The following is a 144,179-nucleotide window of genomic DNA, read 5'->3' on the forward strand; positions in this document are numbered from 1 at the left end:
TGGGTCCGGCTGCCGCTGCGGCTGCTGTGGCCTGCTGCTGCTGCTCGGTGGCTCGAGCGATGGGCCGGATCCCGGGGACTCGAGCGGCGCTCCTCGCCCGTGAGTGAAAGGGGATTGGTTTTTGGGATAGTTTATTGTCCGTGACGCCACCCACGGTTGTGGTGATTTGTTGACACCACCGCTGCTCTCTATGGGGATCCCGGGAGTGATGGTATGGAGCAGCTAGATGTTAGTCCTCCCCTCCGTGGGTAGGGGGTAGTTGTCCCGGGGCCCTGTGATGAGGTGGGAGATGCAGGGCTTGGTGGGCGCAGGGACGCGGGGGCAGCGCTGTGCCTTGCGGCACTGTAGTACTCACTCAGCCTGAGACGATGACACAGTTCTCGGTAAAACACACGGCTGGAAAGACGGTTCCCACGCACGGCTGCAATTGCTATTCCCCAGTAGTTGACGGTGACGGTCCCTTTTTCCTGCACCTGAGATGATGATGGTAACGATGGGTTCCCACCGGTAACCCGCTCCCCGGCTTGGATATGGGCCGGAGGAGCCCTACTTTTCCCGCAGGCGCTGGCCCTGAGAAACTGGTGCCCTGGCGGTGGCGGTGTCTCTCTGTAACAGTTGGACTGTTGCCTTCAATCGGGACTTGCTTGTTGGGAGACCCAGAGGTCCCCTTCACTAACGGATTTGGCAAATTCACGGCGACTCCTAGCCTTGCCGGGATCCGAAAGGCCCCTGCCAATGTTGCTGACTGTTCTTCATATACCGCTCCGGTACCGCCGGGCCACCACCCGTCCGCGGTCCTTTCGGCAACCTCCAAGCAGCCACCCCTGCAGACGGTCACCGCCGTCTGCTGACCTTGCTGTCTCTCAGTCCGGGGCACACACACGGACCAGCTTCAGGCTTTCTCAACTGTCCTTTTTCTGTCACTACTCTCACTGTCCTCCTTTACCACTTCTTTCTACTTCACTCCCTAAACTCATCTGCCTGGTTCTCCCGCCTCCAGGGCTGTGTACTCCTCGGTGGGCGGAGCCAACCGCCTGGCCCACCCCCTTTTGTGGACATCAGCCCCTGGAGGAAGGCAACAAGGATTTTTGGTTAGCCTTGGTGTTCCTAACTGGGGTGTAGGGTGTGGTGGTGTTATGACCTGTGACCCCTGGCTTGTCCAGGGCGTCACAAGGGCATTCCACAATCTGACTGCTCTAACTGTAAAGAACCCTTTCCTGTTTAGCTGCCGGAATCGCTTTTCTTCTACCCACAGGCCCTTAGTATTGTTTTTGGAAGAAATAAGTTATGTGCCAGTCCTTTGTAATGACCGCAAATGTATTTATTCATATAAATGATATGACATGAAAAACTTGTTTTTGAATGCCTCAGAAAAAAACCTTGTGTGTGAACATGGCTTAAGGCTATATGTGTCCCTGGATAAGGACTGGGCATTTGGAACTGCCCTTTAATTTTAGTTTGTCATTAAAATCCATTTCTTATGAAGTTGTCTTTGTGGGAATACTCCGGATTAGATGACGTTCCTTTTTTCCTTTTTCAGCTTCCCCTATAGCTGATGAGTAACACTCATGAGAGGTCCTAATGATATTTAATGATGCCCGTGATGATATTTCGCTGCACACATACTATAGCAAAGCATCATTTGATAAGGAGGCTCCCCTCTCCCGCCTCCTCCAGCATAGTGGTCCAGCAGGCATTGTAGGCGATGGTTGGGAGCAGGGAGTGAATCAGCTGTATTCTTTACCCATAATGCAGACAGCCTGACGTCAGATTGTCAGCGCAGGGAGGGGGCAGCGCTGCCTGCCTCCTATTCCCACACTTACAGCAGAGCTGGGAGGTGCCTCTGTCTGCTAGCACCATCATCACCACCTCTATAATGAGATGGAGGGGTTCCTCTGACATCCAAGCAGGGGAGCATCATCATCATTAAGGATCACCCCACAACCAATGCAGGTGTGTTCCATCCATATTAGCAGGGGATATCGGTTGTCATAAAGGGTATCCTTGCAGGGTGGGGGAGGGAGGAATCAGGTGCAGAGAGTAGTAGGAGAAATGCATTTTTCTCGGCCGAGCACTGGCCATCTTTAGGATGGAGGAGATACCCCTATAGATGATCCTCTTATTGCATGGATTGCTGGAAATTACTGCAAAATAGGAAACATCCCATAGCATATATAATGTAATAGGTTCTATTCTTCCCGTTATATACAGAATAGATCTACAGAGGCAGATCTGTCATCGCACTTGTGATCGCTTGGTCAGCAAAGCCATAATTATGATACTAATAGGACGATAGGAGGTTATAAAAGCCTTGGTCATTCTTGTTTTTGCAGATGGAGGCTGGTGCTGCATTGCATTGGCACAGATAGGAACCCACACAGTGGTGACATAAGGCCCGAGCCCTGGGTGCAAAGCAATTGATGTAAATAATGCACTTCCATCCGTGTTTTTAGCTCAAGCTGCTAATAAGTTTCTGGCTAGGATCCACCAGATCCCGCTATATATGCCGGATTACTCTATAAGGGGATTTCATTACCAATCCAAATTGTAACTTAAATCCAAGTTGTCTTACTAGTTAAAGTCAATGCATCTGATTCTCTCCAGGAAAGGGTAGTCAAAATCTTTTAAGCAAAAAAAGGGGGTGTCCATTGACTCATTATTCATACTTAGCACCATAATTCCCTTGACTGCTGCCCTTGGAGTAAAGGACCGTTCTTCAAGATGATGGAGATACAGATTGACGATGGGGTGGTGTACCAGGACGACTACTGTTCGGGGTCGGTTATGTCAGAACGGGTGTCGGGACTGGCGAACAGTATCTACAGAGAGTTTGAACGCCTGATCCAATGCTACGACGAGGAGGTGGTGAAGGAGCTGATGCCGTTGGTGGTCAACGTTCTGGAGAACCTTGACGCCGTCTTGACGGAGAACCAAGAGCACGAGGTGGAGTTGGAGCTTCTGAAGGAGGATAATGAGCAGTTGTTGACGCAGTATGAGCGGGAGAAGGCTCTCCGGAAGCAGGCGGAGGAGGTGGGTGCCAGGGTCATTCATTATCTTTGTTTTTTGTTTTTTTGGCTTAGTCATTGGTTCAAAGAGCTAGCACTTTATTGTGCTGTCAGGTGAAGAAGTTGACCACAGCTTGTCAGAGGTGTGCTGTGTATCTGAAATCTCAAAACGGTCTAAGTCCGTTTTTAGGACCCTTCTATTCTTAAAGGGAACTAGCCAGCAGGTTTTTCATATATAAAGTAAAGCCAGTGCTATACTGACGCTAGGATGCTGAATGTAACTATACCTTTTGTTCAGAGATTGGATATTTTATTTCAGAAGTATGTTCAAGTAAAGTTCCAGCAATGCACTGCTATTTGATTGACAGGTGCAACAGTAAGGGAATATGTGGGCCGGGTCTTGCTATCTATTCCCGCTCCTGTCTGTCTGCCTGCGCTGGAATTAATATCTACGACAGCAACAGGGGTAGGAGGTCAGGCAGGCAGATAGGGGCGGGAATAGATAGCAAGACCCAACCCACATATTCCCTTCCTGTTGCACCTGTCAATCAAAATAGCAGTGCATTGCTGGAACTTTACTTGCACATATTTCTGAAATAAAACATCCAATCTCAGGACAAAAGGTAGGTTTACATTCAGCATTCTAGCACCAGTATAGCACTGGCTTTACTTTATATATGAAAGTCCTGCTGGTTGGTTCCCTTTAATATGTACCTTTCTTCAGAGCCATTGTCATCAGCGAAGATTTGGAAGATTTTGGGGTTTTGAGACTTCTGGGATTAAGCCGACCATAGACGAAACAATTTATCTTCTATCGGATGAGGGTTACAATACAGCAATCATCAACAATAACCTGCAATGATAGGAGCCATTTTCTATGGTTGTTCTGGTCATATGAGGTGATCTTTATGCTTATAGTCAGTAGAGATAAACAATTTGATTTGCGTTGCCCTGGGCAGGCGCCAGGTTCATCTATGGCAGCTGGTTTTCACTTTTCCGGACGCCATCTTTGGTCTGGCGTTCTAGGGACCTCCAGTGCATACTGGACCCAGTGACATCGTGTGTGGCCTAGTCATTCATGATGTACATCATGACGTCACAGGGCCTGGTAAGCGTACCCAGGATACGGGCTGCCACGGAGGGCAGGGCAAAGAATTGTTCATCTCTAATAGTTGTTTTAAAGCCAGATTCCAGCGTTAGTTATGGGTTCCCATAGAAGCATGTTATGGCCGGACTACATGTTTAAAAATCTCTAAACCCCTTTTGTGCTAATACAGGATTGTCATAATTTTGATTCTCAGACTTTAACAAAACTGTCTTGCAGTAAAATTATAATTTGTCTTTCTTGTCCATAACAACCAATCACAGTTCAGCTTTCATTTCCTCAGAGCAATTTTAGAAATGAAAGTGGAGCGCTGATTAGTTGCTATGGGCAACAGAGACACTATTGATAAAATGAGGCCTACTAGGCCTCAGGTGTCAAAGGAAGTTGAGGTTATTTGTGGTGGTTACCCTTGGCAACTAAAAATATCACTATTTTATAGTATTTGGTTGCTATGGCTACACTGGCAATTTCCTTTCCGTTATTTCCATAATTGAAGCTTATTGTTTTCTTAGCCTTGTATCTATGCCCAGTACAGTGAGGTTGAGGTCAGGCTTTCAATGAGGCCAAGACTGCTGCACAGCTAGTTACCCAATGTGCGGAAGGTACTATTCACAGCTCCCAATTAGATATTATCTTCTGACATTTTTTTTTTTTAGGAGATAAGTAAATAGGGACTTCTCCTTTAAAAATGGTATATGAAGGGGTGTCTAATAGAGAAGGCATGGGGGCTTTCTTCCAAAAAAGCCCCCCACCTTCCCACCATCTATCGGAATGTAATTGAAGGTCAGCATTTTTCACCTCAACGGAGTGAAGCTGCAATATCAGACGCAACGCAGCTAGGGCCTGTTTTTGGAAATAAGCAGCCATGTTTTTGCAATCACAACACGTCTATGTGCTTGATTAGGCCCCTTTCACATTGCATTCTGATCTCCATTCAGTGGTCCCATCATGGCTTCAGTCCAAACCCCCCGCAAAACGGGTTTTGGACGTATGCGCCAACGGGGCCATTGATTATAATCGGTGCAGATGGAGTCCTTGTGTTCTGTCATGCACCATTTTCGGGAGTATACGCTTTCCGGCGGCGGACACCCAAATATAGCAGACTTGTGTCTGCTTCCAGAAAGCGTATACTCCTGAAAATTGTGCATGATAGAGTGTCGCGGGCGGAGGAGGGGACGCTGCGCTCACCCACTGCTCGGGTCCGGCTGCTGCTGCTGCCGCTGCTGCTCGGTGGTGGCTCGAGCGGTGGGCCGGATCCCGGGGACTCGAGCGGCGCTCCTCACCCGTGAGTGAAAGGGGGGGTGGTTTGGGTTTAGGGATATTGTCCGTGACGCCACCCACGGTTGTGGTGAGATTGGTGACACCACCGCTGCTCTGGACGGGGATTCCAGGAGCGATGACAGGGAGCAGCTTGGATGTTGGTCCTCCCCTCCGTGGGTAGGGGGGTTGGTTGTCCCGGGGCCCGGTGAGGGGTAGGGATGGATGGCAGGCGGGTTACGGGGCCTGGTGAGGTGCAGGGTCGCGGGGGCAGCGCTGTGCCGCATGGCACGGTGGTACTCACTCAGCCAATGATGAATGCAAAGTCTCCGGTAAAACAAACGGCTGGATGGACGGGTCCCACAGATGGCTGCGGTAGCTCTCCCGGTAGGTTGATGGTGACTGCCTTTCCGTGCACCTGTGTTGTGTCTACGGTTCCAATGGCTTCCCACCGGTAACCCGCTCCCCAGCTTGGATGGATGCTGAAGGAGCCCCTTTTGCCCGCAGGCTCTGGCCCTGGGAACTGTAGCCTTGGCGGTGACTGTGTTTCCCTTCACGGTGTGAGCTGTTTCCTTCACTGGGGTCTTGACTGCTGGGAAACCCCGGAGGTTCCCTTCGCTAATGGATTTGACCGGTTTTACGGCGACTCCTAGCCTGGTCGGGGTCCGTAAGCCCTGCCGGATGGTGCTGGCTTCTCTTTGCTCTCCGATCCGGTACCGTCGGGCCACCGCCCGTCCACGGTCCTTACGGTTCGCTCCAATCAGCCTCTCCTGCAGACGGTCACCACCGTCTGCCAACCTTGCTGTACCGTCCGGGCCACACACCCGGACGCCGTCAGACTGCTCCTCTACCACTTCACTCCTCACTCCTCAAACTTCAAACTCTATCTACTCTGCATCCTTTTCCCGCCTCCAGGACTGTGAACTACTCGGTGGGCGGGGCCAACCGCCTGGCCCACCCCCTGGTGTGGACATCAGCCCCTGGAGGGAGGCAACAAGGATTTTGTGTTTGGCTTCGGTGTGCCTAACCGGGGTGTGGGGTGTGTTGGTGTAGTTCTGTGACGACCTGGCTTGTCCAGGGCGCCACAAGAGCACATGGTGACTCTGTCTGCACCATTATAGTGAATGGCCCCGTCGGCGCATAAGTCCAAAACCCGTTTTGCGGGGGGTTGGATGGAAGCCGTGACGGAACCACTGAACGGAGGACAGAATGCAATATGAAAGCGGCCTTAGGCAAAATTGATGTCACAAAGAGTTTTCCAAGTCAGGACCCACAGTGTAACCTGTTCTGTTTAATGGGCACCATGTGATATTGCAATTCTGCAGCTGCAATTGCCAGGTTGTACCCTTGATATGTAATATGACCACCCATTTAACAATAAGCAAAAAAGCCTGTTATTGTCAGTTGTCCTGCAACAACTCAACAGATTACAGACTGTTTTACTATAGTCTGTAACCTGCACAGAATGTGAAAGCCATAGTATACCCCATAATCTATGGATAATTACATGTTATCTGTGGTTAATTGCTCCAAGTTTGTGCTTTCATTAATTTACAAATATTGCTAGGTACCCCTAAACTAGAGGTATACCTTTAACAGGGTCTTTATGAAGGGTGGTACGGACGCCGAGCCATGGGGGCTAGGCACTCCTTCACCAGAGAGGGTCAGTATGGGTGTATGACTTCGGGCGGGTTGTGCGATGCATAGTTTTCTTCGGGTTGGTGTCCATTACCCTGCAGGCGGTCCCCATCGTTGACGCAGTAGTCAGAAACGTGACACTGCAGTTCTGTTGGCAAACCAAACTTGAACAGTTTATTCTTTCCACCGCTATGACAGACATGGCCTCACTCCTGACAGTGCGCTGGTTTCTGTGTTTTGGGGTACCTTCACTCGACCTATCCCCACTATTTTGGATCTAGTCCATAAGCTGCAGCGCACCTGTGTCTCTGTTTCCCCACACTTCTTCTCACCGTTGTCTGCTTCTGGCCCCAACAGCTATCTAGTTACACTACTTCCTTGAGCCCGTCAGGGTGAGCTGTAGGCTCCGGACCTTTATAAGGTTATCTTAGGATTCCCTGAATGACTCCTCACACCGTACCATGGCTTTAGTCCTTGAACCCTTTTGCAGAACTCCCCTCACCAGGCCCGTCACTCTAAGGCTGCTTTCACACATCCGGTTTTTGCACTGCGGCTCAATCCGGCTCAAAAACCTATGCAACGAATGCGGCGAAAAAAAATGGATCCGTTGCATAAGTTTTCCCATGCGGCCCGTCCGTTTTTTGACGGATGCGGCTTTTTACTGAGCATGTGCAGTTCAAAAAACCGCATCCGGTGTCCGGATGCGTTTTTTGCCGCAGAACGCCGCATCCGACGTCCATAGGCTTGCATTGTAAATTGCGCCGCATTGCACCGGATCTGACGAAATGCATTTTTTTCGCCGCACAAAAAAACGTCCCAGGCAATGTTCCACCCGGCCGCCGCATGCGCTAAATATGCCGCATACGGCAAAAAACGGACACAAGGCAAGGCCATGCGGAACAATACGGCGCTAATGCGAGTCTATGCGAAAAAAATGCAACCAGCGGCAAAAAAAAACGGTTGCGTTTTTTCTTCAAAGCGCCGTATTGTGCCGCTCAGCAAAAACCAGATGTGTGAAAGCAGCCTAAGCAACCCATTGGCCATCTGTCACTCCTCCCCTATCTTATCTAACATCTAATCTACCGCTAGCTGGCGCCGACTACTACATGGTCACAGCTCTACTACATCGGGGACCCACACTTCACTAGAAGCAGTAATTCTATCAAATGTATTGACAACATACTGTACTTGGTAGCTAAAACACATTACCTTCACAACACAGACAAAAAGCATAAAACAGTGGGGGGGGGGGGAGCGACGACCTTCTACATTTATATAAATCTTTAGAGTCGTTTCATATCTGAGAAATTTGGTTAAATTCTAACTGTCCTATAAATCTGGAGCCGATTTTCCGTCTCAGAAATGTCTGCAGTAATTCTCCTATGTGTGAACATAGCCATGTAGTGTGTCCTCGTTGACAGTAGCCGTCACAATCCATAGGATTACTTTTCGAGGAAATCTGGGTCACATCCACCCTGGGAATTAGAATGACAGACACTTTGGACGTTACCCAGTTTTCCCACAAACTACAGGGAGATAATGTCTGTCTTCTGTCTCTAGGGTAAGATTTCAGGACAAGCTGGGTTAAAACAAATGAGGCTGCCATTATATCTCCCGCAAGAATTGTCGCTGAGTACTAAATGGCAAGCCTCCTTTGTTACCCAGGTGGTCACCATATAGATTCATGGAAGATTTGCCATTTAGGGCTCTAGGAAAGATGGATAAGATTTTCTTTGTCACCCAGCTTTTCCTATTAAGAAAAAAAATTGTCAAGAATTTATAACGGATGACAACTTAAAGGTGTGTTCTGCCTTTTAGGGTTCGCATACGGTAGTATGTGGGTAGCATATAACTCGGATGAGTGCTATCTGATGTTTTATAGGACAACACTCGCTCCAATGTTATATTATGGATCAGTGCTGACTAGAGGGTTTTTTTTTAAGGCCGAATCGGCATGAACCAAAAAAATCGCTGCATGCTTTGATTGGCAGTGTATATTAGACGGCACACACCCATTCAAGTCAATGGGTGTGTGTGAAATATCGGAACAGCACTCGGTTGTCATACGCCAACACAGACAGTGGAGAAGATGGAGAAATTAAGCTCTCCATCTTCTCTACACATCGGATCACAGCTGCAGAGGAGAGGGAGGGACTAATCTCCCCATCTTCTCCATTATCAGCTGACACGATTATCGCACTCCACTCCGGTGTCATCCAAGTGCAGTGCAATGTTTCTCTCGCACCCATAGACTTGTATGGGTGCGAGTGAAAACTAATCGGATTCCACACGCAGCATGTGGTGATTGTTTTCTTGGTCCGATTAGGGCTGAGAAAAAAAAATCGCTGCATGCTTTGATTGGCAGTGTATATCGGACGGCACACACCCATTCAAGTCAATGGGTGTGTGTGTGAAATATCGGAACAGCACTCGGTTGTCATACGCCAACACAGACAGTGGAGAAGATGGAGAAATTAAGCTCTCCATCTTCTCTACACATCGGATCACAGCTGCGGAGGAGAGGGAGGAACTAATCTCCCCATCTTCTCCATTATCAGCTGATACGATTATTGCACTGCACTCCGGTGTCATCCGTGTGCAGGGCGATGTTTCTCTCGCACCCATAAACTTGTATGGGTGCGAGTGAAAACTAATCGGATTCCACACGCAGCATGCGGTGATTGTTTTCTGGGTCCGATTAGGGCTGAGAAAAAAATTGCATATAGCAGCGACCCATAGAGTAACACTGGTCCGAGTGGAATGCGATTTTTTTTTTTATTGCATTCCACTCGCTCTGTTTTACTCGCCATGTGTGCTAGCCCTTAGCCATTAAAATGTATCAACTCGTGAAAACTCTTGTTATTTTAAACAATTTTTTTCTATCTACTGGTTAACACGGTACAAAAATATATACATTTTTCAGTACTTCATAAGATGCAAAAAGCTGTATCCCAACCTATCAGTGCATTGGATAAGTGCTAGAACTGGGGATCACAGGTCTGTGTTTTCCTCCAAACCATATATTATCCCCCCCAGGAACTAGACGCCATTGATATAGCATATGTGATCAGTAGATAGGTGATAAATGCTTCTGGCTGGAATATCTCTTTAAGAATCAACATCAATTCTCTTTCACCTGCTTTCACATGGAAAAGGGGGAAACTTGTACCCATTAGCTTTTTGGCTTTCAGCATGGCAGCAGGAGTTATGGCACCCAATTTATTCATCCTTGCTAACTTTTTACGGCTGGAAATGGCTTTAAATAAACATCCGTCCCAGAGAGAGCATCATGCAAATCACTGTTGTTGGCTTCATTCTCACTGACCTTCAGATTTGTCTGTGCCTTTAGAAAAGGATAAAGAATCCCTGCAGTGGTGCAGAAATAGGGGATGTGGTAGCCCCCATCAAACCCCCTCCTGCAGCATTAGGGAAAAGTGGTGCCATATAAGTGGCTGCTGGTGCTAAATACCAAATCAATATACAAATCAATACTTCTTTTATATAGCGTATGTAGAACTTATGACAATACAATATACAATTTATCACAAAAGTGAGTACACCCCTCACATTTTTGTAAATATTTTATTATATTTCTTCCTGGGACACCACTGCAGATCTGACCCTGTGATACAATGTACAGTGTCAGTGCGCAGCTTGTATAACAAGGTAAATTTAGTGCCCTCTAAATAACTCAACACACGGTCATTAATGTCTAAACCACTGGTAACAAAAGTGGGTTCACTTTGTGCCCAAAGTGTCAATATTTTGTGAGACCACCATTATTTTCAAGCACCACCTTAACTCTCTTGGGCATGGAGTTTCCTCGAGCTTCACAGGAGACGCTGGATCCTCTTCCATCCTCCAGGATGACATCTCAGAGCTGGTGGATGTTGGAGACCTTGCACTCCTCCACCTTCCGTTTGAGGAGGCCCCACAGATGCTCATTACGGTTTAGGTCTGGAGACACTCGGCCAGTCCAGCACCTTTGCCCTCAGTTTCTTTAGCGACACGGTGGTTGTCTTGGAGGTGTTTGGGGTCATTATGTTGGAATATAAAGGGAGGGGATCCTGCTTTGCTTCAGGATGTCACAGTACATGTTGGTATTCATGGTTCTCTCAATGAATTGTAGCCCCCACAGTCGGCAGCACTCATACAGCCCCAGACCATGACACCCTCACCCCCATGCCAGACTGTAGGAAGGACACACTTGTCTTTGGCTCCTCACCTGCTTGACACCATCTGAACCAAATAAGTTATCTTGGTCTCATCAGACCACAGGACACGGCTCCAGTAATCCTTGCCCTTAGTCTGCTTATCTTCAGCAAACTGAGGACTTTTTTGTGCAACATCTTTAGAAGAAGCTTCCTTCTGGGATGACAGCCATGTAGACCAATGTGATGTAGTGTGCAGTGTATGGTCTGAGCACTGACAGGCTGACCCCCCACCCCTGCAACCTCTGCAGCAATGCTGGCAGCACTCATACGTCTATTTTGAAAAGACGACCTATGGCTATAACACTGAGCATTTGGACTCAACTTCTTTGGTCGCCTATGGTGAGGCTTCTGTCTTGTTATACTGCTGTATAGTCTTGGCCACTGTGCTGCATCTTAGTGTCAGGATAGTGGCAATCTTCTTATAGCCTCGGCTATGTTTATGTAGAGCAACAATTCTTTTTTTTCACATCCTCAGAGAATTCTTTGCCATGAGGAGCCATGTTTATCTTCCAGTGACCAATATGAGAGAGTGTATGAGCCATAACACAAAATTTACCACACCCCGCTCACCATTCACACCTGAGACCTTGTAACACTAATGAGTCACACAACACCGGGGAGCTAGAATGGCTAACTGGGCACAATTTCGCCATTTTCAATTAAGGGTGTACTCACTTTTGCTGCCAGCGGTTTAAACATTAATGACTGTGTGTTGAGTTATTTAGAGGACACCAAATTTACATTGTTATACAAGCTGCACACTGACACTGTACATTGTATCGCAGGGTCAGATCTTCAGTGTTGTCCCATGAAAAGATACAATAAAATATTTTCAAGAATGGGAGGGGTGTACTCACTTTTGTGATATACTGTATATAACGGCACAGCCTGATTGGCAGTCGGTGGATTCAGAACTTTCAAACTACATTTCTGATCCTCTGATTTTTCGTGAATTACACCAGCAAGGTTTAGACTTTGGATTTTTATGATTGGATGTGTAGTGTAATTTTATAAATGTAATATCTTAGAAAATAGCTATAGCTGCAGATAATTCATGCCACTACTGTCTGCTCGCTCTGGTGCCCGCTTGCTCAGTATAATTCCATCAAGTTCAATACTCTCTGCACCAGCTTACTCTTGCATTTTGGTGTCATGGGAAAAATCAAATCTCTATGGCTGACCTGATTGATTGTATGGCTGTTGTGTACAGGAAAGGCCCATAGCGGCAAATCTGCACAAAATCATGCACATTTTTCTGCAAATTTAAGTGCAGACTATCAGAATCCTTTTTGTAAACCAAGTTTTTGCTATCCCATCTGAAAGCAGCATGATGTAGGTGCTGAGACTCTGATTCCAGCGACATGTCACTTACTTTACTGGGTGCTGCAGTTTTTATCAACAACTGTTTAATCTGCTGCAGATCTACCAGTTTTCTGATTGACTTAGCTCTTTATAACCCCACCCATACCACTAATTGGAAGCTTTCTGTGTACACTGTGCATAGGCGGAAAGCTGCCAATCAGTGGTTGGGGCAGGGTTAGACTACTTAGCAGCAGGATTACTAGTCCTATAGTGATAATCTTCTGCTGATAAAACAATGATTTTATAAAAAATACTCTAAATAGACCAGTAAGTGACACATTGCAGGAATCCGGATCTCTGCCCCTGCATTATGCTGCTCTCAGATTAGCATGCAAAATCCTTATGACAGATTTCCTTTAAGAAACAAAAAAAAAAAAAGATACCATTAATCTTTTCTTTTCCTAGCAGGGCTTCCATGCCAGTCTCGGCTCATGCCAGCCCCTTCTGGTGAGGTTTCGTCTTCTGTGATCACCCCTTTCCTTCTGCAAAACGGGTTCATTTTGGAAAATAAAAACAATGTCTGGATGAGTTTAGAAAGATTTCATCCACTTTGCTGGTACCTGTACTTTATTCTGCTGCAGATTTTCCTTTCGAAGATCTGGATGGAAAAGCTAATTTGCAGCTAGATCTGCCGGCAGATATATGGAAGGTTGCTCCACTGTGTGCATTTATCCCATTCACTTCAAAAAAGCAAAAATAGGCCAGGACCAATTGTTCAGACAACCAATTTATTTGGATCTGACTACACAGAGGCCAGGAGTATTAGGGCTATGAAGATTGTGCATGACGCGTGCGCACGATGCTTTTTTGAATTCAGCGATTTGGATGCTAAAATTTTGACTCAAATCCGTGCGTTCAAAAAAGCAGCATGTCAATTAATTTGTGCGCTTTGGATGCAGCTCCCACTCTGTCTATGGTGGGGGCAGCAGCCATAGCGCATGAAATCGGCTTTTTTTCTTCTGAAAGACTGCATCCATTACGCAGTGTTTCTGCAGCGATTTGAAGCGCACATGTACTGTCAAATCGCTGCAGAATATTCAGCAGTTAAGTGCGCATGAGCCCTTAGGCTTTGTGCCCACGGGAGAAAAAACCTGCGGATATATCCGCAGGTATGTCCGTAGGTTTCCCGCAGCTGCTCCCCGGAATCCGTAGCTATACATTGCTGCGGGATTCCAGCGAAATATCTGCGGTAAACTTGCTGACATTAGTGGGACTTACCTGCGGAAGTCCCGGTCTCTGTCTCAATAGTGGAGATGTGGGATTTCCGCAGGAATAATTGACATGCAGTTATGTGCGGCTGCGGGACATCCGCAGCAGGTTCCGCAGCTGCACATATCCGCAGCATGGACACAGCACTCCCCATGTCCCATAGGATAACATGGGGAGTGTCTGTACTTGCTAAAACCTGCGGATTTATCTAGAAAATCCAGAAAATCCCCAGCTACATTGTCCCGTGGGCACATAGCGTTAAGGCTGCTTTACACACAGCGACATCGCTAGTGATGTCGCTGGTGAAAGCACCCGCCCCCGTCGGTTGTGCGTCACGGGCAAATCGCTGCCCGTGGCGCACAACATTGTTAGTCCCCGTCACACGGACTTACCTGCCTAGCGATGTCGCTGTGGCCGGCGAACCGCCTCCTTTGTAAGGGGGCAGTTCATGCGGCGTCACACGGCAGCCGTCTAATAGAAGCGGAGGGGCGGAGAACAGCCGAAAGAAAGTGACGCCCACCTCGTTGCCGGAGGACACAGTTACGGTGTTGTTCATCGTTCCCGGGGTGTCACACGTAGCGATGTGTGCTGCCGCAGGAATGACGAACAACCTGTGTCCTGCACCAGCAACGATATTTGGGATTAGAACGACGTGTCAACGATTAGGTGAGCATTTTTGATCGTTAGCGGTCGTTTGTACGTTTCACACGCAACGACGTCGCTAACGAGGCCGGATGTGCAGCACAATTCCGTGACCCCCAACGACATCTCGTTAGCGATGTGGTTGCGTGTAAAGCGGCCTTAAGTCTTGTGTCGCAGCATTATGAGGCTTAATTTGCATTCACTCTACCTTGTTGGATTGAGTATTCCACAAAGTGGCAATTTCTCATGACGCTGATACAATGTGATATAAATGCATCCGTTAAGGAAAGCTCTACACTCTATATACCAGCAATGCAAATCGACCATAAACAGGGCTGGAAACTCCGAGCAAAACTGAGGCCTTGATTTTTGGATTTAGGAGCAGTGACACCTCGGCAAAAACTCTAAAGCTATGTGCGCAGGTTGCAGAATGTTTCTGTAGGAATCTGCACCTTCTGGCAGAAAAACGCAAGAGAAAACGTACGCCTTTTGGTGCAATGCATTTTTTCATTGAAATCAATGGGTAAAAAATGCAGGACAAAAATGAATGCATCAACAATTGACATTTTTTGCACCAAATTTACATAAAAAAACGCCCTGTGTGCCCAAGGCCTTATAATAGGTGTCTGACCTGAGCTTTCTACCTATAGTAAAACTGCGACTACCAGCATTAAGGACATGTTGTCAGTTGTAGTTTGCCATGGATTGGAAAAATATGGTGATTGGTAGACTCTAATATAGCATGCAATGCTGCAAGGATTCTGTGTGCCCCTATATGTATATAGGGGCAGAGGATTAACATGCCAAGATTAGACTACATAAATTTGGTTTGTAGTCTATAAACTCGGAGACACTCAGCGTCTGTCAGCACAGAATGACTGTTCAAACCAAGCAGAGGTGCTCGGTGCATCATGGCAGGGCCAAATATTTAGGTGAACCTTACCACCAGCTTGTTTTCCATCTATCTCCCCTATATGAAAGATGTCATGCTCGGTACAGGGAAGTACCAAGCGCACAGTGAAAGGGAAGGAAACCCTGTGTCTAGGGAAGGGGAGATGGTGACCTCTGACCAAACCTACTGCTGGTCCATGGGGTTCCTCACCACCCTAGAAAGAATCCGCACCTATGCGCCAAGCCGTATACCTGACCCTAGGTATCCCGAGTGCTGGGCCCTAAATAGGGAACGGATGGGATGAGCTCTTTATCAACCCCACTAAGCACTAGAGAAGACACAAGGAGGACACAGGGGGAAATGCATGAACTACTTATCCACAGATGACTCAAGTAGAAGTTCAGCAAAATTTCAGCAATGATATCACAGATGAGTACAAGCCACCTACTTGCAACCAGAGCTTAAATGAACCGAATAATATCACCAGCACAAGTCCAGAGAAGATGGAGGTATGTAAGCACATGGGCAATACTAATAATCAGCAGGTGGGTGGAAGGAGGGCTCTGCTGAATCCTAAAAGGGGAGAGATGAATCCAGCAGGAAAGCTACCTATACCAATGAATACTGACAGCAGGAATAATAAAACGTCAGGGAGCATTCTACGCAGCCAGACGCTGTGACCTTCTATTGCCAGAAACCACATGACTCTCTGTCACCCGCAACACCAGAGCTGTCAATCAAAAAAGATTGGAGGGTGGAGATAGGTGGGAAGGTGCACCTAAATGTTTAGCCACACCATGATGCACCAAGCGCCTGTGCTTGGTTTGATCAGTCATTCTGTTCTGACAGATTCCCTTTAAATCTGGGAGCTGTTTACACAAAATGCTTGATTTGGGGTTTTTTTAAGTCATAACTACCGTATTTGTAAATTGTCTCATTGTCTATGTCAGAGGCTTTGGATTAGAATGTTTGTCAAAGGGTATGTAAAATGCACCTCAATATGATTTTTTTCTGGCTGGAGTTTCCCATTGATTTTATTGAAAAGGTGATACCTAATCTATAAATTTATAGTAATTTTTCCAATATTGATTATCCTCTATTGTTCCTCACTGGTAGGATTGCTTTTTCTATGGGGAGCTCTGGTTACTGCGCCCATCCATCCTATAGATCTCTTTTGCAGTTAAAAGCAATGATGCATTATGGTCTAGTCTGGGGGTGTGGGTGAGTAATGGGTCATCATTCCAGGACCGAAGGGATTAATGTGAGCGATGATGTAATAGTGCAGGAAGGTCGGAGGATCAGTCTCCAGAGACTCTATGGGCTGGGTCTGTTCTTTATTATATTGTTAATCCTTTTAGCTCACCAGACGTTGAGACAGATACATCTCAGTCTAAAAGAAAAGATTCAGTAAATGCTGAGTTTTGGGGGGTTTGCCCCATTTTATTATCATTTGGTAAAATAAATAAATGTAAAATGAGTCCTTGACTTGTCCTTGTCTGTCGAAGGGTTAATCAGTTTACCCACATAATATGTTATAGTGCCTATTACAGCCCCCACAGGTGTCAGTTGAGTGACAAACATCTTTGAGAGTAGTAATGGCAAGCAGAGGGAGAAGGATGCTCTCTAAATCGAATGTCTGAATAAATATTCATATAAATAGGTTTACATTTTTTTTTTATAGTAGTCAGACACTTGTTTTTTTTTCTTTTTGTTAGATTTTTTTTTATATAAAGCACAAAATTCAGTCTTCCTGCAGTCACCACTAGAGGGAGCTTACTGCATACGATTGATACATTAAAGGGGTTGTCTGAGACTTTAAGATTGATAACTTATTCTTAATACGACACCCGGCACCCCGCCAATCAGCTTTTCCTGGTGGCGCTGCCGGCTAGAACTACACAGTTGCGGAGCTGCACAGCACAGTTCCAATAGTTGCTCTATTTCATGTGCAGAACCCGGCCGTGGCCACTATACAGTTGATGGAGCTGTGCTCTGAAGCTCCGCAACTGAGTATTTCCAGCCGGTGGCAGCACCTGAACGGTGGAGGTGACGCATAGCTCTCAACCGTCCCGGATTTAGCAGGGCTGTCCCAATTTGAGGGCTCAGTCCTTCTGTCCCAGCAGTCAGGGCTTTTGTCCCGTCTTCTTCTCATCTTTCCTAACCAGCCCTGTAGTTCCTCCTACACGGGGGGCAGGGCTGGCATCTCTGCAAGTGCATAAACTAAATAAACAAGTCTATTTTTCTCTGGTCAACCCAATAATAATATAATAATATTGTGGGAGGAAACCGGAGGAAACCACTCAAACACAGGGAGAACATACAAACTCCATGCAGATGTTGTGCTTAGTGGGACTACAACCTAGGACCCCAGCGCTGCAAGGCTGCAGTGCTAACCACTGAGCCACCGTGCCGCCCAAAACACAAACTCACAACCTTCATGTTCCTCCATGTTCGCAGACAGCAGCTCTACCAATGAGCCATAGGAGATTTGGTTTACTTGAGCTTTAGTGCAGACAGGGAACCCAGAAGCAGATTATACAGGTACATAGAAATACATCTGTACATAGCAGTCTATGTATATCTCAGTATTCTAGGTCTAAAGAGAAAGCCATATGGTTTTGTTTCTATAAAACTGCTAAAATTATTGAGAAACAATTACAAAAATGTAATTTTTTTTATTCCCCTCCCCCAAAACTCAAACCATCAACATTGCAGGCAGCAGATAAAGCCTAAAGCCACAAACTCTGCTGATATCACAGTCAGGATTTTGTATACTTGAAGCTGCAGTGTAGGCAGAATATACTGGTACATAGAGATTCATTGAACACAGCAGTGTATTTCTATGTCCCTTTGTCCTAGAGGGAGAATAGAAAATTTTTTTTCTTCCTATAAAATAACTAAACAATAATGAAAACCAATTACAATAATGTCATTTTTATTGTTTTGAAAAAAATAAAAAACATCAGAAATCAGTAAATAACATGGATATATTTGGTTTTACTGTTTGCGATCACATTATTTATGGTGATTGGTAAATGGCGTAATTGATTATTTTTCTCTATTAAATCCATAAAAAATGTACTACAAATGTAATGCTACGGCAGTGTTCACATGTAGCATAAATGCTGCATTTTTTCTACTGCTTTTTTTCTGCAGCATGTTACATAATAACAATCTTTTCTGATTATTATGTCTTTGCTGGTTTTCTTATGCATTTTCCCCCTTGTTTGATGCACTTTTGGTGCAGATGTGAATCTTCATTTAAATGCTTTTTTAATACTACAGACAAGTTTTGATTCTCTGTTTAAAAATGCAACAGTATTATTTTTTTTCACTTTTTTTTTTTTCAGGCTCCACATAGAAGCCTATAGAGAAAAAAAAGGCATCAAAACCACATAGTACAAAAGTGTCTTTGCCCGCTCAGCCGGTGGAGATTTCATGAAATCACATCCATCACTTTGCTGGGACATTTAGGCTGTGATCACATTTAATGTAATTGCTGCGTTTTTTTTTTTTGCTGCGTTTTTTTTGCTCAGAAATTCTGCTGTATTTAAGTTTCCAAGAAAAGTGGATGAAAATACTGTGGAACAGAAAAGCGCAATAGGGTCTTACCCGGTAGGGAAATTGATAATTGTCAGGAAAGGCACACTAACCTTATCGGGTTTGCGAAACAGTCACAACTTCTTAATACACATGTTGTAATGGTGATCAGCCGCAGCCCTGAGGAGTAGACGTAGATATCCAAGGTAGAAGAAATCGGGTTTTAAAGCCGCGCTGAAATCACGCGTTTCAGAGATATATCCATCTCCTTCATCAGGACATCAAAGGAACAATGATTGTTCCTTTGATGTCCTGATGAAGGAGATGGATATATCTCTGAAACGCATTGACCTGTATAAACAATAAAGGAATTAAATTAACCTTGGAATCTGTGATTCCAGCGCGGCTTTAAAACCCGATTTCTTCTACTTTGGATATCTACCATGAAAACTTTACCCACTGTGAGTTTATAGATGCTGCTGAACTCTGCAATTTTGGTCCTTTTTTTCACCAGAGGCTTCTATTTTGAGCCTAAAAATCTGCAGTTATTTTTTTAAGTGCAGAATCAAAGAAATTATAAAAATATATAAATAATGATGTGTGACTAAAACTTTAGTAAGAGAAGAAGGAGGAACCTAATGAACGTTTTGCTAAGGTAGGGGCCACGTAACGTTCTGGCTGAAGTCGAAGCAATTTGTGGCTACTGGTCCCTTAAGGGACAGAAGACTGGGGATGACCTGGTGTCATGGCCAGTTCTGGGTAACAAAGCAGTGCTGGGCCTCAGTTTTGGAAAGCTACAGCATGACTTAGTGAATAAAAACTACTATGTGCTTCCATGGTTAAAAACCCAGTGTAGTCAGATCCTGGAGTCATTCTCTTTTCATCCCACTGACCTTCTGTAAAGCAGGAGACAGATGTAGATCACATTTTGCTGTTACATTTTACCAAAATATATGCGAAATACGTATCAGTTGTTGACATTAGTGACAATCTATTACTTTTTCAATTTCCCAAGACGGAATTGTCTTATCTGAACCGGTGTTCCACTTATCATCCCCCAATAACAGTAAAAATTCAATTTCTAGCTCGGGCATCGGGGAATTGCTGTGAATTGCACATTTGCACCGTGGCACAGGAAAAATAAATTACAGGGGTCAACATGTGGTTAGAAGAGTGCCAATGCCGTCCTGCCATCAGCAGGTAATGAATGGCGGCAGCTTGTTGCATGGTCAACAGCTTGAGGCTACACATTACAGATGACTAATGGTGATGGAGGTCTCTGCTGGCTGCGGACCCCATGGTGGGCTCTTAATGGTCGCTGTTCATGATGGATGTTCTTTGACTTTTTTAAAGTGACAGTTTCATCTACCCATCCACTAGATCTCAATCCCTCTACAGTGGCATAACTTGTAGCATGCAAAATCTCCAACGGGGCCCCAATTAACACTAGTCTTTAATAGCAATAGTATTTTCATAGGGGCCAAAGGGACCTTTTAGGCTGGATACGATTGCACTCTATCTATCTATCTATCTATCTATCTATCTATCTATCTATCTATCTATCATCCATCCAATATTTATCTATTTATCCCTTTATCTCTCTATCCATTCAATATCTATCTGTCTATTCCTCTATCACTATAACTCTCTGTCTATAACTCTATCTATCTATCTATCCATCCAATATCTATCCCTCTATCATCCATTCCTCTATCCATCCATCTATCTATGTATGTATATATCTATCCATGCAATATCTATCTATCCCTTTATCTCTTTATCCATCCAATATCTATATATCTATCCCTCTATCTGTCTATTACTTTATCTCTCTGTTTATCTATCTATCTATCCATCTAATATCTATATAGCCCTCTATCTATCTATCTATCTATCTATCTATCTATCTATCTATCCCTCTATCATATATCCCTCTATCCATCTATCTATCTATCTATCTATCTATCATCCATCTATCTATCTATCTATCCATCCAATCCTCTATCATCTATCCATCCATCTATCCCTCTGTCTATCTATCCCTCCATCCAATATCTATCTATCCCTCTATCTGTCTGTCTATCTATCATATTTCCCTCTATCTATCTATCTATCTATCTATCTATCTATGTATCTATCTATCTATCTATCCCTTTATCTATCTATCTATCCCTTTATCTATCTATCTATCCAATATCTATCTATCTATCTATCCAATATCTATCTATCCCTCTATCTGTCTGTCTATCTATCATATTTCCCTCTATCTATCTATCTATCTATCTATCTATCTATCTATCTATTTATCTATCTATCTATCCCTTTATCTATCTATCTATCCCTTTATCTATCTATCTATCTATCTATCCAATATCTATCTATCCCTCTATCTGTCTGTCTATCTATCATATTTCCCTCTATCTATCTATCTATCTATCCCTTTATCTATCTATCTATCCCTCTATCTATCTATCCCTCTATTATCTATCTATCTATCCCTCTATCCGATATCTATCTATCCGATATCTATCTATCCAATATCTATCTATCTATCTATCTATCTCTATCCCTCTATCCCTCTGTCTGTCTATCTATCTATCCAATATCTATCTATCTATCTATCTATCTATCCCTCTATCTATCTATCTATCCCTCTATCTATCTATCTATCTATCTATCCCTCTATCTATCTATCTATCTATCTATCCCTCTATCTATCTATCTATCTATTACTTTATTTCTCTGTTCATCTATCTATCCATCCAATATCTATATAGCCCTCTATCTATCTGTCTGTCTATTCATCTATCCCTCTATCATATACAGTCAGGGCCAGAAATATTTGGACAGTGACACAAGTTTTGTTATTTTAGCTGTTTACAAAAACATGTTCAGAAATACAATTATATATATAATATGGGCTGAAAGTGCACACTCCCAGCTGCAATATGAGAGTTTTCACATCCAAATCGGAGAAAGGGTTTAGGAATCATAGCTCTGTAATGCATAGCCTCCTCTTTTTCAATGGACCAAAAGTAATTGGATAAGGGACTCTAAGGGCTGCAATTAACTCTGAAGGCATCTCCCTCGTTAACCTGTAATCAATGAAGTAGTTAAAAGGTCTGGGGTTGATTACAGGTGTGTGGTTTTGCATTTGGAAGCTGTTGCTGCGACCAGACAACATGCGGTCTAAGGAACTCTCAATTGAGGTGAAACAGAACATCCTGAGGCTGAAAAAAAAAGAAAAAATCCATCAGAGAGCTAGCAGACATGCTTGGAGTAGCAAAATCAACAGTCGGGTACATTCTGAGAAAAAAGGAATTGACTGGTGAGCTTGGGAACTCAAAAAGGCCTGGGCGTCCACGGATGACAACAGTGGTGGATGATCGCCGCATACTTTCTTTGGTGAAGAAGAACCCGTTCACAACATCAACTGAGGTCCAGAACACTCTCAGTGAAGTAGGTGTATCTGTCTCTAAGTCAACAGTAAAGAGAAGACTCCATGAAAGTAAATACAAAGGGTTCACATCTAGATGCAAACCATTCATCAATTCCAAAAATAGACAGGCCAGAGATAAATTTGCTGAAAAACACCTCATGAAGCCAGCTCAGTTCTGGAAAAGTATTCTATGGACAGATGAGACAAAGATCAACCTGTACCAGAATGATGGGAAGAAAAAAGTTTGGAGAAGAAAGGGAACGGCACATGATCCAAGGCACACCACATCCTCTGTAAAACATGGTGGAGGCAACGTGATGGCATGGGCATGCATGGCTTTCAATGGCACTGGGTCACTTGTGTTTATTGATGACATAACAGCAGACACGAGTAGCCGGATGAATTCTGAAGTGTACCGGGATATACTTTCAGCCCAGATTCAGCCAAATGCCGCAAAGTTGATCGGACGGAGCTTCATAGTACAGATGGACAATGACCCCAAGCATACAGCCAAAGTTACCCAGGAGTTCATGAGTGCAAAAAAGTGGAACATTCTGCAATGGCCAAGTCAATCACCAGATCTTAACCCAATTGAGCATGCATTTCACTTGCTCAAATCCAGACTTAAGACGGAAAGACCCACAAACATGCAAGACCTGAAGGCTGCGGCTGTAAAGGCCTGGCAAAGCATTAAGAAGGAGGAAACCCAGCGTTTGGTGATGTCCATGGGTTCCAGACTTAAGGCAGTGATTGCCTCCAAAGGATTCGCAACAAAATATTGAAAATAAAAATATTTTGTTTGGGTTTGGTTTATTTGTCCAATTACTTTTGACCTCCTAAAATGTGGAGTGTTTGTAAAGAAATGTGACAATTCCTACAATTTCTATCAGATATTTTTGTTCAAACCTTCAAATTAAACGTTTCAATCTGCACTTGAATTCTGTTGTAGAGGTTTCATTTCAAATCCAATGTGGTGGCATGCAGAGCCCAACTCGCGAAAATTGTGTCACTGTCCAAAGATTTCTGGACCTAACTGTATCTATCTATCTATCCCTTTATCTATCTATCTATCCAATATCTATCTATCTATCTATCTATCTATCCCTTTATCTATCTATCTATCTATCCAATATCTATCTATCTATCCCTCTATTATCTATCTATCCAATATCTATCTATCCCTCTGTCTGTCTATCATATTTCCCTCTATCTATCTATCTATCTATCTATCTATCTATCCCTCTATCTATCTATCTATCCCTCTATCTATCTATCCCTCTATTATCTAACTATCTATCCAATATCTATCTATCTATCTATCCCTCTATCCGATATCTATCTATGCAATATCTATATATCTATCTCTATCCCTCTATCCCTCTGTCTGTCTGTCTATCTATCTATCCAATATCTATCTATCTATCCAATATCTATCTATCTATCTATCTATCCAACTATCTATCTATCTATCTATCTATCCCTCTATCTATCCATCTATCTATCTATCCATCTATCTATCCATCTATCTATCCATCTATCTATCCATCTATCTATCCAATATCTATCTATCTATCTATCTATCTATCTATCTATCTATCTATCTATCTATCTATCTATCTATCTATCTATCTATCCCTCTATCTATCTATCTATCTATCTATCCATCTATCTATCCATCTATCTATCCATCTATCTATCCATCTATCTATCCAACTATCTATCTATCTATCTATCTATTACTTTATTTCTCTGTTCATCTATCCATCCAATATCTATCTATCCCTCTATCTGTCTGTCTATCTATCATATTTCCCTCTATCTATCTATCTATCTATCTATCTATGTATCTATCTATCTATCTATCCCTTTATCTATCTATCTATCCCTTTATCTATCTATCTATCCAATATCTATCTATCTATCTATCCAATATCTATCTATCCCTCTATCTGTCTGTCTATCTATCATATTTCCCTCTATCTATCTATCTATCTATCTATCTATCTATCTATCTATCTATTTATCTATCTATCTATCCCTTTATCTATCTATCTATCCCTTTATCTATCTATCTATCTATCTATCCAATATCTATCTATCCCTCTATCTGTCTGTCTATCTATCATATTTCCCTCTATCTATCTATCTATCTATCCCTTTATCTATCTATCTATCCCTCTATCTATCTATCCCTCTATTATCTATCTATCTATCCCTCTATCCGATATCTATCTATCCGATATCTATCTATCCAATATCTATCTATCTATCTATCTATCTCTATCCCTCTATCCCTCTGTCTGTCTATCTATCTATCCAATATCTATCTATCTATCTATCTATCCCTCTATCTATCTATCTATCCCTCTATCTATCTATCTATCTATCTATCCCTCTATCTATCTATCTATCTATCCCTCTATCTATCTATCTATCTATTACTTTATTTCTCTGTTCATCTATCTATCCATCCAATATCTATATAGCCCTCTATCTATCTGTCTGTCTATTCATCTATCCCTCTATCATATACAGTCAGGGCCAGAAATATTTGGACAGTGACACAAGTTTTGTTATTTTAGCTGTTTACAAAAACATGTTCAGAAATACAATTATATATATAATATGGGCTGAAAGTGCACACTCCCAGCTGCAATATGAGAGTTTTCACATCCAAATCGGAGAAAGGGTTTAGGAATCATAGCTCTGTAATGCATAGCCTCCTCTTTTTCAATGGACCAAAAGTAATTGGATAAGGGACTCTAAGGGCTGCAATTAACTCTGAAGGCATCTCCCTCGTTAACCTGTAATCAATGAAGTAGTTAAAAGGTCTGGGGTTGATTACAGGTGTGTGGTTTTGCATTTGGAAGCTGTTGCTGCGACCAGACAACATGCGGTCTAAGGAACTCTCAATTGAGGTGAAACAGAACATCCTGAGGCTGAAAAAAAAAGAAAAAATCCATCAGAGAGCTAGCAGACATGCTTGGAGTAGCAAAATCAACAGTCGGGTACATTCTGAGAAAAAAGGAATTGACTGGTGAGCTTGGGAACTCAAAAAGGCCTGGGCGTCCACGGATGACAACAGTGGTGGATGATCGCCGCATACTTTCTTTGGTGAAGAAGAACCCGTTCACAACATCAACTGAGGTCCAGAACACTCTCAGTGAAGTAGGTGTATCTGTCTCTAAGTCAACAGTAAAGAGAAGACTCCATGAAAGTAAATACAAAGGGTTCACATCTAGATGCAAACCATTCATCAATTCCAAAAATAGACAGGCCAGAGATAAATTTGCTGAAAAACACCTCATGAAGCCAGCTCAGTTCTGGAAAAGTATTCTATGGACAGATGAGACAAAGATCAACCTGTACCAGAATGATGGGAAGAAAAAAGTTTGGAGAAGAAAGGGAACGGCACATGATCCAAGGCACACCACATCCTCTGTAAAACATGGTGGAGGCAACGTGATGGCATGGGCATGCATGGCTTTCAATGGCACTGGGTCACTTGTGTTTATTGATGACATAACAGCAGACACGAGTAGCCGGATGAATTCTGAAGTGTACCGGGATATACTTTCAGCCCAGATTCAGCCAAATGCCGCAAAGTTGATCGGACGGAGCTTCATAGTACAGATGGACAATGACCCCAAGCATACAGCCAAAGTTACCCAGGAGTTCATGAGTGCAAAAAAGTGGAACATTCTGCAATGGCCAAGTCAATCACCAGATCTTAACCCAATTGAGCATGCATTTCACTTGCTCAAATCCAGACTTAAGACGGAAAGACCCACAAACATGCAAGACCTGAAGGCTGCGGCTGTAAAGGCCTGGCAAAGCATTAAGAAGGAGGAAACCCAGCGTTTGGTGATGTCCATGGGTTCCAGACTTAAGGCAGTGATTGCCTCCAAAGGATTCGCAACAAAATATTGAAAATAAAAATATTTTGTTTGGGTTTGGTTTATTTGTCCAATTACTTTTGACCTCCTAAAATGTGGAGTGTTTGTAAAGAAATGTGACAATTCCTACAATTTCTATCAGATATTTTTGTTCAAACCTTCAAATTAAACGTTTCAATCTGCACTTGAATTCTGTTGTAGAGGTTTCATTTCAAATCCAATGTGGTGGCATGCAGAGCCCAACTCGCCAAAATTGTGTCACTGTCCAAAGATTTCTGGACCTAACTGTATCTATCTATCTATCCCTTTATCTATCTATCTATCCAATATCTATCTATCTATCTATCTATCTATCCCTTTATCTATCTATCTATCTATCCAATATCTATCTATCTATCCCTCTATTATCTATCTATCCAATATCTATCTATCCCTCTGTCTGTCTATCATATTTCCCTCTATCTATCTATCTATCTATCTATCTATCCCTCTATCTATCTATCTATCCCTCTATCTATCTATCCCTCTATTATCTAACTATCTATCCAATATCTATCTATCTATCTATCCCTCTATCCGATATCTATCTATGCAATATCTATATATCTATCTCTATCCCTCTATCCCTCTGTCTGTCTGTCTATCTATCTATCCAATATCTATCTATCTATCCAATATCTATCTATCTATCTATCTATCCAACTATCTATCTATCTATCTATCTATCCCTCTATCTATCCATCTATCTATCTATCCATCTATCTATCCATCTATCTATCCATCTATCTATCCATCTATCTATCCAATATCTATCTATCTATCTATCTATCTATCTATCTATCTATCTATCTATCTATCTATCTATCTATCTATCCCTCTATCTATCTATCTATCTATCCATCTATCTATCCATCTATCTATCCATCTATCTATCCATCTATCTATCCAACTATCTATCTATCTATCTATCTATTACTTTATTTCTCTGTTCATCTATCCATCCAATATCTATCTATCCCTCTATCTATCTATCTATCTATCTATCTATCTGTCTGTCTATTCATCTATCCCTCTATCATATATCCCTCTATCTATCTATAATGCACTGGTACATAATACACTATATCTTTAGCGCCATTAGTAATGTGTCAATGAGTAAGTAATGAGCGTATTCTGGAGCTGGCTGTGGATGTGAGCGCTGCCGCTCCTCCGCTCTTCAGAAAGTGTCTGGAGGAAGCAGCTGTGATGCGTGTTCACATTGTGAATTATTAATGACAGGTAATATCATCCCTCACTCGGGAATCTGCACGTGCCGCCTCCTCGTATAGGACGCCCAGTCATATATGTTATGTGATATGCAAACTCAGCCTCATATATATGTCTAGGGAGCAGGAGTCCACCGGAGCGCCCTGCGGAAGTGGCCACAAAATGATGATTTGGCTACTAATGAGAGGCCATGAGCTCAACTCCTATTTACTTTAATAGATCTGAACTGCAGTACCAGGCATAACCCATGCACAGGTGTGGCGCTGTTCCTTCTTCCACAATCCCTTTAAGACTATTATGAAGTGTAACAGAGTGGATGAGATTGGAATAAATGATATATTTAGATGGAAATTCACAAACTGATGGAGTGCACACAATGAGCTTCAGAGTAAATCAATGTTTTTGTATTACTTAAAAAAAATCAATGCTCTCATGTTTATAGGTGCAGCAGCAATGCCGGGTATATTAGCCGACCCGCTGATCGACAGGTGATCAATGCCAAAACTGGATACTGCTAATTGGTGGTTTAGGCGTGAAATTACAATGTTGAGCACTGGTCATGAGGCACTGGATGTCTCAGCTAAACCTACTCGTACGTGTGACAGTATTGATATGTGTCCCCCAGACAGTATGACACAGGAGCCACTAAACAATTGTATTAGCTGGATTAACTGTATGTCCATGGACACTGTTTTTCTCCATTCCTATTTACAGTATCATTGTGAAAGCCTTCAGTACCGTATATTTTTCCCATAGCTCATGTCCCAATGACTTTGGGATATTAGCGAACCGGGGCTCCTAAGCTGTCCGTCAATCTAGGAGACCCTATACTATCTCTAAAATCAAGGATACTCCTGATGATGGAGAGGCCTGAGTCTCCTTCCTGGCCCTGATCCTGACCAGTCCTGATTCGATTCCCCCTCCCCTCTTCTCCAGGGAGGGAGGGGACAGGAGTGTGTATAAACCCACAGATAAAGACAGACAAGGGAAAAATCAAAACTCTGTCACACAACACGCACACATAAAGGTAAAGACAATAAGATATTCAGGAGGAAAACAAGAGCAGGAAGAAAGTACAAAACAACAGGGGTAAACTCTACAACTGTTCCAAGCGATAGGCACAACTTAAGCACAACTTTCACCAGCAAGTCTTGGACACCACACCTCACAGACCAACATAGAATAAACTATAGCTGGCATGGGTAGAAGGATTCCACCAGCATAAATAGGAGGGGAGCAGATGTGATAGGTCTCCTCACAACATTTAATTAAAGGAGTAAGCAGACTAGCAGATATTAACTCTTGCTAGCCTGGCACAATGAATCAGCACACAGCTGGTTGACTGCCGACTCTGCCTGTGTTAATTCCAGACACCAGAGAAACCATTGGGCAGAGTGTCAGAATATGTAATCTGAACAGAGTCCAATGCTGCTATGACAGTTCATTGGTGATAATAAGGTAATGACTCTTAGTTTTACTGCACGCTGTAAAGCAAGATGATTTTTTTTCTTACCAGCCTTTGCTGCATTCTGTTGTGCTGACATCAAGTGGTCAAGAAAACTGCAATTTTTAAATGTTATTTTTTTATTAATTCACATATGGATCATATAATTAGCAAAAATAGAATCAAATATCTTGTTTTCTGATAATGATGTTCTTAAGGCTCCAGGCACACAATATGTAGCCATAATAGACCTTTTTCCTCAGAGAAGGAAGTGGCCTATAGATGTGTATTAGACCTTCAGTCAATGTCCAAATGTCTCTGATTTCATAAAGAGAAGGATACCGATTATAGAATATTTCTGCATTGGATGGAGTATGTACACAAATTTTCTCTCTCCTCATGCATAGCCATTAGTGATGAGCGAGCACGACCATGCTCGGGTGCTCGTTACTTGTAACTAGTGATGAGTGGGCACTACCATGCTCGGGTGCTCGGTACTCGTAAATAGTAATGAGCGGGCACTACCATGCTCGGGTGCTCGGTACTCGTAACTAGTGATGAGCGGGCACTACCATGCTGGGGTGCTGGGTACTCGTAACTAGTGATGAGCGGGCACTACCATGCTCGGGTGCTCGGTACTCGTAAATAGTAATGAGCGGGCACTACTATGCTCGGGTGCTCGGTACTTGTAACTACCGTGTTTCCCCGAAAGTAGGACCCCCCCGAAAGTAAGGCAGGGTGGGGGTTTCGGGGGGGTCCGCCAATGTAGGGCACCCCCCGATTGTAAGGCAGGGTAGCGGGGGGGCCGGGGAATGTAAGGCCGCATATGGGTGGGGGTCCCTGGGGAAAGTACAGGAACTTACCGCTGCCGCTGTTCCCTCGCTCCATCCAGGCCTTCTCCAGTCTCGTGCCACCCGTGGTCCGCCTCCGGTGAATGGCCCCCGCAAGGCTGCCTGCTGGCCATCAGCTCGAGCTGTGATTGGCCAGTCAGCCGGCTCGCAGCTGATTGGCCCTCAGCTCGAGCTGTGATTGGCCGGTCAGCCGGCTCGCAGCTGATTGGCCCTCAGCTCGAGCTGCGATTGGCCGGTCAGCCGGCTCGCAGCTGATTGGCCCTCAGCTCGAGCTGCGATTGGCCAGTCAGCCGGCTAGCAGCTGATTGGCCGAAATCAGCCGCGACGTCACCGCCTGCAGGCTCGCTCCGATTTCGGTAAGTTCCGAAACTCTGTGTGTGTGTGTGTGTGTGTGTGTGTGTGTGTGTGTGTACGTACGGTATGTGTATGGGTGCCGTATGGGGCTGTGTGTGTGTGTGTACGTATGGTATGTGTATGGGTGCCGTATGGGGCTGTGTGTGTGTGTGTGTGTACGTGTACGTACGGTATGTGTATGGGTGCCGTATGGGGCTGTATGTGTCAGTGTACGGTACCGGTACGATATGTGTGTGGGTGCCGTGTGGGGCTGTACCGGTACCGTATGTGTCAGTGTGTGTGGTGGCAGAGTGGGGGGCAGAACCACTGTATGGGGAGGCTGCAGGGGGGAGGATGGGGTGGATGCCGGATCTCAAACAATGGGGAGGCTGCAGGGGGGAGGAAGGGGTGGATGCCAGATCTCAAACAATGGGGAGGCTGCAGGGGGGAGGAAGGGGTGGATGCCGGATCTCAAACAATGGGGAGGCTGCAGTGGGGAGGAAGGGGTGGATGCCAGATCTCAAACAATGGGGAGGCTGCAGGGGGGAGGAAGGGGTGGATGCCAGATCTCAAACAATGGGGAGGCTGCAGGGGGGAGGAAGGGGTGGATGCCGGATCTCAAACAATGGGGAGGCTGCAGGGGGGAGGATTGTCATTTTTTTTCCAATGTAAGGCCTCCCCCGAAAGTAAGGCAGGGTGGGACTTTTGGGGGTAAAATTAATGTAAGACAGGGCCTTACTTTCGGGGAAACACGGTAGTGATGAGCGAGCACTACCATGCTCAGGTGCTCAGTACTCGTAAATAGTAATGAGGGGGCACTACCATGCTCGGGTGCTCGGTACTCGTAACTAGTGATGAGCGAGCACTACCATGCTCAGGTGCTCAGTACTCGTAACTAGTGATGAGCGGGCACTACCATGCTCGGGTGCTCGGTACTCGTAAATAGTAATGAGCGGGCACTACCATGCTCGGGTGCTCGGTACTCGTAACTAGTGATGAGCGGGCACTACCATGCTCAGGTGCTCGGTACTCGTAACTAGTGATGAGCGGGCACTACCATGCTCGGGTGCTCTGTACTCGTAACTAGTGATGGGTGAGCACTACCATCCTCTGGTGCTCAGTACTTGTAACTAGTGATGAGTGGGCACTACCATGCTCGGGTGCTCCGTACTCATATCTAGTGATGAGTGGGCACTACCATGCTCGGGTGCTCTGTACTCATATCTAGTGATGAGTGGGCACTACCATGCTTGGGTGCTCAGTACTCATATCTAGTGATGAGCGAGCACTACCATGCTCGGGTGCTCAGTACTGGTAACTAGTGATGAGCGGGCACTACCATGCTCGGGTGCTCTGTACTCGTAACTAGTGATGGGTGAGCACTACCATCCTCTGGTGCTCAGTACTTGTAACTAGTGATGAGTGGGCACTACCATGCTCGGGTGCTCCGTACTCATATCTAGTGATGAGTGGGCACTACCATGCTCGGGTGCTCAGTACTCATATCTAGTGATGAGCGGGCACTACCATGCTCGGGTGCTCAGTACTCATATCTAGTGATGAGCGGGCACTACCATGCTCGGGTGCTTGATCCTCGTAACGAGCAATTGGACGCTTGGATGGGCGCGACTCGTGTACCAAGTGTAATGGAAGTCAATAAGGGACTAGAGCATTTTTCCAGGAAATTTTCAGCAAAAATGTCCGAGTTCCCCTTTGACTTCCATTACACTTGGTACACAAGTCGCGCACATCTGAGCGTCCAATTGCTCATTACGAGAATCGAGCACCCGAGCATGGTAGTGCTCACTCATCACTAGTTACAAGTACTGAGCACCCGAGCATAGTAGTGCCCGCTCATCACTAGATACGAGTACTGAGCAACTGAGCCTGGTAGTGCCCGCTCATCACTAGTTACCAGTACTGAGCACCTGAGCATGGTAGTGCCCGCTCATCACTAGTTACGAGTACCGAGCACCCGAGCATGGTAGTGCCCGCTCATCACTAGATAGGAGTACTGAGCACCCGAGCATGGTAGTGCCCGCTCATCACTAGTTACGAGTACAGAGCACCAGAGCATGGTAGTGCCCGCTCATCACTAGTTATGAGTACTGAGCACCCGAGCATGGTAGTGCCCGCTCATCACTAGTTATGAGTACTGAGCGCCCGAGCATGGTAGTGCCCGCTCATCACTAGATAGGAGTACTGAGCACCCGAGCATGGTAGTGCCCGCTCATCACTAGTTACGAGTACTGAGCACCCGAGCATGGTAGTGCCCGCTCATCACTAGTTACGAGTACTGAGCACCCGAGCATGGTAGTGCCCGCTCATCACTAGTTACGAGTACTGAGCACCCGAGCATGGTAGTGCCCGCTCATCTCTAGTTTCGTGTACTGAGCACCTGAGCATGGTAGTGCCCGCTCATCACTAGTTACAAGTACTGAGCGCCCGAGCATGGTAGTGCCCGCTCATCACTAGTAGCAACCATTCTAAATATGGACTATATATGACCAATATCTTCAGTGACAAGAAAATAGGGATCATTATTATATATATTTATTTTTTGTTACACTTTCTTTCAGAAATTTATTGAATTTGAAGATTCATTGGAGCAGGAGAAGAAAGATCTACAATACCAGGTGGAGGGCCTTGAATTCCAGGCTCGGCAGCAAGAGCTAAAAACCAAAAACTATGCTGACCAGAGTATGTATTACTGAGCATCAGTATGTGTGAATCCATGTCTTACTTAATAGTAATAATGATATTGTATGACTGAGGCCACACACGTTAGATGGATATTGGGGGGACGCTCTTCCGGCTCACAGCTATTCCTCACGACTTGAGATGAGCGATCCCGAGGTTCGGTGTTTGTACCAAACACAGGCTACAAAAAAAATATCCAGAGTTCGGATGCTTTACGTCTGCAAACCACTCACGTGAGCACCGCTGTGCCTGTGCTCGGGGACACTCGGTGCTCAGCCCAGTGTGAGCCGCTTGCCATAAATTTGCGCTAACTTCTTGGCGCATCTTTTTGGAGCACAGTGCCGTATCTTTAGCTCTACCCCTTTTATAGTGATTACGCGCCCTTTCACCATTCTGTCAGACAAGGAGCAGGAGGTAATCAATCAAAACGATCCCTCAAAAGGTGCTCAATAAATGCAACGATTATCTCAAAAAGGCTCCCATGGACAAATGTATGGTGTACATCCGCCGATATGAATCAAAACACCATCAAAAGTAAAATATATATATTTTTGTATTTGAAAAATGTTAAAAAGTAGACAAATAATTAAAAACAATAGAGGAGCAAAATATTCAATAATAGAAAGGGAAATTCTAAAGGCAGTATATGCAAATATAAATACCAGAGGGACTACTAAAAATAGGTAAACAAATGCTAATATATGAGATAATGCTAAATACTTCATGTGTAAAATAGAAAACCACAGTAAAATATAGAGTGTTCTCCATAAATATTCCTTTTAAACCACTATCAATAAATAAAGTGCATAGTGCTCAGAGATGTAAGTGCTGCAATTGAAATACGAGGAATAAGGGATACATTTTAAGTGTGCATTACCTATATGTAGAGTCAGTGGAGTTTGCCTGCCTGCTGCCCGACGCGCGTTTCGTCCTGCATTGGACTTTCTCAAGGGAGGGTATTGAAGAAAGTAGGAGCAGGAGGTGTCTTAGTCATGAAACACAGAATTCTGGCACATTTTGCTTAATAAATCTTCCCTGTATAGCCACCATACAGATTGTCATTGGAAGATAATCAGCCTTGGACATAATGGTCCACTACCTCTGGACATCACTCACCCTTCAATGGTATCCGTGGAATTCATGGATAGTCTATGGCGCTGTTCACATGTCCATGTATTCTTCTAGACTGAGTAGTCCACATAAACTCACAAAGACATGTCAATATCGGCAATGCAAGTCTATGGGTGAATGAAGAAAATCGAACAGCATTGGGATGACATTGACATCCCCCAACTCTATATTGGGGAAGATTAATGGCAGATGAACTTTCATACACCCGTTCCTTTGATTTAAAGGGGAGATGAGACACTGCCTGACAGTGATAACACTTAAACGTATGGGGAACTGGGGAGAGATTACAGTTAAAACACACAGATTGCTAATATTCCCAATTTTCATGGACCGTATCTAGATGACCATAGAGGTAGATAATCCCAGTGAGCGCTTGTATATTTTTATGTTTATTGATAAACCTCATATTGGTAAAATTCCTTAATCACTGAACTGTATTTCAGTTTCCAGGCTAGAAGAGCGAGAGTCAGAAATGAAAAAAGAATACAATGCCTTGCACCAGAGACACACGGAGGTAAAAATGTCAGAAATGTTGTAATAGATTTTTTCCTTAAATAGGACCTGTCACTTGCTAAAAAAAATGGTTAAATATCTTGTTGAAATCCCTAAGCTCTCCTGATTCTGCTGTTCTTTTCCGTTTTGTGCTGCGTTACTCCATTACAGAGATATTCACATTTATTGATTTTGCAGCGCATTATGTGAAATCTCTGTCTGCAGAACTGTGTATATCTCCACAGTCTTCTTTGGGGGCATGTTCTTTTCCGTTCCTCAATAGCATTGGAAATAGCTGTGATTGCACTTTTTCCTCTTCCCTTCCAGACATTGCCACTCTCTCCCCAGAGGACTTGTAAGGAATGCCCAGTTGGACTGCAAGCAGAGATTTCACATAGTGCGCTCCAAAAGCAATAAATGTAAATATTTATACATTGGAGTGGCACAGCACAAAACGTAAAAGAGCATCAGAATCGGGAGAGATCAAGGATTTTTTTTATCTTTTTACACTTTTTTTTATTTAATTCAATATTTTTGAGCAAGTGACAGCTTTTACAGCTATGTAAATTGACCATCACGTATTTTGCTCCAGGTTTGCCGCACATACATGCTATGCACTGTTAAAGGGTAAAATCTGTAAGGAAAAGAGTAGAGCATGTCAATTTATGGTTGGATTCTTTAGATTAGATCAATTTTCATTTATGATTAGTGGTACTGTAATATGCTACAGCTTTTCCACTAAGTAAATTCAGGTGGAAAATCTCAAACACATGCACCACTTGTGAAAATCTAAAGAATGTACAGTACAGACCAAAAGTTTGGACACACCTTCTCATCTCTAGAACAACTGTTAAGAGGAGACTTTGTGCAGCAGCCTTCATGGTAATATAGCTGCTAGGAAACCACTGCTAAGGACAGGCAACAAGCAGAAGAGACTTGTTTGGGCTAAAGAGCACAAGGAATGGACATTAGACCAGTGGAAATCTGTGCTTTGCCTGATGAGTTCAAATTTGAGAAAAGGTGAATGGATGCACATGGCTGTTTCCCACCGTGAAACATGGAGGAGGAGGTGTGATGGTGTGGGGATGCTTTACTGGTGACACTGTTGGGGATTTATTCAAAATTGAAGGCATACAGAACCAGCATGGCTACCACAGCATCTTGCAGCGGCGTGCTATTCCATCCGGTTTGCGTTTAGTTGGATCATCATTTATTTTTCAACAGGACAATGACCCCAAACACACCCCCAGGCTGTGTAAGGGCTATTTGACTAAGAAGGAGAGTGATGGGGTGCTACGCCAGATGACCTGGCCTCCACAGTCACCAGACCTGAACCCAATGGAGATGGTTTGGGGTGAGCTGGACCGCAGAGTGAAGGCAAAAGGGCCAACAAGTGCTAAGCATCTCTGGGAACTCCTTCAAGACTGTTGGAAAACCATTTCCGGTGACCACCTCTTGAAGCTCATTAAGAGAATGCCAAGAGTGTGCAAAGCAGTAATCAAAGCAAAAGGTGGCTACTTTGAATAACCTAGAATATAAGATATATTTTCAGTTGTTTCACACTTTTTTAAGTATTTCATTCCACATATTTTAATTCATAGTTTTGATGCCTTCAATGTAAATCTACAATTTTCAGAGTCCTGAAAATAAAGAAAACTCTTTGAATGAGAAGGTGTGTCCAAACTTTTGGTCTGTACTGTATATAACTGTGAAAGTGTAGACACAAGATGTTCATTGACTCTATTGCTCTTGTTACATAATATACTCCAGAGCTGCATTCACAATTCTGCTAGTTGTCATAGGAAAACAGCATCCCAAACTGCTTAGCAGAACTCCTCTAATACAATAGTAAAAAGAAATAAGCCTATACTCACCTCCGGTGTGGCCGCAGTTCCGGCGATGTCTAAAGCCGTGTTCCAGGGGCCAATGTGACATTATATGACACGTGGGCCCCGTGACTAATCAGTGCCAGATGTCTGTGTCTCCCCGCTTTCGGACATTTGAGCAGGATATGAGTGCTGCTCTGACTTCCTGCTTAAATGTAGTGGACAACCCCTTTAAGCCGGAAAGGAATGCTTATCTATTTCATCTCCAAGGCCTACAGAATTGTGAATACAGCTCTAGCTATAACTTCAATTTAGCATAATATCGATAATGTTCTGTAGTTCATATACAGGTTTGTCTCTCAAAGCCTTAAGCAGCCATTCTGTCTTCCTTACAGATGATTCAGACATATGTGGAACATATTGAACGATCCAAACTACAGCAAGTTGCTGGCAACAGCCAATCAGATGGCGGCGTCACGGGCCGAAGGTGGGGGTTTCATGAAATGAGAAATCAATACGTTTTTGAAGCAAAACTTTTTTGTTATTGGAACTTTATATATTTTTTTTAATTTGCAATCCAGAAACACCCCAACCCCCAAAATATACGCAGATGAAGAAAACAGGGTCTTTAGGGCTACCTATTGGAAGTAACAATCCTGGAAATCAGTATTGACACTTGAGAGCACTTTGTCACAGGAGTTACGATATAAAGCTACACCTGAATATTCTTCAGAAACAGACTGTCACTTATAGACAGCTATTTTGGCATAATTGACCTTAGGCAGTGGAGAAGACTAATCAGCTGGATGTGAGGTCTGCAAATTAGGGCCTAAGGGGTAAAATTTCTCTTTAAAGGAGTCGTCTCAACTTCTTAAATAGGTAAAAATTGCACTTACCAGACCCCTAACAGTTAAAGTTGGCAAGTGAATGGGCTCTCACATGCTAATCTGCATCACTGTCAGGTCCTCCTGTGCTCTACAGCGGTTGGCTCCCCCTAGTGACTGGAAGCAGAATTGTGAGGGTAGGCATGGACTATAGGCCGTTTGTCCAGATGTAATAAGATGATCTGTGTGTATATAATCAAAGCATAGATGTCGTTGCATAATTATTTGAATGTCTATATGACAATCGCATAGAAGCTTCGTAATATGATTCTTAGATGTGTGTTCAGCAAGGTGTTAACAAAGATAATGAAGCCAAAATGAATAATGAACAGATAAGTATTCATAATATACTGAGAGAATTTATAATCTGTTGGTTCTCACCAGGTGGGATGTGGGATGTTGACTCCTTGTTCTTGCTCCAAGGTCAAATGTTGTATGGTATAATCATGATTTTTAATACATGAGCCAGAAACTAGCTTCAGCTCAAGCAGTGAACACGTCTCAGCGTCATCATTGTCAGAATTAATTATATCTGCGCAGATCGATTTGAGATCCGTTTCTCTGACCCTGGGAAATCCCATTTGTGGTTTCCCCAAAATTCCCAACCTTGACAGTATCACTCGTATGGAGTGATACTGGTACCTGATCAGTTTGTGAGAGCTGCAGTGCAATGCGAGGGACCTGACAGCAACGCAGATCTGTGTGAGAGCCCATCCACCATTGGCACTTGCCCACTGAAATTGTTTGTGATCTGGTGAATGCAATTATTATTTTATTTTTTTCTTTTGGGGGGGGGCGGGGTCTGCCTTTTTTTGAGAATGTTTGCTTTCTTTTGGGGATCTCTGCTATCATTGATAAAGAGTTCTGCTATATTCTTTAACTTTTTTAGCTGCTTGAACACTTTCTTATAGAACCACAACTAGGGCTTATTTTTGGAGTAGGGCTTATATTTTACGTAAACTCAAAAAAGTCCCCAAAATCCTACTAAGACTTCTTTTCAGGGTAGATCTTATTTTCATGGAAAACTTAGTACTTTGTGACTATGTGTATTGCATTGGACAATGTATTGACTCTGGATAGTGGCACATGAAGTCCCTATTGTTCTATATTATGCACCCTCCATAGAACATACACTCTTTTTGTCATAGATCCTGATAAATATAGACTCATAGAAATCTATGACTGCAGTAATTTCGATCCATGCAACGTAGGATGCCCAAAGACAAGTGACTGCATTTTTGACAGATTGACCCCCTCTTCGTAATTCCTTCCATATTTGCCGAGTATAATTTTATGTATTTTATTTCTATATCTGTACATATTGTTTTTCCCGTATGGATTGATGGCTGTTTGTGATACTGCACTCAGTGACCCATGTGCATGTTGGTCATTGGAGGACGCTGTTTGTATAATGTTAATTTTGCAGCATTATGGATCACGGAACACAATTGTGTTACACAGTATATGATATTTTGGAAGATATTGTGGATATAACACAATTGTTTCTCGTGACGATGGGGTGTAACCTCTGACCTGTACTGATTACAACTATTGCTCTATAGTTGGCAGCTGCTGATTACCGATTCGCCGCCATGTCTGTGTGCTACATCGCTCTTGCGCTTGCTCATTCGATTTACTTTTTTCATATTTTTCTGCATGGACCGGGCATCTAACCGCTGTTTTCCTGTCTTGCTTCTCGTGCTGTGGCCGCTGTGTTTTGGGTGTTTTGTCTGTGAATTCTCACTGCAGTCACCGCCAGTCATGGAGGAAGAGGTAAATGTCCATGTCATTGGGTATAAGTATTTACTCGCTAAGTTGTCTTTGGCCATGTTCCCTTGTTGCATTTTTTATGCTGCACATTTTCTGCAGGTGTCAGCACTAAATTCTGCAATAGGAATTTGCTCTGATTGGATTTTTATTATTATTTTTATTATTATTTTTTATTATTATTATTATTATTATTATTATTATTATTATTAGTAGTAGTAGTAGTAGTAGTAGTAGTAGTATTATTGCAATCAACATTTTTTTATTTTATTTGTGCAGATTTGACACATGTTTTAATATTTTTTTTTTGGGTGCAGAAAGGAATAAAATTCTGCACTTAAAAATAGCCTTGAATTTTTTATGCATTTTTTTTGTAGACTCCCCATTGAAACCTAGAGGGAATTAATGCACCAAAAAGGCACCGTTCCACCACATATTTAAACACACAGTGGATATGTGTCACACTAGGTACAGGGAAGTACCAAGCGAAGGGCGAAAGGGAAGGGAAACCCTGTGTCTAGGGAAGGGGGAGATGGTGACCTTGGACCGAACCTACTGCTGGTCCCTGGGGTCCCTCACCACCCTAGATAGGTTCCGCACCTATGCGCCAAGCAGGATACCTGACCCTAGGTATACCTAATGCTGGGCCCTAAATGGGGAATGGGTGAGATGAGCTTTTCGTCGACCCCACTAAACACTAATAGATGACACAAGGGGGACACATAGGGATATGTCTGCGTAGATAAGATTTTATACCCCTATGCCTACTGTGGACACCTCATACAAAGAGAGCAATCACTGGAGAAGGACATGGTCAGAAAAATAGATGTCACGCTAGGTACGGGGGGGGGGAAGTACCAAGTGAGCGGCAAAAGGTAAGGAAGGGGACCCCTGTGTCTAGAGAAAGGGTAGATTGTGACTCCTGACCAAACCTACAGCTGGGCCCTAGGGTCCCTCACCACCCTAGATAGGATCCGCACCTATGTGCCAAGCCGGATACCTGACCCTAGGTATCCCTACTTCTGGACCCTAAATAGGGAACGGATGGGATGAGCTCTTTGTCAACCCCACTAAACACTGGAGAAGACACAAGGAGGACACACGGGGAAAAGCATGAACTACTTATCCACAGATGACTCAGGTAGAAGTTCAGCAGAGCTTTCTGCAACGATACCACAGAGCAGTGCAAGCCACCTGCTTGCACCCAGGGCTTGAATAAACTGAAGAATATCACCAGGATCAGTCCAGGGAAGATGGGAGTATTTAACACTAGAACTACTGAGGTAGTCATTTTGACTACTTTGCACCATGTATTTCTATATAGGTGTCACGAGTCCAGTAGTTCTAGTGTTAAGCACATGGAATATACTGATAATCAGCAGCTGGATGGAAGGAGGGCTCCGTTGGGTCCTAAACGGGAAGAGATGCAAACCCAGCAGGAAAGCTACCTAGTACAATGAATACTGACAGCAGAAACAATGGAAAGTCAGGGAGAATTTTGCACAGCCAAACACTGTGACCTTCTATTGCTAGAAACCACATGACTGTCTCACTCGTGACACACCCGTAACAATATGAGTTTTCATGAAATCACATCCATTTTGCTTGGACCTTTGAATACAATTTCCTGCACCAAAAAAGCATAGTGGGAACATAGCCATAGTTCACACAAAGTGGGTTTTATGGGGAGCTTAAAAAAACCCCCTAAAAATGACATTTTGTAGTGCAGAATTCCAGCCTTTCTGCACAAAAAAAAAAACATTAAGAAAACACTCCAAATCTGCAGCAAATAAAAGCATAATGAAAAATAAAGAATACATTAAAAAATCTAATAAATAAGCATCAGAGCTGATTACCATTATGTGTTTTGATACTGATTCCTGCAGAATAAATGCAGCTTTAACGCTACATGTGAACATGGCCTTACACTGCTCAGCAGAGGTTATAGTGTTCTGTTTAGTTCCACTTTCATATTGGTTTCTCTTTATTGTTTCAATGCATCTAACAGTGAAAAATGAAGCAAAATCTCCTCTGTGTCTTCAGCTCCTATGCAGTTTTGTGTGTCTCTATGGTAACAGACTACTACGTAACAAGTCCCTTATAGTATGTTCCTGAAGGTCCTTTCTTCTGAACTTTTCATCTTGCTAACATAGGTTTAAGAGGTCATTATAATGTAGGGGTTGGATAAAAGGGAGTATGATTGCAGGATCTGACGACACAGTGTTTGTAGTCTGTTACCATGGATACACAGAATATAATTTTTATTCTAATCATACCAGTATTTAGTAATATTTTAAAGTGAATCGGTCACCAGGTCTTTCCTACCTTATCTGAGTGCAGCATGATGTAGGGGAAGAGACCCTGATTCCATAGATGTGTCACTTACTTTACTGGGGGGGCGCAGTTGTGATACAATTACAGTTTCCTCTCCTGAAGATCTAGTAGAGCTTGGAACACTGAACTGTGTGTAACCCGGCCTACACCACTGATTAGCAGCTTTCCGACACATAAAGCTGCCAATCAGTGATGGAGGCGGGGTTATACAGAGCAAGCTGACTAGAAGAAGGAGACACCTAGTCCTGAAGTGATAATGTCCTGCTGATAAAACACTTATTTAGTGGCAACAACAATGCACATCCTAGTAAGTGACATATTACTGAGCCCAGTGTCTATGTCCCTACATCATGCAGCTCTCAGATTACATAGCAAAAACCTGCTGATAGTTTCCTCTTACATCCTGACTCTATTCTACCCAGAATAGCCTCTAGCCCCCGTCCACCATGATCCTCCGCAGAGGTGGAATGGGGCCCAAATCTATATTTTTTGCCTGCAAACCGAATCCCACCTTGCTAAAAAAAAATGAATACTGTGTTCTACAAGATTATTCTGCCTTCCTATTCTTCTGACATGTACCATATCTTATTCTCTATTCCTCAGCCGAAAGGAGCGCCCAAATTCTCTCAACGTCTTTTCACTGGCGGACGGAATGGTACGTGGGCAGGTGGGTGGCAAGATCACCCCGAGCTCGGACCACTGGCACCTGAGTGACCTCAGCCAGCTAAAGTCCAGCTTCATTTACAAGGTTGGCTCAGATATTCATGGGAACAGAGTGTGTCTTCATCCCCATCTCATCCATCCTTGTAATGGACATTGATAGAAGGTCATGTGGCTGTTTGATGTGAATCACTAAGAGGGGGGATTTTTGACTCCTAGGCCCATTGTCAGACTTGATTTCGTACATATCACACCATGCCCAAATTTTTAAGCTTAAATCTTACCCTTTACATTATGTCGCCACTGCACGTTCATCCTGTACACCGCATGTTTGTTCAGTGTTAGCCCGCCTGTCGCCCATTGTGTATCTGCGGGTATACATGATATCTATCAATCACTGGTGAGAGGGGCGGGAAGAAGTCGGAATATCCCTATTCTCATCAATAAAGCAGGTCTCTAACCAATAAGCCTAAAACAGGGCAGTAAAGTGATGACAGATCCACCATAAAATACTCTACATCATTTTGGCTAGAACTCTTGATAATCCAATATATCGAGGAGCCTATCATCATCAAGCATATTACATGGGTAAAACTTCAAACTGCCTGTAAAAACAAATTAATTATGGAGGATTTTTAATCGTATAGTTTTCTGCATAGGTTACCGGTCAACTCTGCCGAAGTGGCTGGTCTCCTAGACAAGGAGAACAGCACTTACAAGCTCTTTGCAATAGAGTTTGTAAGCGCTGTAATGAAGTTGGCTGCTTCTGGCCAGTTTCAGAGCTCCTGTGCTCCTGATGCTGCAGTGGCAAAAGTGACTCTGCTTGCAGCATGGGATGGGGCACAATTTTGGCAGGCAGCACAGCTAATGCCGCTAGTCCAAACCGTCAATCATCAGGAGTACACCACCCCCTGGCAAATAGGAAGTCAGAAACAGGGCAGTGATGAACACCTAAAGATAGAGGCTGTGACAACACCTTTAATTGGTATATATAATCATATGGGATTTTCACCTTGGCCATCAGGGGACACACCTGTGCCAAATAGACTGGGATGATGTCAGCAGAGTCTCTTTAAGGTCAGAATCACACTTGCTAGTGCCTCGCGTGTTTCTCGCGCGAGTCTCTCATGGTAGAACCCGGCATGGCCGCACACTATGCATACAGGAGTGTCTGAGCTGCATAGAGATACATGCAACCGACCCGCTCCTGTCAGGGGAGTGTGCGACCATGCCGGGTTCTACCATGAGAGACTCGCGCGAGAAACACGCGAGGCACTAGCAAGTGTGATTCTGGCCTAAAGGGCAGTGGATTGATAAACCTATTCTACTGCCGGAGGCCAACATAAGGCAAACACTTAGGGGGGCTTTAAACGTTGCGACATCGCTTCCGAAATATCGTCGGGGTCACGTTGTTAATGACGCACATCCGGCGCCGGTAGCAACATCGCAATGTGTAAATCCTAGATGCGCTGATAAACGATCGCAAAAGCGTCGAAAATCGGTGATCTGTGTAGCGTCGTTCATTTTCATAATGTCGGGTTGACCGCAGGTACAATGTTGTTTGTCGTTCCTGCAGCTCCACACATCGCTGTGTGTAAACTCGCAGGAGCGACAAACATCTCCTTACCTGTGTCCCAACGGCAATGCGGAAGGAAAGAGGTGGGCGGGATGTTATGTCCCGCTCATCTCCGCCCCTCCGCTTCTATTGGCCAGCCGATTAGTGACGTCACGGTGACGCCGAACGCACCTCCCCCTTGAAGGAGGGATTGTTCAGCGGTCACAGCAACGTCGCCGAGCAGGTATGTGCGTGTGAAGCTGCCGTAGCGATAATGTTCGCTACGGCAGCAATCACCACATATTGCATGTGCGACGGGGGCGGCTACTATCACGCTTGGCATCGCTAGCGATGTTGCAGCGTATAAAGTACCCCTTAAAAGTTGGGTTTACAAGGGAAGATTTCTACCCAAAATAAGCACCAATCAACGATATAACATGTCAATTAGTATCTGTTCAAGGCCCTTTTCCAAGGGCAAAGCAAACTGGATATGGATGAACGATCCGATCATTCAGTTCAGATATGGTTTCCCTTTTGTCAGCACCACCCCCACCTTTATATGGATAGATATGCTGGCAATGGCAATGATCTTTAGGCAGCATACACCATGCCATTAGTCAATGAACTGTCATTTTGTGGCTGTTTACAGCCATGTTCACATGGGCCACTGACTGTTACAAATGCTCATTTGGCAATTTTATGGTCCTGCATAAGAGGAAAAGGACTTTCATGCAGCCCCTCTGTCCCTAGCTATCACCAATAATAAGCGAGCATAAAAATACTACTCAAGTTGAGCAGGTTGGACACCAAAGGGGACAACTTGAGTAATGAGTATAATTGAAGTCAATTAGGCTAGTTTCACACTTGCGCTAGTTTGACGCAAACGGAATCCGTCACTAATGTAGTACAGTTCATTTATTTACAGTGGAAGCGCGACATCATGTGGACACAAGCGGGTACTGCATGACACACACGCGCCATAGTATCGCGCTTCCACTGTAAATAAATGAACTGTACTACATTACTGACGGATTCCGTTTGTGTCAAAATAGCGCAAGTGTGAAACTAGCCTTATTGGGCAGTTTGGCTCTCCACCATCATAGAGACAGCCATAAATAGAGCATTATCGGAGGAGGGTAGGCTTCTTCTTTTTTTTTTTTTTTTATAAAAACACAGCATCCAAACACTTTATTTTTGCCCCCAGTGAGAGCTGTCACTGGGGTGCCGGCCCCCATTATTGCCTATAGGGAGACTGCTCTTTGTGTCGGATTGTTCACGAATGACACATCCGAGATCTCGCGATACTCGGCCGAGCATCAAGTGTACCTGACACTCACGATAATCTGCCGAACACACCTGACACACGCAATACTTGTCCGAGCACCGAGCGCACCTGACACCCGCGATACTTGGCCGAGCACCGAGTGTACCTGACACCCACGATACTTGGCCGAGCACCGAGTGTACCTGACACCCGCGATACTTGGCTGAGCACCGAGCGCACCTGACACCCGCGATACTTGGCCGAGCACCGAGTGTACCTGACACCCGCGATACTTGGCCGAGCACCGAGTGTACCTGACACCCGCGATACTTGTCCGACCACTGAACGTACCTGACACCCGTGATTCTCGGCTGAGCACCGAGCGTATCTGACACCTGTGATATTCGGCTGAGCACCGAACATACCTGACACCCGCGATATTCGAGGGTAAACCTTGAGGGGTTTAAAATAAAAAGGGACACACGCGGCGCCACTCTAAATATAGTAGTTCAAATGCATATAAAATTATTAAAAAATGTGCATAAATTGCACTCACCTTGTTTCAAGTTAGGTCAAACCCATAGATCCCTTTAGGATCAATCTCCACAATCTCTGTGCTGATTTGCTGCTCACTAGGATTTGATACACTGTGAATCAACTCCACAGGAAACCGGTAAATTGAAGTGCTTGAAAAATCTTTCAAATCCAAAAAACGTGGCGCTGATCCCCCAATTATATCAGAAGAAATTTTATTCGGCTACTATAAAATATTACATAAAATATTACAACACGTTTCGGCTAAAAATCTTAAAAAAGATAGCCTTCTTCAGGTAAAATAACAACGTTTTTGTTGTTATTGTTATTTTTCCTGAAGAAGGTTATCTTTTTTTAAGATTTTTAGCCGAAACGTGTTGTAATATTTTATGTAATATTTTATAGTGGCCGAATAAAATTTCTTCTGATATAATTTGGGGATCAGCGCCACGTTTTTTGGATTTGAAGGATTTTTCAAGCACTCTAATTTACCCGCGATATTCGGCTGAGCACTGAGCGTACCTGGCACCCACGATACTTGGCCGGGCACTGAGCGTACTTGACACCTGCATACTTGGCGAAGCATACCTGACACCCACAATACTCATCCGAGCACTGAGTGTACCTGACGCCTGCAATACTTGGCAAAGCATACCTGACACCCGCGATACTTGGCTGAGCACCGAGCATACCTGACACTCACGATACTCGGCTGAGCAGTGGCGAACACACTCGTTCATCATTAATCACCAATTCTAAAGATATTTCTATGCATAATGAATTACTAGGAAGTCTGCCTCAATAACTGTATAACCTCCTGCCAGGATGAAATGTCCGAATCTGGCCAGTCATCAGTGGCCGCCACCCCGAGCACTACTGGTACCAAATCTAACACCCCCACCTCATCCGTGCCATCGGCAGCCGTAACGCCTCTACATGAGAGTCTAGGGCCTCTGCAGGACTATGGCATGAGCAGCAAAAGCAAGAGGTCACGGGAAAAGCGGAACAGCCACAACATGGAGGTGCAAGTCACCCAAGAGATGAGAAACGTTAGCATAGGTAAGAATGTTATAGTAAATTTATGTCCTACCATAGAAAAATGCTTTATGAACTGCGAACTGCAATGCTAATAATGAGGCTGTCACACAGGCATGGGAAGCAGCGACGAATGGTCCGATGTCCAGGACATCATCGACTCAACCCCAGAATTGGACATGTGTCAGGACCCCCGCCTAGAACGCTCAGGGACCAGGTATTAACTCCCATGCTCTATGGTGTACCCTACTTTGTAACCCTTACAGCCAATATGTAATATATCCAACATAATTATTTCATCAGTCCCACTCAAGGCATTGTGAACAAAGCTTTCGGAATCAACACGGATTCTTTGTACCACGAGTTGTCCACAGCTGGGTCGGAGGTCATCGGGGATGTTGATGAAGGAGCTGATCTACTCGGTAAGAGTGGAACGTGCTGTGATATTCTGCATGGAGTCTAGTGCGATGGCCATTAGGAGTCATTGAAGGTCAACCAAAATCCAGAAGGCTTACACTGGCCAAGTGATGGGTTCCCAATGCCACAGGCTATCAACCAGTTGCATAATATAAATTATTAGTGTTTAGTCTCCATTTTCCCAGTTCAGAGGCTTGTCAGTACTTTTCGTTTGTGTTATGTTGTGGAAGGTAACGTCCCCTTGCATGCCCTACTGTTTTTTTGGATTGTGCTCTTACTATGTTGGTTCTAGCTAGTCATTGACTGACCCGGTCTTTCCCTCTATTTCCCTTTTCACCCCTCCCCACTTATGTCACCGCTGGACGGTCTTCATAGGAGAATTCTCAGGTGTGTACTCTTTCTCGTCACCTATATGTTAATTCCTTAACTTTTTCCCAAATTTCCCATCTAACCCCTGAATGAATGGCGTTTTCTATTTTCTGGCTGGTAAGTCTCTGATGGCTTTGACTACTCAGCTTGCAGGACGATAAGTAAAGATTGGCACAGGACCTATGTACATTTGTGAGATTTGTATTCTCATTGGGTACTTATGGCTAAAAATACTGTGAATATTGTCACCTAGCTCCCCCTATAATACTATTCCTTGGAAGCAAAGTGACTCTGGGGCCAAAATTGGCTTTTGGGACTTGTAAAAGATAAAATTGACCTAGTTATGGAGGACTTGCTTGGCTCAAGTGAATAGGAATCAGGGGGCCACCCTTAATGCGGTATTCCTATGTAAGACATTTTCTGGCAAATCCTCAGGCTATGCTAAAATGTCTGATAACTATGGATCCTATGTCTTCAATCTGTAGGAGAGTGTGATGTTCAACCACAAGGTGTCACTAGATACAACTAGTGGAGGAGTAGTCAAACAAGCCGGAGGTTAGGAGCCAGGAGGTGACGTATAGAACACAGGGAAAAAGCACAGCCAAGGTCAGGGTACCAGCCGTAGGTCAGAATCCAGGAAGTCATGTAAGGAACACAGGGAGAAGGAAGAGCCGAGGTCAGGGTCTGAGCCGTAGGTCACGAGCCAGGAAGTCATGTAAGCAACACAAGGAGAAAGCGGAGCCAAGGTCAGTGTACGAGCCAGACGTCAGGAGCCAGGGGGGTAATGTCAGAGTCCGGAGCACCTGTGGAGAAGGGTCACTAAGGTCCGGGGTAGAGATACAAGATCGGAACAGAAGAGTTACTGGAGCCAGAGCACTCATTGCAGAACAGGAACTATGACTGTTGATATTCCGGGTGAAATTGCTCCCTAATGAAGCAGAGCAATCACCTGGAATGAGGTGCCTGTGACCAGGCCCCTCCCATCACCAACGCAGGACCCAAGGTCGGGAGACAACCCGTACACCGGAGCACAATACAAAAACAGAGCATCGACACTGCTGAAGAGCAGAGCATCGCACATCAGAAACATGCCAATAAGGTTCCCCAATCCCTACCATGGTCAATAATGAAGCCACTGTAAATGATGAAGTGGTCGCGCATGCACAGTTTTCTCAATCCTATGGGAGTTCTAAAAAATTCACCATATTATGTAATAGAGGCCAGTAAGCTATTTGTGGAGAAACCCAAAAAAGTTCTGTTACCCCAAAAATCTCATCTCCTGCAGAGCTGTATGCTTTTCGTTGGGCATGGGCCTCAGTATGTCTGCAGGATCCTCTGGTAGCTCATTCTGCCCTTGGTTTCCATATCGGAATATCACTAGGCAAGTTTGCCAGCTTGGTCCAGATCTATGCTTGCTGTCAGTGAGTGGTAGCATTCTATTTAACATACTGAGCTTCTCCACCTTCTACTGGTAGAGGGGTTGGATTGCTTAGCTTTATGGTTAGGACAACCTCCGAAACTAATGTTTCCATTCATTGGCAGCAATAAGATAATGATCAATTGAAATAACTAATTAACATGAATCTGCAACCCCCTCCCCCAACCTTTTAAAAGGCTATTATTATCTTGGACATTAGCAGCATATACCTAAGAGAGTGATAGATGCAGGTCCCAGAGTTGAGATCCGCATCTATCTGCAGAATGGAAGACCCGTAAAGGAGAGGTGTGCATGCCTGGCTTTCTAGTACCCTAAAATTTGTGGGCACCAATACTCAGAGCTCTCATACAAGCGGATGGAGTGATTCACGCATGCACAGTGGTCTTGTGAGCAAAATACACTCTTTCTATGCCATTGGAACTGTGAAATAGTAAGATTTGTTTTACAAGCGCTTGGGAAATCATTGCAGCACACACGCTTTGTGGTGTACTGGGAGTTTCTGCTTTATTACATCATGTGACCAGTTTATGTAGTATCCCAAACAAAGAAATACCTCCTCAGAACTATGCACCAATAAGGGCTGCAGGGGTGTGTGTAGAAATGTGAAACTTCCCCGCCCATCAGAGTTAGCTGAACCCTATGACATCATTCAGTTACAAGACAAGATGGTTTCTATAAGAACAAAATGGATTGTATTCTCTCACGGTCTCTTCATTTTAAAAAGTTGAAAATATGAATACCCCTTTGAAAGACAAAAACAAACTGCAACGTCAGATATACAAAAAAATGACATTGCATGTCCTCGAATATGGCCCTTAGCTTCTCCTAGAACACTGGGAAACACTTTGAGCATTGCGGACTTTGCATGGCTAGCGATACAGCGCATGCGTCTAGACCAGGAAGGGCGGCGGGTGCCCACTGTAGGGGCTGCATGGCGATAACTGCTGTATGGGCCGATCTGCAATCACTTCTTAACTGCTGCTCTGTTTTTTTCTACCCTCTTTGCTTCCTCCCTGTCTTCCTCCCATGTGGCTGCACTCCTAGTGAGGGATGATTTCTTTGGTAAGGCTGAGGTCTGCGCTCCTCCTGTCACTCCAGGCCTTCCGATTGTTCTGTGTCCTTTTTTTTTGCTGCAATAAGGGTTTTTTTTTTTTTTTTATGTACAAGAAAATTGAGAAAATTGCACTGGAGCAGAAGGGCCACAAAAATATTAAATTTGCAAAAAGGCTCTTACCTCCTATGTGCCATTTATAATGCTGGTGTCCTCATATAGGATAAATGAAACTTTTGGTCTCTTAAGGATTCCATCCTACGTGTGATTGTTTCCTCAGCATTCCTATAATTACAATCCTGCTACCCATTGGGTAGGGCTACACGGAGAAATAGGCTACGACAAAAGTCACGTGGCCCAAGTTTGCAACGTCACTGATACAACACAGGGCAATACAAATGACTGAGTACCCTGAAGGTACTGCAATGTAGCAGCGACACTTGGCAATCTTTGACCATGTATCTTGTGTCTGTGTAGCTCTAACCTAACCACACAATCCTGAGCAATCGCTTCCCTATAGGTTTCTGCACTGAAATCTCTTGCCAGGAAAAAACATCATACTCAGTACTGCCCTCCTGTGGTAGCAGGCTGTAGAATCACTCTTAAATTTTCATTTTTGGGGGAAATTTTATTTTGTATTTTTTTTTTCCTTACTGTCTGTGTTCTTGTTGTTTATGTCCAATAAGAGAGATACACAGCAGAATTATGAGACTGTGTGCGGGGAAGGGAACGGGATCAGGGGCTTATCTGTTATTACTTGAGGCCTAATTTGCCGCTGTTCTTACAGGGATGGGCAAAGAAGTGGGCAATCTTCTGTTAGAAAACTCCCAACTTCTCGAAACCAAGTAAGATGCTTGTTTTTTATTCTTTAACCTAAGTTATATAAAGTGTGTGCCTCCATACTCATCTGTCTTCAGTATTTCTTCCAAATATGTTGGATGATAACACTGGAATCATAGACTATGATCAATTGTCTAATGGCGATTCCATCAGTCAGTCGTCTAATCTATCCCTCTATCTATCTTTCTATCTATCTATCTCTCTATCGTATCGTATCGTATTTATCTATCTATCCAATATCTATCTATCTATCCAATATCTATCTATATATCCCTCTATCTATCTATCCCTCTATCTATCTATCTATCTATCCCTCTATCTATCTATCCATCTATCGATCTATCCATCTATCTATCTATCTATCTATCTATCTATCTATCTATCTATCTATCCTTCTATCTATCTATCCTTCTATCTATCTATCTATCTATCCATCCCTCTATCTATCCCTCTATCTATCTATCTATCTATCTATCTATCCTTCTATCTATCTATCTATCTATCCATCCCTCTATCTATCCCTCTATCTATCTATCTATCTATCTATCTATCTATCTATCTATCTATCCATCCCTCTATCTATCTATCTATCTATCTATCCCTCTATCTATCCATCCCTCTATCTATCTATCTATCTATCTATCTATCTATCTATCCCTCTATCTATCTATCCATCCCTCTATCTATCTATCTATCTATCTATCCCTCTATCTATCTATCTATCTATCTATCTATCTATCTATCTATCCTTCTATCTATCTATCTATCTATCCATCCCTCTATCTATCTATCTATCCCTCTATCTATCTATCCATCCCTCTATCTATCTATCTATCTATCTATCTATCCCTCTATCTATCTATCTATCTATCTATCCCTCTATCTATCTATCCCTCTATCTATCTATCTATCTATCTATCTATCTATCTATCTATCCCTCTATCTATCTATCCCTCTATCTATCTATCCCTCTATCTATCTATCTATCTATCTATCTATCCCTCTATCTATCTATCTATCTATCCCTCTATCTATCTATCTATCTATCTATCTATCTATCCCTCTATCTATCTATCCCTCTATCTATCTATCTATCTATCTATCTATCTATCTATCTATCTATCTATCTATCTATCTATCTATCCCTCTATCTATCTATCCCTCTATCTATCTATCCCTCTATCTATCTATCTATCTATCTATCTATCTATCTATCTATCTATCTATCCCTCTATCTATCTATCTATCTATCTATCTATCTATCCCTCTATCTATCTATCTATCTATCTATCTATCTATCTATCTATCTATCCCTCTATCTATCTATCCCTCTATCTATCTATCTATCTATCTATCTATCTATCTATCTATCTATCTATCTATCTATCTATCTATCTATCTATCCATCTATCTATCTATCCCTCTATCTATCTATCTATCTATCTATCTATCTATCTATCTATCTATCTATCTATCTATCTATCTATCCCTCTATCTATCTATCTATCTATCTATCTATCCCTCTATCTATCTATCCCTCTATCTATCTATCTATCTATCTATCTATCTATCTATCTATCCCTCTATCTATCTATCTATCTATCTATCTATCTATCTATCTATCCAGTAACTATCTATCTGCCATGTTTCCACCAAAATAAGACAAGGTCTTATATTATTTTTTGCTCCCAAAGATGGGCTATGGCTTATTTTCTGAGGATATCTTTTTTTCCATGAACAACTATCCACATTAATTCTTGAACACAAAAAAAAATAAATCAACATTTAAGCGGGCTTTACACGCTGCGACATTGCTAGTGATGTCGCGAGCGATAGCACCCGTCCACGTCGGTGGCGCGTCACGGGGTGATCGCTGCCGTAGCGAACAATATCGCTACGGCAGCGTCACATGCAATTACCTGTTCACCCACATCGCTGCGGCGGCCGAACAATCTCTCCTTTAAGGGGGAGGTGCGTGCGGCGTCACAACGGCGTCACTAAGCGGCCGCCCAATAGAAGCGGAGGGGCGGAGATGAGCGGCTGGAACATCCCGCCCACCTCCTTTCTTCCTCATTGCGGGCGGCTGCAGGTACGATGTGGTTCCTCGTTCCTGCAGTATCACACATAGCGATGTGTGCTGCCGCAGGGACGACAAACAACCTGTGTTCCAAATGAGGAACGATTTTTTGAAAATGAACGACGTGTACACGACGAACGATTTGACATCTTTATGCGATCGTTACTGATCGCAAAAAGGTGTCACACACAACGACATCGCTAACGAGGCCGGATGTGCGTTATCAACACCGTGACCCCGACGATATCTCGTTAGCGATATCATTGTGTGTAAATGGGCCTTTATTCAAATATAGTCATTTTGTATTCTGGAACATCGACATAACTCTTGAAACCCTGTGTGTAATACTACCTATACACACACACACACAGACACACACACACACACACACACACACCAGACTGTCTCCTCTTCAGCTTTAGACTACTGCAATTAAAAGACCTTTGGTCACATGCTGTGATGTCACAAAGGTCCTTAAATAATCCTATCATCAGGATATAAACACTGGGACCCCTTGGAGAATGGCTGCCCTGTCAAATTGCCCAGTTTACTCTCCCTTCCCCTTAATGCCAGTGGTCTATACCAGACAGTCTCATGTTCAGTTCTTTAAGACTCCTACAATTAAGAGACCTTTGATTACATCATGTCATATGACTGTAAAATCATCAAAGGTCCTTCATGAATCTTAACCTCGGAATACAATTGCCGGGGTCTGTAAGAGAGTGGGGTCCCTGAGAAATTGCACAGTTTGACTGCCCCTAACGCCAAGCCTGACTGTAACTAGGGCTTATTTTTGGAGTAGGGCTTATATTTTAAGCATTCTCTATCTAGCTATCTATCCAATATCTATCTAACATCAATCTAGCCAACATCTATCTATCCAACATCAATCTATCCAACATCAATCTATCCAACATCAATCTATCCAACATCAATCTATCCAACATCAATCTATCCAACATCAATCTATCCAACATCAATCTATCCAATATCTATCTATCCAACATCTATCTATCCAACATCAATCTATCCAACATCAATCTATCCAACATCAATCTATCTAACATCTATCTATCCAACATCAATCTATCCAACATCTATCTATCCAACATCAATCTATCCAACATCAATCTATCCAATATCTATCTATCCAACATCTATCTATCCAACATCAATCTATCCAACATCAATCTATCCAACATCAATCTATCCAACATCTATCTATCCAACATCAATCTATCCAACATCTATCTATCCAACATCAATCTATCCAACATCAATCTATCCAACATCAATCTATCCAACATCAATCTATCCAACATCAATCTATCCAACATCTATCTATCCAACATCTATCTATCCAATATCTATCTATCCAACATCAATCTATCCAACATCAATCTATCCAACATCAATCTATCCAACATCTATCTATCCAACATCTTATCTATCCAACATCAATCTATCCAACATCTATCTATCCAACATCAATCTATCCAACATCAATCTATCCAACATCAATCTATCCAACATCTATCTATCCAACATCTATCTATCCAACATCAATCTATCCAATATCTATCTATCCAACATCTATCTATCCAACATCAATCTATCCAACATCTTATCTATCCAACATCTATCTATCCAACATCTATCTATCCAACATCAATCTATCCAACATCTTATCTATCCAACATCAATCTATCCAACATCTATCTATCCAACATCTATCTATCCAACATCAATCTATCCAACATCTTATCTATCCAACATCAATCTATCCAACATCTTATCTATCCAACATCTATCTATCCAACATCTATCTATCCAACATCAATCTATCCAACATCTTATCTATCCAACATCTATCTATCCAACATCTATCTATCCAACATCTATCTATCCAACATCTATCTATCCAACATCTATCTATCCAACATCTATCTATCCAACATCAATCTATCCAACATCTATCTATCCAACATCTATCTATCCAACATCAATCTATCCAACATCTTATCTATCCAACATCTATCTATCCAACATCTATCTATCCAACATCAATCTATCCAACATCAATCTATCCAACATCAATCTATCCAACATCAATCTATCCAACATCAATCTATCCAATATCTATCTATCCAACATCTATCTATCCAACATCAATCTATCCAACATCAATCTATCCAACATCTATCTATCCAACATCAATCTATCCAACATCTTATCTATCCAACATCTATCTATCCAACATCTATCTATCCAACATCAATCTATCCAACATCTTATCTATCCAACATCAATCTATCCAACATCTTATCTATCCAACATCTATCTATCCAACATCTATCTATCCAACATCTATCTATCCAACATCTTATCTATCCAACATCAATCTATCCAACATCTTATCTATCCAACATCTATCTATCCAACATCTATCTATCCAACATCTATCTATCCAACATCTTATCTATCCAACATCTATCTATCCAATATCTATCTATCTATCTATCTATCTATCTATCTATCTATCTATCTATCTATCTATCTATCTATCTATCTATCTATCTATCTATCCCTCTATCTATCTATCTATCTGTCTGTCTGTCTGTCTGTCTATCTATCCATCTATCTATCCCTCTATCTATCCCTCTATCTATCCATCTTCTATCTATCTATCTATCTATCTATCTCTCTATCCCTCCATCTATCTATCCCTCTATCTATCCCTCTATCTATCCCTCTATCTATCCCTCTATCTATCCCTCTATCTATCCCTCTATCTATCTCTCTATCCCTCCATCTATCTATCCCTCTATCTATCCCTCTATCTATCTATCTATCCCTCTATCTATCTATCTATCCAATATCTATCTGTCCAATATCTATCTATCCCTCTATCTATCTATCTATCTATATATCTATCCCTCTATCTATCTATCCAATATCTATCTGTCCAATATCTATTTTTCAGGAATGCATTAAACATTGTTAAGAATGACTTAATAGCAAAGGTGGATCAGCTGTCAGGAGAGCAGGAGGTCCTGAAGGGTGAACTAGAGGCCACTAAACAGGCCAAGGGCAAAATGGAGACCCGCGTAAAAGAATTGGAAGATGAACTAAAAAGGTAATGTGTAACCATGTGATCTATATGAATAATTCATTAATCTACTCTTTTATAAATGACTTTTCTTTTTCAACTGTTAAGGGTGAGATCTGAAGCCATTGTCGCTATGCAAGAGCCTAAGGAAGAGGTGGATGAAGTAAGTGTCATCGATATTCTGTATTAGGATCGGATAAATGTAAATCCTGTTTCTAAGTGGAATCTGTTATTTGTCAGCAGAGCTCTTCTCCCTTGCAAGATAACATCCCGATTGCACAACGCAGGAGATTTACACGTGTGGAGATGGCTCGTGTCCTTATGGAGAGAAACCAGTACAAGGAGAGGCTCATGGAGCTACAGGAGGCGGTGAGGTGGACGGAGATGATCAGGTGATTTTAATCATAATGTTGCAGAATGGCACATAAAAAAAAAGGAAATATCTATCTTTGGAGAAATTTAATAGATAAAATATAAGGAAAAAAAGTCTAGGGCCCACCTCTAAGTCACTGAACTTAGGTTTTTCCTTCAGTCCCATTGTCCCCGGTTGTATAAGATCCGGGCACTCGCCATGCCATCTGTCTTTACAGTAATGGGACAGAATGGTGGGTGGTGCAGACCCCACTGATACCAGCGCGTCCTGTAATAGGACGGCCGCGTGCGGTTGAGAGAAAAGTCATCAACACTCTGCTGACTCCATAACTGCAGAGTCCAGAAATCCTCTGGCAACTTCAGCACTAGCACTGCACCCGCTGGAAGCTTCATGGCCAAGCAGCTGCAGCTGTACATCACCATGCACAATGCCGAGCCGTACATCACCAAGCACAATGCAGAGCCGTACATCACCAAGCACAATGCCGAGCCGTACATCACCAAGCACAATGCCGAGCCGTACATCACCAAGCACAATGCCGAGCCGTACATCACTAAGCACAATGCCGAGCCGTACATCACCAAGCACAATGCCGAGCCGTACATCACTAAGCACAATGTCGAGCCGTACATCACCAAGCACAATGCCGAGCCGCAGAGCCGTATATCACTAAGCACAATGCCGAGCCGTACATCACCAAGCACAATGCCGAGCCGTACATCACTAAGCACAATGCCGAGCTGTACATCGCCAAGCACAATGCAGAGCTGTGTATCACTAAGCACAATGCCGAGCTGTACATCACCAAGCACAATGCCGAGCTGTACATCACCAAGCACAATGCCGAGCCGAACATCACCAAGCACAATGCCGAGCCATACATCACCAAGCACAATGCCGAGCCGTACATCACCAAGCACAATGCCGAGCCGTACGTCACCAAGCACAATGCCGAGCTGTACATCACCAAGCACAATGCCGAGCCGTACATCACCAAGCACAATGCCGAGCCGTAGATCACCAAGCACAATGCCGAGCCGTACGTCACCAAGCACAATGCCGAGCTGTACATCACCAAGCACAATGCCGAGCCGTTCGTCACCAAGCACAATGCCGAGCCGTTCGTCATCAAGCACAATGCCGAGCCGTTCGTCACCAAGCACAATGCCGAGCATCTGAGAGAGCGGTGTAAAGCCGCCACCACTGGACTCTGGAGGTGTCACAATGCTATCCCTAATCTGAGGGATACTCCTAATAGTGGAGATGCCTGAGACCCATTCCTGGCCCTGCTCCTGACCAGATCAAGTTTGATTTCGTCCCATCCCTCCCACCAGTGAAGGACAGGGCAGGAGTGTGATGTTAAACACAGATGAAGACAGGCAAGGGAAAACCAAAACTCTGTCATACTGCACACATACAGGATAGGACAATAAGAGATTCAGGAGGAAAACAAGAGCAGGAAGGAAAATACAAAGGACAACTGGGGGTAAACTGCACAACCGCACAAAACAACAACAACTACAAGCACCAGAAAGTCTGGGACACCACATCAGACCAACTAAGACAAGCTATAGCTGGCATAGGAGGAAGGACCCAGCCATTATATACATGTATATACATGTATGTATATGTATATAGTATATATATGTGTATACGGGGAGCATATGTGATTGGCTCCCTCACAACAGGTGATCAAAGAGAGCAAACAAGCAGACTAGCAGAGATTAACTCTTGCTAGCCTGCCTATGAATCAGCACGCAGCAGGTCGACGCCTGAGTCTGCCTGCGTTGCTCCCAGACACCAGAGAATCTCTCAGGTGGATTGACAGAGTCAACAATCTGAACAAGACCTGACGCCGCCATGACAGTCGACGAAGTTAGATAAAATCTCTGTGTGACAGGAGGAGATGTGCTCTGTGAAGTGATGGATCTCGCTTCTCTACCTGGTATCTGATGGACGAGTCTGGGTTTGGTGAATGCTAGGAAGCCGCACAGAGCACAGACCTCATCCCCATCCTAGAACAGAGACAGTGACCCCGACCTCTCCCCAACATCAGTGTCCCCTCACAAATGCTCTTCTGGATTAAGAGGCAAAATTCCCACAGACGCTTCCAAAATCTTGTAGAAAACTTTCCAAGTAGGGTGGAAACTGGTATTGCTGCAAAGTGGGGACCTACTCGAAAGTCATTTCTATAGATGCATGTACACTAAAGCGGGCTTTACACGCTGCGACATCGCTAATGCGGAGTCGTTGGGGTCACGGATTTTGTGACGCACATCCGGCCGCATTAGCGATGCCGTTGCGTGTGACACCGATAAGCGATTTTGCATCGTTGCAAAACCGTGCAAAATCGCTAATCGGCGACACGGGGGTCCATTCTCAATTATCGTTACTGCAGCAGTAACGAGGTTGTTCCTCGTTCCTGCGGCAGCACACATCGCTGCGTGTGACGCCGCAGGAGCGAGGAAGCTCTCCCTACCTGCCTCCCGGCCGCTATGAGGAAGGAAGGAGGTGGGCGGGATGTTACGTCCCGCTCATCTCCGCCCCTCCGCTGCTATTGGGCGGCGGTTCAGTGACGCTTCAGTGACGTCGCTGTGACGCCGCACGGACCGCCCCCTTACAAAGGAGGCGGTTCGCCCGTCACAGCGACGTTGCCGGACAGGTAAGTATGTGTGACGGCTGTTGTGCGGCACGGGCAGCGATTTGCCCGTGTCGCGCAACAGATGGGGGCGGGTACCCACACTAGCGATATCGGGACCGATATCGCAGTGTGTAAAGTAGCCTTTAGGCTGCATTAAGAGTCTATTGTTCTGACAGAAACAGAAGAGTGGTTCTGTGCTTGTATGATATTCATGCATTTAAACTGGAGACATGGGACCCCCGTTCTGGTGAGACCAGTAGCATTCATACATTTATCACCTGAGGGTCTGTAATAAACCTCTGTTTCCATGTTTTTTCCCATTGTTGGAAAACTATGGTTCAGCCTGTACGCTATTCATGTGTATTAGCACCAGAGAACCAACACAACAAGCATTTCTGAAGAGACTGATATTGTAGATCTCCACCATGACAGGTGATGCTGCTCATCTCATTGCAGGGCCTCACGGGAACATCCATCTGTCCAGGAGAAGAAGAAATCCACAATTTGGCAGTTGTAAGTATTAGTATATATGTCATCTGTGACTGTGTGAGGTTTATGCGAGGACAGCTTTATAATAAGTGAGAGCAGGCTAGAGTAATGGAAAACCTTTACATACCCTGAAACAGTATTAGGCTGCTTTCACACATCCGGCTTGAGCTCTGCGGCTCAATCCGGCTGTGCAAGCTATGCAACGGATGCGGTGAAAACATCGCATCCTTTGCATAAGTTTTTCCTTTGCGGCCAGTCCGGTTTTTGCCGCTTGCGGCATGCTACTGAGCATGCGCAGTGGCAAAAACCGCATGCGGCGGCCGGATGCGGTTATTGCCGCATCGCGCCGCATCCGGCCGCCAAAGGCATGCATTGAAAAATGCGCCGCATCGTCCGAATGCGGCGCGATGCGGTTTTTTTTGCCGCACGAAAAAACGTGCCAGGCAACGTTCCATCTGGCCGCCGCATCGGCTAAATCTGCCGCATGCGGCAAAAACCGGATGGAACGCAAGGCCATGCGGCACAATGCGGCACTAATTAAAGTCTATGCAGGAAAATCGCAACCGGCAGCAAAAAAAAACGGTTGCGATTTTCCTGCAAAGTGCCGGATTGTGCCGCATTGCAGAAACCGGAGGTGTGAAAGTAGCCTTAAATAAAAAAAACTCCGTATGGAGTCACTACAATGATTATCAAATCCAATAATCCCTCCACCGAGTATAGGCATATAACCCGTGGAGAAGAAAAGTGACCAGAACAAATAAAATATGTATAAAAAATATTTTATTGAATCATAAGTTAAAAGCGCATAGTAATGGTATAGAAAAAATAGAAGACAGGGACAATCCCAGATAAAGGCAGCAGAACACAATAATCTAAAAGTGACAGTGCATATAAAGGGCCTTTCATATAATAGCAGGCAACAGATATTGACAAGCAAGTGCAAATGATACAGTACTGTAATGTCTAAAAATATATGTTGCTGATAAAGGCAAGAGATAGAAATATACCGTGCAAGGATGCAGGAATCCCTATCATAAGAAGAGTATGGATGGAAAGCCAAGAAAATGGCTTATAATCAAAATAAGGGGGATATATGCTGGGAAACCCAGGCACGGTACTGCATAGATTTACCAGCACCCCTTGAGGAAGTCACGAAACACGTGCCGGGGTTGGCAGCGTACGCACCGACCACTTGGATTATACGGGCCCTTCATATTAAGGTAAATCTATGCAGTACCGTGCCTGGGTTTCCCAGCATATATCCCCCTTATTTTGATTATAAGCCATCTGGTCACTTTTCTTCTCCACGGGTTATATGCCTATACTCGGTGGAGGGATTATTGGAATTGATACCCTGAAACAGGCAGTCAGCAATATGTTTTTAGAGGGCTTTTTTCTAGTGCACCATATTTGTCAGAATGGTGTGAAAATTCTGAGCGCAGAAGTTATAGTTTGAAGCTATTACAAAGGGCTGTCCAAGATTATCAAAAACTCGGCTGCTTTCTTCCAAAAACTGCACCACACCTGCCATTGGGGTGGCTCTATACACTTATAACAGCCGACTGGTGGGTGTGACTGTCCCGGACATACCCTTTAAAGAGGACCAACCACTAAGATTTTCCTATATAAACTAAAGCCTGTGCTATACTGGCGCTATCATGCTGATTCTATACATGCCTTTAGTTGTGAGATCGGATGAATACTTTCTGAAATACAGGCAAATAAAATTTGTGAAATGCACTGCTACTTGATTGATAGATGCTGTGATGCTGCAGAATATCTAATAGGTGGGTCGGGGTTTCCTAGTTATTTCCACCCCTGTCTGCTGCTAGGCCTTCCTTCCTTCCTCCTCCCCCTGTAATAACAGAGACAAGGGGAGGAAGAACAGGCAAGCAGACAGGGAGGAGGAAGGACAGGCAGGCAGACAGGGAGCAGGAAGGACAGGCAAGCAGACAGGGAGCAGGAAGGACAGGCAGGCAGACAGGGGCGGGAATAATTAGAAAACCCAACCTACCAATTAGATATTCTGTAACACCTATCATTCAAGTAACAGTGCATTTTACAAGCTTTACTTGCCTGTATTTCAGAAACTATACATCCGATCTCACAATTAAAGGTATGTATAGAATCAGCATGATAGCGCCAGTATAGCACTGGCTTTAGTTTATATAGGAAAATCCTGGTGGTTGGTCCTCTTTAAGTAGCTGGTAAACTTATCTATAGCAAGCTAATACTGATGCCTATGCTAGGTGGAGACGTTCAGTAGGGCTTCTAGAGATGAATATCACGGTATAGCCCTTAAATACCAAGACAAACAATTTTATGTGATCCTACGGTTTTTCTCCAAGTAACCACATCATCTGTTGTTTTCATCTTTCAGCTTCAGCAGGTTGTTCAGCTCTTCCTCCAGCCCTCCTCCTGCAAAGAGATCGTACCCCCCAGTCAACATCCACTACAAGTCCCCCACTCCAGCTGGGTTTAGCCAACGTCGCAGTCACACCATGTGTCAGATCTCCACTGGAGGGCGCACAATCGAGTTCTTCCCTGATGAGTAAGTCAAGCTATGATAACTAATCATATGCTAAATAAATGCAAGTCAGCTTTATGTAGGAGATAGCCAAGATAATTGTCTATAAAATGAAAGTTGTCTCCCGCTTAAAGCTGTAGTGGATGGTGAGATATGGAGACTGAAAGTCAAAAAGCTCAAAACATTGTTACCCTTTTGCTCCTTAGTGTATGTGCATTAAACTCAGTTTTACCTTGTGGATGAGGGCAGGAATGTTTTACTGAATAATGTGAATACTTTTTTCTAATGCTCTGTTGGTTTATATTCAAAATCTTGTTTCCAAACCCTACACAACCTCACGCTTTAGTTTATTCCTTAACTTTTACTAACAACTAACTAAGCCTCTACTCACAACTGCATTTTGGGTTCCAAAAGTGCTTGTTTCTGGGGAGCTAGGGGGATTATTGTCCACTGTAGAGGAGTTCAGCAACAACTCTGTTATGCCTATGGCCAGTTTTAGTGCTGTATACATAGACTTGGCTATTTCAGGTGGCTATCTGGGCTTTGCTTACTTCTCCTTATGGGGCTAAGAACTTTCAGGCAGGTAGTTGCGTACTACCTGTCTCTTCTGCCCGGTGTTGATCTCAGCTGGCTCAGTGCTGTGGCTCCTGGCGATGTCACGTTGACAGGGCAGATGCTTCTCTTCCGTTCTGCTCTGTCGATGGAGCATAACTACTGATGACATGCTGATTAACAGCCGGCTCCCCGCTCTCTAACTCAAGGAACTGATTGTCCATTAGCACGATGTCAGCAGTGACGCTCCGTCGATAGAGCAGAGCGGAAGAGGAAAAGCTACTCTGTTGATGTGAGGTCAAATAAATCAGTGGAGTCGCAGCCTGAGCCGGTAGAGATCGACCCCAGGAAGAAAAGGCAGGTAGTTAGCAACTACCTGTCTGTAGGTTTTGTGCCTCATACACACAAATATGCAAAGTCCACACAAAGATAACTACTTTAAGCCCAATCACGCCTCCAAGATCTAAAACACAACTTGTACTACATTGCACATGTGAATATTAGACCTATCACTAAACCTAGAAATAAATGATACAAGTAAACGAGATAACCATACTTCAAGTACAGCTCATTCTGCATGTTCCTACAGTACAGACCAAAAGTTTGGACACACCTTCTCATCTCCAGAACAACTGTTAAGAGGAGACTTTGTGCAGCAGGCCTTCATGGTAAAATAGCTGCTAGGAAACCACTGCTAAGGACAGGCAACAAGCAGAAGAGACTTGTTTGGGCTAAAGAACACAAGGAATGGACATTAGACCAGTGGAAATCTATGCTTTGGTCTGATGAGTCCAAATTTAAGATCTTTGGATCCAACCACCGTGTCTTTGTAGAAAAGGTGAACGGATGGACTCTACATGGCTGGTTCCCACCGTGAAGCATGGAGGAGGAGGTGTGATGGTGTGGGGGGTGCTTTGCTGGTGACACTGTTGGGGATTTATTCAAAATTGAAGGTATACAGAACCAGCATGGCTACCACAGCATCTTGCAGGGGCGTGCTATTCCATCCGGTTTGCGTTTAGTTGGACCATCATTTATTTTTCAACAGGACAATGACCCCAAACACACCTCCAGGCTGTGTAAGGGCTATTTGACTAAGAAGGAGAGTGATGGGGTGCTACACCAGATGACCTGGCCTCCACAGTCACCAGACCTGAACCCAATCGAGATGGTTTGGGGTGAGCTGGACCGCAGAGTGAAGGCAAAAGGGCCAACAAGTGTAAGCATCTCTGGGAACTCCTTCAAGACTGTTGGAAAACCATTTCTGGTGACTACCTTTTGAAGCTGATCAAGAGAATGCCAAGAGTGTGCAAAGCAGTAATCAAAGCAAAAGGCGGCTACTTTGAAGAACCTAGAATATAAGACATATTTTCAGCTGTTTCACACTTTAAGTATTTAATTCCACATGTTTTAATTCATAGTTTTGATGCTTTCAATGTGAATCTACAATTTTCAGAGTCCTGAAAATAAAAAAAAAACTCTTTGAATGAGAAGGTGTGTCCAAACTTTTGTTCTGTACTGTATAATTTTGCAGTAACTAAATTTAGCAAAAAAAACCCCAAAACAAACCACAAGATAATTTCCTTCTGATCTTTTCCATTTTCTGCATAGGGTTAAGCTTAGCCAAGAGAGTAAGGCTTAAAGAGAAGGTGCCATAAAAAAAAATTGAATAACTGAAAAATTGGAAAGTATTAATGTTTTAATGCCTTGTTTGAATATTTTCATTTGTTTTTAATTTAGCAAAATATAAAAATAAAAAAAGTATGATATTTTCCACTCTTAAACACTAGGGGGAGCAGCTGCTGAAAACCTAGCGTACAACTAACTCACATTACAACTGCTGTAAAAGTGGGCAGAATCTGCTTAATGTCTGTGTGAGATATCACACCTCCCCCTCCACTTTTGGGTGTTTGCAAAAGGATAAGGGAGGATGACATTTAAGGTCCAGTCACACTAAGCAACTTACCAGCGATCCCAACAACGATAGGGATCGCTGGTAAGTTGCTAGGAGGTTGCTGGTGAGATGTCACACTGCGACGCTCCAGCGATCCCACCAGCAACCTGACCTGGCAGGGATCGCTGGAGCGTCGCTACACGAGTTGCTGGTGAGCTCACCAGCAACCAGTGACAAGCCCCCAGCGCCGCGTGGAAGATGCTGCGCTTGGTAACTAAGGTAAATATCGGGTAACCAACCCGATACTTACCTTGGTTACCAGCGCACGGAGCTACACGTGCAGAGAGCAGGGAGCAGCGCACACTGAGCGCTGTCTCCCTGCTCTCCTAGTTACAGCACACATCGGGTTAATTACCCGATGTGTGCTGCAGCTACATGTGCACAGAGCAGGGAGCAGCGCACAATGCTTAGCGCTGGCTCCTTGCTCTCCTAGCTACAGCACACATCGGGTTAATTAACCTGATGTGTCCTGCAGCTACATGTGCACAGAGGGAGGCTGGTAACAAAGGTAAATATCGGGTAACCAAGGACAGGGCTTCTTGGTTACCCGATGTTTACATTGGTTACCAGCCTCCGCAGAAGCCGGCTCCTGCTTCCTGCACATTTAGTTGTTGCTGTCTCGCTGTCACACACAGCGATCTGTGCTTCACAGCGGGACCGCAACAACTAAAAAATGGCCCAGGACATTCAGCAACAACCAACGACCTCACAGCAGGGGCCAGGTTGTTGCTGGATGTCACACACAGCAACATCGCTAGCAACATCGCTGCTACGTCACAAAAGTTGTTTGTTAGCAGCGATGTTGCTAGCGATGTTGCTTAGTGTGACGGGGCCTTTAGGATCACAGTGCAGAGCCATTTTGTTGGTGATTGCAAAGTGATCCTGAACTGTGGAAAGTGTCACCAAGCACCACCGGCATAGTGAATCCACTGTTCAAGGTGCCCCACTGTATACTGTGCCCCATATATTATGCCACCATATTACTATGCCACCGTATTACTGTGCCCCCATATTACTGTGCCACCATACTACTGTGCCCCCATACTATTGTGCCCCATATCAGCGCTCACCACCGCGCTCAGGGTAAAAGTGGAGCACAAAATATACGCTGTGGGCTCCACAGAGATGGCGCTGATCTCCTCCCAGAGTTGGGATCTAGACAGCCCAGGGGGTGTTTGTCCAGGTCTCAGTAGGAAGCGGCCGCATTGAAAAAGATAAAGTCGGATGCCAACTATTAGCCCCTATACACAGGGGCTGCCGTGTTTGCGATTTGTAACTGCCGTTACACACTGCAAATCCAAGATGGCAGCCCCCAGTGTTTGAGTAAAAAAAAAAAAAAACCTAAATAAACAATTAATTTAATTTTGTATTAAAAATAATGGATTCTATAATCAGTAATTATTAATACAAAATTGCAATTGTGGCACCTTCCCTTTAATGATGTTTATGTCCTGCGGCACATGCATATTTGCCAACAGTCCCGATTTTGCCAGGAAACAAAACAAAAAAGGGGTTTGGTTGGGACAAATCTTGATCAAAAGTAGGTTGTCCTTTTGTTTTGGGGAATGTTTTGATTTTGCTTATACGAATGTTGGTAAATATGCAGACAGGACAGAGGGGGGAGGCTCCTGCTGCAGTAAGTTGTTTCATGGCCAGTCACAGAAAAATGAGTAGTAGAGGGATATGATTGAGCTCCTGAAATAGATTTTTTTTTATATTCCTTTGATCTTTAAGTTGCTTAGCCCACTACAAATAGACGATTTCCCCATTAAATACATTAGAATGTATTGGATTTATCTGAATCTATCAGAATGCTTGTCAAATTGGACAGGGTGATTGTACGACGCTATGGCCTCTGCATTTGCTTCCCATTGCTTGCCTTATTGCTCATACATTCTGTTCTTTCTGAGTTGAGATATCTGGAATAGACTGCATTATGTAATGGCTGTCTGAAGCCCTTAGATCTTTTTTGCATTAGGCTCTGTGCACAGTCTTTTTGATGAGTTTTTGGAAAGTTTTTGAGTTCAGAAATTTGGGGAGTTTCTGCTTAAAAAAACTCCATGTGCACAAAGCCTTAGTGTAAGATTTTAACTCTTTATTTCCAGATTGCTTTGCTCGGACGTGCAGCAATCTTACTAATACATTGGCGTTAACCCTTGCTGCTTTGCTTTCTGCTCTCCCCTGACACCGGGCACCCTCTCTCGCTTTCTCTCTCCCTCTAGATTGAGAAGTAACACTGTGGCTTCTCTCCTCAGTGATTGCACCTCCACAGCTCGCCGTGAGCAAAAACGCGAGCAGTACCGCCAAGTGCGGGAGCACGTGCGTAATGATGACGGTCGCCTACAAGCTTGTGGGTGGAGCCTGCCTGCTAAGTACAAGCAGGTTGGTGACTTGGGCCGGGATATTAAGCATTAGATTACGTGGACCCATTGCCTACACACAGTGCTGCATCCGATTTTAAGATCTGAGCTATGCATATAGCATATAACAGGGAACTGATGGAGTATTCCTCCCAGGACTTGACGTCCACATTGTCCAGAATAGGAAAAAAACCATCTACTTTATTTCCCAGGAGCAGCACCATACCTTCCCATGATCATTCAATTGCAATTTTTTTCCCAAGCCCAAAAGATGATCAGCACTAATTTTGGGCAAGGGTTGTTCTGAGGGAACTATCCCTTTAATTTACACCAATGGGATCATGGGTTCAGCATCACTGAGTGCAGGCAATGGGTAAAGCCGATACCATTATCCTTTCCATATGTAACGGGTTTTGATAGAACCATTTTGTGTGTGTTGTTTAATAAGCTGAGTCCAAACGGAGGTCAGGAGGACAACCGTATGAAGAATGTGCCCGTGCCCGTGTACTGTAGACCCCTAGTAGAGAAAGATCCCACTATGAAGGTACTGTCATACTTTTATCTGTGACCCCCCAGTACCACCTATAGTGAAATGAGCACTAAATTATACTGCGTCCTTTTTCACAGTTGTGGTGCGCAGCCGGAGTGGATTTAACAGGCTGGAAGCCATTTGAGGAGGAAAGTTTGACAGGGGTGAAACCAACTCCTGGTCGAGATCCATTAACAACCGAACGTGAAGTGGAAGGAGAGAGCAAGAGCACCCACACCTCACCGGAGAAGAAGAAGGTGAGGACACTTGAGGCTGGTAACGGGGTTCCTTCTGCTGGGACCATCAGTGATCAGCTGATAGCTAAGCAAAAATAACTGTTATCCTGCAGCGCCACCAAAGGTAAAATGAAGAATTACATAGTTCTTATTGAAATCAATGATCTGTGTGTGTTACACGTGTACGTACAGGAACCTCCACACTGAGAGACACTCTTTGTAGCTATTCTCAGCTTCTGTCCCACAAAGGGGCCAAATTGGAGGCTTCCTTACATTAATTCTAAAGTCACTGATAATGGTAGCCATATTGATTGTCATCAGGACAGAATTTGTAACAGCTTTGGGATTATGTCATGAGTGTCTCCAGCTCTGGGGTGACCTCTGGCAAGTTTGAGACCAGAAGATCACAATGCCTTATTGTTCGTAGGTCTACAACTTGTATTTGAAAGAATCTACTTCCTTTTAGTGCTGTAGGGGTTAAGGACTCTCCCTTAGCTGGCTGTCCTTTGTAGCCTTAATCTCAGGTGCAGCTCTTTTATGACCACTCCCCTGCGCTATAAAAAGTCATGTGTCTAAAGGCCACTTTACACGCAGAGATAAATCTTTGGCAGATCTGTGGTTGCAGTAAAATCATGGACATATTGTTCCATTTGTACACAGCCACAAACCTGGCACTGATTGTCCACAATTTCACTGCAACCACACATCTGCCGCATATTTATCTTTGTGTGTAAAGTGGCCTTTACCATCTGACATCGGTTATAGATTCTCATTTCGTGCTGAGCACTTTGGAAGGAGCCTGGCTCTGGAAGAAGCTGAGGAGTCGTGACTATTGCAGCTGTGGTGTTTAGCTGCATTAGAAAAGCTTGAAGTGTTTCCCTTTTTGTGTCTATTTTCCCTCTGTCGGTCACCCTTACCTTGTGTTGTATTATTGCAGTGGTGAGACTAGTGTTCTCACTGGCCTACTCACTAGCCAGGGTGGGTGAGTTTAGGGCAAGCAAGGGCCTAGGCATGTGACAGCGACGGATGGGGGGGTAAGGACTCGTATAGGGACGCTAAGGAGTGTAGGGTATAGGTGAATTGCAGGAGGTGTCCCCTCTCCCTGTATTTTTTTAATGGGAGTTTTAAGCAAATTAGATATTTTTCCCCACATCTCTTCAATTTGGGGTTTCAACTTTCTCAGGTACACTTTTCAAGCATCTTTTCAGCAATTGATTGGAGGGGGCTTTCAGGACGCAGACCACCACTGATCTACAGTCATTTAAAGTGCCTACAAAATCTAACAAAAAATCCACATAAATGTTTACTCTTTAAGCACCCAGGTACTCAAGTAGAGATCAATGATTTTTATGAGCAGACCCAGCCCAAGGTGTAAATGCCAGTGGTTCCGAAATACAGCACATAACCTGCCTAATATGATTTCTTCTTCCTATTTCTGTAGAGCAAGGAAATCTATGAAGCAGATGCCACCTCCAGCCGTGTATGGATATTAACCAGCACTCTATCAACTAGCAAGGTTGTGATTATAGATGCCAACCAACCTGGCACCCTGGTGGACCAGTTCACAGTTTGCAATGCCCATGTGCTCTGTATCTCCAGTATCCCAGGTAGGACAATGCCCCATGAGTACCCATTGATTTACTTTAATATCATCCTTGATATTTCTCATCACCAGACTGTATTTTTCTGTCTCCTGTAGCTGCCAGTGATAGTGATTACCCACCAGGGGAGATATTCCTGGAGGGAGAGGCTAATACAGAGGACGCAAGTGATACAGATGGAGTCCTAGCAGGAATCACGATTGTGGGATGTGCCACGAGATGCAATGTGCCACGCAGTAATTGCTCCTCCCGTGGCGACACCCCAGTTCTGGACAAGAACCAAGGTTTGTGTTACTGTATTCTGATTGTACACTGCCTCAGATAGAACTCTGTATGCACTGAGCTCCCCCTAATGGTGGCCGCAGGCAGTGGGCATCTTGACTTTCAAGTCTATGAAGGGTATTTGGAACTCTGTTTTATAAAAAGTAGAAATTGACATAATGGCTAAAAGGTTCTCAATATTTCTATCCCGATTTCAAGGAAATCTATTAGCTCTTCATATTGGGTAAATCTTGGGCAGCATAAAATACAGACAGTCTGCCTCATTGCAGAATGCCATATTATACTCTGGAGCAGGACAACATTTCAGAAAAGATATAAATGAGCCAGGCACTGGGAAAAGAGCTCCCGGCAGGGAGAGAAGAGAAGACTGCTGGGTGGCTCCTCTGTGCCCAGCTTGGTTTGATTGACAGTTCCCTCCCTATGTGCATAAAGGGAAAGTTTTGTCAATTAAGCTGGGCTGGGGAAAGTTGGGGGGAGCCATCCAGTAGATCTCCCTCCCCCCTCATCTTGATTCCACTCGTTATTGCAGTGGTGAGACTAGTGTTCTCGCCAGCCTACTCACTAGCCAGGGTGAGTTTAAGGCAAGCAAGGGCCTAATCACGTGACGTCTGGCTATGACTTCGCTTTAAGGGAGATTTTAAGTCCTGGCAACAGAAATCCGGGCGGCACATCCCTGTCCTAATTGTCTTGTTTGACAGGTCAATTCCTATTTGCATATAGAGAGAGATCTGCAAATCAAGATGAGAGGGGTGGGGAAAAGCTAGTGGGAACCACCCATTGGACTCTTTTTCTCCTGTATGGACTTCTCTCCCTATGTCTGGCTATGAATTCTCTTTCAGGGTGATTTTAAACCTTTGAAACTTGAGTCCCAACATGGGGAGAAGAGTCTTCTGTGCCCAAAACAGGTCTTTTCCTATTTGTGAATAGGACAAGTTTTGTGAAGGTATTGGCAGAGAGGAGAGGTCGAGGTGTAGCGGGGGGACATGTGGATTAGTCTGACAGCATAGTTTATAGTAGATTGTAGGGGTGCGAGACTGTTAGAAGAGAGGCCACAGAGCAGGAGGTTGCAATAGTCCAGGCGGGAGACAATAAGGTCATGCACTATTTTTTTTGCTGCTTCTTGAAAAAGGAATGTACGAATCCGGGAAATACTTTTTTTTTTTTAGTTGGAGGTGGCAGGAGGTGAAGAGACCTTGAATGTGTTGCTTGAAAGAGATATCAGAGTCTAGAGTTACTCCCAGGCAGCGAGCACGTGGGACTGGGGAAAGTGAGTAGACATTGTCATTGATGGATAGGTCGGTTGGAGGTGTTGAGTGAGAAGGAGGAAAGATAATTAATTCTGTTTTGTCCATGTTCAGTTTTAGAGGGATGAAATAGCAGACAGACACTGTGGAATACCACTACAACTCCCAGAAATACCTACTATAAGGGCACCATGTTTAAAACTGTTGAAATACAGTATGGTTATATGGAGATGTTTATGATTTTTCCTACCAGGGGAGGTTTCCACCGTAAGCAACGGAAAACTTACCCAACATCAGTCAGCGGAGGAAGCCACAGAAGCTTTGGAGGTACCAGAATCGTCAATCAGTGAAGCAGAACCAGCACCTGTCCGATCAGGACCCCTAACAGAACATGTATTCATGGACCCTGCCCCTGTAGCAAATGGCCGACTTTGCAGGTATCTAAAGGGTGCTTTACACGAGACGATCTATCGTGCGATAGATTGTCGGGGTCACGGTTTTTGTGACGCACATCCGGCAACGCTTGCGACGTCGGGCTGTGTGACATCTCCGAGCGTCGCAGTATCGATCACAAATCGTGAGTCATGTACTCGTTGCTCGGTTTCATAATCTCGCTTAATTAAAATGGCGTCGGTTGCTCATCGTTCCCGGGGTAGCACACGCCACTCCGTGTGACACCCCGGGAACGATGAACAACAGCTTACCTCCATCCCGCGGCACCCGCCGGCTATGCGGAAGGAAGGAGGTGGGCGGGATGTTTACATCCCGCTCATCTCCGCCCCTCCGCTTCTATTGGGCGGCCGCTGTGTGACGTCGCTGTGACGCCGAACGTCCCTCCCCCTTCAGGAAGAGGATGTTCGCCGCCCACAGCTACGTCGCACAGCAGGCAAGTATGTGTGACAGGGGTTAACGACTTTGTGCGCCATGGGCAACTAATTGCCCGTGACGCACAAATGACAGGGGCGGGTACGATCGATCGTGAAATTGCACGATAGATCGTACCGTGTAAAGCAGGCTTAAGGCTGTGTAAACAATTGTTGTAGCAATTGATGTCAATGGACCACCCCAAATAGTAAATTCCATCAATATAGTTACCAGGTCCCCAAATAGGGAAAAAGGTAAAGTATTAAAGATTAGACAAAAACCCATAAATTAGAAGGCAAAAAATGAGCATCCAAAACTAGTGCTACCATAGACATGGTGTTAGTTTGCTTTTATAGTAGATAAGGCCCAGGATGTAGCACAGTTCATGCAGATCGTGATAAATTGGCCATCGTGTTTGTCTCCATGGCGGGGAGATTGTGAGCCCCAATGGGTAACTGGATTGATGTGATCACTGATGCTCCTTGTAGAGTAGCAGGAGATCATTTAGTATATGGTGAAGTTTTCAACTCTCAGCCTAATATTGTTCTGTTTTATTCCCAATACTAGTGAAAATGGGCACCTAAAACCCGAAGGGAGCACGGCACAGCAAGAGACGGAGGTGAACAGCGAGATCCCCGCCGGCACCAGTGCTGCACCGACAATGTGGCTGGGAGCGCAGAACGGCTGGTATGTGACCAAGACCCCCAGCTGGCATCAGGGGTATATGTCATAGCAATGACGGCCCGTAACCCTATCCCATGTGACGATCGCCTCTGCTTATTTCTACTTAGGTTGTACGTTCATTCTGCTGTCTCCAACTGGAAAAAGTGTCTGCACTCCATAAAGCTGAAGGACTCGGTGCTGAGCATTGTGTACGTATAAACCACCGCATCAGGGCTGGAGAATGGGTACAAGGGCCCAGGGTATCTGCCATCTTGTCCTGCTTTACACATTGACGTTGGTGCTGGACTCTGGCTTTGCATTATCTCGGCTATATATGGATCTGGTATATGTGCACAGTATAGCACTAAAATATTAGAACTGTCTGGCTGCAACCTATGGTGTCTTTATGTACTGTTATAGGCAAGCATCTACCCCGCTTACACATACCGACATCTATAATAATAATATAATAAAAAAAAAATCTTTATTTCTATAGCACCAATATATTCCACAGCGCTGTACAATTCAGGAGGTTCATATACAAACAAGTGACAGTTATAGAAAACACAATAATTTGACCAAAAAAGACAAAACTGCTCATGAGAGCTTACAATCTACAAAGAGGTGAGGGGGACAAGGTGCAAGTGCTTGTTTACAATGACAATCCAGTCATCTCAAAGAAATGGGGGATAGGTAAAGACTGCCTTAATCAGTCAGCCAAAACTTTGAGATGCTTTTGAGTGTGGTGGAGTTTGATGGGGTGTTGTGTTCTGAGAAGTCGTGGAGGGACTATGTGATTTGAATTCAATTAGGGAGTATGATAGGCTACCCTAAAAAGATGTGTTTTTAGGGAGCGTCTGACGCTGAGTAAGTTGTGATTCGTCCTAGTTTCTTGGGGTAGAGCATTCCAGAGGATTGGTGCAGCTCGGGAGTAGTCTTGGATCTGGGAATGGGAAGTTTGGATTAGTGAGGATGTTAGTCAAACGCCGTTTGCAGAGAGTAGAGAAAGGGTAGGGTGTTAGACTGAGAGGAGGGTGGAGATGTAGCGGGGTGCAGCACTGTGGAGAGCTTTGTGAGTGAGAACAAGCAATTTGAATTGGATCCTGTGATATATACGGGCAGCCAGTGCAATGACTGGCACAGCGAGTAACGATTAGCCAGATAGGTGACCCTGGCTGCAGCATTAAGGATGGACTGTAGAGCAGAAAGTCTAGTTAGGGGGAGACCAATTAATAGAGAATTACAGTAGTCAAAGTGGGAGTGGATCAGGGCCACGGTGAGTATTTTTGTAGTTTCCATTGTGAGAAAGGGGCGGATTCTAGAGATGTACTTGAGGTGCAAGCGACAGGAGCAGCCAAGAGATTGTATATAGGAGGTGAAGGAAAGATCAGTGTCGAGCATAACCCCCAGACAGCGAGCCTGCGGCCTAGGAGTTATTATCGTGGTACCACACACAGACAGGGGTGGTTAGAAGATGGAGGGAATAAAAGTAGTTCAGTTTTGGAAAAGTTAAGTTTCAGATAGAGAGCAGACATGATGTTGGAAACTGCAGACAGCCACTGGTGTTCTGTAGTACAGCGGGGGTGAGGTGTATAGTTGTGTGTCATCAGCAGAAAGATGGTACTGGAAGCAAAATTTGCTGATTTTCTGTCCAATTGGGGCAGTGTAGAGGGAGAAAAGACTGAGCTTACATGTATTCTGAATGGTGGAATCTGCTAAACACTATACCATTGGCGTATTTCTCCAGAGAACAAAAGATCTGGGCATGTTGTACTCCAAAATGTCCAATAATTCTCTCCTATGACAGGGGTCAGAGAGGAGAGCTCCACCATACACATCAGTTGGTTGACTGACCCAGCCTAAATTGGTGGATATGCTAAATCATAAGTGCATTGAATTGTACTGTTGTTGTGTACTGTATTGCAGCATTGCTAAGGCACTGCATGGCATTACTATTTTAGTCCTTATATGACACTATTAGTTAGCATTTCCCTAAATAGAAAAAAAATACTCCCTCCCAAAAAAAGAGGACATCTCAAAGAGGTATCTCCATATGATTTGCTCTGGAACTGCATCAGTTCCATTTATACCCATATTAATACAGTACCCTTATTGGCTTTTTACATATCTGACACCTCAGTAATGTAACAGCCTCTATTATAAATGACACATCATCTTGTGACTCCCAGGCACGTGAAAGGACGGGTACTTGTGGCCCTAGCAGATGGGACATTGGCCATCTTCCACCGAGGAGAAGGTAGAGCATTTTATCCTTTTCTATTTTATGTAATAAGCACATTAGTAGTTACTATAGTGTTGGTTTTAATGAGGACTCAAAAGTCCCAAAATGTCATGTATCATTGTAGAAAGGTGAGCAGCAGCACATTACCGCAGGGGAATCTATTATTGAATGGATGACCATGTATTGCATTGTAGAGCCAAGTCCACCAGAGCTTTCATCTGTGCTAACACAGAAGGTCATGATGGGCATATACCCTAAATAGGAGACATTGTGCTGGGGGGACAATCCCTTTAAATGGGGTGTCCAGCTGAACTAAAAAAAGTCAGAATGGCTCTTTTAATAAATCCTACGCCGCTTCTCTTTCCTACAATCCCTGGGTATCCGCAAGTTTCTATTTTCTGATACATCTCAACTCCTAGGAAGGACTACTGCACCAAGTGGTGTCCAGAGCAGTGACCCGCTTCAGTTACCAATTGCCTGAGTGCTGGAAGTAAAGCTGCCAGTACAAGCATATGTTCTTTTTTTAAAACTGTACAATCTCATAAAGGGAATTTGTCAGATGATTTTGTAGTACAATACTAATGTTATTTTAAATAGAGCTTAAAGAGACCTTTCAGGTTCAGTAAGTTTTATTGCTCTACCTTATCCTGTTATCTTGCTGTCAGCTGCATAGAATTTAGTGTCTTGTGCACACTAGTCAAGTGTATGTGAATACAATTTGCATATTCACTGCACCCACCTCCCAGTGCATTCACTATCATTGCTGAGAGGTTGGAGGGAGCATGGGTGGGGTCAGCAGTGCAAATTCAGTTCAGATTTAGGTTCACTGATGCCAGCACTGAGAGGGGATAGCAGTGAATATGCAGATTGCATTTACATATCCTTGACTACTTACTAAGTCACACTGAATTGTATGGAGCTTACAACAAGGTAACAGGATAACATAGAGCAATAAAACTTACTAATCCTGAAAGGTCTCCTTAAGCCCTATTTAAAAATAACATTAGTATTGTACTACAAAATCACCTGACAGATTCCCTTTAAGGGTTTGGGCACACAATATCTTTTATAAGTCGGTATACTTACCTAGTTTTGCAAAAGGAAAACTCTTCAGGAAAATGATGTGATGTGTTTCTTCTGAAGCATCTTTTTTTGGCATGTTTTGTGTAGTTTTTGTAACTTTTTTTTATTTTACTTTACATTATGTATAAATAGCAAGCACTTTCTAAGCGTAATCCATCTGAAGAATGGTCTGGTCACTTTACTTAACTGCTTTGCAGCTTTCGGAAGCCTGAAGCAATTAAAGGAAGCTAATGAAGGCTGCACATATGCCCAGTATGATGTTTTGACATTGCAGTGCACATGTTTATTCTTTGTATCACTTTTTGAGCTTTGTTTTAGTGGGGTTTTGCAGCGAATCCGCCTGCAAAGACGTTGTGTGCCCATACCCTTAGCTTAATCACATTACTGCTATTATTTTGTGTCCGTAATTATAATGAAATGGGATTACCATTGGGTAAAAAAGTGTGTAAGAGTTTATCACTGTTAATATATTGTATATTCCTCTTCATAAGACAAACAGTGGGACCTCAGTAATTATCACTTGATGGACCTCGGGCATACTCATCATTCAATTCGCTGTATGGCAGTTGTATATGACAGAGTATGGTGCGGCTACAAGAACAAAATATACGTGATTCAGCCTAAAACCATGCAGATACCGGTAAGATATCTATCTGTCTATCTATTACAAGTAAAAGCTATGTCTTGTGATTCTATGATTTCTCCTTTTCCTACCTATAGAAGTCATTTGATGCCCATCCTCGAAGGGAAAGCCAAGTGCGGCAGCTGGCATGGATTGGAGATGGGGTTTGGGTATCAATCCGATTGGACTCCACGCTGCGGTTATACCATGCCCACACCCACCAGCATCTCCAGGATGTGGACATTGAGCCTTACGTCAGTAAAATGTTAGGTGGGTGACGCTACGTCCCTAGTTCATTATAGGAGAGAACATGACAGTTTTTACATCTAGGAAGCATAGACAGTCCAGTATTCATGGCTCTGTGTATAGCGTATGATCTGAGCTGTAACAGTATCAGAATTTGACATGTGACATAGATATATTATGTATTATATACTAGTATTTAGTACTTGTTTATATTCTCAATTACTCGTCATCTTCTCTTTTTGTCATTGGCAGGCACTGGAAAATTGGGATTTTCTTTTGTAAGAATAACAGCGCTGCTAATCGCCGGCAATCGACTATGGGTAGGAACTGGAAATGGAGTGGTCATCTCAATACCCCTCACAGAAAGTAAGTAATGAATTAATGGACTTCTTTAAGGGTTCAGTGCCACACTGAAAGCCTTAGCTGCATGATATAATGAACATATATTCACAAGGAATGGAAATATTGGAGCAATAGCTATAAAAATTTGCTTTAAACTAATTAAAACTGCAATCTGTTTGCCTGGAATATGCTACACCCCCCTGTTTTTATTAAGCCTCATTATATAGGAGTTATTTCCAAGAGAAGTGAAGAGTAGTTGTAGTTTTCTGCTGCCAAAAATCAAAAGAAACTGTATCCAGACTTTCTAGGGAGATACATGCCACAGTATCCATATAAAATAGCAACCATAGAGCCATGCAAATATACCAGCCACACTGCACATAATAAATAGCAGTGATGTTCATAATAATAATAATAATCTTTATTTCTATAGTGCCAACATATTCTGCAGCACTTTACAATTCAGAGGTTCATATACAAATAAATATTCATATGTAATAGTTAAAGCAAATATAATAACTAAAGCAAAAATAATGACAACCCTGCTCGTAAGAGCTTACAATCTACTAATATTCATGTAATGCAAAGTGACCATGCTGCATAATGTAGCCAATCTCTTATATGATGATATAAACATAAATTTACTGAATTAATTTATTTATGGTTTTCTAGATCTTTGCTGATGACCATACATTCTTGCTTACCAGCAGATGCCAACCTGTGCAAACCATATATTTTCCACAGCTTTTCATAGAGGAATAAGGCCAGGTTCACATCATAATTCGCCCACATGACCCCCACAAACGGTATTCAGATGTACCCTCGAAGGAGCCATGGACAATTCAATCGGAAACAGCAGTGTTGTCTATTGCCTTATTGTTTTTAACTTTAAAGATGGGTGTGTATGAAAATTATGAAATGGAGTTCAAACTTGAATGTTTTGAACTCAGTTTGATAATTGAAGTCTATGGGCACCGTCAGGGGCACGTCCTTAACCCCATTTTACAAACGTTGCTGAAATGTGATGTGAACCCGGCCTTAAATGCATCAGCAGCATAGATGCCACTACCGTATACCATTAATTTCCTCTGGAAATAAAGACGAATGCTTCCATTCACTGTTATGAGAATTTATCTGCTATTAATCATTTATGCAAATCTGGAAAACACTTAAAAATAGCAATTTCTCACTAATAAGATAATAATGAATTGCAAAGTTACTGAAAATCAAATGGCAATGAGAGAGAGAGAGAGTTGGACCGTGGAGGGCTTTTATTATCTAGTCGTAGTCTGGTACTGCTGTATATATGTATTAATTAATGTATTGCACATCCCAATATACAGGTTTCCAACCTCAAATCCTGCCAATAATTTATTCTTTGTGTTCTTCATGCTTTATCCCTTTCCTACCCCCCATCCTTTTCCCTATCCTCCTCTGGCCTATGAATACTCCCAACCCTTCCACCTCCGCTAGCGGTAGTCCTACACCGGGGCCAGCTGCTGGGGCTGAGGGGTAAGTGCTGGACCTGACTCTATGTCGCCTCATCCCATCTTTCCAACATGTCCTGTCTCCATCCTCATTTTTTCATCATTCTGTGGTATTCACAAAGCGGCAGAACTTCTTGATGTGTGTTTGGATATTGATATAAGCTTTTACATAAAATTTCCTTAAAATGCAGAAGACACAAGCAAATATAGGTCATGAGAAAGCTAAGTGACCAACAACATGGCTGCCATGATAGCGTCATTCAGTTCTTCCAGAATCGTGAATGGCAAACTTTGGGAGACCAGGATGTATGAATGCATACGTAGGAAGATTTGTGGATCCTCTGGGACACCAGGACCATGGTGAATTAGGATTGGCATCTGCTTCCTGTACATGTACCACATGTATCCCTTCTTGAGATGGTCTGATCAGCTTTCTTAGTGAATACCAAGTCCGATTTTAAGTTCTCCACATCATGCAGACATTACTCAGAGTAGAGACCAGGCTATGTTCTAGGCTTGACGGCTACAATAAAATATTTCATTAGGACTGGATTCATAATGGAGTCTTAACCTGGGACAACACAATGTTATAGGGATCATTGATCCCCAAAGCAACTGCTCCTTATATATGATTGTATGACTGTAGGTTGATGTCAGGTAGAAAGCAATGAACTGAAAATATGCAGTAAAATATCCCTTAATAGCCCTTAAAATCTGTCAGCACCAGCTTGCTGATGGTTTCCAAGGAGCAAAATGTTGTTTTACCCACATAAATGTTAGAACAAGATAAAATGATGGGTGAAAATGGCAAAAATGTAATAAAATATTTTGCAATGTAAAGTAATATATGTCAAATGTTCTGTTTGAGGCCATTGAAACTCCCTATTTTTGGTATATGCCCCTGGACAATAAGCATGGCTTTACCCCGGGAAACATGCATCAAAGCAGTACCAGGTCTAAGTGGAGTTGTTTATTCCCCTAACCCTATTTATCAGCAGAGAGTACCCCCTGCTGATAAATATGGCACACATAGTCCTGGGGGAGAGATCACACTCTCCATATGGATTGTCAGTGATAATCTCCTCTACTAGGCCTCATTTGGTCTTGTCGCCTATAGCAACCAATCACAGTGCAGCTTTCATTTTTCCAGAGTGAGTTTAGAAATAAAAGCTGAGCTCTGATTGGTTGCTATAGGCAGCAAGGACCACATATTATTATTATTATTAGGCTATGTGCGCACGTCGCGTAAAAACATGCAGTTACGCTGCGCTTTGTAGCGCAGCGTAACTGCATGCGTCCTGCGTCCCCTGCACAGTCTATGGAGACTGTGCAGGGGCCGTGCGCACGTGGCGTTTAAGAGCGCAGCGCTTCGGCTACTGCCGAAGCGCTGCGCAAAAAGAAGTGACATGTCACTTCTTTCCTGCGCTTTGCCGGCAGCTCCTGCTCTGTCTATGGCAGGAGCTGCAGGCAGAGCGCATGGAATCGGCGCTCACTACGGACATTTCTGCAGCGATCTAAAGCGCACATGTGCTCTTCAGATCGCTGCAGAAATTTCTGCAGGGCTTGTACGCAACGTGCGCACATAGCCTTAAAGTTAAATACACCATATTACTTAATTTCGGGAACATGTTTTCCTTATAAAAAGAGATTCCCAACATTAAATGGAAATGAGAAACCCAAAATCCATAGGTGAAGGGGTCCAATTGCTGGGCCCCCTGCTAATCCCAAGAATGGGGATCTGAAATACCCAGTCAGAATTATTTCACCACACCCCTCTAGGCCCAGTACAAAACCAGTAACCCCATCTTCCATGCCATTTATAATATCATATTTCTCGACATTTAGTGAGACATTAAAGTCCCAACCCTGGGACCACCAAGGAATGCCCCCCCCCCCCCCCAAATGCTTTGTTGGGATGGGGTATAAGCTGCCCCCCTTTTGTAAGGCAGCCAGCAGGATTTTCCCAATAAATTTGAGAATGGTTGCAAATATGTAGTACTAGTGGCTTTCTATGTGGCAGAGAGACTTTGGTATTAGCTATGAATATAACACTACCTCTGCAGGCCCTATAATTAAGCCCCTAATTTCGGCCCAGATTAGGATGTTCATACAGTTGAAGAAAGTATTTGGGAAATAGCGCCATTACCCTTGGCGACCAGTTAACATTCCAAATATATTTTTATTATATATATATATATATATATATATATAGTACAGACCAAAAGTTTGGACACACCTTTATTTTCATGTCTCTGAATATTGTAGATTCACGTTGACGGCATCAAAACTATGGATTAAAACATGTGGAAAGAAATACTTAACAAAAAATTGTGAAACAACTGAAAATATGTCTTATATTCTAGGTTCTTCAAAGTAGCCACCTTTTGCTTTGATTACTGCTTTGCACACTCTTGGCATTCTCTTGATCAGTTTCAAGAGGTAGTCACCGGAAATGGTTTTCCAACAGTCTTGAAGGAGTTCCCAGAGATGCTTAGCACTTGTTGGCCCTTTTGCCTTCACTCTGCGGTCCAGCTCACCCCAAACCATCTCAATTGGGTTCAGGTCTGGTGACTGTGGAGACCAGGTCCTCTGGCGTAGCACCCCATCACTCTCCTTCTTAGTCAAATAGCCCTTATACAGCCTGGAGGTGTGTTTGGGGTCATTGTCCTGTTGAAAAATAAATGATGGTCCAACTAAACGCAAACCGGATGGAATAGCATGCCGCTGCAAGATGCTGTGGTAGCCATGCTGGTTCAGTATGCCTTCAATTTTGAATAAATCCCCAACAGTGTCACCAGAAAAGCACCCCCACACCATCACACCACCTCCTCCATACTTCACAGTGGGAACCAGGCATGTAGAGTCCATCCGTTCACCTTTTCTGCGTCGCACAAAGACACGGTGGTTGGATCCAAAGATCTCAAATGTGAACTCCTCAGACCAAAGCTCAGATTTCCACAGATCTAATATCCATTCCTTTTGTTCTTTAGCCCAAACAATTCTTTTCTGCTTGTTGCCTGTCCTTAGCAGTGGTTTCCTAGCAGCTATTTTACCATGAAGGCTGCTGCACAAAGTCTCCTCTTAACAGTTGTTCTAGAGATGTGTCTGCAGCTAGAACTCTGTGTGGCATTGACCTGGTCTCTAATCTGAGCTGCTGTTAACCTGCGATTTCTGAGGCTGGTGACTCGGATAAACTTATCCTCCGCAGCAGAGGTGACTCTTGGTCTTCCTTTCCTGGAGCGGTCCTCATATGAGCCAGTTTCTTTGTAGCGTTTGATGGTTTTTGCCACTACACTTAGGAAAACTTTGAAAGTATCCCTAATTTTTCGGACTGACTGACCATTTCTTAAAGTAATGATGGCCTCTCATTTTTCTTTACTTAGCTGCTTTTTTATTGCCATAATACAAATTCTAACAGTCTATTCAGTAGGACTATCAGCTGTGTATCCACCAGACTTCTGCACAACCCTACTGATGGTCCCATTTATAAGGCAAGAAATCCCACTTATTAAACCTGACAGGGCACACCTGTGAAGTGAAAACCATTTCCGGTGACTACCTCTTGAAGCTCATCAAGAGAATGCCAAGAGTGTGCAAAGCAGTAATCAAAGCAAAAGGTGGCTACTTTGAAGAACCTAGAATATAACACATATTTTCAGTTGTTTTACACTCTTTTGTTAAGTATTTCATTCCACATGTGTTAATTCAGTTAATTCATAGTTTTGATGCCTTCAATGTGAATCTACAATTTTCAGAGTCATGAAAATAAAGAAAACTCTTTGAATGAGGTGTGTCCAAACTGTCTGTCTCTAGCTGTCTATTTGTCTCTGTCTGTTTCCCGCACTGTCTCTGTCTGTCTTTCTGTGTGTCTGTCTGTCTCTGTATGTCTGTCTGTCTCTGTGTGTCTGTCTCTTTCCCTTTCTGTCTCTTTGTCTGTATCTTTCCCTTTCTGTCTCTTTGTCTGTATCTTTCCCTGTCTGTCTTTTTGTCTGTATCTTTCCCTGTCTGTCTTTTTGTCTGTATATTTCCCTGTCTGTCTCTTTCTCTGTCTGTCTCTTTCCCTGTATATCTGTAGCTTTCCCCATCTGTCTCTTTCCCTGTCTGTCTGCCTCTTTCCCTGTCTGTCTCTTTCCCTGTCTGTCTCTCTGTGCCTATGTCTGTCTGTCTCTGTCTGTGTCCCTCACTCCACAGAAATCATATTACCTCACACATGAGCTTCTTATACTATGAATGTCCTTTTTTCCTAGAGCAACCAATCACAGCTCCTATTAATGACTTGTAGCTCCCAGCTCCATTGACTTTAATGGAGGGAGGTTTTTTGGGCAGTAACTGTAAAGCGCGGGGTTACATTTTCCCATCAAAACATAGTCTATGACGTTTACTGAGTCACATGGGTGTCTGTGCAAAATTTTGTGATTGTAAATGTGACCCTGTGTATTCCTTTAGCGGACATAGACACACACACACACACACACACACACACACACACACACTCAGCTTTATATAGTAGATATTTTTTAAAGAAAGTGAAAGTAAAGTATGCAGCAATCTGATTGGTAGCCATAGTTGACCCCCTGGGCATCTTGTACATGATCCTTTATATCATAGGATAAGCCGTGACGTACTACCTGGTCTCTTCTCTATACATGTTATACAATAAATCATCTTAAAGGGTTTCTACACTTTATGGTAATAGTGGATCATAGTGTGCGTCTTACCGATCCCGGCTCACAGAGTTGGGAAGAACAAGAGGATTACAGGCACCAACCATTTGGTTTTCCCATATGGCATCTGATTTTTTTTTTCCTAGCCTATTATTTTGGCTATCAATAATACAAATTTTGACCTAATGATAACACTTTCTAGACCCGTTATAAAGGAACTTTATAGACTAAGTTCCCATGATGAGTATTTGATAAGTTTTTTTTTCATTGTGTATTTTTGTGCCCAAAAAACCAGCGTATTACAGAACAGAGTATGTGATACATATAAATCTCATGCCCATTGTAATCCTTTTTTAATGCAGTGTAAACTGACCTGCAGTGTGAATTTAATTTTTGCAACATGTCGATTCCTTTTGCGGTAAATATGCATTTTATTTGAGGATTTTCCCACAGACTTGAATGATATGTATAAAAATCTGCAGATAAAAAATGTATGTACATGTCTTTTACATTTCCACAATGGAGGCATAGTAAATCCGCATGTAATCTGTACATGAGTTTATTACTAAAGTTTTATAAAGGAGAAATGACGTTTCAAAAACTTTAAATAACAAAAGGAGATGAAAAGTACAAGTGAAACCCCCCAAGTAAAAAATGCACTAAAGAACGCAATGAAAAGTGCAGATAGTCTGTGTCGCACTGTACTAAGGGAAACGCTGAAGCTACAAGCAGTGTAGCTTCAGAGTGCAGTTAGCAGGCAAGCCACCAGAGGGCAGTAGAGTAGTCAATAAACCAAGTCAGCAGCAGAAGGACTAGACAACAGTACAGGGATAGTCAAATCGTGGTCAGGAGATAGCCGAGGTTCAGAAGCCGAGGGGTCACAGATATAGCAGAAGGGAGAGATAGAGACTGGAGCCAGGAACGTGGATATAGGTCAGATGCCAGGAAGTCCAAGTAGAAACAAGGCAGGAGGAAAAACAGGTCGGAACCGGGATAAGACAGACAGGGAAGGGAACACAGTAGACAGGAGCGGGTAGTCAGGGACTGGAACGGACAGATGAATGGGGGAGGATCCGGGTCAGTACAAGGTAGCTAAGAGGCAGGAGAGATTGGGAAACTTACCAGAGCCGGTAGCAAACACTGCAGAGCATAAACTATCACTTGCACTGAACCGGAGGTGCAGCGCCAGGATATAGCGTCCCGGAAACCGGAGCAAGGCAGGGAGGAGTTAACCCCTGATGTGACTAGGCTGGAGCTGGATCAAACCACAGCAGCTGATACAGGCCTGGATCATGACAGTCTGCAGCATTAAAAACAAACCAAAAACTCTATGTGGGAACTTAGCCTAAGGCTGGGTTCACATGAGCATATGCAAAATCAGCCATTTTATGTCCAGAAAGAAAAAAACAACAATTTATCACCCGTGTGCCTTCCTCGTGTTCGTTTTTTTTATGACTAAATGCAATCCGTTTTGTAAATCTGATCTTTACATGAATTTAATAGTAGCCAAATACAGTTTTTTATCTTTATAATATTAATTTAGATGTGCAAAACGCTCGATATATGGATGGTGATCCGTATGTGATCTCTTTTTTTTTTTTTCGTACACTTATTGACTTCTAATGGGAGAGTTTGATCCAGAATCCATTTTGGGCACAGACAGTTTATTATGTTAATCTCCTAACATTGCCTGTTACACGGCTATCCGCTCACACACCCACTTTCCAGAATCACTACTTGGTGCATGTTAAAGTGTTCATGCTAGTATATGGGGCACTATTTCCATATCATGTATGAGTCCTATGATATTGTGCAAAATGTTTATCTAATGAGACTGACTGATATTACACTTTACTTTTTTAATGGACAATTGACAATATTTAAAATTATTTTGTTCAACTCTGAGCTTCTGTAATGCATAACAACCCGAGAAACAGAGATAAATAAAAAACAAATTAGTGCACTGAACTGCTCGACCACACCAACAGTGCACTAAGGGCCTGTGCTAGATCTGAACAGTCATTTTGTGCTGCCAAAATCCCTTTAAATTCGAGAGATCAATTGGCAACTTCCTTTTCAGTTGGACGGAAGAGATGAGGCAGGATCATTTGTTACGGATTTCTTGTGTCACCCCTTGCAGTCCTAGTTGGATGTCTGCTGAGGCGTGGTGCTCTTTTCACTTTACGGATGGGGTGTTCTTCCGTTATTCTCTAAACGGTTCTAATGTATAGATGGCTACAACCGAATGGCCCGTGATGCCTGTGATTCATGTGGCTTTCCATGTCTTCTATTGGATGCAAGTCCATGCTTTAGCAAATGTTGCTTTCTCTTGCACCTCTCAGTAGGAACCTGCTTAGAAAAAGCTTGAGCAGCAAATACGGTACTATGAGATGTCCTTCTAGAGAAGGGTAGTTTGATGAGATCAACGCCTTGACATTTGGGTTGGTCCAGGAAAAGCACCATCTATAGAGGCAGCTGATCTTGGCCTTGTAAGAAGCCACATCGTGTCACTTAATCCTTTTATGTGTTTTCAGCCAACAAGACATCTCCTACATCTTCCGGTGAAGTAGCCCGGGCCGGTGGTGGAGTCATCCACGTGTACAGTGATGAGAATAGTGAAAAGTCTGCAGGCAGCTTCATACCATACTGCTCTATGGCTCAGGCCCAGCTCTGCTTTCATGGCCACCGTGATGCCGTCAAGTTCTTTGTATCTGTACCAGGTAACATCTAAATATCTATAGTTTTGTCTACTGTAAATCAGGGGTTCTCAAACTTTCTTATTTTGAGATCTATATTCAATTTTGAGACATGGTCGCAAGCCACATCTATGGTTTCCCCACATTTGTGGCATCCACAAAACCTCCCTCACTTACATGGTGTTAGGCCTCCCTCTCCCACAGCAGTGCCATCCAAAGTACCCCGTCCCACAGTGGTATCCACCTACACTCTCACATAATAGTAACATTCAGTGCTGAAAATCGGCTGGAGGATACAGATTTTTTTTGTCAAGGGACACTGCATTGGCTGGGCTACTCACAAAAGTTCCATCTGGCGCTCTGCTTTTTATCAGTCTGCTTGACCTGGTGGTAATTCAAGCTAGCAGACAATAGTGTGCCACACACCAGGGACCAGCGATCCACTGGTTGGGGATGCCTATTGTGTATAATAAAGGCCAACCACCGATAGTTCATTAAATATAAGATATCCATAGATTCATCATTGTGTGTATTAACAGGTAACGTACTGGCCACACTTAATGGCAGCGTCCTGGACAGTCCTTCCGAGAACCCAGGCACCCCATCCGCAGAGACGGAGGAACAAAAACTGAAGAATGTGCTAGTGCTGAGTGGAGGAGAGGGATACATTGACTTCCGAATTGGTGAGTTCAATCATCTCTTTGTAGCAGAATGGATTCCACATGTGTCCTCCATCTGCTGTGTTACTAAGTCCTAACGGCTTGCAAGGCTGGAAATCATGGTTCCACATCAGCTAGGGTGGCACAGATTGAAGGCATCACATTATATAGAAGAAAAGGAAAGATATACAAAATCAATGGTCTCAAAACCGTGGCTGTTGTGCAATGTCTCAAAACCGTGGCTGTTGTTCAACTACAACCCTCAGCATACGGAGAATGGTAGTTTTACAATTACAGCTTGGAGTCCACCAGTGTTTTACAGAAATCATCAAGGGAAGATCAAATGTCTGGACAAACAAGAGGTAAAGGTGGCTGTAGACTCCAGAATTTGGCCAGTAGAGATGAGCACACTGCCTTGATCCAGTGTTCTCCATGATGGCATTCTTCATTTTTGCTTCCAGCCGTCTTGGCTTCTTCTGGCGCTTACTAGTACCCGCGATGTTGTGTAGGGCCCATTCCCTAGCCTTTAGGTGACTTTGTGACGTCGCAGGGCCTAGTAAGCACCAGAGGCACCCAGAATGTCAGGAGCAAAAGCGAAGACTAGCTGCTACAGAGGACTGGAGTGTACACTTGACCAAATCAAATGTCTTATCTCTAGTGGTCAACTATCTTTCTAAATTTTTGGCATTAATCGTTTTGAAGAGGGAGATGAGGAGACACCACTTTTTCTTAGAGAAGCAAAGGATTAGAAATATAAAATACAAAGCACTGATTTGGTCAAAGGAATAATGTTTGTTTTTTTTCCAGGTGATGGAGAAGATGACGAGACAGAAGAACACTCTGGAGATGGGGAGACTCAGACCAAACCAGTACTCTCTAAGGCAGAGCGAAGCCACATTATTGTATGGCAGGTCTCTTACGTCCCTGAATAAACGCACCCTTAGCCTTCTCCCCAGAATGCCAAGACGCCTCCTGCTTCCCTGCACCCGCTGGAAATACCAAACTGGAACTTTGACCCAATTCTGCGCAATTTCTCGGCCTGTGTTTTGCTGGTCTTCTCATCTTGTTTTATTCACCTTCTGACTTGTCCAATATCTAGAAAACTCCAGAACATGGCCGCATATCCACAAAGTCCTGGAGACTCGCATTCTAAGCTAATTCTCATGCTTCTTGTTCCAAGGCCTAAGAATGATAAACTGGTTGACTAAATATCACCTCTGCCGAGCGATCATAGTCCGATCATCCGGGCTGGCGCTGAAGTGTTTGGCCGGTTCCAATACGGATTGCTGGGGCTTCAATTTAAGAATGTTTACGGAGTTACGCGTGCACAAAAGTTCTGGCTACACGGCATTTCAGCCATTTTTTTTCTCATGCCAAATCGTTCTCATATTATGCAAAATTAATTAATTAGTTCCTACTTCATGCAAAAGCTGAACACATCAATCAGTATTGGCGTAGTGCATCAGTTTTTTTAGATCTATGGTAAAGGAGATCAAAGTCAAATTTCCTAAATTGCACTGAAAAAAAAAAGTGAAACGCAGGCCCTGATTGGTTCCCTGCAAGCAATAAGACTAATTGCATCACCATTAGGGTAGAACTACAACACCCATCATTGCCTGCCAGACTTGCAGTTCCAAAGCTGAATATGAGAGGTTTGTGCCTGCTGGCAAATTTCAGAACAATTCATAAGAGCTTTGACACAGTAAACGTAGATATTAATTATATAATATAATTTGATAGATTGGGCTGAGCTGCAACACCACACATGGCCTGAAGGTAGGGGTGGTGGATTTTTAGGAAAAGAGCAACCATATTGTTTTAATCTATCATTTAAATGGATCGTCTTGAATTGATCACTTCTGCATCTGAGATGCCCGCTGCGAGACTAAGGTGGCTATATACTCGTTCGGTCGAAAGCTATTCCCCCATACACATGACTACTGGACTCTGGTGAGTGGTGCGCATGTGTTTTCAAAGACGAGAGCAAAGTACTGACAGACATCTCTGCCGGAGAACAAAAAGATGGAGCACTTGACTTTAACATGGCCAATCCTTCTCTCCACAGATATCTATTAGGAGGCCTCTTACTCATTAGATGGCCAATCGGTCCTGCCAAACTCAACGACTTTGGCTGACTTTAATGGGTGTGGGTGCCGAACAGAACCAGTCACTTCCCCATTGGAGGTGGGTGTCCCGATATTCTGATCCTGCACAACGCATGCATGATAAATGGGTATTGCAATTGTCTAAGGGTATATGCACACGATCAGGACCCGAGGACCCGCTGCGTCCCAGACGCGGCAGGTCCTGACCTGTGGGGCTATGAGTCTTCTCCGCAGGAGACCGCAGCTGCTTGTGCCCACAATGAAGGTTCGGACCGCTGTGGTCTCCCTGCGGAGAATGCTTGCGTCTCCACAGCAAGAATTGACATGCTGTGACTTGGGAAACCGGATTGCAGGTCAGTTTTCGCTGCGGGCCGCACACGCACAGTGGGCACGGGATTTTTAGAAATCACATCCACCGTGCTTGTACGGCACGACGCAACGAAAGTACGCTGCATCCAAAATGCTGTGAACACTGATCGTGGGCAGTAGGGCACGCAGCCTTATTCTAATGACCAGGACATGTGCACGGTACCTGCCAATCATACATGCACCTCGGTGTGAGAGGTCAAAATATCAGCAATACTAGTCTCCATTGCACAAGTGAGCAGCCCAGGACCATACCAGATAACACCTTTAAGTCCAAAGAACCGGCTCGTGGAGGGGTAATCTGCCACTTAACCTGCCATCCTCCTTCGCGATCTTCTCTATTAATGGGCCCTGCTTCTTAGAAATCAGCACCAACAACTTGCATAGGACTGCCAATATCGGGGCAAAGCCAGCACCAGGAGGTGAGCCTTAAGTTATTTCACTATGGTGCCTGGTCCATTGCACTGGTGTATGTAGAACTTACCATTATATTGACACATTAACAATGGGGAATGTGGCAAATGGACTCGCTCAGCATGAAGGCCGAAGAAAAACCTGCAATCTAAGCTACTCCATACATATCTCATAATTCAATGACCAGTGGTAATGCCGGGCCTGAACAAACTAATCTAAAAATCGCTATTTCCCCAGACGACCTCCCTGCATGTGCTCCAGGCGCTCCCGCACTGCCTCCAATACTCAAGTGTTGCAGGATTTTCTGGGAGTTCAGGGGTTAAACCATAAAAATAAAGCACATTACTAACCAGCCAGCAAGGTATAAAGTGCTCGGCTCTAACAGCTCGTTCTACCTACAGCAACGACATATGTAAAGAAAGTGTCACAAGGGGGGCTCTAACGTGTCTGTTCCAAAAAGGCTTGTAAACTCCGCAGTGTGTCCGTCCGTCTTCTGGTCTTATCGGTGGCATTATGTAAAGACAGCTGTATGAATACCGCTCTGCTTCCTCTCTCTCCCCCTTGTGACATGAACACCATGTAATTGTTATGTATGTAATAAATGTATTACAAAATGAATGCAAGACGCTGGTGTGGTGTGGTGGTGATGGCCATGGGGGTCCGGTTGCAGAACGTATAGGCGGTGGATCCTATCAGAATTTGTGGGATCTGCCAGAAAACATCCAAGGACTAGATGAAACTTCGGTCTCAAGTCACAGCCGACTACAAGTCTGGTAACCCAATCTAACAGTATTGTGGCCATATATGAAGCTTTGTCAGTGTAGGACTTGGGGCCGAAACACGAATGAGAAGATATGGCTGCAATACGGATTGTATGGATTAACTCTAATGTTTGGGGCTGAGCTCCAAAGTGACATTGAATGGGCACGCACGGCTTTCGTTTGCAAAAATACAATCCCTTCATGGATGACTTTTAATTACGCTATTGCAAAGATATTTCTGTCATAGGAAATGACTGTGGTTGCATTATCCTATGTTGTATATTAATATTGCAGAATATGTAAAATAACCCAACCCTAAAGGCCTCCAAATTATACTAAAGGTGGGAGCCTTTGTGAAAGTCTAAGAGAGTCTCTTGACCCCCAACAGATATTGTTTGGGGAAAAAAAGGATTGGGTGTGTGAAATCAATATTGTACAAGAGATAAGTGTCATGCGCTGTACGGGTCCACACACGCGAATTACTACTAAGGCATCGGACTCTGTTCACAATGCAGGGTCCAACAGGCAACCTGGTCTCTTAAGTACTCAGCTCTGCTGGGCGTCGGCTGAGTTGTTTCACTGGTCCCAGCTGTGCAGGAGTTAGGCTATGTGCGCACGTTGCGGAATTGCATGCAGTTACACTGCGATCTTCACCGCAGCGTAACTGCATGCGTCCTGCGTCCCCAGCATAATCTATGAAGATTATGCAGGAGACGTGCGCACGTGGCGTATTAGAGCGCAGCGCTTCGGCTGCTGCCCGAAGCCCACGTTCTAAGAAGTGACATGTCACTTCTTTCCTGCGCTCTGCCTGCAGCTCCTGCTTTGTCTATAGGAGGGGCTGCACTCAGAGCGCATGGAATCGCCTTTTTTTTTCACTACGGACTCTTTCTGCATTGATTTGAAGCGCACGTGTGCTGTTCAAATCGCTGCAGAAATTTCTGCAGGGACAGTACGCAACGTGCAAACATAGCCTTAATCCTTTTTGGAGTAGTGTGCAACTCTTCTGAGAGCCGGGTTGCTAATCACCATCCACAGCTAGTCTCTTCCTATTTAAAGCTAGGGAATGTAGTATTAGATTGCCGAAGATCGTTTCAGCGATCCCGGGCTCAGTGGTTATTCCGTTCATAGTGAACTACAGTTGCTGTTCTGTGTGGTGTGAATGTTCCCCCTGTTGTGAGTTTCTCTCTATCCAATTCTTTATTCTCCTGTACACATATTGTCTCCCCTTTGTGTTTGAGTGCTGTGTGTACGAGGTTCTGTTCTCCATTGTCCATGTCTTTTTGTTACTCGATTTTCGGCCCACTCCCAGGGTAGGTGGTGGTGGTGGTGGTGGGTGGGGAAGAGTAAGATCAGGGCTTGGACAGGAGTCGGGGTCACGCTGGGGGCTCTAACCTGGCTACCATCAAGCCTACCTCCGAGATAAGGGACAGCGCAGGAGCCCCTGTTTCGTCAATACATACTCTGTGACAATAAGCCCCTGCCAGAGGTGTATGGCAGCATCTTTCCAGGCTCAGCTGATTGAAAACACATGACATGAATGTTCATGTGTTTTGGCTGTCAGTTACCGCACGTGTATAGCTGCATTCGCCCAGAATCATTAGATCAGTCTTCTTTAAGAAACTGAATAATCCAACAGTAAAAAGTGGATTTCTAGAAATATTCAGGCAACTTTTAATAAAATAAAGATTACAACATTTTCCAATTATTTTTTTTTATTACAAAAAGGGAACAATAAGCGGTACAAAACAATTATTGATCCTCATCCTGTAAACAGATTATCCACTTACTCTTGACCCATTGTGCCCAATAATTTTTCAACTCGACAAGCAGAACAAAATTGTAAACTTCAGATTTTCGTCTATAAAAGGTACGCTCCCACGTAGTGAAAACACATGAAAATGTAAGACATCACACTGCAAAAAATATCTGTAGCGCAAATGAAGAACAAAGGTTTGAGGTCGGCAGCTGGTAAATTCGTGCCGCTGATGACCGGGCCAATTTTACCCTTCACCAGAAGTTAAATGTGCGGCTGCCCCCATACCTTCTTAGCATCCTCTATGGACATCACTTTGAGGTGTGCAGTAAATATGTTCTGTGAAAATGAATCGGACCCTGGAGTGTGGACTCCTTACCCTTCCCACAGGCTAATATCATTGACAAAGGCCATGAGGTGATCACTTTTGGCAACTTTTGCCGTCCATGTGATTAGGGTGAACATTCAAGACTTACACAGTGCATGGCATCAAGTATCGGGTGCAAACCCTACATTCAGTAGTAAACAATTCATTTTCTGGACCACAATGGCAATGACGTTGGAAATTGACAAACTGCATTAACGTAAACCTCATTGGACACAGGACTGTAGAAGATGCACACAACTGGTTAAACTGGTGCGTTCCAAGAGCGTCTCATCGTCTTGTGGGCGTCTACATGCTTTCCATGGTATCACGCCCCTGTGGGTGTGATACCATGGATTTACACCAGTGACGTGACCGTCGCTACTTCAGAATCTTGCGTGCGTGCGCTTACTGTTCTCGCCGCCTTCTCATCCTGGTGTTTGGTGTCGGCTTCTGACGCGCACTGCGCATGCTCACTAGACGCCAGCGGCACTGTTCATGTGCAGTGCACGTCAGAAGCCGAGAAGCAAGCATCAGGATGAGAAGGCGACGAGAATGGTAAGCACACACGCGAGATTCTGAAGCTGCAGAACTGGCGTCGCTGATGTAAATCCATGGTATCACGCCCACAGGGACGTGATACCATGGAAAGCATGTAGACGCCCACAGGACGATGAGACGCCCATGTGGCTATAGACCTATGCTATTTACATAGCAAATATGGAAGTAATAAAATAAGTTTTATTACACAATATAACAACACAGGGATAGGTAGGAAGGGGTTAATAGCTCACACAGGCTCCTGCTTGTAGGTCAAAACGCTTTTTTGACCTGACAGGTTCCCTTTAAATGTCCTTTCCAGTTGGTCAGGTTCAGTGCATAGCCCCCTCAAACTTTGATGCGTGACATTTACTCGTTTACCTCTTTCTGGACATCTTGGACCTCCTCATCCTTCAATTTAAATGTAATTTGTTGACTCACACACTAATCTGGGGGTGAAAGGCCAAAAGGTATGATCAGGTCCTGATAAATGGAGCAAACCATGGAAATTAGGAGAAAGGTGCTACCAATGTGGTGTCTGTAAGCCACGACGCACGTTTCTGCACCTGTCCTAATATTAAAGGGGTTATCCGGCTTCTTTGACATTTTTTTTTTTATTTCCATATTGGGCTACGTTGGGGCAGGTAAGTAGATAGAGACCACTTACCTGCCCTGCTGTCAGCCCCTCTCCCCCGGCTCAGAGCGGTCATGTGACCGCTCCTGCCGTGATGTTGCTGCTTCCGGTCATTTCATGTCAACATGGGCAGGGCCATGTTGACATGCAAATGTGGAACAGCATGTCGCCTCCCTGCTGGGCGGGTACAGTGCGATGAGCCCCGCCCCCTTCCCTGCACCCTCCCACACATTCCTCCGCACCTCTCCAGTAACCTCCCCCTGCACTGCTGTGGGGTCCGTGACCTGGGGGCGGGGCCTGGCGGCAGCTGCCGTGATGTCAGCGCCAGCACCAGGCCCCCTGCTCAGGATCACACATTCAAATGTACCGGCATCACAGATCACAGATGCCGGTACATTTGAAAGTGCTGATGAGAAGCAGCGCAGCGCTGCTTCTCATCGCTGTCCCTCCCGCTGTCTGTGCTCTCTTCAGCACAGCGGTGACGTCACTACTGTGCTGATATGGCCAGAGCACAGACAGCGCGCGAACGTGCAGGAGCGGCGGGGACCGAGGACGGGTGAGTATGTACTCCACATGTGTTCCCGATGGGGATGGGGGGGGGGTTGCAGAGCCATATGTGTGCAGTGCCATATGTGTGCGTGTACGGTGCAGAGCCATGTGTGTGCGTGTGCAGAGCTATGTGTGCGGTGCAGAGCCATATGTGTGCGTGTGCGGTGCAGAGCCATATGTGTGCGGTGCAGAGCCATATGTGTGCGTGTGCGGTGCAGAGCCATATGTGTGCGGTGCAGAGCCATATGTGTGCGGTGCAGAGCCATATGTGTGCGAGTGCGGTACAGAGCCATATGTGTGCGAGTGCGGTACAGAGCCATGTGTGTGTCGTGCAGAGCCATACGTGTGCGAGTGCGGTACAGAGCCATATGTGTGCGGTACAGAGCTATAGGTGTGCGGTGCAGAGCATACGTGTGCGGTGCAGAGCCATATGTGTGCGTGTGCGGTACAGAGCCATATGTGTGCGGTGCAGAGCATACGTGTGCGGTGCAGAGCATACGTGTGCGGTGCAGAGCCATATGTGTGCGTGTGCGGTGCAGAGCCCGATGTGGGGCTGTTATTTGCAATGCTGTAGTGATACCAGGTCAGGTGCTGGGGAAGAATACTGACAGGGAATGTGTGTGCAGAGGGTGAGGCTGGACACTGAGGCCGGGCGGTGACAGCTCTGACTGAGGTTCAGCACAGGAAGTGGTCATGTTTGCTGGATCTGAATGTAAACCAGAGCTGCAGAGAATAAAGGGATAATTCAAGAAAAACAAAAAGTTAGAAAACAAAAAATAACAATGTAGGTGTGATTTATATGACAATACAGCACAGAAACTCAAAAATTTTTGTTAAGCTAATGTCGGACAACTCCTTTAAGAATAGGCAGCGTGTGCGAGACCAACAGATATCTGCCGAGTGGCCGATGAACCCCACGTTAATAGCCCTTTTACCATCTGATGCAGAAATGAGAGCCACAGGAAAACTTGATAAACTTAGAATGATTTGAAGAGGCCAATCTCCAAGCATATTCCATTTTTTTGGACATGGGATATATCCTGGATATTGATGCGTGAGTGAGGTACATGATTGACAGAAAGTAATGAGCTTTCCATAAAAAAAAACAAAAATCGATGACTGTCGGAGGCAGGGCCGGCGTCAGCACCCGGCATACCCGGGCAAATGCCGGGGCCCTGGAGAGCCGGGGGGGCCCACTCGGCCTCGTCAGCTCTGGTGCACCTTGGCCGGGGCCCACTCTCCTTAGTTCTGCGGTCCCCGGGCCGAGTTCCGGGGACCGCAGTCCTCGGCAGGAATCTGCGGCGCCGTCTCTTTAAGGCGCGCAGACTTCCTGGTTTGAACTTCATCTGTGGGCGGAGCTACAGAAAGGCATCCTGCTCAGTCCCACAGATGAGAGTTGCAGTGCCAGCCAGCGACCCCCAGCACAGCGTGTCCCTCCGGCGCTGTGTGGGCCCCCTCTCCACCGTGACCTGAGCGGTATGTGCCCTCCCCAACCCCGATTTATGCCCCCCCCCGGAGCCGCGCGTGTCTGTCTCTGTCTGTATGTAGCAGAGCTAGGTGTGTATGTATATAGCAGAGCTAGGTGTGTATGTATATAGCAGAGCTAGGTGTGTATGTATATAGCAGAGCTAGGTGTGTATGTATATAGCAGAGCTAGGTGTGTATGTATATAGCAGAGCTAGGTGTGTATGTATATAGCAGAGCTAGGTGTGTATGTATATAGCAGAGCTAGGTGTGTATGTATATAGCAGAGCTAGGTGTGTATGTATATAGCAGAGCTAGGTGTGTATGTATATAGCAGAGCTAGGTGTGTATGTATGTAGCAGAGCTAGGTGTGTATGTATGTAGCAGAGCTAGGTGTGTATGTATATAGCAGAGCTAGGTGTGTATGTATATAGCAGAGCTATGTGTGTATGTATATAGCAGAGCTATGTGTGTATGTATATAGCAGAGCTATGTGTGTATGTATATAGCAGAGCTATGTGTGTATGTATATAGCAGAGCTATGTGTGTATGTAGCAGAGCTATGTGTGTATGTATGTAGCAGAGCTAGGTGTGTATGTATATAGCAGAGCTAGGTGTGTATGTATGTAGCAGAGCTAGGTGTGTATGTATATAGCAGAGCTAGGTGTGTATGTATATAGCAGAGCTAGGTGTGTATGTATATAGCAGAGCTATGTGTGTATGTATATAGCAGTGCTATGTGTGTATGTATATAGCAGTGCTATGTGTGTATGTATATAGCAGAGCTATGTGTGTATGTATATAGCAGAGCTATGTGTGCATGTATATAGCAGAGCTATGTGTGCATGTATATAGCAGAGCTATGTGTGCATGTATATAGCAGAGCTATGTGTGCATGTATATAGCAGAGCTAGGTGTGCATGTATATAGCAGAGCTAGGTGTGCATGTATATAGCAGAGCTAGGTGTGCATGTATATAGCAGAGCTAGGTGTGCATGTATATAGCAGAGCTATGTGTGCATGTATATAGCAGAGCTATGTGTGCATGTATATAGCAGAGCTAGGTGTGCATGTATATAGCAGAGCTAGGTGTGTATGTATATAGCAGAGCTAGGTGTGTATGTATATAGCAGAGCTAGGTGTGTATGTATATAGCAGAGCTAGGTGTGTATGTATATAGCAGAGCTAGGTGTGTATGTATATAGCAGAGCTAGGTGTGTATGTATATAGCAGAGCTAGGTGTGTATGTATATAGCAGAGCTAGGTGTGTATGTATATAGCAGAGCTAGGTGTGTATGTATATAGCAGAGCTATGTGTGTATGTATATAGCAGAGCTATGTGTGTATGTATATAGCAGTGCTATGTGTGTATGTATATAGCAGAGCTAGGTGTGTATGTATATAGCAGAGCTAGGTGTGTATGTATATAGCAGAGCTAGGTGTGTATGTATATAGCAGAGCTAGGTGTGTATGTATATAGCAGAGCTAGGTGTGTATGTATATAGCAGAGCTAGGTGTGTATGTATATAGCAGAGCTAGGTGTGTATGTATATAGCAGAGCTAGGTGTGTATGTATATAGCAGAGCTATGTGTGTATGTATATAGCAGAGCTATGTGTGTATGTATATAGCAGAGCTAGGTGTGTATGTATATAGCAGAGCTAGGTGTGTATGTATATAGCAGAGCTAGGTGTGTATGTATATAGCAGAGCTAGGTGTGTATGTATATAGCAGAGCTAGGTGTGTATGTATATAGCAGAGCTAGGTGTGTATGTATATAGCAGAGCTAGGTGTGTATGTATATAGCAGAGCTAGGTGTGTATGTATATAGCAGAGCTAGGTGTGTATGTATATAGCAGAGCTAGGTGTGTATGTATATAGCAGAGCTATGTGTGTATGTATATAGCAGAGCTAGGTGTGTATGTATATAGCAGAGCTAGGTGTGTATGTATATAGCAGAGCTAGGTGTGTATGTATATAGCAGAGCTAGGTGTGTATGTATATAGCAGAGCTAGGTGTGTATGTATATAGCAGAGCTATGTGTGTATGTACATAGCAGAGCTATGTGTGTATGTATATAGCAGAGCTATGTGTGTATGTATATAGCAGAGCTATGTGTGCATGTATATAGCAGAGCTATGTGTATGTATATAGCAGAGCTATGTGTGCATGTATATAGCAGAGCTATGTGTGTATGTATATAGCAGAGCTAGGTGTGTATGTATATAGCAGAGCTAGGTGTGTATGTATATAGCAGAGCTAGGTGTGTATGTATATAGCAGAGCTAGGTGTGTATGTATATAGCAGAGCTATGTGTGTATGTACATAGCAGAGCTATGTGTGTATGTATATAGCAGAGCTATGTGTGTATGTATATAGCAGAGCTATGTGTGCATGTATATAGCAGAGCTATGTGTATGTATATAGCAGAGCTATGTGTGTATGTATATAGCAGAGCTGTGTGTATGTATATAGCAGAGCTATGTGTGCATGTATATAGCAGAGCTATGTGTGTATGTATATAGCAGAGCTAGGTGTGTATGTATATAGCAGAGCTATGTGTGTATGTATATAGCAGAGCTATGTGTATGTATATAGCAGAGTTATGTGTGTATGTATATAGCAGAGCTATGTGTGTATGTATATAGCAGAGCTAGGTGTGTATGTATATAGCAGAGCTATGTGTGTATGTATATAGCAGAGCTATGTGTGTATGTATATAGCAGCGCTGTGTGTATGTATATAGCAGAGCTATGTGTGCATGTATATAGCAGAGCTATGTGTGTATGTATATAGCAGAGCTATGTGTGCATGTATATAGCAGAGCTATGTGTGCATGTATATAGCAGAGCTATGTGTGCATGTATATAGCAGAGCTATGTGTGTATGTATGTAGCAGAGCTATGTGTGTATGTATATAGCAGAGCTATGTGTGTATGTATATAGCAGAGCTATGTGTGTATGTAGCAGAGCTATGTGTGTATGTATGTAGCAGAGCTAGGTGTGTATGTATATAGCAGAGCTAGGTGTGTATGTATGTAGCAGAGCTAGATGTGTATGTATATAGCAGAGCTAGGTGTGTATGTATATAGCAGAGCTAGGTGTGTATGTATATAGCAGAGCTATGTGTGCATGTATATAGCAGAGCTATGTGTGCATGTATATAGCAGAGCTATGTGTGCATGTATATAGCAGAGCTATGTGTGTATGTATGTAGCAGAGCTATGTGTGTATGTATATAGCAGAGCTATGTGTGTATGTATATAGCAGAGCTATGTGTGTATGTATATAGCAGAGCTAGATGTGTATGTATATAGCAGAGCTAGGTGTGTATGTATATAGCAGAGCTAGGTGTGTATGTACATAGCAGAGCTATGTGTGTATGTATATAGCAGAGCTATGTGTGTATGTATATAGCAGAGCTATGTGTGTATGTAGCAGAGCTAGGTGTGTATGTAGCAGAGCTATGTGTGTATGTAGCAGAGCTATGTGTGTATGTAGCAGAGCTATGTGTGTATGTATATAGCAGAGCTATGTGTGTATGTATATAGCAGAGCTATGTGTGTATGTAGCAGAGCTAGGTGTGTATGTAGCAGAGCTATGTGTGTATGTATATAGCAGAGCTATGTGTGTATGTAGCAGAGCTAGGTGTGTATGTAGCAGAGCTATGTGTGTATGTAGCAGAGCTAGGTGTGTATGTATATAGCAGAGCTATGTGTGTATGTATATAGCAGAGCTATGTGTGTATGTATGTGGCAGAGCTATGTGTGTATGTATATAGCAGAGCTATGTGTGTATGTATGTGGCAGAGCTATGTGTGTATTTATGTGGCAGAGCTATGTGTGTATGTATGTAGCAGCGCTGTGTCTGTATGTATGTATCCAGCAGAGCTGTGTGTGTTTGTCTGTATGCATGTATAATGTGTATCTATGTATGTCAGTGTATATGACTGTATAGATGTGTCAGTTCTATATGTATTTTTGTGAGTTTGTCGTTAAATATGTATATGTATGTGTACGTATGTGTGTCTGCGTGTGGATGGGGCCCACTGGGACTCTTCCGCCCGGGGCCCACAAAAACCTGGAGCCGGCCCTGGTCGGAGGTTTACAACCTATTGATCTGCAGCCGCTCGCTTGTCCTGACAGCACCAGTCACCTGCTGTAAAATAATATGACGCTGGGAAAATCTTGAAAATCCCAATAAATACATTCAAGTGTTACCAAAAATACGGGAAAAAAAAACAAAAACGTGCATGCCCGAAAAATGTGAAATGACCAGGCCTAGGGTAAAGCATGTAGATATTGCTGCAGTCAGTCTGGCTTAGGAGGACGGATTTGGTGACATTCAAGTAGGGACGGGACACAATCCATCATGCTCAGTGTTAGAGGTGCTGTGGCCCATTCAATAGTTCTAGGTATTTAAAGAGTGAATGGAAGCTTTTAATCTTGAGTAGAAACGAGCAGTGGTACATGGACGACTGGGATAGATTATCATACGTACGGTCTGTACAGTTGCACTCATTCAGGCAGGCGTATTGTACCCAGTTTATATTTTGAATGTAAACCTCGAGACCCCCCATGAATATAATGAACCAAGCTTACAGCTCTATGGAGCTTTATGGTTTTACAAAATCAGTATAGCCTTAAAGCAAAACAGCCAGAACAATCCACCCCCTGCAAACTTTTTCTACAGTCATAAAACAATGTCATCTACACCTTTACTTATACAATCTGTTGCTCCTGACTTTGACAAAAATAGATATAATATTGCTGTTTTAATGACTATGCAAATGAGGCTTTGGCTGCTTTCACACATCAGTTTTTTGCCATCAGGTACGATCCGGCGAAAAAAACGGATCAGTTGCATCAGTTTTTTCCATCAGTTCCTTCAGATTTTTTGACGGATCCGTTGTGATACTGAGCATGCTCATTTCAAAAAACCGTCTTCGGTTGCCGTATCCGTTTTTTTGCCGCATTACGCCGGATCCGGCATCCATATGCTTCCATTATAAAACACTCTGTACTGCACCGGATCCGGCGCGATACGGTTTTTCGCCGGACACAAAAAACGTGCCCCTCAGCGTTCCATCCGGCCGCTGAACAAGCAAATTTTGCCGGATCCGGCGAAAGCTGGATGGAACGCAAGGCCATCCTGCACAATGCGGCGCTAATAGAAGTCTATGGGGGAAAAACTGATCCGGCTGCAACAGACGCCGGATCCGTTTTTTCAGATTTCGCCGGATTGTGCCTGATGACAAAAAACTGACGTGTGAAAGCACGCTTAAGTGCTCTTGAAGTGTCAAAGCACTTCCTGAAGCCTCTGCCTCCCTGGCTACCTAACCCACCTTTCTCAGCTTGACTGACAGCTTTTTTTACTGAGTAGTCAAAGCAGCAAGCTGTCAGTCAAGCAGATTTAAGTGCAGAAGGGAAGAGAATAGCGCTGAGGAGGCAAACAGTTTGGTGGGTTGGATCATGCTGACCGATTCCCTTTAAAGAGGACCAACCACCAGGATTTTCCTTTATAAACTAAAGCCAGTGCTATACTGGCGCTATCATGCTGATTCTATACATACCTTTAGTTGTGAGATCGGATGTATACTTTCTGAAATACAGGCAAGTAAAGTTTGTGAAATGCACTTTTATTTGATTACTAACAGCTACAGGATATCTAATAGGTCGGTCAGATTTTGCTAGTTATTCCCGTCCTTGTCTGCCTGCCTGTCCTTCCTGCCTCCCCTTGTAATAACAGACAGGGGGAGGAAGGACAGGCAGCAGACAGGGGCAGAAATAACTGGCAAAACCCGACCCACCTAATAAATATTCTGTAGCTGCTATCAATCAACAGTGCATTTCACAAACTTGACTTGCCTGTATTTCAGAAACGATACATCCGATCTCACAAGTAAAGGTATGTATAGAATCAGCATGATAGTGCCAGTATAGCACTGGCTTTAGTTTATATAGGAAAATCCTGGTGGTTGGTCCCCTTTAAATATCCTGAATGCTGTGTGCAATCTGTTAATCACAGGTACAATATGCTATACCCATATACACACACCCTGTAAATATTCTATATTTTCTCTAGGAGGCTGAAGGGTCAGTTTAAGATTGTCCAGAACTCAATACTATTTGGGTGTGGGGGGGGGGGGGGTTTGGGGGCATCAGAAATTATAAAAGTATAGTTTGGATAGAATTTGGGCACCATGGCCTGGTTTAATTTGACCTCCAAATAAGCAGCAACCTAAAGTTCAGCATGACGACTTGCAGGATCCCAGTCCAGGGCCCTGGAAACCTCCAACTACCTGCAACATAATGGACATCGCCGCAAACAACTAACCAGAAGAGGCGTATGGGATGTTGCAGATAGTAGGAGTTAGTCCATGGCTACCGGATCAGTGAAGGCCACATGATCAGGATACTGCAGATCAGATCATTTTGCTCAACTTTACAGGGAACCATTTACATTCATGTTTCATCTCCAGCCTTTTGGCTAATAGCTGTAATGAAGGAGAGACAAAAAAAATCCCTGTGATGTGTGTGTAACAGCTCCAAATCAATCCCACACCTTTTACTCGTAGATCCAGCTCTCAGCATGGTCCTGCCAACAGACAATCTCGTCTGGTCTGAACCAGAGAGAAATCTCACGCTGGGCGCTCTCTTTGGAGTCGCTGCCGTGGATCACATTCCTGAACAAAAAGAAGGGAATTTTGTTACTTACCGTAAATTCCTTTTCTTCTAGCTCTTATTGGGAGACCCAGACAATTGGGTGTATAGCACTGCCTCCGGAGGCCACACAAAGCAATTACACTAAAAAGTGTAAGGCCCCTCCCCTTCTGGCTATACACCCCCAGTGGGATCACTGGCTCACCAGTTTTAGTGCAAAAGCAAGAAGGAGGAAAGCCAATAACTGGTTTAAACAAATCCTCTCCGAGTAACATCGGAGAACTGAAAACCGTTCAACATGAACAACATGTGTACCCGCAAACAAACCAACAATCCCGAAGGACAACAGGGCGGGTGCTGGGTCTCCCAATAAGAGCTAGAAGAAAAGGAATTTACGGTAAGTAACAAAATTCCCTTCTTCTTCGGCGCTCTATTGGGAGACCCAGACGATTGGGACGTCCAAAAGCTGTCCCTGGGTGGGTAAAGAAATACCTCATGTTAGAGCTGCAAGACAGCCCTCCCCTACGGGGAGGCAACTGCCGCCTGCAGGACTCTTCTACCTAGGCTGGCGTCCGCCGAAGCATAGGTATGCACCTGATAATGTTTGGTGAAAGTGTGCAGGCTCGACCAGGTAGCTGCCTGGCACACCTGTTGAGCCGTAGCCTGGTGTCGTAATGCCCAGGATGCACCCACGGCTCTGGTAGAATGGGCCTTCAGCCCTGATGGAACCGGAAGCCCAGCAGAACGGTAGGCTTCAAGAATTGGTTCTTTGATCCATCGAGCCAGGGTAGCCTTAGAAGCCTGCGACCCTTTGCGCTTACCAGCGACAAGGACAAAGAGTGCATCCGAACGGCGCAAGGGCGCCGTGCGGGAAATGTAGATTCTGAGTGCTCTCACCAGATCTAACAAATGTAAATCCTTCTCATACCGATGAACTGCATGAGGACAAAACGAAGGCAAAGAGATATCCTGATTAAGATGAAAAGAGGATACCACCTTCGGGAGAAACTCCTGAATAGGGCGCAGCACAACCTTGTCCTGGTGGAAGACCAGGAAGGGAGCCTTGGATGATAGTGCTGCCAGCTCAGACACTCTCCGAAGAGACGTGACCGCTACCAGAAAAGCCACTTTCTGTGATAGTCTAGAAAGTGAAACCTCCTTCAGAGGCTCGAAGGGCGGCTTCTGGAGGGCAACTAGTACCCTGTTCAGATCCCATGGATCTAACGGCCGCTTGTACGGGGGTACGATATGGCAAACCCCCTGTAGGAACGTGCGCACCTTAGGAAGGCGTGCCAAACGCCTCTGAAAAAAGACGGATAGCGCCGAGACCTGACCTTTAAGGGAGCCGAGCGACAAACCTTTTTCTAACCCAGATTGCAGGAAAGAAAGAAAGGTAGGCAATGCAAATGGCCAGGGAGACACTCCCTGAGCAGAGCACCAGGATAAAAATATCCTCCACGTTCTGTGGTAGATCTTAGCGGACGTGGGCTTCCTAGCCTGTCTCATGGTGGCAACGACCCCTTGGGACAATCCTGAAGACGTTAGGATCCAGGACTCAATGGCCACACAGTCAGGTTCAGGGCCGCAGAATTCCGATGGAAAAACGGCCCTTGGGACAGTAAGTCTGGTCGGTCTGGTAGTGCCCACGGTTGGCCGACCGTGAGCTGCCAAAGATCCGGATACCACGCCCTCCTCGGCCAGTCTGGGGCGACAAGTATGACGCGGCTGCAATCGGATCTGATCTTGCGTAGCACTCTGGGCAAGAGTGCCAGAGGTGGAAACACATAAGGGAGCCGGAACTGCGACCAATCTTGCACTAGGGCGTCTGCCGCCAGCGCCCTTTGATCGCGAGACCGTGCCATGAAGGTTGGGACCTTGTTGTTGTGCCGAGACGCCATTAGGTCGACGTCCGGCACCCCCCAGCGGCGACAGATTTCCTGAAACACGTCTGGGTGAAGGGACCATTCCCCTGCGTCCATGCCCTGGCGACTGAGGAAGTCTGCTTCCCAGTTTTCTACGCCGGGGATGTGAACTGCGGATATGGTGGAGGCTGTGGCTTCCACCCACATCAGAATCCGCCGGACTTCCTGGAAGGCTTGCCGACTGCGTGTCCCCCCTTGGTGGTTGATGTATGCCACCGCTGTGGAGTTGTCCGACTGAATTCGGATCTGCCTTCCTTCCAGCCACTGCTGGAAGGCTAGAAGGGCAAGATACACTGCTCTGATTTCCAGAACATTGATCTGAAGGGTGGACTCCTGCTGAGACCACGTACCCTGAGCCCTGTGGTGGAGAAAGACTGCTCCCCACCCTGACAGACTCGCGTCTGTCGTGACCACCGCCCAAGACGGTGGTAGGAAGGGTCTTCCCTGTGATAATGAGGTGGGAAGAAGCCACCACTGCAGAGAGTCTTTGGCCGTCTGGGAAAGGGAGACTTTCCTGTCCAGGGATGTTGACTTCCCGTCCCATTGGCGGAGAATGTCCCATTGAAGTGGACGCAGATGAAACTGCGCAAACGGAACCGCCTCTATTGCCGCCACCATCTTCCCGAGGAAGTGCATGAGGCGTCTTAAGGAGTGCGGCTGACCTTGAAGGAGAGCCTGCACCCCAGTCTGTAGAGACCTCTGCTTGTCCAGCGGAAGCTTCACTATCGCTGAGAGAGTATGAAACTCCATGCCAAGATACGTCAGTGATTGGGTCGGTGACAGATTTGACTTTGGGAAGTTGATGATCCACCCGAACGCCTGGAGAGTCTCCAGTGCAACATTCAGGCTGAGTTGGCATGCCTCTTGAGAGGGTGCCTTGACCAGTAGATCGTCCAAGTAAGGGATCACAGAGTGTCCGTGAGAGTGCAAGACTGCTACCACTGCCGCCATGATCTTGGTGAACACCCGAGGGGCTGTCGCCAGACCAAATGGCAGAGCTACGAACTGAAGATGGTCGTCTCCTATCACGAAGCGTAGAAAGCATTGGTGCTCTGTAGCAATCGGTACGTGGAGATAAGCATCTTTGATGTCTATTGATGCTAGGAAATCTCCTTGAGACATTGAGGCAATGACTGAGCGGAGGGATTCCATCCGGAACCGCCTGGCGTTCACATGCTTGTTGAGCAGTTTTAGGTCCAGAACAGGACGGAAGGAGCCGTCCTTTTGTGGAACCACAAAGAGATTGGAGTAAAATCCTCGCCCCCGTTCCTGAGGGGGGACAGGGATCACGACTCCTTCTGCTCTTAGAGAGTCCACCGCCGGCAGCAGGGCATCTGCTCGGTTGGGGTGTGGGGAGGTTCTGAAGAACCGAAGTGGAGGCCGAGAACTGAACTCGATTCTGTACCCGCGAGACAGAGTGTCTGTTACCCACCGGTCTTTGACCTGTGACAGCCAAATGTCGCAAAAGCGGGAGAGCCTGCCACCGACCGAGGATGCGGAGGGAGGAGGCCGAAAGTCATGAGGTAGCCGCTTTGGAAGCGGTTCCTCCATTTGCTTTCCTGGGGCGTGAGTGAGCCCGCCAGGAATCTGAGCTCCCTTGTTCTTTCTGAGTCCTTTTGGACGAGGAGAATTGGGCCTTGCCCGAGCCTCGAAAGGACCGAAACCTCGACTGCCACTTTTTCTGTTGAGGTTTACTTGCTCTGGGCTGTGGTAAGGAAGAGTCCTTACCCTTGGACTGTTTTATGATTTCAGCCAATGGCTCACCAAACAGTCTGTCTCTAGATAATGGCAAGCTGGTTAAGCATTTTTTGGAACCAGCATCTGCTTTCCAGTCCTTTAACCACAAGGCTCTGCGCAAAACCACAGAATTGGCGGACGCCATAGCGGTACGGCTCGTAGATTCTAGGACAGCATTGATAGCATAGGTCGCAAACGCAGACATTTGCGAAGTTAGGGACGCCACCTGCGGCACTGCTGGATGTATGAAAGCATCCACCTGTGCTAAACCAGCTGAAATAGCTTGGAGTGCCCACACGGCCGCGAATGCTGGAGCAAACGACGCGCCGATAGATTCATAGACAGATTTCAACCAAAGGTCCATCTGTCTGTCGTTGGCATCTTTAAGTGAAGCGCCATCCTCTACTGCGACTATGGATCTAGCCGCAAGCTTGGAAATTGGGGGATCCACCTTTGGACACTGGGTCCAGCGTTTGGCCACCTCAGAGGGAAAAGGATAACGGGTGTCCTTAGAACGTTTAGAGAAACGCTTGTCTGGATGAGCGTCGTGTTTCTGGATCGATTCTCTGAAGTCAGAGTGGTCCAAAAAAGCACTTAATTTACGCTTGGGATATAGGAAATGGAACTTCTCCTGCTGTGCAGCTGCCTCCTCTGCAGAAGGGGCTGGGGGAGAAATATCCAACAGTCTATTAATTGCCGATATAAGGTCATTAACCATGGCGTCACCATCAGGGGCATCCAGATTGAGAGGGGCCTCAGGATTAGAATCCTGATCACCGTCCTCAGTCTCATCACAGAGAGACTCTTGTCGCTGAGACCCTGAGCAGTGTGATGACGTGGAGGGTCTTTCCCAGCGAGCTCGCTTAGGCTGCCTGGGACTGTCATCTGAGTCAGAGACTTCAGCCTGTGATGCTTGTGACCCCCCTGAAGTACGGATTAGTTCCAACTGAGGGGGACCGGAGAGCATAGACACAGCAGTGTCCATGGTCTGAGCAACTGGCCTGGACTGCAAGGTCTCCAGGATTTTTGCCATAGTCACAGACATTTTATCAGCAAAAACTGCAAAGTCTGTCCCCGTCACCGGGGCAGGGTTCACAGGCGTCTCTGCCTGGGCCACTACCACCATAGGCTCTGGCTGACGAAGTGCCACTGGGACTGAACATTGCACACAATGAGAGTCGTTGGAGCCTGCTGGTAGATTAGCCCCACATGCAGTACAAACAGTGTACACAGCCTGTGCCTTGGCACCCTTGCGTTTTGCGGATGACATGTTGCTGCCTCCTCAGAGCAGTACAGGGTGTCCAGCCAAGAAGCGACCTTACAGTGCAACTATATATATATATATGGTACCAAGAAAAAAGTACACCAATATAACACTGAGGCACTAGTGGGGCCAGCACTAAAGTGCAGCTTACCGCCCGCTTAGGAGCGGGTGTGTGGTCGCCGAAATCCCTTTAGTCTGGGTCTCCCAGAGCCTGCTGCCTTTCCCCAGCCAGACTGCATGTGTAATGGCTGCCGGCGTCCTTGTGGAGAGGGGGGGCGGGCCCTGGGCGTATACAGACGAAAAGCGGGAAGCCTGCTTCCCACTGTGCCTAGTGAGAGGGCTGGAGCATGTAAATAAAGCTCCAGCCCTCGGCGCTGCCCATTGAGCAGCGTCTCTCCCCTACCCTGATTGACAGGGTGGGGGCGGGAACGAAGCGGCGCTAGGCCGCAGAAGCCGGGGGCTAAAGTTAGAAGCGCCGCCGCCGTAAAAGCGCGGTCGGCGCAAAGTCCCCGGCGCACCACAAGTCGCAGCTGCGCCGCCGCTCCAGTAGCGGTCGGCGCAGTAGTTCCCAACATGTAACGTCACTCAGCAAAGCTGCAGTGACCTAACCCCAGCGCACAGCGCTACTGTCCCCGGCGCACTATAACGCTCAGCAAGCCTTGAGAGTGTCCGTGCCTGCCGGGGACACAGAGTACCTGAAAGTTGCAGGGCCTTGTCCCTGAACGGCACTCCCGCTCCAAATCCAGCTGGTTCTCTGGGTCTGTGGATGGAGCCCGGCCCCAGGGCTTGGGGGCCGGCAAGATCCCACTTCCACAGAGCCCTCCAGGGGATGTGGAAGGAAAACAGCATGTGGGCTCCAGCCTCTGTACCAGCAATAGGTACCTCAACCTTACAAGCACCACCGCGGGTGAGAAGGGAGCATGCTGGGGGCCCCATATGGGCCCTCTTTTCTTCCATCCGATATAGCCAGCAGCTACTGCTGACTACAAACAGTGGAGCTATGCGTGGATGTCTGACCTCCTTCGCACAAAGCAGAAAACTGGTGAGCCAGTGATCCCACTGGGGGTGTATAGCCAGAAGGGGAGGGGCCTTACACTTTTTAGTGTAATTGCTTTGTGTGGCCTCCGGAGGCAGTGCTATACACCCAATCGTCTGGGTCTCCCAATAGAGCGCCGAAGAAAAAAGAAAAACTGAAATCAAGTACTGGTAATGCCACAATGTCAATCATAAAGTAAACCCCATCAACAGGGAAGTCACTGGTAATGAGCGAGCACTGCTGTGCCCAGGTGCTTGGTACTCATAACTAGTGGTGAGCGGGCACTACCATGCTCAGGTGCTTGGTACTCGTGACTAGTGATGAGTGGGTACTACCATGCTCGGGTGCTCGATACTCGTAACTAGCGATGAGCGGGCACTACCATACACGGGTGCTTGGTACTTGTGACTAGTGGTGAGCGGTCACTACCATGCTCGGGTGCTTGGTACTTGTGACTAGTGGTGAGCGGGCACTACCATGCTCGGGTGCTTGGTACACGTGACTAGCGATGAGCGGGCACTACCATACACGGGTGCTTGGTACTTGTGACTAGTGGTGAGCGGGCACTACCATGCTCGGGTGCTTGGTACACGTGACTAGCGATGAGCGGGCACTACCATACACGGGTGCTTGGTACTTGTGACTAGTGGTGAGCGGGCACTACCATGCTCGGGTGCTTGGTACACGTGACTAGTGGTGAGCGGGCACTACCATGCTAAGGTGCTTGGTACTCGTGACTAGTGATGAGCGAGCACTACCATGCTTGGGTGCTCAGTACTCGTAACTAGTGATGAGCGAGCACTACCATGCTCAGGTGCTCAGTACTCGTAACTAGTGATGAGCGGGCACTACCATGCTCAGGTGCTCAGTACTCGTAACTAGTGATGAGCGGGCACTACCATGCTCAGGTGCTCAGTACTCGTAACTAGTGATGAGCGGGCACTACCATGCTGAGTACTCGTAACTAGTGATGAGTGGGCACTACCATGCTCAGTACTTGTAACTAGTGATGAGCGGGCACTACCATGCTCGGGTGCTCAGTACTCGTAACTAGTGATGAGCGGGCACTACCATGCTCGGGTGCTCAGTACTCGTAACTAGTGATGAGCGGGCACTACCATGCTCGGGTGCTCAGTACTCGTAATTAGTGATGAGCGGGCACTACCATGCTCTGTACTCGTAACTAGTGATGAGCGGGCACTACCATGCTCGGGTGCTCAGTACTCGTAACTAGTGATGAGCGGGCACTACCATGCTCGGGTGCTCAGTACTCGTAACTAGTGATGAGCGGGCACTACCATGCTCGGGTGCTCAGTACTCGTAATTAGTGATGAGCGGGCACTACCATGCTCTGTACTCGTAACTAGTGATGAGCGGGCACTACCATGCTCGGATGCTCAGTACTCGTAACTAGTACTCGGGTGCTTGACACTTGGATGGTGCGACTCATGTACTGAATATAATTGATTTCAGTAGGAAACTCAAGCATTTTTCTAGATCTTCTGCGCACTTGAGCATGGTAGTGCTCGCTCATCACCTTGTCACTTGTATGGGGCAGACAGCGCAGGTAGAATGTGCAGCCTCGAACTGAAATGCACTTCATAGAGGAATGTGTGATCCACCACACTACGCTGGGGGGGACGCCCTATGATCACCCCACCCATAAGTGTTAGGAAGTGATAGCAGAGGTGTTTGTGTTGTAGAAGTGGATTAGTCCGGTGTGCATGCAAACCATTCAGCCCATTCATGTGCATTTCACCTGCTGACATCCACACAGAAATCTCCACGAATAGTGCCTGGTAAGGAGTCGGCGGGGTTGGTCTCGCCAAGCATAATGCGGGCCGTCTTCACCACGTCCAGGCCCTGCCAGACCTGCGGAGATCAATGTGCACATTATAATCAGTTCTGCTGTTACTGTTTTCTAATCAGCAGTCACAGAAGGTTTTGTATTCGGTGCCGGCACTCACCATGGCTACCACAGGTCCGGAGCCCATATACTTCACCAGGCGACTGTAGAATGGACGGTTCCGCAGAGCAACGTAGTGGTCCTTTAAGAGGGTTTCGGAAGCCTGTGACAAGACAAGTCAGTCTGAGAAATATACGACTGGCATGGGCTCTGGTGGCCGTGGTTCTTTAGCACTGGGTTCACAAGCACTAATGACATATTAATCTGGGGTAGAGAAGCCAAACCGCTGACACCCCCAATGCATCAATCCCCCCAATGTATGTGTGATCTAGTAGCAATTGATTGAATTTTTGAAGGCTGCAAATTCAAAAAAGGTTCTCCTTTCGTGTCACCCACCTGCATTAATTTCATTGCGACCAGCCGGAAGCCCTTCCTCTCGAAGCGCCTGATGATGTCGCCGACCAGGCGCCGCTGACACCCATCCGGTTTTATTGCTAAGAAGGTGCGTTCATTAATCCCCGTCCAGGCTGTAGAGCAATACAAAATGTAAATGGGATATCTGATCCTGGCGCTCTAAAGGAATGCGGCCACAAAAGTGTCTCCATACACTGACAGCAATCAGAGATCGAATAAACTGTGAAGTGCACGAGTCGCCCATAGCAAGGTCCTGATTGGCTGCAACAGGTAACTGTTCCACATTTACAGCTGAGCCCCATCTACCGCTGCCCCCTTCCCCAACTACCACAGGTCCACCCACCATCTACCGCTGCCCCCTTCCCCAACTACCACAGGTCCACCCACCATCTACCGCTGCCCCCTTCCCCAACTACCACAGGTCCACCCACCATCTACCACTGCCCCCTTCCCCAACTACCACAGGTCCACCCACCATCTACCACTGCCCCCTTCCCCAACTACCACAGGTCCACCCACCATCTACCACTGCCCCCTTCCCCAACTACCACAGGTCCACCCACCATCTACCGCTGCCCCCTTCCCCAACTACCACAGGTCCACCCACCATCTACCGCTGCCCCCCCATCTACCACTGGTCCACCCACCATCTACCGCTGCCCCCCCATCTACCACTGGTCCACCCACCATCTACCGCTGCCCCCCCATCTACCACTGGTCCACCCACCATCTACCGCTGCCCCCCCATCTACCACTGGTCCACCCACCATCTACCGCTGCCCCCTTCCCCAACTACCACAGGTCCACCCACCATCTACCGCTGCCCCCCATCTACCACTGGTCCACCCACCATCTACCGCTGCCCCCTTCCCCAACTACCACAGGTCCACCCACCATCTACCGCTGCCCCCCCATCTACCACTGGTCCACCCACCATCTACCACTGCCCCCTTCCCCAACTACCACAGGTCCACCCACCATCTACCGCTGCCCCCTTCCCCAACTACCACAGGTCCACCCACCATCTACCGCTGCCCCCTTCCCCAACTACCACAGGTCCACCCACCATCTACCGCTGCCCCCTTCCCCAACTACCACAGGTCCACCCACCATCTACCGCTGCCCCCCATCTACCACTGGTCCACCCACCATCTACCGCTGCCCCCTTCCCCAACTACCACAGGTCCACCCACCATCTACCGCTGCCCCCCCATCTACCACTGGTCCACCCACCATCTACCACTGCCCCCTTCCCCAACTACCACAGGTCCACCCACCATCTACCGCTGCCCCCCCATCTACCACTGGTCCACCCACCATCTACCACTGCCCCCTTCCCCAACTACCACAGGTCCACCCACCATCTACCGCTGCCCCCTTCCCCAACTACCACTGGTCCACCCACCATCTACCGCTGCCCCCTTCCCCAACTACCACTGGTCCACCCACCACCTACCGCTGCCCCCCATCTACCACAGGTCCACCCACCATCTACCGCTGCCCCCCATCTACCACTGGTCCACCCACCATCTACCGCTGCCCCCCCATCTACCGCCGGTCCACCCATCATCTACCGCTGTCCCCCTCATCTACCGCTGTCCCCCTCATCTACCCACGATCCCATTCACTCTTCAAACCCGATCTGTGCCCACTAAGTACCAGCCGTTCCCATGACAGGAAACCCAACCTACATCACTAATATACACTCCTGTGTGCCCCAGTCTCCTATAATGGATGTATCATGTACAATGCATGTAGAACCACAACTCCCAACATGTCCCTGCACGCTGGGATTAGTAGTCCCACACTGCACTGCACTGCACTCCACAGGACTGTACAAGCACAATGCGGGCCTCCTCCATGTGCACGCAGCATTCTCGGCCACACAGCCTCTTACCGGAGGGAAAAATGTGAGCAAAGACGGTGAGCACCAGGCAGATCATGGCGAGAGAGCAGAACAGAGAGACGGGGCCGCGCACGTCACCGAGGCCGGCACTATCGAGGGCACGCACGTCACCGAGCCCGGCACTAGCGGGGGCGCGCCCGCAACAGTTGAATGGAGATGAAGAAACTGTACGGACAGCGCAGTGTGTGGAGAGCCAGTGCAGGACCTTTGGGAGGTTTCCCCAGGCAACCAATGAGATCACATCTTCCATGTAAAAACTAGAATGGAAGAAATGAAAGCTGGATTCTGATTGGTTGCGTGGGCGTGGGGAGGTGGAGTCTCCAATGTAATTATATGTTTCTCATTAAGTTACATATTTATCTAATATGTATGAAATATCAATCTACAGTTTAACAGAAACATCTATGTACATGTATGTTTATAGAAATACCGTATATACTTGTGTGTGTTTGTGTGTATATATATATTATACTTGTACAGGTATCTGCAGTCTGTGTCTAATATCTATTAAAAAGCAGATTTGCAGGGTTTGTTTTGTTTCTCCTCCTGCCCTTCAGAACACAGGCCCATTTTTGTATATGTTCTTTTTTGCACAAAATCTGCAATCTTACCCCGCCCATCCCTATATCAGTGTCCCCGCCCTCCCCTCCCCTGTATCAGTGCCCCGCCCTCCACCCTCCCCTATATCAGTGCCCCCGCCCTTCCCTATATCAGTCCCCCCGCCCTCCGCCCTTCCCTATATCAGTGCCCCCGCCCTCCACCCTCCCCTATTTCAGTGTCCCCGCCCTACACCCTCTCCTATTTCAGTGTCCCCGCCCTCCCCTCCCCTGTATCAGTGCCCCCGCCCTCCGCCCTCCCCTATATCAGTGCCCCCGCCCTCCGCCCTTCCCTATATCAGTGCCCCGCCCTCCACCCTCCCCTATATCAGTGTCCCCGCCCTTCCCTATATCAGTCCCCCCGCCCTCCGCCCTTCCCTATATCAGTGCCCCCGCCCTTCCCTATATCAGTGCCCCTGCCGTTCCCTATATCAGTGCCCCCGCCCTCCGCCCTTCCCTATATCAGTGCCCCCGCCCTCCGCCCTTCCCTATATCAGTGCCCCACCCTCCCCTATATCAGTGTCCCCGCCCTCCCCTCCCCTGTATCAGTGCCCCCCGCCCTCCCCTATATCAGTGCCCCCGCCCTCCGCCCTTCCCTATATCAGTGCCCCGCCCTCCACCCTCCCCTATATCAGTGTCCCCGCCCTCCCCTCCCCTGTATCAGTGCCCCCGCCCTCCCCTATATCAGTGCCCCTGCCCTTCCCTATATCAGTGCCCCCGCCCTCCGCCCTTCCCTATATCAGTGCCCCCGCCCTCCGCCCTTCCCTATATCAGTGCCCCGCCCTCCACCCTCCCCTATATCAGTGCCCCCGCCCTCCGCCCTCCACCCTCCCCTATATCAGTGCCCCCGCCCTCCACCCTCCCCTATATCAGTGCCCCCGCCCTCCACCCTCCCCTATATCAGTGCCCCCGCCCTTCCCTATATCAGTCCCCCCGCCCTCCGCCCTTCCCTATATCAGTGCCCCCGCCCTCCGCCCTTCCCTATATCAGTGCCCCCGCCCTCCACCCTCCCCTATTTCAGTGTCCCCGCCCTACACCCTCTCCTATTTCAGTGCCCCCGCCCTCCACCCTCCCCTATATCAGTGCCCCCGCCCTCCGCCCTCCCCTATATCAGTGTCCCCGCCCTCCCCTATATCAGTGTCCCCGCCCTCCCCTCCCCTGTATCAGTGCCCCCGCCCTCCGCCCTCCCCTATATCAGTGCCCCTGCCCTTCCCTATATCAGTGCCCCTGCCCTTCCCTATATCAGTGCCCCCGCCCTCCGCCCTTCCCTATATCAGTGCCCCGCCCTCCGCCCTTCCCTATATCAGTGCCCCGCCCTCCACCCTCCACTATATCAGTGCCCCGCCCTCCACCCTCCACTATATCAGTGCCCCGCCCCCCACTCTCCCCTATATCAGTGCCCCCGCCCTCCACCCTCCCCTATATCAGTGCCCCCGCCCTTCCCTATATCAGTGCCCCCGCCCTCCGCTACATCAGTGCCCCCGCCCTCCACCCTCCCCAATATCAGTGCCCCTGCCCTCCGCCCTCCCCTATATTAGTGCCCCCGCCGGCTGCGCCAGTCTATATGTCTCTGATTTGGACTTGACCTGTGATCAGCCAACGCTCCCATGTGGTTTTCTCTTGTGCCGCTGATCTCTATTCTCAGACTTGCTCGGCCTTTGCTTATTTGAGGCATTGGCAAATTAGCAAATTATTTAGGAGGCATTCATACAATGAGAGAGAATTGGAGATGTCAGAAGTGTGGCAGCCAAAGGGTCCCATTATAGTGTCAGCGAGCTCAACTATTGTGCCCTGCAACATGCCCGCGTCACTATAGGCCCCCGCACATGAGAATGGTGAGCCATTTGATCGTTCATAGGGTCTTCCAAGTCTACACCAGACAAATGATGTTTGGGGAAAGATTGCGGCGCATGTGTAAAAACCATATCATATACTCGTATATCAAACCATGCTCAGCTGCTCCTAAAATTTATAGCAATAGGGGAAGATTAAGATGGATAGGGCCCATATAGGCTAAACCATGAATTCTAAAGAACTGGACAAACCCTTTTCTTCACGTCTGTGACACCGACACTTTAAAGGGAATCTTGTACACTGTGTGCAGAATTATTAGGCAAGTTGTATTTTAGAGGATTTTTTTTTATTATGGATCAACAACTATGTTTTCAATCAACCCAAAAGACTCATAAATATCAAAGCTTAATATTTTTGGATGTTGGAGTAGGGTTTTTTTTAGATTTGGCTATCTTAGGAGGATATCTGTTTGTTGAGGTAACTATTACTGTGCAGAATTATTACCGCATGAATAATTGACATGCAATTATACCTGCGGATGCGGACATCCGCAGCATGTTCGGCTGCCGCACTTTCCGCAGCGTGGACACAGCACTCCCCATGTCCCATAGGATAACATGGGGAGTGACTGTACATGCTAAAACTTGCGGATTTATCTTGAAAATCCCCAAAAAATCCGCAGGTTTTCCGCGGCAAAATCCGCAGGTACAAGGTCCCGTGGGCACATAGTCTTAGGCAACTTAATAAGAACCAAATATATTCCCATCTCACTTGTTTTATTTCTGACATGCAAAAACAAAACCCCAAAAAATTAGTGACCAATATAGCCACCTTTCTTGATGATGACACTCAGCAGCCGACCATCCATAGATTGTCAGTTGCTTGATCTGTTTACGATCAACATTGCGTGCAGCAGCCACCACAGCCTCCAGACACTGCTCCGAGAGGTGGACTGTTTTCCCTCCCTGTAGATCTTGTAGATCTTACATTTTGTGAGGGACCATAGGTTCTCTATGGGGTTCAGATCAGGTGAACAAGGAAGCCATGTCATTATTTTTTCATCTTTTAGACCTTTACTGGCCAGCCACGCTGTGGGGTAGTTGGATGCATGTGATGGAGCATTGCCCTGCATGAAAATCATGTTTTTCTCGAACGATACCGACTTCTTCCTGTACCACTGCTTGAAGAAGTTGTCTTCCAGAAACTGGCAGTAGGTCTGGGAGTTGAGCATCACTCCATCTTCAACCCAAAAAGGTCCCACAAGTTCATCTTTGATGATACCAGCCCATACCTCCATCTTGCTGGCGTCTGAGTCGGAGTGGAGCTCTCTGCCCTTTACTGATCCAGCCTCTGGCCCATCCATCTGCCCCATCAGAGTCACTCTCATTTCATTAGTCCATAAAACCTTTGAAAAATCAGTCTTAAGATATTTCTTGGCCCAGTCTTGACGTTGTATCTTATGTTTCTTATTCAGAGGTGGTGGTTTTTCAGCCTTCCTTACCTTGGCCATGTCCCCGAGTATGGCACACCTTGTGCTTTTTGATACTCCAGTAACGTTGCAGCTCTGAAATATGGCCAAACTGGTGGCAAATGGCATCTTGGCAGCTTCACGCTTGATTTTCCTCAATTCACGGGCAGTTATTTTGCGCCTTTTTTGCCCAACACGCTTCTTGCAACCCTGTTGGCTATTTGCCATGAAACACTTGATTGTTCAGTGATCACGCGTTAAAAGTTTGGCAATTTCAAGACTGCTCCAGGCCCGAGATTTCTACAAGCGCATCTTCCATAGACTACCTCTACAGGCCTCCCATACTCTACACTGATGAAGGACTTTGTTAGGCTAGAGTCACTTTAGCTTATGGCACACAATATGCTAATGACCCTTGGCTCCTGCTCTGCTGCGAGTGTGAGCGGAGTGTTATGCAACTGTGATCCATTCTTGCAATTGGATCACAGCTGCCGAGGAGGAGGCATTAACCCCCCCTTCTCCTCCATTGTTAGCCTGTGCGTATCTCACACTGCACTCAGATGTCATGCGAGTGCAGTCCAATGTTTCACACGCACCCATAGACGTGTATGGATGCAAGTGATTCGAGACTCGCAGACAATCGCAGCATGCTTGATTTTTTTCTTCAGTCTGTTTGGGGCTGAGGAAAAACTCGCAGATCTGAGCTGCAGCATTGTCTTAAATGGGGCAGAGTGTAATATGAGATTTTCTCGCATTGCACTCGTACGAGTCATATGTCAGGGTGATTCTACCTTTAGACAGAAATTTCTGCTGTTTTTGGCCAAATTTATCCAATAAATACCAATCTAGTCAATCACTGCAGTGCCAAGAAATGCTCTTAAAAGGGAATCTGTCAGGTGATTTTGTAGTACTATACTAATGTTCTCTTTAAATGGAGTTTAAAGAGACCTTTCAGGATCAGTAAGTTTTATAGCTCTACCTTATCCTGTTATCTTGTTGTAAGCTCTGAAAAATTCAGTGTCTCCTGCACACTTTTCAAATGCATGTAAATACAATTACATGCATTGCTCCCCCACCCACGTCCCAGTGCAGTCACTATCACTGCTCAGAGTTGGGAGGGAGTATGGGTGGGGGTAGCAGTGCAAATTCAGTTTCGATTTACGATCACTGATGCCAGCACTGAGAGGTGTGAGGGGGAGCAGTGAATATGCAGTTTGTATATACATATGCATGACTAGTTACTGTTACGCATGACTAGTTACTGTTACACTGAATTCTACAGAGCTTACAAAAAGATAACATGATAAGGTAGAGCAATAAAACGTACTGATTCTGAAAGGGCTTCCGAAGCCCTATTTAAAGATAACATTAGTATTGTACTACAAACCTGACAGACTCCCATTAAATCAGTGTATGTCAGACATGCAGTTGACACATCGTACAATCCTGTTGTCCTTAATCCCAAAGTCAATTCTCAGAATCCCTGGGATTACATACCTACTCCTATGCTTATCTGTATAATCCATATGGAATTATCTAAATGCAAATGAAGAGAAAGAAGCCTAGGTACAGACATTTTCTCAAAAAATTAAATTATACCTTATTTTAAGAGTCATAATTTTAAAGGGAATCTGTCAGCAGGGGTTTGCTTTTTAATCTGAGAGTAGCATAGTATAGAGCACAAGAGCCTGATTACAGGGCTGTGTCACTTCTTAGGCTGTGTGCTGTAGTTTCAATAGTGTTTTATCAGCTGGAGATAATCACTGCAGGGCTAGGTGTCATGTGTAGGACAGACCAGCTATCTGTGCAACACCGACCCCACCACTAACAGCTTTCTGACAATTCACATTGTACATAGGATGCTGCCAGTCAGAGGTGTGGGCGAGGCTATACACAGCACAGAAGTCTTAGCTCTGCTACATCTACAACAGACAAACAAGGATTCTAACTACCCAGAGCAGCCCAGTGAGTGACAGATCCCTGGAATCAGGCTTTCTTAACCTATATTATGCTGCTCTCAGATGATATAGCAAAAACCTGATGCAAAATTCCCTTTAAAGGGGCGTTTCCTTTCAGGAATATTGGTTCCCTAGTGCAGTTTGGAATACAAAAACAAACCGTGCAGTACTCACCATTACTGGGTCTACGGAGGAGGCTCTGCCATTACTCCCAAATGTCTGGTAATGACTGATGTCATATCCACAGCACGGTAGCCAATCAGTGAGTGACTGCTGCCGTGATGCGACTGCTGAGCTCACTGATTGGCTGCCGAGCTGTTAGTAGTCTCCTGTATGCCTATGAGGAGATGTGCAGCCAGTAGTGTATACTCAGACCTCAAAACACTGATGGGTGAAACTGGCTTATGAGAGAGCAAGGGCCAATTAAAGCATATATTCACCTTTGAGCCATTATACCAACACTATAAATAAGGGTTCCAGACCCCATGGATACCAATGATGATTATATATCCCAGTGGTTATGCTGTCACAAAACGGGAATGGCATGCAAATTAGTTCCGGGAAGGATAAAACTGGATCTCTAATTCTACATATTGGAGGCAGGTTCCCCTTAAGCCCCAATGTCCAATTGTTTAATCAGTGCCTTTTTCTTTGGGAGAAGACATTGGATTAGCTCAATGTCATAAGTCCGGAACCTCTGATGCTCTAGGTGCTGTGTAACTACAATTCCCAGCAAGGTCACACTGCTTCCCGAGAGCCTGAGGCCATCAATAAATGCTGAGATTGTAGCTTCAAAGCACCTAAAGTAGTGAATGTTACTAATCCCTGTCCCAAGACATGGAACAAGACTGGTGAAAAGGTTCTTCCTCTAAGTAAATGTGTACACTTTTATCCCTAGGAAGCTTTCCCTGGCCTATTAGTCTCCCTGTGTCATCTGGAGGTCTCCACAAAGAGAAACAGTGCTCCTTACACCTTTATAAAATGAGAATATTTATTTAATAGGGGGTTGTATGTAGATGGAGTCTCAGGTGCGCACCACTCACAGCTAACCTTTTTTTTTATAGGGTAATGCGCTTTTGAAGATTGACAGTTCAGATTAGTGGCATGGCTGCCTCGTGATCCAGACTGTGCGTTCTCCAAGGCTGCAAAGTGAGGAAGATCTGTCTCTACAGCATGGGAGAGATGCAAGGAAAATGAGGCTGGTCAGATCCATTCAGCTTAAATGGGTTTTCCACTACTAGGATAACCTCTTCTGATTCCATAGGTTTCCCCAGGTAAAATAATAAAGCTTAGGCTGGTTTCAGACGTCCGTGTTTAATCAGGTACAAGCAACACGGATGGGTATGGTCATACGAGGGTCATACGTGTGATATCTGTTTTTTCATACGTGTGACACGTACCGGAGAAAACACGTGTCTTTGAAATAAAAAGATTTTCTGTATTTACCTGTATCCAGCGCTGCTTTCTGTGGCTCTGCTGCCTCCTGCTTCTGACCCCTGCTCATTATGCTCATAGAATATTTACTGTACCTTGGAGCTGGAAGCAGGAGCATCGCCTGGGACAGCATCACCGGTGACAGGTGAGTATCCAGCAATGTGTGTGCAGTGACGTCCAGGAGGTCATCGGAGTTCCCAATCAATTCTGATGCGGTGTCATGACGGGGACTTCACGGATTCATCAGAGTTCATTGGGAACTCGGATGACCTCCTGGATTTCACTGCACACACACACACTGCTTGGTTGCTGAATACTCACCTGTCACCGGCAACGCTGACCCTGGTGATGCTCCTGCTTCCAGCTCCGAGGTGCAGTGAATATTCTATGAGAATAATTAACAGGGGTCAGAAGCAGGACACAGCACCGCTGGATACAGGTGAATACAGAAGATCTTTTTATTTCAAAGACACGTGTTCTCCGGTATGCGTCACACTGATCACATCTGTGTGTGAGCCGTGATGCCGGTGAAAAAGCGGACATGTCTCCATGTGTGCGTGGGGTCACTTGGTTTGTGTGAAAACACGGACGTGTGTATAACTTTATAGAATAACATGGGTACCTGAAACACAGACGTCTGAAACTGGCCTTATACTCAGCTCCCGTTCCAGTGGTGTCGGAGCTCACGTGGAGATGTGACATCACGCGAGCCCCGTGTCCAATGAGTGCTAGCGTCTGTCTCCCAACTTTCAGACCAAACGAGCAATCAACAGGAAGTGAGTTCAGCCGCATCGCTCACTTCCTGTTAACTCGTTTGGTCCAAATGCGGGGAGACAGAAGCCAGCACTGAATGGACACGGGGCTCGCGTGACATCACAACCCCATGTGAGCCCTGGCACGACTGGAATGGTGCCGGTACGAGAGGTGTGTTTAAGCTTTATTATTTTACTTGGGGGAACCGTGGAATCAGAAGGTGTTGTCCTAGTAGTGGACAACCCCTTTAAGAGCCGCACAAGCAAGGTCGTAGTGCACAGAGCCAGCTCGCACCGCACGTTCCTGGCCTAGTTAAATAGTCATGATGGCACTGCAGAGGTGGTTAATAACCTAAACAACGATCTGTACACTATAAAATGAATAATCCTTTGGAACTCGAGAATGGAGAGGATTATTATCAAACAGTAAATTGCAAAAGTTACTTCTTTTTACAATCACTTTGCAGTTTTACCCATTTATCAACTTGAGAACAATCATCATAAATCATCAAACAAGGCATCTCAGTGTCATAGTAAAAATGGAGTTTATTAGCGCTCAGTAAATATCTGATCCTTTGCCCTGATGACCAGTTCGTGCTCTGTGCCATGTCTGAAGAGCAGAACTCCAGTTGCCTCAACCAGTTCTCATCCAGTCATACAAGGTAACCGGTACAACGCACCCTACACACTCACAGGACCTTATAGATCACAGTCTATGGATTTCCACGTGATCCAGACATCTGATGCCAGACCTGTGGCACAATGTTGTACCCTTGGCACCATAATTGTTCATTATATAGGCTGGGATTTGAAGACGACCCAGTCTTTATCACACCGGTGTCCCGAGCCGGGCCTTTCTCTCCTCTTCAAATTTTGCTCTAGAGAAGATGCGTTTCCTCTGGAGATCCAGGAGAGGTTCGGTCACTTGTTTTCCCTCCTTCTGCATTTGGGCCAACATTATGGCTCTCAATAGAGGTGGGTACAGTACATGAGGCACAGCCTCCTGCTCGGGCAAAGGCGTATACTTCTTAAAGTCGTTCTCTTCATGCCGAGGTACAACACGCCAATCGTGGTACATGACTTTGCTTATCTCGGTCTCCTCAGTCTCTTGTTTACCTGTTTAGAGGGAAGAACGGTGAAGTCAGTGCCAGTCGGAATAATAAGATCAGACCTGAAAACAGCTATGAATGTGCATAGACTTACCTCTAAAGGTCAAGAAACCCCAAGCCTGACCGTAGTCCATATTCTATAAAGAGAAGAAAATGAGATAAATTATAAAGGCAAGTTACCATTGCTGACTTTCTAAAGTAAGTGTTTCAGTAAAGTATAACTAAACTTTTCTAAGTTTTTTGATACTTTAGAATTTCTTATCACTATGTAGTGTCAAGGTAGAGATTTTTGGGTAAAGATAGCTAATGGTATCTCCATACAGGGTATCCAGAGACGGTGCCGTATTAGCTATATATATCAGAGCCGATATTAATGTATCAGACAATTAATACATGAGACATGTTCTCCTTGAGCCAGCGTCACCAACTGAGCTCGTGTATTGGAAGAAACCCAATTATACAGTTTGCATCATTAACCTTGAAGCCAGAACACAGAGTTTAGGGAGGATTCCACTCCCCAATTTCTCCCAGCATGCTATAAAACACATCTCTTGCTGTGTGAATCTTCTGATAAGACTTTGCACATTTCACTTTCTGGCTTCTCTATCTTTGGTTAACCCCTTCATGACTATACAGCTTAGAATTCTATTATGGGTCTATGCGATGGCTACATAGCCAGACAGATAATTATGCAACTACATCTATATTTTGATTATTTACATACACAGATATTCTTATTACGTTTAAACAAACAAGCTATAGCGCAGGCCACCTCCACAGTAGTATGGCGGGGCGGGGGTGCAGGTCCTGTGATGCCCACTGATTGTTCCAACCGCAGGTCAGAAGTCTCAATGTTATGAAAAGACGGAAAAGCTACGTCTAACAGTTCAGTGGTTAATTAGCCCTGGATAGATATTGAGTGCAGATTATCCTCCTCTGAAGATCCTGGTTGGTGGGACACATCGGAAGGCACTTGGGGCAGATATAGGGTCAGCCACAATGAGGGCCAGTTGTTATATAATGAGGGTCAATGATTTCTCAGACAGGGACAATTAGACCCATCTTCCACACCGCAAGGGCCACTGGGTTTCATTGGACAAGAGTTTAAATATAGAATCTACTTGAGTGAGATTATTCCCTGTCTGTCGTCTATTGTGTGTAAGGATGGTTTCACATTAGCAGTATTCTGCCGCAATGCCGGATCCGGCACAAATGCGGTACAGTGCAATACAGTTCAATGAAATCGCTCCAAGGTAAGGTCACATGCGGCATTACCTTACCTTGGCGCGATTGCAATGAACTGAATTGCACTGTACCGCATTTGTGCCGGATGCGGCATTGCGGCAGAATACCGCTAATGTGAAACCAGCCTAACTTGTATGGGGATGTTATTAGAACCATTTGGACCATTGTCCTATAAGTTCTCAGTATTATCTCCTTGTCAGGCTAAATATTTTGGGTCATGTTATACTATAATGAATTGTGAGAGAATAGAATCCATTTTGTTCTTAAAGAAACAATCTTGTCTTATAGCTGAGTGATGTCACGGGGTTCAGCTAGCACTTATGGGTGGGGAAGTTTCACATTTCCGTTCACACCCCTACTGCTCTAATTGGTGCATAGCTCAGAGCAGTTATTTCTTTGTTTGGAATACTATATAAACTGGTCACATGATGTAATTAATCATTAACGTTTAGTACACTACAAAGCCTGTGTGCTGTATTGATTTCCTGAGCGCTCTTAAAACAAATCTTATTACTTTGGAGTTCCATTGGCATTGAAAGTGGATTTTACTCACAAATTGTTGTAGCCATTTGCATACTGCCATTTTGTATTTTATCAGTGTATGAGATCCCGTTGACCACTGTCATCTGTATCTCCTGATTCTAAAAGGTATCCACAATGCTGTGATAATTCTCACACACTGTATTGTATCCTTTTGATGACTGTTATTGTTCCATGTGACTATATGGGTACTTATAGAGTGTTGCATATGTTATCTTTGTGGTTTAGAGTTTGCATTGTTTTTTCACTTGTACGTACAGGTTTTAAAGGGAACCTGTCATTACTTTTTCGGCCTATAAGCTGCGGCCACCACCACTGGGCTCTTATATACAGCATTCTAACATGCTGTCTATAAGAGCCCAGGCTGCTGTGTACTACTCACCTAACAGTCGCGCTGCGGTGAAGTTGGGTCAGATTGGCGTCTCCGTTGTCCGGTGCCGTCTTTTTCGGCCATCTTTCTCTTCCTTCTTGTGTAGCTGGGGTGCATGACGCGTCTACGACATCCACACTCGCCGGCATTCAGGTCCTGAGCAGGACAGATCAAAGTATTGTAGTGCGCCTGCGCAGGACCGGCAAGTGTGTATGATGTAGATGCGTCATGCACCGCGGCTTCAGAAAAAGGACGAAAATGGCTGAAAGAGGCGGCTCTGGTACCGGACAACAGAGATGCCCATATGGACCAACTATCACAGCGCGACCGTTAGGGGAGTATTATAAAGTGTTTTTATGTTCTCACAGCGGCCTGGGCTCTTATATACAGCATGTTAGAATGCTGTATATAAGAGCCCGATGGTGGTGGCCGCAGCTTATACACCAACAAAGTGGTGACAGGTTCCCTTTAAATAAATATAAGCATTAAAAGTTACGTTTTAGCCTCACTTTTTTGCTTTTTCTATTGTTTTCAGCTGCCAGTCCTTGGGACATAAGTCGTTCCCATGCTGCAAATTCTTTATAAAAAAAAAAAAAAAAAAGAAGAAGAAGAGCTACGAGTCGAAACAATACTAAATACGTGATGATACAGGAGCCAACTGATCCTTCACAGTGGTGTCAGTGGTGGATGAGTTTCAAGAAGTGCCTATAGCAAGCAGCCCTCCTAATCCTGAATAATACCTTTATTTGCACCCATGGTGTGGCTAAGCTCTCTATGCTCGGAGTTTTAACCCCTTCAGGCCCCGGGCACTTTCCGTGTTTGCTTTTTACTCCCCTTCTTCCGAGAGCCGTAACTTTTTTATTTTTCCGTCAATCTTGCCATATGAGGGCTTGTTTTTTGCGGGACAAGTTGTACTTTTAAATGAAACCATGCGTTTTACCATATAATGTACTGGAAAACGGCAAAAAAATTCCAAGTGTGGAAAAATTGCAAAAAAAGTGTGATCGTACAATAGTTTTTGGGATGTTTCATTCACCGTATTCACTATATGGTAAAACCGATGTGTGGGTATGATGTCCGAGGTCGGTGCGAGTTTGTAGACACCAAAAATGTATAGGTTTACTTGTATCTAAGGGGTTAAAAAAAATTCACAAACTCGTCCAATAAAAGTGGCGCACGTTTTGCGCCATTTTCCGAAACCCGTAGCGTTCTCATTTTTTGGGATCTATGGCTCAGTGATGGCTTATTTTTTGTGTCTCAGGCTGACATTTTTAAATGGTACCATGATTAATGCTACGTTTTGATCGCCTGTTATTGCATTTTGCGTAAAGCTTACGGCGAGCAAAAAACGTAATTTTGGAGTTTGGCATTTATTTGCCACTACGCCGTTTACTAATCAGATTAATTGATTTTAGATTTTGATAGATCGGGCATTTCTGAACGCGGCGATACCAAATATGTGTATATTTATTTATTTTTAACCCTTTAATTTTCAATGGGGTGAAAGGGGGGTGATTTGAACTTAGTTTTTTTTTTTATTTTATTAGTTCCCCTAGGGGGCTATAACGATCAGCAATCCGATTGCTCTGCCCTATCTGCTGATCACAGCTATGCAGCTGCAAACAGCAGATTTGATCACTTCCTCATTCATTCGGCTCCGGGCCGTGGGAAAACGAAAGTGACTCGTCATAGCTACAGGCGTCATCACATGACCCTGTGCTACCATGGCAACCACCGAAAGTCATGTGATCACTCACGTGACTTCCGGTGGGGGCGGCGGTAAGTGAAAATCATGGCCGCGCGTATATGCATCTCGCTGCCAGACTTTGGCAGCGTGATGTAAGGGGTTAATGTTACGGGTGGAATGCGATTCCACTCGTAACATGCAGGCACACATGTCAGCTGTTGAAAACAGCTGATATGTGTGTGGATCGCCGCATCCTGCCTGCGGCAGAGGGCGGGGCTTAACGGCACACGCTCCATGACGGATATATCCGTCAAAGGTCGTAAAGGGGTTGAAGGGAACCTGTTACCAGATTTGGTGACTATAAGCTGCAACCACCACCACTGAGATCTTATATACAACATTCAAGAATACTGTATATAAAGGAGCCCAGGCCGTGCTGTATAATGTAAAAAACACTTATAATACTCACCTAGGGGGCGGTTCGATCCGATGGGTGTCACTGGTCTCCGATCTGGCGCCTCCTCTCTCCGAAACGGCGCCTCCTGCCTTTATGTGCAGGCAGTGCCAATCAACAAAGGAGGAAGAGGTGGAATGGTGCACAGAAAGTTTGGCCACATCAAGGTGCAATGATCACCCTCAGTAATTATAGATAATGACCTGGTTAATAATAGCTGATAAAAATAATACCCAGTGTTTAGTTTTATTAGGGCCAAATCTCCTATCTGACTTGTTTATAAGAATGACAGACTTCTGTTCAAGAGACCTGTATAAATACATATACACTTAGCTCCCCCTAATTACAGCTGCAGGCAGATTTTCATTATATGTAGGGGCTGTCCGGCATTAAAAAAAACGAACAAAAAAACCTTTCACGTTCAATCCACCTCAGCTTCAATAGTGCGTCCTATGCTGCCAATTACTAGTCGCAGCGGTCTTATGCCATACAGGCAATCCTTACAAGCATCCCTGCAGAGGCTCGTGATTAGCTGCAGCGGTCACATGGATGTACAAAACTGTCTGGAAACTCTGGAGATGCAGGAGATTGAACAGTTGAGAATTATTTAGATTTTTTATTATATATTACCATTATATTTTTTGCTTTTAGCCCAATTTTTAAGAACCCTTGAACTCTATGGTAATTGAAAAGGAACGAGGGTATTTGGAAATCTGTGACACAAAAGTGCGGCTTTTACTCCTTACAATGTATTTTTGGACCTACTCAGATAACAATTGTTCTAGAATTTTTCTTTAAGTGGCCATTTCCAAAAGAACAGATCATTATATGCAATAATATTAGGATTATGCAGCCCAATCTGAGCACAGCATTAAGAAGTGACAGAGACCCCAATTCCAGTGTTGGGTCACTAATTGACCATCTGGGTGTTTTGCAACAAAAACTTGCTATCAGCCACAGCAGAAGCCAAGTGCAGCGTCCCTATATTCATGAGCTGCATCCAATTTGCAATTTTCCTCCCATTTACAGTATAGGAATAAGCAGCTATAACCTACTCGAAACGCGCGTCGGGGTTCTCCACCCTGCACTTTAGTAGGTTTATACTCTTTTCTTTTATGTCCTAATTATTATGTTGACTGAACTATTGATGCCCTCAGTCTTTCAGTACATGCTTTAATGGACACTTTATATAAGGTTTGATATACCCCCAGCATTGGCAATGTGCAATAACCCACTGAATCCATCCTGTTTGTGTCTATACGTCTTTTAAATCTTTGTCCATGTTTAACTTGATTTGACATATTTCTGATGTTTATGTATTGTGTAACCACTGCAATGATTTTGGTTTATGTCTACACATGTATTTCCTCACGCTACTATAGGATCCTTTGTTGAACCTTTTCTCCCTCTTGTTTTTAATGATATATTAATTAAGAAGTTATCTTATCTTGGACCTGTAAAAACTCATTTTTCTATGTTCAAAAGTATCAATGTGCGGCATCGGGCACCGTCAGCTCATGGACATCAAAGATTCAGGAGCACATTCACAATGGAGAGCCCTACAATGCGAAGATGTAGGCTCTGGTATAAATAAGTAATACAACCCTTCTCCAGGTCTGCACAAACAGTCCTTACCACATGAATAAGTCATACCAGCCCTTCTGTGCAGTTTCCTTAGAAGGCGAAGGCTGGAAGGGTGAACCTCTGTGCCATACTACCGACTGCTATTTCAACTCGGCCTCATTTATTAAATGGGGCCGAGTACCAATACTCGACAGAACCTATGGACTATAGTGGCAGTATTGGTAGAGGAAAATAAGGATCCTTTTACTTAAAATATTTTCCTGTTCTGCTTTTTAACACTAGAAGTCCCAGAGAGGGGTCATTTGACATTTTTACCATTGAAACCCTATGGAGCTCGAAATTCCTGGGACTTCTAGTGTTAAAGAACCACTCCAGCGTTTTTTCTTTTTTAGCATTGGACTTGGGCTTTAAAAGGGAACCGGTCACCAGATTCAGCCACTAAAAGCTGCGGCCACCACCAGTGAGCTCTTATATACAGCATTCTAGAATCCTGTCTATAAGAGCCCAGGCCACTCTGTCAAACGTAAAAAGAACTTTCTAATACTCACCTAAGGCGCAGTCCGGTCTGATGGGTGTCGCTGGTTTCCAGTCCAGTACCTCCTGTCTGCGGCAATCGCCATCCTCCTTCTTCTGAGGTCAGTGTGCATGACACGTCTGACATTATCCACACAGGCCGGCATTGAGGTCCTGCGCAGGCGCACTTTGATCTGCCCTGCTTAGGGCATATCAAAGTATTGTAGTGTGCATGCGCGGGTGGTCTTTAACCTTTCCTTGCGACTGCGCATGACAGTACTTTGATCTGCCCTCAGCTGCGCAGATCAAAGTGCACCTGAGCAGGACCACAATGCCGGTTGTGTGGCTGATGAAGGACACATCATCCATACTGGACTGGGTAGTAGGATAGTAGGAGTACAGAGATTGCAGCAGAAAGGAGCAACACCCATTGGACGGATCACCCGCTAGGTGAGCATAATAAAAGCTCTTTTTTACATACTACACAGCGGCCTGGACTCTTATATACAGTATTGTAGAATGCTGCATATAAGAGCTCAGTGGTGGTGGCCAAATCAGGTGACATGTTCCCTTTAAATGTCCCCTGCCCCGTCAAACTCAACTTCTGGCGGCTTCATCGTTTTTCGTCGTCACTCCGGTCCGAGCCAGAACAAGGCATTCACTGGAGCTGCCGGCAAGTCACAAATTACTGCAGCAACTGGAGCGATGTGGAAAAAAGATGAAGGTGGTGGAAGGTGAGTTTAAGACAGGGAACTTACATTTAAAGCACCACTCCAGGGGTGCAATATAAAAAACCCCCCCTGGAGTGGTGCTTTAATAAAAATTGCAATCAAAATAATCCCAGGACGAAAACAACCTCACAGCTGTAGCACTCTATGTGGTTAATGGTATGGCAGTTTGACAATTACATCCTCCAATTATCGGGAATTCTTGAACCCTTAAAGGGAATTTGTCAGAAGGTTTTTGTTATATAATCTGAGAGCAGCATGATGTAGAGACCCCGATTCCAGTGATGTGTCACTTACTACACAGTATTTTGCTGTTTCAATAAAAGTAGTGTTTATCACCAAGAGATTATCAGTACAGGACTAGTAGTCTCCTGATCCAACCCGTCCCCAGCACTGATTAGCTTTCTGTCAATAAACAGTCTACACAAAAAAGCAGCCAGAAAGTGGTGTAGGTGGGGTTATACACAGCTCAGCATTCTGGGCTCTGCAGCAGAGAAAACCGTGATTCTATAACAACTACTGCACACAGTAAACTAAGTGACACATCGCTGGTATCAGGGTCTCTGCAGCTATATCATGCTGCTCTTAGATTTAATAGCAAAACCTTGCTGACACATTTCATTTAAAGGGAACCTGTCACCAGTATTTCGGCATATAAGCTGCGGCCACCACCAGTGGTCTCTTATATACAGCATTCTAACATACTGTATATAAGAGCCCAGGCCACTGTGTAGAACATAAAACACACTTTATAATACTCAGCTAATGGTCCCGCTGCAGTGGAATTGGGCCATATGGGTGTCTCCGTTGTCCGGTGCTGCCTCTGTCGGCCATCTTCGTCCTCCTTCTGTAGCCGGGGTGCATGACGCATCTACTTCATCCACACTCACCGACATTGATGTTCTGCGAAGGCGCACTTTGATCTGTCCTGAGCAGGGCAGATCAAAGTATTGTAGTGCGCCTGCGCGAGACCGGCGAGTGTGTATGACGTAGGATGCGTCATGCACACAGGCTTCAGAAGGAGGACGAAGATGGCCGAAAGAGGAGGCGCCAGCACCGGACAATGGAGACGTCCATATGACCCAACTCCACTGCAGCGTGACCATTAGGTGAGTATTATAAAGTGTTTTTTTACGTTCTACACAGCGGCCTGGGCTCTTATATACAGCATATTAGAATGCTGTATATAAGAGCCCACTGGGGGTGGCCGCAGCTTACATGCCAAAAAAACGGTGACCGCTTCCCTTTAAAGAAGTGTTTTTAAACAATAGGTGATAATTTCTAGTTCAGTGGGGTCTGACTGCTGAGACCCCCGACTAACAGAAGTAGGACACTGTTATCCCTGTCATAATTGAGTGGAATTGCGGATGCTCGGCAGCTACCCTATTCCCTCCCTATGGGACTGCGGGAGAAAGCCAAGTACAGGGCTTCAGCCGTCTCAGAGACAATGAATGGAGTAGTAGGTCACACCGCATCCATCTAGGAGTTATCTCCTATCCTGTGAATACATGATAATAATAACTTCTTCCTGCTAAAATTCCCCTTTAAAAGGGTACATCAGCCTTCATTATTAAATTGGGATCCAAATTACAGATGTCTAGATAATTACTTCCAGAGACACTAATGGAGAGGGATCAGTCTTACCTGCGGCTGCTAAATGCAACTTTATGAAAGGCAGAGTTAATAGTCAGGGGGCTCTGGTGGTCCGGCTCCTGCAGATCTAACATTTATCATCCACTCCAAGGATAGAAAATAAATATTAACATCTGGAATAGCCTGAACATCCCATCATCTCACCTCTGCTGTGTAATCCACTTTGACTTTAGTTATGGTCCAGTAACAGGGCTCATTATATTCCTCCAGCCAAGATTTCCTCGTCAACACTCGTCCCAGTCCAAAGGACCGCAGCCCAGAGAGCAGAGTGAAGAGTCTCTTCTCCTTCTTTACATCCTCCCATGCGAGAACTGGCAGACGTTTCCCAGTGAAGGGTCGTGTCATGGTCTGATGAAACAAATGATGAGATTCAGAGTGCAATCAGAAACTGGTAACATCAAGGAACAGAGACCCAACGTCTAGGAATAGGTACTTTGTGGATATGGCGCTATCTGCTATTGTAGATATGATTTGGAAGGAGATGAGTTGCAATACCAGACACAGCCAAAGCACAAAAGTGGCGCTATTTTTGTGGAAAGATTTTTTATTTAAAGAGGTTCTGCAGCAGCTCTTGATCTGATAAATGGGCATGGAAAGACACTAGTGTGCTAGTCAGCTCTGTTGCTAAGACAAACCTTCTGAAACCTCACTGATCTAAATTAGGACACGTACACAATGCTTCCAGAGTGTCGGATGTGTCCTACCTGCTGTGCTGCAGCATCTACACACTCAATGTCGACTCACACAGGTGCTGCACAAACTTTTTACAGGGGGTGATAACTTGCTGATCTGTGGGGCCCACAGCAATTAGTAGATGAGGGAATTGTTATACCCATAGCAGACCGATAAGTCAAAAACTTGACAGCCTGATCCGCACCATTCATTTTCTATAGGGCTACTGGGAAAAGCAATTAGCAGCACTCAGTAGTCGCAAAGGGAGTGAATGGAGCGGTTATCGAGCATCCACACTGCTGCTTCTTTCTTAGAGGCCTCCTTCACAAGTCAGTGATTCTGGTATGTATGTTGCAATTTTTATATGTACCAGAATCACAGACATACGCATTATAATCAATGGGTCTGCGCACACATCAGTGATTTTTCACTAACTGTGAGACATGCCTGTTTTTTTCTGGCATCACTGATGTTTCACGGAGCACACTATGGTATAATCTGTGAAACATGTACCAGAAAAATGACATACATTTAAAATAAAAAGCTTTTTAAACTCACCCGTCTCCAGCGATGCTGTCTTCTGCTTCCAGGTCGGCTAATTATGCTCATACATATTCAGTGCACAGCCGACCCGGAAGTGGCTGCAAAGGTGACATAGAATTGCGGGAGACTTCAGCACCACGGACAGCAGGAGCATGGATAGGTGAGTTTTAGTGCCTGATCTCCGTGTATTAAATCTCGGCACACGGAAGGACATACGCATCTTTATCACGTCAGTAAAGAATGCGTGTTTTTCACTGACGTGTGAAGGGGGCCTTAGGCTGACTTCACATATTCAGTAATAAGCCATTAGAATGGATCCAGCAGCAATCCGTTGTGCAGACAACTTTTTTTGGCTGGATTTGTTTTTTTAACATTGGAGTCTATGGAGAACAGATCTATTAACTGATCGCTATTTAGCTTCCATTTGAAACTGATTAAAGAAGGGAATTTTGTTTACTTACCGTAAATTCCTTTTCTTCTAGCTCCAATTGGGAGACCCAGACAATTGGGTGTATAGCTATTGCCTCTGGAGGCCACACAAAGTATTACACTTAAAAGTGTAAGGCCCCTCCCCTTCTGGCTATACACCCCCAGTGGGATCACTGGCTCACCAGTTTTAGTGCCAAAGCAAGAAGGAGGAAAGCCAATAACTGGTTTAAAGACCAATTCAATCCGAGGAAACATCGGAGAACTGAACCATACCACATGAACAACATGTGTACCCGAAAAAACAGAAAAACCCCGAGAAAACAGGGCGGGTGCTGGGTCTCCCAATTGGAGCTAGAAGAAAAGGAATTTACGGTAAGTAAACAAAATTCCCTTCTTCTTTGTCGCTCCATTGGGAGACCCAGACAATTGGGATGTCCAAAAGCAATCCCTGGGTGGGTAAAAGAATACCTCATGATAGGGCCGTCAAACGGCCCTCTCCTACAGGTGGCCAACCGCCGCCTGAATGACTTATCTACCTAGGCTGGCGTCTGCCGAAGCGTAGGTATGCATCTGATAATGCTTGGTAAAAGTAAGTAGACTCGACCAGGTGGGTGCCTGACACACCTGCTGAGCCGTAGCCTGGTGCCGTAATGCCCAGGATGCACCCACGGCTCTGGTAGAATGGGCCTTCGGCCTTGAGAGAACCAGAAGCCCAGTAGAACTGTAGGTTTCAAGAATTGGTTCCTCGAGCCCCCGAGCAAGGGTGGATCTGGAAGCTTGCGACTGTTTACGCCGACCAGCGACAAGGACAAAGAGTGCATCCGGGTGGCGCAGGAGCGCCATGCGGGAAGTAGAACCTGAGTGCTCTCACCAGAACCAACAGATGCAAATCTTTCTGAAATTGATGGACTGGACGAGGACACAAAGAAGGTGAGGTGATATCCTGATTGATATGAAAATGGGATACCACCTTAGGGAGAAATTCCGGAACCGGACGCAGAACTACCCTGTCCTGGTGAAGGACCAGGAAGGGAGTTTGTATGAGAGCGTTGCTAGCTCGGAAACTCTCCTAAGAGACGAGACCGTTACTAGAAGGCCACTTCCCGTGAAAAACGGGAAGGGAGACATCCTTCAAAGGCTCGAAAGGCGGCATCTGGAGAGCAATTAGAACCTTGTTCAGATCTCAGGGCTCTAACGGCCGCTTGTACGGAGTGCTGAGAAGACAAACTCCCCGTAGGAACGTGCGTACCTGAGGAAGTCGTCGTTTCTGAAAAAATACAGATAGCGCTGAGACTTGTCCCTAAAGGGAACTGAGCGACAACCCATTTTCCTACCTAGATTGCAGGAAGGAAGGAAACATAGACGATGCAACCGGCCAGGGAGAAACACCCTGCGCCGAGCACCGAGATAAGAACATCTTCCACGTCCTGTGGTCAATCTTGGCGGACGTTGGTATGCTAGCCTGTCTCATGGTGGCAACCACGTCCTGAGGTAATCCTGACGACACTAGGTTCCAGGACTCAATGCTACACCATCCGGTTGAGGGCCGTAGAATTCAAATGGAAGAATGGCCCTTGAGACAGCCAGTCTGATTGGTCTGGTAGTGCCCCCGGTTAGCCTACCGTGAGGCACCACAGAACCGAGTACCACAACATCCTCGGCCAATTTGTAGCGACGAGGATGGCGCGGCCGCAGTCGGTCTTGATCTAGCGCAGTACTCTGGGCAACAATGCCAGAGGTGGCACCTAAGGTAGCTGGAACTGCGACCAATGCTGAACTAAGGCGTTTGCCGCCAGAGCTCGATGATTGTGAAACCGTGCCATGAAGCTGGCACATTGTTGTTGTGCCGTGACGCCATTAGATCGACGTCCGGCCTCTGTCAGCGGCGCCAGATCTCCTGAAACCCGTCCGGGTGAGGAGACCATACTCTTTCGGCCACACCTCAGCGACTTAGGAAGTCAGCTTCCTAGTTTCCACACTTGGGATGTGAATTGTGGATATGGTGGATGCCGTGTCTTCCACCCACATCAGAACCTGCCGGACTTCCTGGAAGGCTTGCCGGTTGCGCGTTCTTCCTTGGTGGTTGATGTATGCCACCGCTGTGGAGCTGTCCGACTGAAGTCGGATATGCTTGCTTTCCAGCCGCTGTTGGAAGGATTGTAGGGCAAGATACACTGCTCTGTGTTCAAGAACATTGATCTGAAGAGTGGACTCTTGCTGAGTCCACGTACCCTGAGCGCTGTAGTGGAGAAAAACTGCTCCCCACCCTGATAGACTCGCGTCTGTCGTAACTATCGCCCAGGACGGGGATAGGAAGGACCTTCTTTTTGACCAAGAGGTGAGAAGAAGCCACCACCGTAGAGATTCCTTGGCCGCCTGAGAAAGAACGACGACTCTGTTGAGGGACGTCGACTCCTCGTCCCATTGGCGGAGAATGTCCCATTGTAGTGGACGCAGTAAAACTGCGCGAAAGGAACTGCCTCCATTGCTACCATCTTACGTAGGAAGTGCATGAGGCGTCTCAATGTGTGCGACTGGTTCTTAAAGAAGAGCTTGCAGCCCGTAGTGAATGCTGTTTGTCTAGCGGCAGCTTCACTATCGCTGAGAGAGTAAGAAACTCTATGCCTAGATATGTTATCGATAGGGTCGGGGTCGGATCTGACTTTAAAAAGTTGATGATCCACCCAAAACTCTAGAGAGTCTCCAGCGCAACGTTCGGGCAGTGTTGGCATGTTTCCTAAGAGAGTGCCTTGACAAGTAGATCGTCTAAATACGGGACCACAGAGTGACCCTGAGAGTGCAGGACTGTGACTACTGCTGCCCTGACCTTGGCGAAGACCAGTTGACTGTCGCTAGCCGGAAGGTAGAGCTACGAACAGAGGGTGTTCGTCTCCTATAACGAAGCGTAGAGACGCTAGTGCTCTGGATCAATCGGCACGTGTGGATAAGCATCCTTGATGCCTAATGATGCTAGGAAATATCCTTGGGACCTTGAGGCGATGACATGGCGGAGGGATTCCATCCGGAACCGCCTGGTGTCCACGAGCTTGCTGAGCATTTTTAGATCCAGAACGGGACGGAACGGCCCGTTCTTATAGGTACCGCAAAGAATTTGGGGTAAAAACCGTGACCTTGTTCCTGAAGAGGAACGGGGGTCATCACTCTTTCTGCCTATAGAGTGCACCCTGTTTGCAGAAGAGCAGCGGCCCGGCCGGGAGGTGGAGAAATTCTGAAGAATCGAGTTGGAGGACGAGAAGTGAGCTCTATCCTGTACCCGTGAGACAGAATGTCTCACACTCAATGGTCATTGACCTATGGCAGCTAAATATCGCCAAGGCGGGAGAGCCTGCTACCGACCGAGGCCGCAAGTCATGAGGAAGCCGCCTTGGAAGCGGGTTTTCAGACTGTCGCTTTTTTGGGCGAGACTGAGCCCGCTAAGAATCTTAGCTCCTCTGATCCTTTTGAGTCCACATTGGACGAGGAAAAATGGGACCTGCCCGAGCCTCGAAAAGGCCGAAAACCCCGACTGCCTCTTGCTCTGTTGGGGTTTGTTGTGTCCGGGCTGAGGAAAGGATGAATCCTTACCCCTGGACTGTTTGATGGTTACATCCAACGCTCACCAAACAGTCGGTCAGCAGAAAAAGGCAACTGGTTAGGCAACCTTTTTTGGAAGCAGAATCTGCCTTCCATTCACTTAACGAGCAGACCAGGCTCTGCTTAAAAACACGGAGTAGCGGAGGCTACCGCCGCACGGTTCGCAGAGTCCAGGACAACCTGAATCGCGTAAGAAACAAATGCAGACATTTGAGAGGTTAAGGATGCCACCTGCGGCACAGATGTACGTGTAACCGTGTCAATCTGTGTAAGACAAGCTGAAATAGCTTGGAGTGCCCCAAGGGAGAGAATGCCGGAGCCAACGGTGCGCCGACAGCCTCATAGATGGCTGTCGACCAGAGATCCATCTGTCTGTCAGTGGCATCTTTGAGTTTGCAGTTCCATCTCCCACTGCAACTATGGATCTAGCTACAAGCCTGGAGATTGGAGGATGCCGCTCGGGACATTGGGTCCAGTCCTTGACCAAGTCAGGGGACAGGGATAACGTGTATCCTAAGCCGTTTGGAGAAGCGCATATCTGGATAAGCGTGGTGTTCCTGGACTGCCTCTCTGAAGGCAGAGTGGTCCAGAAAAATACGTGAAGCTGACTCCTCCACTGGAGGAGCTGTGAGAAATAACCCACATTCTATAGATGGACGCTATAAGATTATTTACTATGGCGTCACAATCAGGTGTATCCAGATTGAGAGCGGTCTCAGGATCAGAATCCTGAGCCGCTACTTCCGCCTCATTACACAGCGAGTCCTTCTGTTAGGACCCTGATGAAACCGAGGCCGCTCATAGCGAGCCCACTTAGGCTGTCTGGGACTGACGTCCGTGCAGAGCCGTGACTCTGGGATGCGTGTGACATTCCCGGAGCTGTTAGTTATTCACACTGAGGGGGGCCATGGATCAATGATTCAACAGTGCCCATATTGTGAGAGACATGTCCGGACTGCTAGGCTTCTAGTATCATAGCCATAGTCTCAGAAAAACTGTCAGTAAATACTGCAGACACCGTCCTCATCCCCTGGCCATAGTGCATACAATGGGAGTCTATGTAACCTGCCGGCCGTATAGCCGTACATGCTGTACCAGCTGTATAGAAAAACATGTGGTTCTGCACCTTTGTTTTACACAGAGAATATGCTGATAACTCCTCCGCATAATCCAGGAGGGTATATACAACGTGCGACCAAACAGTGCAATGTATATAGTACAAGCATATCTATAAGTGCACTTCTGCACTAGTGGGGTTAGCACCACAGGTGCTGCTTAACGCCTGTTGCAGCGATTGTGTGACTATCAGAATGCCAGGGTCTTCCACACTTGTCTCTGTATCGTACAGAAACTGACACTAATGGCTGCCGGTGTCCTTGTAGAGAAGGAAGCCGTGGGCGTGCCTGAGAAAGTGCGGGAATCCGGATTCACAGTGCACACAGTGAGAGGGGTGGAGTATGCAAAACATACTCCAGCTCTCAGCTCTGCTCTATGCAGCGTCACGCCCCTACCCTGACTGTCAGGGCTGTGGGCGGTAACGAAGGGAGACTAGGCCCAGAAGCCGGGGACTCGAGTTAACAGCGCGGCCGCCGTAAAAGCGCGGGCCGCGCTGAAGTCCCCGGCGCACCACAAGTGCCAGCCGCGCCGCAGTTCCAGCGGCCGGCGCGACCGATTCATAGAAGTGGCCAGCGTCCCGCCCCTCTCCTGACTGGCAGGTCTGGGGGCGGGAACGAACGGAAGCAGGCCGCAAAAGCCGGGGACTCTAGTTATCAGCGCGGCCGCCGTAAAAGCGCGGGCCGCGCTGAAGTCCCCGGCGCACCACAAGTGCCAGCCGCGCCGCTGCCAGCGGCCGGCGCGACCGATTCCTGGAAGTGGCCAGCGTCCCGCCCCTCTCCTGACTGGCAGGTCTGGGGGCGGGAACGAACGGAAGCAGGCCGCAAAAGCCGGGGACTCTAGTTATCAGCGCGGCCGCCGTAAAAGCGCAGGCCGCGCTGAAGTCCCCGGCGCACTACAAGTGCCAGCCGCGCCGCAGTCCCAGCGGCCGGCGCGACCAATTCCCATAAGTGAGCCTGCTTCAGCAAAGCTGAATGAGGCCATGGCACAGGCGCCGCAGCGCTGATGTCCCCCGGCGCACTACAACACCCAGCATGCTGCGGTCTGAGCGCCAAATGCACGGGGACACAGAGTACCTTGAGGAAGCAGGGCCATGTCCCTGATGTACTCCGCTCCATCCAGCATCTTCTCCAGGGGCTGTAGATGGAGCACGGTCTCAGTGCCTGGAGACCGGTAAATCCCACTTCACCCAGAGCCCTGTAAAAAGGGATGGGGAAGGAATCAGCATGTGGGCTCCTGCCGCCGTACCCGCAATGGGTACCTCAACCTTACAAACACCTCCGACATACAGTGGGGTGAGAAGGGAGCATGCTGGGGACACTATATGTGTCCTCTTTTCTTCCATCCGACATAGTCAGCAGCTGCTGCTGACTAAAAAGTGGAGCTATGCGTGGATGTGTTGCCTCCTTCGCACAAAGCACAAAACTGGTGAGCCAGTGATCCCACTGGGGGTGTATAGCCAGAAGGGGAGGGGCCTTACACTTTTAAGTGTAATACTTTGTGTGGCCTCCAGAGGCAATAGCTATACACCCAATTGTCTGGGTCTCCCAATGGAGCGACAAAGAAAACTGGATCCTTTACAAATGGAAGAAAGTGGCTGACTTAATAGCATCAGTTAACAGATAAGTTTACATAGACTCCAATGTTTAAAAAAAAACAGATCCAGCAGAAACCGATTATTTAAAAATGGGGAAAAAAAAACCCCCCAGATTGCTGTTGGATCTGTTGTAATGGATGATTACAAGACATGTGAACAGAGCCTTAGGATGGGGCCACGCGAGAATTAGTGTGAGTGCTCTGCTCGCATGACACTTGGCTCACGCTCGCAGCACAGGGGGAGCTGAGTGTCATGTGACTGTGATTCGATAGTGCGAAAAGACCACAGCTGCGGAGGAGAGGGAAAGATTTATCTCTGTATCGCCTCCATCGCTGGCTTATGTGAGAATCGCACTGAATTCGTTGTACACTGTTGTAATGCAAGTGCAATGCGATGTTTATCTCACCCCCATAGATTTGAATGGGTGCGAGTGAAACAGGATCACATTCCACCCGCAGCATGCTGCAATTGTTTTCTCGGTCCGATTAGGGCTGAGAAAAAACAGCGGCCCCATAGAGTAATATTGGTCTGAGTGGAGTGCAATTTTTTATCGCATTCCACTCGCTCCGTATTACTCGACGTGTGTGCTAGCCCGTAAGCTATATGCCCACGGGAGATTAAACCTGCAGATTTTCCAGATAAATCCGCAGGTTTCAGCATGTACAGACACTCCCCATGTTATCCTATGGGACATGGGGAGTTCTGTGTCCATGCTGTGGATACGTGCGGCTGCGGAATATGCTGCGGATGTCCCGCAGCCGCACGTAATTGTATGTCAATTCTTTCTCGGGAATTACCTGCGGAAATCCCGGCTCTCCACTATAGAGATAGGGCCAGGACTTCCGTAGGTAAGCCGCATGAATGTCCGCAGGTTTTCCGCAGCTATTTCACCGTACTACCGCAGCTAAAAACAGCTGCGGATTCCGTCGGGCAGCTGCGGGAAACTTGTAGCCGTACCTGCAGATATATCCGCAGGTACAAACTCCCGTGTGCACATAGCCTTAGGCTGGAGTCACGTTATGCGAGAGCAACGGGTGCGATATGCTAATGACCCTGGCTCAGGTTCTTCTGCGAGCGTGATCAGAGTGTCATACGACTGTGACCCGATCCTGCGATCAGGTCATAGCTGCGGAGGTGAGGGCGGGCGCTGCAGAGGAGAGGGAGGGGTTAATCCCCCCTACCTCCTATATTGTCAGTCCGTGCGTATATCGCATTGCACTTGGATAACATCTGAGTGCAGTCCGATGTTTCTCTTGCACCCATACCCTTGAACGGGTGCAAGTGATACGGCTCTCGCAGACAATCACAGCATGCTGCGATTTTATTTTCCTCAGTCTGATTAGGGCTGAGGAAAAACACGCAGATCTGAGCTGCAGCATTGTCTTACATAGGGCTGAGCGCAATGCCAAATTTTCTCACATCGCACTTGTGCGAGTAATACGCAAGTGTGACTCCAGCCTTGCTGAGATAAAGGTGCCCACTCAACCCCCCGCCACCCAGTGCAGATCCAAGCGGGCGGACCCCTCTGATCAATAAGTCATCACATCTCCTGTTGGGGTGATAGCTTTTCACTGGACAACCCCTTTAAATTATGTGTATGGGTGATAGTTAATTTAAAGGGGTTGTCCAGTGAATAGCTATTTTCAAACCAACCTGACTGCACTACACTCCCATTATACACGTGATGCTTGAAGCACAGAAAGTTGCACTATTTTACCAGTGGCTCAACTTTTCTTCTATTTCCAGCCCCCCTGGCTATGGCTGGATGGTAATTTTGGATGCTGGCATTTATTTTTATGTAATAAAATTCACAGATATTCCTCATTGAAATGAATGGAATGAGTTGTGTCGCACCTAAGCTGCAGTCAGCAGCGACCCCAGTGCGATCAGAAGCTGCAGGTGCGCAATGCATGACATAATTATTTTCAAGTATGAGGAAAAAAATATACATGCGACTTTTTTTCTGCAGAGCAAAAGACGCAATGACCTCGTAATCCAATGCATAGCGCTGGGAATCCCGGGGCCGGTTCTTCAGCTCTCTGTACGCCCGGATCTTTCGGGCCATCTCGGCAATGAGCCCTAACTTCTTTTTCTTCGCCATGATCCCTCAATGCAGACCGCCAAACACGTGAGGGTGACCCCCAGAATCTCAGCAATGTCGCGGACTGATGACGTCAGGGCGTTGTCAACCTAAGTCACGTGATCCGAGCGACGCGCACACCTATTAGGAATCTTTTTTTTTTTTTTTTCCAACTAACTTTATTCACAATAACAGCAAATTCATTTAGAAATCATATTTTGACTTTGAATTCCGTTTAGTCCAAGCTGTATTGGGAACGTGAAGTGAATAAAATTATGTTATTTATCTTCATAAAAAAACAATAAAAAAAATCTGCCCAAAACAAAAATGGACGCTGACAGCCGTTTCACGTGACATACCCTGTCTGGTCATGTGACCAATTGTGTAGTTAGGTGTGTAGTTAGGGAAAAAACAAAGTTGTCTTTATGAAGGAGCCATTTTGATGGAGCCACGTTGAGCCAGGGACTGGGAGGGTAACATCTACACCCTTCGTTGCACATGGAGAGGATTTTGTTAGGATGATGGGGTTTGTGCAAGAAGAGAAAAGAGCTGTTATGTCATGTAAGTAGCTGCTGATAAGTTGTTTGTTTTAGAGAAGTTGCAGATATTTAGAAAAACATGGTGGTGTCCTTCCAGAAACAGGAAATCATCTTGTGTCCATTGAAGTGGATACACATGAGATGCAATACCAGACACAACCTGCACACAATGTGGCGCTGTTTCTGTAACCCCCCCCCCCCCAAACTTTGTTGTCCTAATTATATACTGCACAATTAGGTGATATATCTGCAGATACGTCCGCAGGTTTCCCGGAATCCGCAGCTATCCATTGCTGCGGGATTCCAGCGAAATATCTGTGGAAAACCTGCGGACATTCATGCGACTTATCTGCGGAAGCCCCCCGGCCTCTATCTCCATAGTAGAGAGGCGGGACATCCACAGGTATTTCCGCAGGAATAATTGACATTCAGTTATGTGTGGCTGCGCAGCATATACCGCAGCCGCACATACCGCAGCATAAACACAGACACTCCACACTCCCCTTGTCCCATAGGAGAACTGGTGAGTGTCTGTACTTGCTGAAACCTGCGGATTTATCTAGAAAATTCAGATAAATCCACAGGTTCTCTGCAGCAAAATCCACAGGTGCGAACTCCCGTGGACACACAGCCTTAAACTAATCATAGAAGGATGTCAGCAATCACATGGTTCTGATCAGGGGTGGACATATCATTGGTGCAACCTATGCGGCCATACAGGGGCCCAAGAGGTCGGGGGGGGCATTTCCACCTCCAAAGCAGAAGGAATTTTGTATTATGATGAGCTTTTCGGCTGCAAAGGGCTCCTATACTGTTCTGGCTCAGGAACCCTTTTCTGTCTGTGTCCACCAGTGGTTACGATAATCTTTTTTTGATGGACAATATTCACACTCCCCAACTTTTATGGGTAGACTTCTCCACCTTAGGCCTCTTTCACACGTCAGTGATTCTGGTACGTATGTGACAGTTTTTTTATACATACCAAAATCAGGGACATATGCAGACCCATTAAAATCAATGGGTCTGCGCACACATCAGTAATTTTTCACTGACCGTGTCTCCGTGCGGCGTACACACGTGTCTGTGTGCTCCTCATGGAGACATGTCTATTTTTTTCTGGCATCACTGATGTCCTACGGACCACGCTATGGTGTGATCCAAGAAACACGTACCAGAAAAACACGGACAATGAAAATAGGAAGCATTTTATACTCACTTTCTCCAGTGAGTCTCCAGTCTCTGGCCACTGCTTCTGAGCCGGCTCGTTATGCTCATGCATATGCCCTATACCGTGACCCGGAAGTAGCTGCAGCGGCGGCCAGAAACACAGCAGAGCCGAAGAGTTCAGCACCACGGACAGAAGGAGCTGGAACAGGTAAGTTTATCGCCATGTGCAATCACGGATGATGGATCACGTATCATGGATTGCACATGGACAACCCTCAGTACACAACACTGCTGGTTATAAATGACTTAGTGACCAAATGTAGAACTGGTGGAGGAAGGTTGAACTAGATGGATATAGGTCTTTTTTCAACCTAAGTAACTATGTAACCCACTTGTAGCGTGAATCACGGCACATGGAGGGACATATGCGTTTTTAACACGTCTGTCTTGTGTGGGTCAACAGTGGGTTTTTTTTTACCCCAAGATAACAGCATCGTGCCTGTAAGGCTACTGAGACCCTCAGATGGTCTGTACGTGAATGTCGGACATGTGAAACTGGTCTGAGGCCACATTTAAGTGAAGAAATAAAGTCTGGCTCACTATTTAGAAAATAGGTGCCACCGAGAAAATATCACAGTCTAGAAAAACAATAACTCGGGCACACAAAAGAAGGTAAGAGTCTGAGGCAGAATGATGCTTGAAATTTAGTTTTCTTGTTTTTATTGATGCAAAGGTCCAAAGAAAATTATTCTAACGTTTCGGCCTTAACATATAGGCCTTCGTCAGAGTCTATATGGTCGTAGAAGAAAAATACGTATTCATATAAGTGAAATCCCCGTAGAAGGAAAATGACCGCCTTTGCTGTATGTCACTGATGGTATGTCATAAAACAGGAAAAGAAAATTCAAAGAAAACACGGATGTGCTAGGATCCACTCCGCGGTACCTATATGGACGGTATATGTCAAAATACTTGGAGGAATAGTATCTATTGTAGTCGAAAAGGTACCATTAGTCATATCTGGTGACTTATATGATCACTTAATGGGGATAGTCTATGATGAGTCCCAATCTGGACAAACACCCTAAGGGTATGAATAACAGAGTGGCATAGTCTTAGTCTATTAGGTAATGGGCATAGGGTATCATGTATCAGAAGATAGTAATAGTAAGGAGATCAGTTCCACTCCTGGAAAAGGAGAAACTCCTGTGTGTTCAGTGGTCTCCGTGTGGATTCCTATGGTGCACGTGGTAGTGGGAAATCATCATGATTTCCCACTACCACGTGCACCATAGGAATCCACACGGAGACCACTGACATACCATCAGTGACATACAGCAAAGGCGGCCATTTTCCTTTTATAGGGATTTCACTTATATGAATACGTATTTTTCTTCTACGACCATATAGACTATCTCTGACGAAGGCCTAAATGTTAAGGCCGAAACGTTAGAATAATTTTCTTTGGACCTTTGCATCAATAAAAACAAGAAAACTAAATTTCAAGCATCATTCTGCCTCAGACTCTTACCTTCTTTTGAGGCCACATTTAGACATCAATGATGTTTCTAGGGCTCGATTCGTCATTTGCAGTTTATTTTAAGTAGCTTTTTATGTTTTTGTATCTTGCTATTTTTGACGTTTTTGCTCCACATTCTTTAAAATGACGCACAAAAGTCATGAATTTTGCACAAGATAAAATTTGCTCTTTATTTCTTGTTTTTACCCGTTTTACTACTTTTTAGAGCAAACAGTTGTGTGTTCTGCTAAATGTTGCAGACGAGGAGGGGGTGGTATATATAGAGTAATAATAATAAAAAATCTTTCTATAGCGCCAACATATTCCACAGCGCCTTACAATTCAGAGGTTCATATACAAGCAAATATCAGTTATGTATATAAAATACAATAATTAGAGCAAAAATAAAGACAACCCTGCTCGTGAGAGCTTACAATCTACAATGGGGAGGAACAAGGTACAGGTGTTTATTTACAATGACAATCCAGCCATCTCAAAGAAATGGGGAGTACAAATTTTTAGGAATGTTTTTATGATAAATCACCAGAATTTATCGGGAACCTCCAAACCTCTTCCTTAATTTCTAATATTAAAAACAAACAGGTGAACACATAAAATAGAAGTTAAAAATAGGTGCAAATTTAAAGAATAGATCGCAAAGCAAGAAATGTACAAAAAAAGTTATAAATGCAGTAATGAATCGCGCCGTATGTTTGTAAAAAAGCCACTGATGTAAGAAGATCCAGACTTAAAGGGAACCTGTCACCAGATTTGGGGCCTATAAGCTGCGGCCACCACCAGTGGGCTCTTATATAGAGTATTTTATCATGCTGTATATAAGAGCCCAGACCACTGTGTAGAACGTAAAAATGACTTTATAGTATTCACCTAAAGGGCGGTGCGGTGCAGACAGGTCAGATGGGTGTCTCCGTTTTACGGGTGCAGCGCCTCCTCTTTTGTCCATTTTTGTCCTCCATCTTTTTAAAGCCAGGGTGCATGACGCATCCTACGTCATCTACACTGGCCGGCATTGAGGTCCTACGCAGGTGCACTTTGATCTGTGCTGAGCAGGGCAGATCAAAGTATTGTAGTGCGCCTGCGCAGGACCTCAATGCCGGCGAGTGTGGATGACGTAGGACGCGTCATGCACCCAGGCTTCAGAAGAAGGAGGACAAAGATGGCCGAAAGAGGAGGCGCCGCACCCGGAGAACGGAGACTCCCATCTGCACTGTACCAACCATTTAGATAAGTATTACAGTTAGGTCCAGAAATATTTGGACAGTGACACAAGTTTTGTTATTTTAGCTGTTTAC

The 144,179-nt window shown here is 45.3% G+C and overlaps 4 protein-coding genes across 7 annotated transcripts in view; 2 read left to right on the forward strand and 2 right to left on the reverse strand.

Annotated features, from left to right (window-relative positions):
* The first annotated feature begins 1,807 nt into the window (after positions 1-1,807).
* On the forward strand, positions 1,808-89,435 carry MAPK8IP3 (mitogen-activated protein kinase 8 interacting protein 3). The gene is made up of 32 exons (XM_075318269.1): positions 1,808-3,030; positions 32,673-32,793; positions 34,368-34,438; positions 36,638-36,729; positions 41,831-41,975; positions 46,065-46,299; positions 46,390-46,492; positions 46,579-46,697; positions 47,068-47,079; positions 49,544-49,561; positions 50,338-50,395; positions 55,451-55,603; positions 55,685-55,739; positions 55,817-55,968; positions 59,047-59,103; positions 61,460-61,630; positions 66,368-66,494; positions 66,921-67,016; positions 67,100-67,258; positions 68,679-68,844; positions 68,937-69,122; positions 70,618-70,801; positions 71,796-71,915; positions 72,020-72,100; positions 74,081-74,148; positions 75,708-75,856; positions 75,937-76,108; positions 76,337-76,450; positions 77,900-77,938; positions 85,112-85,297; positions 85,813-85,956; positions 86,740-89,435. The coding sequence occupies exons 1-32, from the start codon at positions 2,722-2,724 to the stop codon at positions 86,862-86,864; spliced, it is 3,987 nt and encodes a 1,328-aa protein (XP_075174384.1). The 5' UTR covers positions 1,808-2,721; the 3' UTR covers positions 86,865-89,435.
* NME3 (NME/NM23 nucleoside diphosphate kinase 3) lies at positions 76,843-111,806 on the reverse strand. 3 transcript variants are annotated; one of them, XM_075318267.1, is made up of 6 exons: positions 111,720-111,806; positions 109,805-109,935; positions 109,470-109,571; positions 109,262-109,374; positions 101,446-101,566; positions 76,843-78,436 (listed from the first exon to the last, which is right to left on the reverse strand). In XM_075318267.1, exons 1-5 carry the CDS (start codon positions 111,763-111,765, stop codon positions 101,449-101,451), a joined length of 510 nt encoding a protein of 169 aa, XP_075174382.1. In that variant the 5' UTR covers positions 111,766-111,806; the 3' UTR covers positions 76,843-78,436; positions 101,446-101,448. The 3 variants fall into 3 exon arrangements, with proteins under 3 accessions (XP_075174382.1, XP_075174383.1, XP_075174381.1); XM_075318268.1 differs by lacking the exon at positions 76,843-78,436 and adding an exon at positions 97,783-99,039; XM_075318266.1 differs by lacking the exon at positions 76,843-78,436 and having other exon boundaries at positions 100,840-101,566.
* Positions 111,807-120,258: 8,452 nt separating this feature from the next.
* MRPS34 (mitochondrial ribosomal protein S34) lies at positions 120,259-139,752 on the reverse strand. The gene is made up of 4 exons (XM_075319415.1): positions 139,549-139,752; positions 129,758-129,961; positions 120,934-120,976; positions 120,259-120,846 (listed from the first exon to the last, which is right to left on the reverse strand). Exons 1-4 carry the CDS (start codon positions 139,660-139,662, stop codon positions 120,560-120,562), a joined length of 648 nt encoding a protein of 215 aa, XP_075175530.1. The 5' UTR covers positions 139,663-139,752; the 3' UTR covers positions 120,259-120,559.
* Positions 139,753-140,056: 304 nt separating this feature from the next.
* EME2 (essential meiotic structure-specific endonuclease subunit 2) overlaps positions 140,057-144,179 on the forward strand; it is a 49,155-nt gene continuing 45,032 nt past the window's right edge. For both annotated transcript variants that reach the window (XM_075318270.1, XM_075318271.1), the window contains exon 1: positions 140,057-140,202. The gene's annotated coding sequence lies outside the window, so the exon portion shown is untranslated. The remainder of the gene's footprint in view (positions 140,203-144,179) is intronic.

This window comes from Anomaloglossus baeobatrachus, chromosome 7 (genome assembly GCF_048569485.1).
Source record: "Anomaloglossus baeobatrachus isolate aAnoBae1 chromosome 7, aAnoBae1.hap1, whole genome shotgun sequence".
NCBI classification, from domain to species: Eukaryota; Metazoa; Chordata; class Amphibia; order Anura; family Aromobatidae; genus Anomaloglossus; species Anomaloglossus baeobatrachus.

Coding starts and splice junctions, on each gene's coding strand:
- MRPS34 (XM_075319415.1), bottom strand. CDS start 139,662: ATGGCGAAGAAAAAGAAGTTAGGGCTCATTGCCGAGATGGCCCGAAAG. Junction 129,962..139,548: donor GCTATGCATTGGATTACGAG/GTCATTGCGTCT, acceptor TTGTTTCATCAG/ACCATGACACGACCCTTCAC. Junction 120,847..120,933: donor GGGTTTCTTGACCTTTAGAG/GTAAGTCTATGC, acceptor CCCTCTAAACAG/GTAAACAAGAGACTGAGGAG.
- MAPK8IP3 (XM_075318269.1), top strand. CDS start 2,722: ATGATGGAGATACAGATTGACGATGGGGTGGTGTACCAGGACGACTAC. Junction 34,439..36,637: donor TGCACCAGAGACACACGGAG/GTAAAAATGTCA, acceptor TCTTCCTTACAG/ATGATTCAGACATATGTGGA. Junction 55,604..55,684: donor TTGGAAGATGAACTAAAAAG/GTAATGTGTAAC, acceptor TCAACTGTTAAG/GGTGAGATCTGAAGCCATTG.
- NME3 (XM_075318267.1), bottom strand. CDS start 111,765: ATGATCTGCCTGGTGCTCACCGTCTTTGCTCACATTTTTCCCTCCG. Junction 109,375..109,469: donor CCGGACCTGTGGTAGCCATG/GTGAGTGCCGGC, acceptor TGATCTCCGCAG/GTCTGGCAGGGCCTGGACGT. Junction 101,567..109,261: donor TTCTGTGTGGATGTCAGCAG/GTGAAATGCACA, acceptor CTTTTTGTTCAG/GAATGTGATCCACGGCAGCG.